Consider the following 121,896-nt stretch of genomic DNA (forward strand, 5'->3'; position numbering starts at 1 on the left):
GCTAACAGTAGTTTGTGGTTAGGAGAGATTATGAACAGGAGGTGGTGCCATAGCACAGGCATGAGAAAATCAACGATGGCTAGGGAACCCTTCCAGGAAGTCATCTGATTTCTTAAAATGCAATCACAATAGTTTAGCAAAATGACACAGTATTATAGTACCGATAAGTGCACCTCTAAGAGCCTGTTAGTAGCATTAGTAGGGACCATTCTGTTAGATTTACTGGATAAAAGAAAAAGATTAAAGAAATCTGTTAACTCAGTAGAGCAACAAACACCATATATAAACTAAATATAGCATAATGACATAGAAACATCTTTTTGTTACTTCTTGTATTGAAATGAGGTGCTCTTGAAAACCTTTGCTTATATTTCCACACACCAGGGATCTACACCAGTGCTGACTGTGAGCCTCAAGCATGCCCTGGAGGGACAACTTGTGTCTCGCTGTTCTCTTCACTCACTGCATCTAAACTATTACACTCGTAATATCTGATTATTAATAACCAAATAAAAATATCTGTATGTTCGCTCTTGACAATCAGGATTGCTGCCACAGGCAGATTCTTGTTCAACGAGAGCACACAGTCCCATTGGAATGGCTTCCATTTACGCCGTATATTTGCATTAGCTAATGTAAGAACTGCTGGTTTGAAACCCCTGTTGTTAGTGTGCTCTTGTAGTTTTAGCTTCCCAGTTGCTGCTTTCAGTGCAAAGAGTTGATAAAATGTTTAAACAGAAATGACAATCAAGCTTTATGTGTGCATTTTAAGTGTTTTGCCGTCTTGAAAGCAGTTATGGATACAGATCTTTGAGCTTTACCAGCGTGTGTAGAAGATGGAATGGTTGCAGCATTTAATACAACTGCAGCTAAACTAATGTTTTGTGGCATTTGACATCTTCAGTAATGTAATTAACTTTTTTTTTTCTTTTACTAATTAGCACAAAATCACTGATAGATGCACCTTAGGATTTAAGTTGCAAGTATCTAGTGTATCATAGGGTGATAATAATATATGGAAAATAGGGAGTAAACAAGGGAGGTTTTTTTGGAGTTGGCCAAGTTTCAACCGGGGCAACAAAAGAAAAGTGTTACAATGTAGCAGTGGCAGGAGCAGCTGTTACACTCATTATTATTATTATTATTATTATTATTACATATTATATGCTGGTAGCGTTGTCTTGGTTTTATATTGGTGCTCAAGTGGTTTCTTCACCTCTTTTGTTAATTAATTTGCTGTTGGAGGGCCTTCAAGCATGCTTTTAAATTATACTAATGGTATTTATCTCGCTCATTCTAATACATGAGAACAAGGTCATCTCAATGAGCATTTTTACTACCTTCTGACAATTTCTGTCCATGTGGGGTGTGAGGTAAGCAGCTTGTCTTTTACATGCACACTTGCCCTGGCACCACTTCCTCAATCGCATGTCATTTTATTTTATGATACCTACAGCACCAATTATGCATTTACAGCCCTGGTGTTACTTTCATACAGGGCCTAGGTACTCCAAGCTATTTATTCAAAATTGTCATCTTTTTTTTTTTGTAAACTATCTATTGCAATTCTAACATGAAAAAGAAACAATTGCTTACAAGCCTCTAAACCAAATGTCCGAGTTGTTTATTGCTATTTTGGTCATTTTATTGGACGTGTTTTTTTTTCTTTCTGGGAAAAAAAAATATATGTGTTATGCTGATTTTTTTTTTTGAATAAATAAGTAGCTTTGAGAATCGAACTCCTGTATTTTCATTTGTTACATTGTAGACTCTAGAAACTGTAAAGGAGGACTTTTGGGAAAATGACGAGGAAATGTCTGACACTGCTACCTTACCGAACCCTGGAACTAAGGACCTGATTCAAACCAAGGTGAAATTATAACAATAATAAACCATCACAGTTGAGCTGCATGCATATTGCAGCACCATATATAAATATAAACAACAGTATATGCCATTATATGTAAATATAAAAGTGAACTCGGCCATATTGCAGTAAGTAAGTTTAGTATTGAAGACTACTTGCTTTGGTTCTTACAGTTTTGTCACAGAAAATCTTGTCATGTTTTAAACAATGTTGAGTCTGACTGGAGATACTCAGACAAATGCAGAGAAATGTATGTGATTTATGATAAATTTGAAAGAGCATAATTATATATGTTGTAGCCAGACCATGCTGATACAATACCAATGTTTTTATTTATTCTGTTTTTCACAGCTGTTTGTGCCTCTGTGTTCACGAAATGCTCGAAGTTTTATCTACCACATATCTCATCAATGGTTACAGATAAACAGTCAACTGAGCATTCAAAGCAAGAAGAAAAGCTTTTTGTTTTAACTCTTACTGCTATTTTTATTTGCACTATTGTAGAACTATAGATAGGTTATGAATAATTGTGTCCTGTTTTAATTTAATGTGTGTTTGTGTTGCAACTGATTGTAAACCTCTCTGTAATCATTCTTTACAGAATTTCTCAATATCAGCACATTTTAGTGAGACGCTCAGAGGTTTAAACCTATGTATGTAAGGTGGCACATTTTATACTCTTATAAGATAAAGAAAGAAGATAATTGAGCACCATCTTACACCTGGATGAGGAATATTTGACTTTTTTTTTTTTTTTTTTTTTTTATGAAGACCTGTTGATTGTTGAAGATGTTTAGAAATAACTCCAGCTTCCCACAGGGACAATGATTATTCCTGCCATGCCCAGCAACACACCATGTTTACCTTCTTCGCTTTTTTTTCGTCCACCAAGACAGTTTTGTCAAAGCGTACATTTACAAGTCCAAGAAGTTTCTTTAGTTTTAGATATGTTTAAGTATATGACTCGGTGTTTGTCCTAAGAACTGCTGCTTCCACCCTGTCTTGTGTTTTATCTGGAATCCCAGGATTTGCATCAGCATATCTAACTAAGTGACATGCAAATTGAAACCAATTTAAGAATTGGCTTATCATTGTTACAAAAAGCTTTTGAAGAAAACCTCCAGCACAACTAGGGCAATAATTTTGGTGTTTAAATATTCAAATATTTTATTAATTACATATTTAGCACATTATATGACATTACTCTAAACCTGACATAAATTTCACTGTAAATGTTTGTCCTGAAGGAGGCCCACGCACCCAGGACTGACAAATCTTTTCTTGATTTTTTTGGAATACTAATGAGCGTAAATTCCTGCTCTTCAAATGTACTTTATTATAGTAAGGGTAGAATTGTTAGCAAAAGATCAAAACAAAGAAAATATGTCTTTTACTGGTAAATACTGTTAAGCCTTAAGAAAAGCACTGGCTTTGTGAATACGGGCTACACGCTGTCAGTTAATGACCATTTTAAACAGTGCTTCCAAGAGAATACAAAACGATAGCTGGTGTTTCTAACGTGGATGTGAAGATAAACTGCATCATACCTGTAACAAATTGGTAAATGTTCTATCTTGTTGCGCTGTAAGATCTGTGAAAACAAAAAATAACTTAACAGCAATACAACAACATAGTTTTATGCAGTTAAATTAAGCTATTACCATAAATAGTAAGACCTTTTAGCTTTCTTAAATTTATATCAGATGTTTCTTAGCTGATCAATATATACCGTTCTTCTTCCATGCTCTTCAGTTATCCAAGAAGCACCCTTCCATCAGTTTTTTTTACTGCTGCCCATGAATATTCTTGCAGCAGGCTGCGGGTGATGTAATATGCTGTCACTTTTTGAAAAGATCTGGATTTTTTCCACCCGTTTCTTCTGAGGGGGCCGACAGACATCTGCCGCTTCTTCCTCTATGAATGTACTTCCGATGCACATTTTGAACTGCTCTGCTTAAACAGCGTTTGTGTTTGTATGATGAAAGGCTCACTCAGGACAAGTAGCTGTTCCATAATCGGCACCATTTCGTTATTTACAGGGTGTCTTGCTGCATTTACTGCATTATCATAATGTCTGAATAATAGACGCAGTAATCGAAAAACCGTCAACATTATCTAATGTTTAATTATCAGTTCTCACTGTGGTGCTCTCGGAGGTATGATGTAGTATAATGTAATGTAGTGGGTTGGGGGCCTGCTCCCACAGAGGAAAACAACTGATGATGTCAAGAACGAGTCAGCCAATAACAAACAAGGTGCTTACTGAGGTGTTAGGATTTTAATTGGCTTTGAATCATAGCTGGTCCAGTGCAATTTTCAACTTCCTAATTCAAACCACAGCTGTGGTTCAATTGCAGGTAGAGCAGTTTAAATATACTGTGACAAGCAATATGCAAGGTATAATTGTGCGTAGGTTGTTCTTGTGATACAAGTGGATTGCTGGATGGTACACGCTGCACTTTCTGTTTGAGTGTTTTCTAAATATCCAGTTTATCTTGACTGTTTGAACTTGCTGTGCCTGGTTCAGGTCAACCCTTTTAAGAAATGCTCCAAATGGTTAAATGTAGATCACATAACACACCGGTTTTGTAGCTCAGATAAGACATCTTTAGAACTGAAGGTGCTTAGTGTTAAAATTTTGTGTATTTTATTGAAAAGAAAGCACATTGTTAGGTGTCAGTTTGAACAGTAATACTACTTCTGTGAAATGAAGGTGAAATAATGATTGATGTACATCTGTATTCCTTATATGGAATTTTAATAAATTATGTATTAAAATTATCCAATCCTGGTCACTTTATTTAAACTCATCTTGAAGCATTATGAGGAACAGCTGCCCTATGTAGCAAGAAATATGAGGTGGATTAGTTAGTCCAGTAGTCGGTTGCACTCGAAGACGCATTAGGTAAGTGTGAGTCTTGCTTCAGTGTTCACTCAGCAACGCACTAAAGTGTCATTGTGAAAATGGTACTAGTTAACATCTCAGCAGGTACTGCTTTAGTGCATCTATGGAGGCAGAATGCTATTGAATTCAATATCACTCATGAAAGAAAGTAAAAGATTATAATCTTTAGGAATGCATCCTTTTAAGAATTATTGCAACTTTGAGATTTACAGTTGATTTTCTATGTAACAATTATTTGGAGACTAGTTTTTGGAGCACACACAAGTATAAATTGTATTTCAAATAGTGAAGAAAAAAATAAAGATGATTTGTTTTATTATAATTTTAATGACCTGCTACAATAGTATTGCATAGGATACACAAAGAAAACAAACTTGTAAAAATATGTACAACATATACATGGTAAAAGGTATATTTAAAATGCTAACCACCAACAGAAGAATAAACTTTATAAAAAGGGAATAAATGTATGTTAGTCATGCAAGACAGGTTTTCTTTTAAAAACAAACTATATAAATGGAATATGTCAACTGTATCTGACTTGGTGGTAGGTTAGGTTGGTAGGTGAGCCAGCTTATTGTTTTTAACATTCATATTGCACTTAAGAGATAAGTGAGACATCCTCAGTATTCATTCTGTACAGTACTGAGTCTAGAGGCGGTTGGTATTTTTTTTACAAAACAACCTCAAATTTAGCAATTGCAATACAAGATTTAAGGTGTAATTAAATGTTTGCTATTTTGTATTGAGCATGCATGTTTGGCAGATTAGTTAGATTTGGTTGACCTTTTGTGGTCATTTAAAATAATGTGAACACTGAGTAAACAGGTGGATGAACATGCTCATTTGGACAGTACAGTTTGGCAGAGGAAATAGGTCCTTTGTAAGTGTGAAAAAAGGGGTTATGTATCTGGATAACAGATGCAGTGGAATTGTGGAATCATAAGAGAGTAACAGGAATGGACTTTGGTTTAAGAGGAAAGACCAATTTGCAAGTTCAAGTCACAACACACATGACTTCATACCTTTTAAGAGAAAAGGATGATTACAGCATGAAAACATACAGTAGGTAAACTGGAAAGTGATCATGCAATAGTCCAGTCAGTGAACAGCAAAATAAAATTAAAGGGAAAAACAAAAACTTCAATAGTTAAATGAGCTACAGTAGATTTAAATAACTCCAATTAAAGCTTGGATGGCAAATAAAAATAAACACAGCAAATTCCTAATTATATAGGATACATTACTGTATATCTAAATAAATCAACAACTGCACTAGAAAATGACAAGGTTAGTGAAAAACCCCTTCAGAATTAATGGCACCAGCATTTTTCATTATCTGCCAAGGCAAACTAGACTGGACCTCCTATTTTACCACCCTTAAATACATTTTATGTATTCTCTCATTCCTCTGTAACGAACAACCTAAAAAAAATACATAACCACAGAGGGGGGAAAATAATTAATATATATATTATATATATATATATATATATATATTATATATATATTCACACACACACACACACACACACACACACACACACACACACACAATATATACAAATACAATTCTAAATGATTTGCCCAAAAGAAAATTGACAGGTTAGACAAATGAACAGTCTGCAGTGAAACTCAGATGAGATTGCTCCCTGGTGTTCAAACTGATACTGTGTAGGAGGCAACACACCCATTATCTGAAAGACAAATGAAAACTCCCAACAGAAACAAGTCCAATTCCAGAACAGGAGTATACTGTTGCCAATCCTAACATAGCAGCATTATTCATGACCCATTTCACCTTCCAGCCAATGCACAGAGACCAGGCGAAGAACGCTTTCAAAGTTCACCTTTTGCCTAGTGAAGTGTTAGCAGGATTTACACTCAGATTTTCAGCCTGTACCTTTCAAGAACCAAAAGTAAAACACACATTTCCTCATAGTTATTTGGACTTCTGACACCAATTCCAATGAACTATTTTTGCAATGCGAATGCTGTACAATTCTTAAATTAAATCAACCGTTTGTTTGTTTTTATATACAAAAGTGTGACCTTAAATTGACTTGGACACAAAGCTAGAAATGGTTGTATTGCTGATGTTTCATCAAATTTCTGTATGGACTATGCCCCTTTATTGGCAAGCTGTGTCTTTTCCAGCACACTTTCACTGTATCCTAGATTAGGCAGGGGAGACCGGCTACAACTTTATTATCGAGAAAGGTTTTGTAACTTATTTAAATGTAGTTATAGAAAATAAAATACATTTTACATCTGTGCTAGTTAGTGTGGGTTAAAAAGGGCATTGGCATAGTTACCTAAATGCAAACACTTCATTTTTTTCTTGTTTGTTTTATGAAAAAATCCACAAAAAAGTAACACAATTTTTTTTGAAAATTATTATAAGATTCAAACAGGTACTGCCAACAAAGAATTTTAGACTACCCATTCCTGAAATAAACCGTTCCTTTTTTAGATTCTAGCTAAACAAAGGATAGAGCTAAGATAAGATGCCTCATCATGCATTTGGAGGACATCCTTTTATTAACCTGTCACAGTCTGAATCTCAACTACAAATAGTTAGAGTTTGTATCACTGGGCAGCGTTGGTTTAAGTATTTAGATACAGATAGGTGCTAGGATAGATCTTGTACTCTAGCGCTGCTTGCTGGACTGTCCTGGTAAAATCTCCAAAGGGATATAAAGCAAAGGGTGTTTCTCCATCAAAAGGATTGACCATGCCTGTAGATAAAAAACAACATTCTACAGTTGCATATACCAAAATGCCATCAGAAGCCATGTTTGAAGTAACTTTCTCAGCTAACTTCAATGTGAACAGCATGAAGAAGTGTCCCGAGAGGGGTGGTTTGAAATATTCCGAGAACAGATGAAATGTGCCGACATTCTAGTTGCTGTCAGCAACTCTAGCACGACTTTGGACAGCACTGAAGCAAAAAGCTAAATGAATACAGCTGGATTAGCCAATTAATACCTTCATGTACAGGCCAGAACAGATAGTGAAATTCAGGTATCCAGTGTTAGGTAACATTCTTTTTTCCCTCCCAGGCACTGTTTGAGATACTAGATTTGAGCTGCAAAAAGATTCAGGTTTTCCTATGAAGTCCACAAGTAATACAAAATTACACTGAATATAAAGAATCTGTGTGCAATTAATACTTTTTCATTGTCATTTGAGAGCTACTCATTTGTCTTTGTTTCTTGTAGAAGACCAATTAACACATTAACATGACAAATGTGCTTGTATAAAAGGAGTTAAAGTTGATTTCCCTGCCCTTTTCCTGAACTAACACCACTCACTTCAAGAGATAATTCTGTAGAGTTAGTGCAAGCCATATCATTTGAGCCAGTCCAGCTTCATAAACAATCATTTAAAGTGAATAAAAAGACCCACTAGAAATGTAGGAAAACATTACAAAAATAAATAGTTCATATTCAATCGAGAAAGCTAAAATATCATTCTTCGTGGTTTGTTTACATTTCTACATATATATATATATATATATATATATATATATATATATATATATATATATATATATATATATATATATATATATATATACACACACACACACACACACACACACACACACACACACACACATATACATATACACACACACACACACAAATCAGTGATTTCTGACATTGACCGAAAAAAATAACCATTTCACGATTTGAACATGACCAAAATGTTTTTTAGGTGTTTGAGTATCAAATTCATGGCCTGGATGTGCCACCACAGGTTGTTTTAAAATGTTGTGCATTTCTCTTCAAAATAAAATAGATTGCAGAGTGGCACAAACGGGGATTCAAACTATATGCCACGGTTTTGGTTTTGTTTTGTTCTTTTAGTCGTCAACAATGGTTTTTTACCCCAGTTTTCTCCCGATTTTAGAATGCTATTATTTTTATCCCCGGTTCACCACTACAACCTCACAGCGACTCTGGCAAAGGAGGCTGGAACACGCATCCTCCGAAACGTGCTCCTGCCAATCTGGCATTTTACACGCTGCCGATCCACAGTGAAGCCACCAGACCTGTTGTGCCAGAGGACAACACAGATCTGAATGGCTCCACTCCAGACACGCAGGCTGCCTACCAGCCACATTGATCGCTGGTGCGCGGTGAACCATGGATTGCCCCGTCGACCTAAGCCCTCCCTACCCTAGGAACTCCCGGTCACGGTCGGCAATGACATAGCCTGGATTCGAACCTGCGATCTCCAGAATTTGGTCATGTTTAAATCGTGAAATGGTAACACTTTTTCGGTCAATGTCAGAACACACCAATTGTGTAATATAAATATATATATATATATATATATATATATATATATATATATATATATATATATATATATATATATATATATATATATAATATATATAATATATACGGTATGTATTTAAAATTACAGTAATTCAAAAAACTAAAAGAAAGTTTAAGAAGTCCATAATAAATATAAACACATGTTTTAAAATGTTTTTTTTGTAAATCTCATCGAGGAAAGATTATGATTAGTTAGAAACCGCACCAGTTACACTTTTCTTCTGAATAGTCTTTAAAATGTGTCCAGTATTCCAGAAGTTTTAGATTTCAGACATTTTGTTGCATTATATATAAATAACTTGATCTGTATAAAAATATAAAATATAAATTATATCATAAATCCTCAATCATTCCCCTATCCCACCAAAACATATATCAGGATTTTACAAGGATCTCCATGATGTGGTCCAGATCATTCAAATCTGTAATACCGATCTGAGTGCCATTAGTGGAGAGGGAACTGCAAGTGGAGAATGGCTTGAGGCTGTCTTCAGAGGGGGAGACTGATGAGCGAGGGGCAGTGAAAGATAGAACAGATGTGAAGTCTGAGGAATCATACATGGATGTGTCAATGTCCTCAAAGATATCATCGAAAGCCAGGTCTGTCAAGTAGCTGGTGGAATTTGGGATTTCAAAGGAACCAAAGAGGGAATCTAGAGATCTGGAGCCTGCCGGACGATCGTTACCTTCGTCCTCAGAAGAGGAGGAGGAAGAAAAGAAGTCCAGCTCCTCATTCTCAGCCCAGCTGGGGAAGGCGGGCGGTGGGCTCATGTCCTTCACAAAGCCAGCCACTCTTAAATGGCTGGAGATGGTTGAAGGCATCCCGTTATCAGATAGAACAGTCATCAGGTTAGCTTCTTCCGCCTGACTACAGATTGGCAATGGGGGCAGGTCAGGGATGTGTGCGGGAGTTGCAGGTGGGTTGCCCCCAACGTAGGGATTGATGTCAACATTGCAGGAGTTCCCGTCAGACTGCACTGCGAGTGGGGATGTGTTGCAGTCCTCACTGAGCATCTCACCTTGGATTTGGCGTAGGGTATTGGACAACAGGACGGAGCGGTGAAGGCTGGGCTCCACCTTTAAGCAGCAGCTCTGCAGCTTGCTCAGGCACATGTTGAGCACCAGCTGCCTCTGCTGGGGGTAGGGAAGAGCCGGGCTGGAGTCAAAGGGACCTGGAGGACCAGCAGCCATGCTCTCGTCGTAATCACTTAGCTTGCGTTTCACTCCTCTGCCCAACATGTATCTTAAGAGAAAAAAAAAGGAGCAAATCAACAGTGTATCATTAAGTTGTTCACACTACACTCACATTAACCAAGATTCTTTATTGGTTCACCTTTGCTGAGATTAAAATAAGTAAATACAGAAATAAAACAAAACAGGTAATGTATAAGGGTTGCTTTGCAGATCCCTAGAATGATAAGGTGAAAATTGCTTGGAAAATCAAGTGGCAGCTGTACATGCAAGCATGCATATTTGGAATGCTGCAAATATTATTAAATTATATTTTATTACATTGAATATAGCTTTAAAAAAAGCATTTCTGAAAAAAGGATGATGTGCTGTAGATTGCACCTGCATGCTTTCCTTGGTTGTAATGAATTTATTCTGTGGCTCAACTGTACAAATGAGCATTAGATTGGTGTTTGATAGTCCTTCCTCATTGCTATAAATGGTATGCTCAAGAGTTAGTTTTAAGTATGCAGTGTGAACTCCAGGTGCAGTTCTGTGTAAGTGACTTCCATGCAGCTGTTCCACATTCCACCTCCTATAAGCCACATACAGTACATTTGGGACCTTGAAGTATCAACATTTCTTGCATTGTATATGAGTTAACCACAATAATTCCTGGTTGAGTGAAATTTGTTAGTTGTTTGTTCTTGAGAGCTATTGGTGTGGTTAATTGTGCTAAAAACATTACTCTACCAAGGGGCTTTCACAAAACAGAAATTACTTGATTCTATTACTAACGGGTAGTTTTCTCTACTGCTATTATTACCTAATAAGGGCGTAGGGGCTTTGGAGTAATAAAATCACAGCGTCACCTAGTGGCGCTCTATAAATCCTGTAATCCAAGTTAAAATAGTGACCTGAAATTTTTAAAACCTTCAGACCCTTACAATGTATATATTGGAAACCGTGGACCAACTTGCAAATAGTTTGGAGTCTGCAGAAGATACTAAAAAGTCAGGCCCTAGGATAACCGTCTTTCTGTGTATCTGCATAATCCTGCACTCGTCAGCAGTACTAGGAGCTCTGCAGAGTTTCATAAGCAGAGTCTCAAGGGGCTTCTCCTCTCCTGCAGGAGCAGTGGGGTCTGAGTGGAATACTCCCATCACTGTGGCAACTCATATCAATATATGTCCTTGTGCATAGGGGCTACTTCTACAGACGGGCTCGGTCACAAAGCTCACTCTTATACAATAAAACAACAAAGCTGTTCTAAAGTATTGCCCAACCTTCTGTACTGCCTGTAAACAAGCCTGTTGGGATTTATTACACAAGAGTGAAACCAGGCAAGCATGTTGTACCATACACCCACATACCTGAAACCCTTCAAATATATCCACTCCTACAGTACACACAGCAAAACAGAACACAACAAAAGCTGTGCTACAGAAATAAAAGAAGGAGACAGAGTGCAGGGCAGCGCCCAGAGGATTTTGCATGTTCGTACAAAAACATAAACTGTACCACCAGTGGAGCTGCACTGTGGCTCATCAGCTTCTGTCTGTATGAACAGAAGACAGAGAAAGAGAAACTATATGCTTGTGTTGTGCAGTGCAATATGGCCAGTTGACTTTTATAGGAATCCTGTTCAAAACATAACGTGACTTTGAAATTAGCCCATGCCTCATTTGCCATAAAAAATGGAAGAGGGTTCCATTATAAAAATATCTGCACCATGACCCACCCAGTTCAGTAAAAGACTGCAAAAAGCACCTAGTAACTATAAGAACTTGAAGTGAGAGTCAGTGGTTAGCTAAATTATTGCTAGTTTTCTTGATCATTTTACATAACATTCTACACATTTTTTTTAAAAAAAACAGCCTATTTCAAGTAGTTTAATTCTATGCTGCTTTTTTTTTTTTTTTTTTTTTTGTTTAACTAAAATAATTCTCGTGTTGAGTGTTCATTGCTCCAAAGCTTAGTAAAACCAGTCCATATTACTCACCAGACCCATCAGCTGATCTTTGAGTCATGCACTTAAAGGCTAAATCGCAATGGGTCAAACCAAAAAAAAAAAAAAAAAAAAAAAAAAATGGGAGGGCAACTAAAAAATGAATACCATGGTTTCATAAATAAAAATAAATACATCTTATTTATTTTTTCTAGTGTTACAATAGGTGTGCAAATGTCTAATGCCATGTTTACAATGGAAGATTTACCACTTTGTCTGGATTACATTTAGTTAAAGCAACAGAATTGTTACTAATGTTGTCCAAAACAAATCCATTGCAGTTTATAGATCCCTGTATTCTGTCCGAACTTTCTTTTCCCTGGATCATATGAAAATGCATGTCAAGCTAGTCTCAGGAGTATAATTCTACTGTCCCATATTCACTTTGTACAAGTTTTAAAAAGTGTGTTTTGTAATTGCATCAAGTATTACAACCAATCTATTGCTATTAAAGTGTAATCAAGAAATTATGTAGAGGACTGCAAGAAGGCTGCTTTACTGGGAAGGATTGATGTAATATCATATTACAAGTACTTAATATTTCATTAATAAATTAAGAAACCATTGTTCCCCCATGTGTCGTGCACAACCTACATGCATGGCTTTAAAAAGTGTGATTAATTCGGTGGTCAGCACATCAGTATTTTAGGGTTGTATTTTGTAATTTACACAAGTACTGTTTGTATAATAACTATTAGGACAGGGTTAGTGTAGTAATACTAACCATTCTATCCACTGACACTTCTAAATAAAGTATCTTTTGATTTAATACCTTTTTTCAGTTCAGAGTTGGTGATGAATTACTTATTAATCATAGTGATCAAATTTATAACCAAAATATTGTTAGTCCACTGCTGTTACTTAAAAATCATACACAATTTAATGCAGACATGTATACAGTACATACGACTACCAAAAAACATGTTCTTTAGGAAAGACTTCCTGCAACTTTGATTAATGGGATATATAACTACATAACGTTATTGAGTATTGGAAGATTGGTTTGAAGATTTTTGTTTGTAAAGGTATTTAAATGCAGTTTCTTGATGATTTACAACAACTTTCCTTATAGTGGAGAACGTTGTGACCGGTTCCTGGGTAGCTGTTTGTAGAGGTTTATTCCTTTTTTGCTCAAATTTGTAGCACAGAAACACTATTGGAACGAGACCACTATTAATGAACGTGTTACTCTATCAAAAATCAATGAAACAATCGTGGTTGTAGGTCTTAATCCAAATGCCACACCAGTAGCTAGTGCAATTTAATACTTTGTCAAAGGGGAAGAAACTGCTCAACGAGTTACTGGAGATCGCTGTTTAATAGTCGGTAACCAAATGGTATCTTTAGACAGTACTAGCATTAATACAATGAAAAGCATACCTGTAGAGAAAACTGCCTTAATTTTGCAGCGAGTGTTTTCAACTCTGCCTTACATTTGTTTTAAAATAAACAACAGCATACTAAATTAAAAAAAGAAAGAAGACTTAAAATGCCGCTTACCTTTTCGTGGTAAAACCACCTCCCTGAAACACGCTACCATAAAGTTGCCGCAGAGCATGATTAAACTGCACGTACACAATGCTATTAGTGCTACAGTCAGTGCTGTATTGTTCGTTTGTGTACAAAATTAACTGCTAAACTGGATGGGCAAAAATACTTGTAAACTGCAGCAGCTATCTTCCCCCTCTCGCAGAGACAGCTGACAAACAAGAAACTGCACAGAATAGGGATTGGCTGACGTAGAATCAAGCTTTAGTGCTCACTGGAGTTAGGAAAAAAATGTGTGTGGGGGGTGGGTTGGGGCGGCGATACTGTATGAGAAAAAAAAAAGTGAAAGGTGGAGCTGAACGAGCCTGGTGCACTGAAGAGACGCCCCTCACTCCTCAGTCAAATCGCCCTCACGGGGCCCCGAATGTGCACATCAGGACTGCTGACTTCAGCTTTCCAATGCAAGCGTTTGTGTATTCAAAACCATTATCTCTTGTCCCTTTCTCCCTCTTGCAAAACATTATATTTTTTCTCCTATTTGTGCTGCTACCTCTCACTATTTTCCTCCCAGAAATAGATCTGAAGAGACCCAAAAACAAATTGACAAATTTTACACTCCCTTTTCATTTGCTGCATTTAATGAACTGTACACAAAGACACACACACATTCAAAAGTACCCTTTCTCACATTCTTAACCTATCAGTATTTGGTAGGAACCAATTCCAGGTTAAGATACACTTATTATATGAACAAATGCCTTATTTTACATCATTTTTAATAAATCAGGTGTAATTTATAATATGAGGTAAAACAAAATTTAAATGCATGCAGAGACTGAAAACGTGTGAAACACATATAGTAACCTTAAATTTGTTATATCTGCTCTCCCAGTGTGTTCTCCCTGCATCAGACAGGTCTTACTCTTTAAAACAATGGGTGAAGCCCATAAGGAGAATTTTGTGCTTATGAAAGGGGCTACATGAAGTCTGAATTAATCACAGATCAGGTACAGAAAAGTCAACAACCTGTGCAGGTCTGTGTAATTTCCCAAAATTATATCCAGTCTTGCAGCTGGACACTTGAAGAACACTGTGACCTGGGAATTTGACAGTTACGCTCTGCGCTGATTATGTCCGTCAGGTCTCAAATTCTACATCTGGAGTGCCATTACCCCAGGTTCCACAAGTAAAATGAAATAATTAACTTTTCTGCACCTGGCTGGATATTTAACTGGTTACATAAAGTGAACGAACATGGTAGGAGATTTCTATACTCCTAGCCTCCATAGGCATTTTGGACTGCATTTGTGTGAAGGGGTTTGGACCATAACATAAGAGGCTGTTTAGCTCATCAATGCTTGCCATTCTTACCACAACACTTACCTCTACTAGGAGGATCTAATTTAATAGGGCAGAATCAAGTCATTTTTCAAATGTTCCCAGTGCTTATGACCTTACTATCTCTTCTAGTAGGCTATTCCATGCATTGAGAAATCGGTTAAAGAAGCTGTTTCCTCCTTCCATTCTAAATTTCCTTTTATCTGCTTCCATTTCTGTTCTCTCGCCCTACTCGCTACATATTTAACCCTTGTTTCATTAAGCACTTGGGATACATTTCCTCTGGGCCAAGTGATTTATTTTTTTTAGTTCTTGAAGCTGCTTCACCGAGGCTGAAATCTCTAAAAACTGTGTGATGGTATACAGTTTTTGTATCCTCCCTGATGAAAACACAAAAAATAATACATTTGCTTATGAGAACTGAGATTTATTATTAGATTCATCCCTTAATACATGAACTTTCTCTTTAACAGGTATTTTGCTTTAACAATATATTATACATTATTTTAAGATTTTGTAAGCATAACTTTTTTATTCTTATTTTATATTTTATTGATCCGTTTACCTACCTTGGCAAATGCTTGTTAAACTCAATCCTCTTTGTTGAAGGTATATACATATCCTGTATGTTTACAACATTAAATCTGTTTCACTGAACTTCAACCTTCCATTCCCCCAGTCTATTTCTTAGTTCCTGCCTCATTCTTTCACAGTTAGCCTTCCTGAAATTATACACTTGTTAGCGTAGCCTTTTGCTTAGAATTTCTAATTTCAAACTGAATCATGTTGTGATCACTTGAACCTAGTGGTTCCAATACTTCTAAATTATTTAGCATGTCCTGGTTTTATGTGAACACCAGGTCTTAACTTGCTCTGTCCCTTGTTCAGTTTCTAATACACTTGGTTTATAATTTATTGAAGGTGTTATTAAAAGGTGTTACTTAACACATATGTATAGTTGCTGCCTGCAGAGTTGTATGGATTTGATTTTTTTTAATATAGTATCAGTGAGAGGAATGGAGAACCCATGACATGTTTCCAATTTAAGTTTGGATGAAACAGTAAATTCAACACTGATTTCTGACAAATGATACGGGAAAAGAAATATCACTATTATAACACATTTATTTAAAAAAAAAATAAGGTATATAAATGATGGACATTGACTAAATGTTTTTGGGTTCTTTTTAATCACTCAATCATTCATCCTTGACCATGACACGCTTGAGAGACTATTATTGAAGCATATGCACTTAATCACCTAATTAGTGAGATAGTTGATTGGGCACTGGATACAGAGTGATTTCAGCTGTTGAATTGCAAGCTTGAATAATAGCAATAAAGAAAATCACAGGAAAAAAAACAAAAAACATAATATGCCTTTGTGAGAGAGCAGCGCCTTCTGCCAATCAGCATGTTGGAGGCTGGACTAGGGCAGCATACTGTGGCTCACAGTCTCGGGTGCTCAGCCAGCAATTTCAAATCTGGCGAGACGGTATAACCAGACACACTCTGTCAATGACAGTCCACAAACTGGGAGACCAAGAGTCACAACACCTGCCCAAGACCAACAGATCATTTTGCAGTATCTTCATACTGTCAATTGTTAATCAGCACAATAAAAAGTCACTGCACCTGTTTGTCATTTTTCAATCACATCTAGTGAATTTTATCCAAATATAAGTGATATGTTTCTTTTGATGTTCAAATATAAGTGATACGTTTTTTTTTGATGCTCAGTATATCACGGTTACTTAGAAAACAGGTAGAGGACAAAAAAAATTGAAACACCTGGGTAAAAGAGAGAAAGCAAGTATATCGAAAGCAAGGGCTTCCACATAGGTGTGGCTCATGCATTAAGCAAATAACATCCCAGCATGCTTATGGTGATGTAGAAAAATGCTAGACAGGCCTGGTTGCCTATAATTATGGCTAGCATGGCTGCAAGAGGAGACCTCAGTGACTTTGAAAGAGGGGTGATTGTTGGGTTAGCGTTTGGCAGGAGCTTTAGTGACTAAGACAGCTCAACTTGCTGATGTTTCACGAGCAACGTGGTGATGTCGGCATGGAACTGTGAGGGAAAGACATCATCCGCAAAGGTCAACAGTGGGCAGAAGCGTATATTCCAGGATCGTGGTATGTGTGCATTAATTCAAAGTGCAAGGCAGAACAGGTGAGCAACTGCAGATCAACTGACTGCAAATTTCAACATGGGACGCGAGCAGCCAGTTTCATCAAAAACAGTCCGCCAAGAACTCCACAGAGTGGGATACCATAGTCGGGTTGCAGTGCACAAACCGCTCATCACACCTGGCAATGCACGTTTGCGAGTCCAGTGGTGCAAAGAGCACAGGCAATGGACTACCGAGCAGTGGAGAAATGTGATATGGTCTGTGACAGAAATATGAGTTCTGGTTGTAAATCTCCCTCCCGACCTGTCATGGCGGTAATTAGTGAAAGTGGAAGTCTTTTGGACGGGCTGGCCTGACAGTTCATTTCCAAGGTTGGGAAGTCGGTCAGCCTGGAAGGCGGCAAGACTCCGGTGTAGGAACATATTGACCCGGAAGGTAAACAATGTAACAGCTGCAGGCAATAGAGACAGCTGCAATCATTTACCAAGGGGTCATGCGTCACAGCATAAAGAGGACGGAGAATCGTAAATCTTTTCCTTCACTTGATTTTTGTGTGAGAAACTGGAAAGTCAGTGAGAGACGCAGAGAAAGCATTGTAAAAATATTTGTGAGTGTTTGGTTTGTTTGTTTGTGTCTGTTTAGTAACTGTCTGTGTATGACTAGACGGCTAAGCACGTATCCGGAGCTGTCGCCTAGGGCCAGCACAAAACCAGATCAACACTGCACTTCAATTACTGTTTAAAATTGTTATTACCCACCACAAGCACCACAACACCACAGCACCACCCGGACTGGTGGCCTTGTATTGTATTATTGCGGGGCGGATAATGTTATTATTTGGCTTGCAAAACCATTTATATCACTTCCCTCCGTGCTTTACACATTGCTGTGTATTCCAGGAGGTTTATTGTTTGGTCGCCAGACCGGGAATTACAAAATAAACTAAACTGGATTATAATTGTCTGCCTGTGATTATTCCTGCACAGCATCACCCCTGCATCTGTTCGCTATCAGCAGCCACATTGCCACAGCTCAGATGAATCATCCTTCACCATGTTCTCGACAAATGGACGAGTGCATGTGTGGCGCCAACCTAAAGAACTCTACAACCCTGAGTGCTTGGTTCCAACAGTGAAGGGTTCCGGTGGTTCCGTAATGCTGTGGGGCGCATTTTCCTGGCATGGTTTGGGTGCACTCATTCCCTTAGAAGGCAAGGTCAATGCTAATTGCTACTTTATGGTACTGAGTGATCATCTTCAACCCATGTTGCAGCATTTTTTTCCTGCCGGGACGGGTGTCTTCCAGGATGACAATGCCCCCATCCACAGAGCACGTGTGGTCACCCAGTGGTTTGATGTTATCCATATGCCATGGCCTTCTCAGTCACCAGATCTGAACCCAATCAAGCATTTATGGGATATTCTGGAACGACGCCTGAGACAGCGTTTTCCACCTCCATCAACCAAGCGTGAGTTTCTCGTCTGCAGAATTCCAGAGGCTGGTAGACTATGTCACGGTGCATATTGGCCACACGTGGTGGCCCATTACCCTATTAAATGACTTTACATTGATGTTTCAATTTTTTGTCCACTACCTCTATGTCTAGTGGGTATGTCCAACACAGCAGGCTGCAACACTAAGTTATGTTTTGCTGTAAACTTTACAGCCTGTTCTGTATGCTAAGTAAAACAGGTACTCACTTTGATGTGTTTAGTACATCCGAGTATGGATAACTTTTTAGGCACACCAGTAGTAGGTAGGAAGAAGTGGACAAAAATGTCAATTCAAGTTACTCACACAGTATCTACCTGGAACACTATTAGCTGGTTTGACCTCAATGCAATGAATGGAGATTAATTCTAAAGGTCCTTTCTTAAAAAGCAAGAAAAGCTGTCCTTTCCATGGCATACATTTGTAAGAACAATGGGGAAGCTTTATGCAAACAGCAAGTCTTTAAATAGAACACAAGAGTGCTGGAAATGAATAACATGCTAGAAAATGAGTGTCCTGCTAATAGTTTAATCCAATATGAAAACAGCAAAATATAGGCTCAAGCTGGGACCTACTGATGATGTCACAGAGATAGTTCCCCTTCTAGTGGCAAGTCTTGGACTGAAGCAATCAACATTAGAATGTAGACACCTGGTAAAGCCAGTAAAACCTCAAATATTTACAGATAAGAAAACAAACCAAACAAAAACTACAAAATTAGAGTCATCAGCATCATGACAAGTAGATAGATGGATGGATAGACAGGTTTCTTTTCCATCGAGCTTGATTTCCACACTTTTTTTTTATTGGTGTTTAAAGCAAGTTATAAAAAATCTCCCTCTTTGATTTCAGAGGGCACTAAAAGGAATCCCTGTCCCCATTCCTGCCATTTCCTGTCGTTAATTTTTTTTTGCTAAATGAACAGACTTAAATACTCCTACTTTAAATTCAGCCATGCACAGAACTTTTTACAAAATCAGTTTGAATTATTTTGGGACATTTATTTGTACTTTGAGTATGAACCTGCCTCAATGTTTAGGAAGTTCCAATGCACTAACACTACAAATTACATAAAATGCTTTTCATTTTACATGGCCTATAACAGTTTTTTTTTTTCAAATAATTAATCTAACATTTATTCACCTTCTCTGTATATGTAGAAGATGCACAAAAAACCACATGTAATCCAGTCTCTTCCTAGTTTACTTTTTTTTTTTTATGTTCCTGCTATACGCTTTCATGTCTTCCCCACTTCAGAAATCTGAGGCATGACTATGGCAGAGCAACTCAGCTCGTAGCAAGCAGGAAATAGCCCCTGAGGAGGGAGTGACTGTTGACAATAATGATCGAATCTGCATTAAGAAGTGGGCTGCATTCTGACTAATCCAACAGAAAGGCAACGGATGTCTTTAGCAGGGCTGTTTTACCATTAAACTTAGGCAGTTGCGGGTTTCAGAAAAGCTTAGCTGATTCTGCCCCAATATAATGACTCACTTCCATGTGGCAATAAGTTAGTCATGCTTTCAGTTTACAACCAATACGGGGATGGTCAGTGATGCGGTGCCTGAAGTAAATTACTAGTTTATGAATCCCTTGTTGAGCCCACATCCACACAACTAACAGGATTCTGAAAAATATTGCATTACACAACTTTTTACATTTAGAACTGTAAACTGTTTCAAAGCGCTTTTCAAAATGGCTGCACTAGTGCAGTGATAGTATAGGTATTATTGCCCACATTGTCAAACAGGTAACAGAAATAACAAACCATAAAGTGGTAAAGAACAGAAAAGCCAGAGCACTAATCATTTTGAAAAGACCTTTGAAACAGAGTTTACAGTTCTAAATGTATAAAATTGCCAGGATGTTAACAATGAAGAGTAAAATGAAAGGTACATTATTTAAAAAGTTGTAGCAACATATGGGGACCTATAACGCTGTATTTTTCAGAAGCCATGCTCAGAAAGGGACAGGACAAAAGGCTGAGGTCTTATCTCCATCTCAAATCTTAGAGTTAAAAACTAGTTCAAAACTGCCAGAAAAATGGTCAGGACTAAATTTGACTATCAATGAATCCGCATATGGTCTGTGACCATGTAAGCAATGTCAAATATTTTTTGTAAGAAAACCTGATTGTGTGTTCTATAACCACTTCACAGATCTTCAACTGAGCAGAGCAAAAGCTTGGATTTCTCATCCTGATTTTAAATACAGCAGGGCTACCATTAAGACTACAGGTACAGCCTTCGGATATTTCTGAGATCAAATGGCTAATCTGAATATGACTGACAATAATTTTGCTATTTTAGTTAAGAGCAATGTGACGAAGGTCCACACTCATAAGAAAAACAAATTCAAAAAAGTCATTTTCATTATTTATTCTTCATTTTCACTATTTTAGGTTAGAAAAGGAAATTTAAGTGCTACAGAACCCTTAACTACAGAAGTTACATGGCAATTATTTGTGAATATTGTGGTTGTTTCTTACAAACAAATCTGTATACTTTATTTTTTTATTTGCAGTGGTTCTCCAGGTCTAGCTCTCCACCCACTGATACAGCTTAAAAAAGAGTCTGCCGCCAGGATTTAAAAAATTCACTAACTCTCTGGTTCCGTAGCTAAGCAACCCCAGTGTGGGTACCTACTGTAGCTGCAAGTCACTGAGTTAAAATGATAATAAATTCAAAATGAACAACGGTGTTATTAATGCAACATCCAACCAGTCCCACAGCTAACCACTAAACAGGCTTTAGTATAACATGATATTTGAGCAAGATAACACTAATATTCCCCAAACTATACTATTAATTGACGGACAAGAGTCAATGTTCCTTTCCATTAAAACTAACAATTTCAGGCTGATAAAGTTATTTATATACATTTGAACAGTTAAGTCACAAATGTACAAGCAGTCTGCACTATGTAAATTGGATACTTGAGCATCAGCAGTACTACAGGAGGGTGGCCACGCTTACAGAAATGTACTTTTTCGACATGTAACAATGCAAAGATCGTAGGAAATAATCTACAAGCAGGAACTGTAGTGGCAGAATATCCCCCCCCCCTTCATTCTCACAGTGCTATCTTGTTTTGAATAAATTCCCTCTGCCAATTACTAGTTATTCCATAATCATGAGAGATTACAGTGGATAAGATTTAATAAAATAAATAACTGCATAAATAACTTTACATCTAAAATCTTTTTCACACTGGCATGCTCCACTCGGGTCGGGACCTAGTGTCATGCGGGTCGACTATACAATTTCACACTGCTTTGAAGAAGCAGGGTTGACCTGGGTGACAGAAGCAAAAAAAAAAACACAACACGCATATCAATGCACCGGAAACAGCTTGTTACGGACGCTTCTAAGCTTCACTGGATTGAACCATCAGCCCAAATGTTAGAGCAAATGTTTCTTCATCTCTGCAGCAACCTGATAGGGAAAAACTTGTACAAGCACTTCCACAATGCAGTGGGCTTAAGTATGTGATCTGACTGGAACACCAGGAAAGTACCAAAGGGTTTGATGCGTTTTCTATTTTTTTTTTTTCTACATTTACACATTTTATGTAACAGTACTTGGTGTTTCTGGTTAGGCTAAACTAGAGTGTATTTTGTTGGTCACGTGGCAGCAAATGCACCCACGCCATATCCATTTCAAAATCCACACAAGCACATTCTGATTAGAATTACCTTATTCTTGTGCTTATGCAAAAGATGCAAACCCCAACTGTCAGAACCAAATTAATGGAAACAGATTGTAATTAGTAGACACCATGGTTCTGTTGGGGCATACACAGGTAATGTGATGTTTGTGAACAAGATTATCCACCGAATCTGACAGTCACAGTCAGTAAAGTTTATCCACCAAATCTGATTGTCAATCAGTCCAAATCACTGTACTTAAATATAATACAATAACGTCTTCACTTTTAATGCGTGACTCAGCAAAGCATATTCTACCCGGTTCACTACAAAGCAGTAACTTTTTATTTGATACTTTTTCGTTTAATTGCCAATAACGGTTGTAGTACATAACGAAACAAAGGGCGAATCAAATATTTAAGCATAAAACCCAAACGACGCACCATATCAGCCTACAACTTAGCTGCCTACTTTATCATGGAGTTACAAAACAGAACTAGGAAGTTCGCCAACCTTATACGACGTACTTCAAACGCTGTCACGCAAATGTAAATTACAGTTATACAACTTCGGTAGGGGTAGGAGACTCATTTTTTACTCAATTTTTGCCTTCATCGATGTCTGATCCTCCACCTTTAACTGTACTCAACGATACTAAGAAAACAAAACGAAATTATATCGAACAGAACTGATAAACATTATTAAACACCAAGATATCCGGTACAAAAACAGGTATGCATTTATTTCTATGTTATACCACAACGCACCACAAACAGACTTACTACTGACTGTACGTACTTTTCAAAGCCAGTAAGAAAAGGGTCAGTTTAATCAATTTAGCTATAACTTGCAGTGACTAACAATTTGTACTTACCGTGATACAGCACGAACTTTAGGTTTAGAAACTTACTTATCAACACCAGCAGTCAGTCGCAAAAACCTAACAGCGGAGACGGTGTTTCTTCGGCTGGCAAAATTCCCTTTACCCGTAACATTATCAATAAATAATTTATAAACCAACTCCTAATCGGTTATATTCCCTTATGTCTTCTTGTGTCCTTTCCGTGTGTGTGGTAAGGATTATTTTCCAGACAGAACTTGATTACTACCGTCATGTGTGCTAACGACATATCTTTCTCACCGCTCGCTCTGTAACTAGGTTTCACAGAAGCCGGTTAGAAACAGTCAGCAGGATAGAAACTGCGGGAAAGACACTCAGCTGATTGACGGTCGCCAGTTGCCCTGGTTACAATTGGTCTGTATACTCGATGAACCGCCTAGCAACCATTTCCCATTGGTTGATATTTTGTTAACGCGAATCGCCCACGGGACTGAAATGTGACCATTTAAAATCGAGTAAAAAAGGGTCCTTTTATGTCAAGTCGCCTCGAGGTGTTCTCTGATTGGTTTAAAATAAAAAGAATTAGAGCCCTCACCGAAACGCTTAACGAAATGCAGATTTGCGTCACCAGCACCCGCCAGCCAGAGACTTTACACGCAGTATACAGTTTTTTCTATTGGACGCTGACTACACATCGCGACCAACGATGGAAAAGATTTAAAAGGATTTACATTATTTTGTACCATAGCACAGCCCCGACTACCCATGCACTATGTACAGCTGAGCGTGCGATTGGGGTCTTAAAATAGCGCTGTTATTAAAATTGTGAGCTTTCACTTATATTACCCCGGATTTAGCGATAGACTAGTTATGTTGTATTAGTAACACATTCACAAATCGTCGGCTTTAGTTAAGGCCGTGATTCACGATCATATTTCAGGGCAGTGTTAGTGGAGCTTTGCATTGATATCCCAAATGAAAGTTTAACCTGTCACTCAAATAATGGCAGTTTTAAGTTTGGTTGACCGATGTTTGCAAATTATCACATGTTTTTTTTAAACAGAAGTACATTTAACCTTTGAATTTTGAGCAGGCAGTTTGTTTCATGCATTCTGCTGGCTGGTTTAACCCCTGCAAATGCAATTCCAAAAAGTATGTTGAAATCTGGAGACTGTAGGTTTTAACAAAACGCGGTGTATTTTGATAAATTCTGGTATTATTTTCCTTAGATGTAACTACTATGGGTTTTGTAGGCTATGCAACTATCACATATTGCAGTGTTAGCTCTAATACACATACACACACACACACACACACACACATATATATATATATATATATATATGTGTATATATATATATATATATATGGTTTCTTTTTAATCATTCATCCATGACACGCTTGAGTGACTATGACTGAAGCATATGCACTTAAATTACCTAATTAGTGAGACAGTTGATTGGACACTGGATATGGAGTGATTACAGCTGTTGAATTGCAAGCTTAAAAGCAATAAAGAAAATTACAGAAAAAAAAAGCAAACAATATGCCACATTTGTCAAAAGAGCAGCGCCTTTGTGCAATCAGAATGTTGGAAGCTGGATAGGGCAACGTACTGAGGATGGGTGCTCACAGCTAGCAATTTCAAACGTGGCAAGACGGTATAACCAGACACACTCTGTCAATGACAGGCCACGAACTGGGAGATCAAGAGTCACAACACCTGCCACGGAACATTTTGATGTCAGTTGTAAATCAGCACAATAAAAATTCACTGCACCTGCTCTAAAACAGAGTTGGTCACATCTAATGAATTTTATCCAAATATAAGTGATAAGTTTCTTTTGATGCACAGTGGGGGTGTGTGTGTGTGTGTGTGTGTATGTATGTATATATATATATAGTAGCGTGCATGGCTGAAGGCAGCAGCAGGGCTGGTAGATGACGTAATCACACACGAAGACATAAGCCCGATATACTCTACTTGCAATGGAGTCGGCTCTTTTATACCGACGTATCGGCACTTTGCTTTATTTAGTGCAAGAGGTCACTGGTTCGAGCCCACCCTCCGCCTGTGTGTTGATTTCCTCGCCCTGTGTGATGCGCCTGCCTGCGTTAATCGAAATCGCTACAATATTATTTGATCAGGTCAGATTTACAACAGCTTCGATAAATACATGCACAGGTAGGCCTACGGTATGCAGGCGCTTGGCTCCCCAGTTCTAAATACATTTTACACTCCAACTGCTATATTATTATTATTATTATTATGACTTACAGTTGTTACAAAGTATCACATTACAGATAATAGCAGTTAGAGAATACAATAAAATCATTAGTGAGTAAGAGCAGTTATACTTCGTCTTTATGTAACTGGGAGACTTGGGAGTATTTTATTTCGGAAACCTACTGCAGTCTAGGCTATGTAGGATAGTGATTGTTGGAGTTCACATAAAATGAGGTTTGTTTATTTAAGGTAAAATGCAATACAAATCGTTACTTTTTGTAATGAGTCATATAGTGACTAAGGGTGGTGATCTATTCGGGACCTACTTTATAAGTTCAGTAATCTACATTGTGCTTGTTATCAAGACTTTATTACCCGTGTCTACAGGATTGATACATTAAATGCATAAACCGGATCGAACATGCTTTGTCTACACACGTTAATTATCATAGGACATGTAACGTGGTCTGTAATGTACCTACAATCGTCAGATACAGCAAAGCACATCTACATTGAGTTATCTCGTTTCTACTACCAAAGAATACTTCAAAATAATTGGTAGTAAATCTTCAGAAGGAAATCAAGACAACACATATTTTCCAAGTCTGCGACTTATTTTCTACTGTTTTTATTTTAGACATAATATTAAATGTAGGCGTGGTTTTGTTATTCGTAGATATATTTGCCCCCGCACTGTGTCTCTCCCGTCCGCTCTGCCCACAGACTCTTATGCCAGCATTTCAATGCATCACGAAATCAGCATATTGCGTTTTTTCTCCCTTCGGTGAGCTTAAAATAGGAGCAGTAGGCGAGTGCAATGCCACCGTCTTTTTTGGGGGTTACAAAAGCAACAAGCAACAAAACCGTAATGACCGCTGAATTTTCTTGACAACAGCGAAGTGCTTCTACAGACCATGGGTCTATTGATTTTGTCACCTGAGTTAATTACATCGCGATTTTATGTTTCCTTTGTCTGATTGCACGTGAGAATTGAATGTACACCGACACAGAACACTTCGAATATTGTGTTTTGAAACATCTTGCCTATAACTTGACATCATGCATTACTTTAGTAATTTCGTTTTCACAAGTTGCGTACATTTTTTTTTTAATTGAAATCTATTACGATTGGATATACAGCATTAGATCAGCCACTACAGTGATACTATACCATACTAAACAAAGCAGTATCTGGCATGTATTTAAATTCAGGGCTATGAGTGCCATAAAGCTAAACTATTTAAAATGAAAAGCATGACATTCTAATTTACAAAAACAGGATTGCACAACTAAAATAATAGTGCCAATGATGCTTCTTTTTCACACCAATGAACCAATCACTTAGCCATCCAGAGCCCCTTCATTGTTTATAGATGTCTTAAAAATGTAAATTTGAAAAGATTCTGGTGGAAAATCTTTAGCATTTTAATTTAAAGGGAACATTTTTTACAATTGATCACACTTGCACTATAAAGTGCAGTTTGTAAGGTCTACTGGAGTATTATTATTATATTATTATTATTATTTGTTGGTGTCTTCTGGAGAACAATTACAAAGACTGGTGCAGTGTGATAAAATATGTATAGATTCTATTTAAGATTAAACATTTGATTTACATTTTGGTTCACATTAACATCACGTTCTAAGAATTAAGCATTTGGAAAACAGCAGCTACCAAATACACCCCTTATAAAGAGGCAATATAAAATGTGTTCCAACTGTTGCATGTATTCTACATGTATAGTAAATATAGTACTAGTGTCTTTGCAGAGGGTATTTACTGTCATTGAGCCCTCAGTTTACTCATTGCCCATTTTATTAGATCCTCCAAATCAAGGACTAGTGACTATAAAATGGGAATTTGTCCAACTCTTAACTCTTGTATTTGTTGTCCAGTTAACCCCAAGCCCTGAAAACTACACAACTGTTGTTGCAAGGGACAGCACCAAAGAAATGGCCATGCTCAGTGTTTTATCCTTGAAGATCACTCATCTCAGAAATGACCATTTACTCATTCCTAAATCACATGAATGCACCCATAGTATCTTTGGGAATTTTTTATTTATTTTTATTTTTGGCTTTTACAGAACCTTTTTGCACATCACAAAAAGAACACAGAACTCACAGTACTGGATTTCATAAATATAAAGTAATTTATATAAATTTTTCTGCATTTGAAACATCATTGTATTGTTTTCAAATGCAGGTTTAAAAAATAAATAAATAAAAAATCCCCTAGCAATGACACATTGCAGGTGTCAAGAGAATAATGAAAAGGTAGGATATCATGGCTGAAATCTTCAGAAGCAACATAGCACCTCATCTCATGGTTCTGAAAGTATCGTTAGGTATTGTTAAAAGGTGTATGTGCGGCACACGTAATGCCAACACTACTTGCCTGTTGAAGACATTCATAGCTTTCAGAGAATACTTACAGATGTGATTTGAATGATATTACCAAAGGAATACAAATTCGTGAAGATAAAAAAATTTGAACGGAAACAAATCAAACACCACAAGGGAAAAGATTAGTTTGTACCTTTTTATTAAAAAAGTATTTACAAAAAAACTGCTACAATGTATTTTTTTACAAATATAAAAAACTGCATATAGTCTATTATAGTTTAACGGTATTAACGTCCATGTGTACTCAACTTACATCCTGGTTGTACGGTAAACTACACTGAATTAACTGACATCGATCATAAGGGAGATTTTTGACAATGGCTTTCATAATACTGGCTGTTTCCACACCGTGTAACAATTTATTTTTATTTTTTTGTTCCTGGGTAGTACGTGTTATTTCCTAATTGCTTATGCCTCAAAAGTATAGAAAATGGCTATTATTCCCCACAAACTTTGCTTTTGTGACCAGGACAGTGATATTTTTGATTAAATTTACAGTATAATCGTAAATCTTGAAAAACTACTCACTTCTAAATCTTTTGTAGTCATTTTTGTATTACTTTAGAATAAATACATGTTAATATGTATGATAATATGATTCATATGTTGTTTTTTTCTGACTTTGTGAACGAAAAGACACACATTTGCCCGTTTTCCCATTGGAAATAGTGATATTTTGAAATATCACTGTCCTGGTCACAAAAGCAAAGTTTGTGGGGAATAATAGCCATTTTCTATACTTTTGAGGCATAAGCAATTAGGATAACACTTGCTACCCAGGAACAAAAATTGTGTTACATAGTGTTATTTACCTTGCCCGAGTAATCAATCAGCCATGATAATGAATATTATGTTTACAAATCTTAGAAAAGACGACCCTTGTGTGTTAGAAGAAACACAACTAACCAAACTACAGTCTAGCTGTTCTTTTAGAATGAATCAACAACGAATACATTAGTCTGAACCTCTGTTTGCCATTATTCCTGTACTTAAATACTGTTTATACAGTGGTAACCACTGATTTCTACATTGCAAGAAAACTGCCACAGCCCGATATCCCAAGACATGGTACAGGGCTTGTAATTCCAAAAGAACACTTTGACAATGAAGTATTTCATAAAGTTGATACAACTTTGAGTTACTGTAAACTCAAAACTTCAAACTGATGTGCATTTAATAAATTAAAAAAAATAAATTAACTAATAACTTAAAACTTGGTTCGACCCATAATTCTTCATTTGTAGTAAGAACATATGGCTTCTAACAGCAAAAGCAGGAGCAAGTTGGAAATACATTAGCAATTATGCAATCTTGCCAAAATAATCTGACTGAGATGTAGGCTACACATATTGTCCAAGCACTAATATAAAAGGTGCCTTCCACCATTTCTATGCATCAATCTCCACACTAGGCATATACTGCACTTAAGGATAAAGTCAAAAGGAAGACTTAATATAGACCATTTCAAATAGATTTTTTGTTTTCAATTTTATCATAATTATTTCACATAAAATATTCTAAAAGTACTGTAACATTTCCAAAGCTGTATGTGTTGTAAAAATATAGATATATACTTTATTATTTCTTTTTTTAGGAAAAATATGTGTAGCTTTTAAACTTTTAGTACACAATTCATTTGTTCAATTCAAAATTATGTAGTGTAAAGACATAATTTCAGAGTAAATGTCACAATAAATAAAATTTAAAAAAGTGAAAAAAACATAACCCACAAAGACATACAAAATGAATGTAAATAAACTTCCAATGGTTGGCATGTAAAAATATTAGCCCTTAAAAAACATAACTTACACTTCATCATAGTCAGTGTATGACAGTCAAGAGCTAGCAGTTTTGCATACCATCCACATCTGTACAGTTGATTTTTTAGGTCAGTTTTAGGACCCAACAATGATCTCCATAATGTGATCAAGTTCATTGAGATCAGGCCTGCAGCCAGAGTTTGAACTGATGGATGGACTGTGAGATGACAAACTGTCCAACAAATCATAGGGCCCCATTTTAGGACTGCTCTGCATTCCTGTCAACATGGTGTCAAGATCGTAATAAGAAGTGTCAACATCTGAAAAGAGCTCGTCAAGGGCAGGGTCTGGAGTAGCAGTGGGGTTCTTAATTCCAAAAGTTCCAAAACCTTGTTCCTCTGGCTTCGGGTCCTCTTCAGACTCCTCTTCTGAGTTCTCCTTCTGGTCCTCTTTCCCCCAGGTACCGATGCTGCTTGGCAGATACGTTGGGGCTTCAGAAGATGGCTCACACAAAGAATCATCAACTACTTCTTCTGAATGACAGCTGACAGAGTCACAGCCTTCATAGCTGATGACAGAAAAAGGCTTTTCCTTGTCTTGGTCCTTTGGTGATGGTCTGCAAAGAATTTCTGTTGCAACCAGGCGATCAGAGGGGCTCTGATTTGAATTCAGAGCTTCAGCCATGATCGTCCAGCTTCCATCCTGTGTCATCTCTTCTTGGATCTGCCGTACTGTGTTTGCAATGAGCACAGATCTACACAGGTTAGGTTCCACCAGCATGTGACACAACTGGAGCTTTATCAGGGACATGTCTAGCAGAGACTGCCGTTGAAGGTTATATGAAGACATAACTTTAATATCAGCTGGATTCTCGTCAGGAACTTCTTCGCCCTCAGAAAATTTACGTTTTGTGCCTTTTGGAAACATTTTGTTCTGTAAATGAAATGAGAACTTGTGATTAGTTACCAATATCCAACAAGGCTTATAAATTAATAAATAAAATTGTTTAAAACGTTTATTCCAAATTAATTCACAACTGAGTAAAAAAAAAAAAAAAAAAAAAGTTTTTTTGAACTGTATAGCTTTGACAGCTTTCCAAGCCAACAGAAAAAGTAATTTAAGCTGTAGACTACTTTGGCTGTGTCTTAATTCATACTTTTCTGGACGTTCACCATCTTAAAAGGTTGTCTCAAAATCACACAAAGGCACCTGATACATGCCTTCCAACATCTTCTTCCCGTGCAACGGTAGCAGTTATTTTGTAATCCAGCCAATCAAATGTTTTCTTAATGCAAGGCATTCTCGTGTTTCATTGGTCTACAATACACTGGCACAGACCAAATATGGAAAACTGTTTTATGTGCCCTATACTGAAGGCGCTCATAAAATTACAGAAAATTTGGTACACACAATTGTATTGGCTTGTCATTTTCCAATATATCACTATGGTTTTCCTCCTTAACTTTGTTATGCAGATGCAGAAATAGCATTTTCAATAATAGATCTGCACGCTAAAAAGTGTTATAAGTGCTCTTTAAAGTGACTATTTAGTGCACTATCCAAATCTCTAAACGCATAATTTATGGGGTGGGGTTGAATTAAAACACAGCCTATATTCCCAACCATTAGTTATCCAAATAAATATAATGATCTTATTTTAAATACTACTGGCTACATTGTTAAATCCCAGTAATAAAAACAACAAGCAGCTGTCTGAAATTGATTTTCTTTTCTGAAAGTTTAAAGGCTATACCTTTCCTATTTAGAGGCAAAGGCATTAACATACCAGCTTCTTCCTGAATGAACTGCTTCAGCACTTTTGTACTAGCGACAAACAGCTTTTGTTCTGCTCTCTTTCTGCCCATTTTAGGCCAGTCAGAAGTAAGGTTCCTGCGTGGGTGGAATAATGAAGCTTTAAACAGCCCCCAATCCACTGCAAAGTACAGCATGTTACTAGTGATTTGTAACTAACTCTAACACCTTACTACATTTTAACAACTACTTTGATAGTACAAAGGCCTGAACCCAACAATACCCATGTGACTGCAAATATATTTTTATTTTCCCAATACAAGTAAATCTAGGACATTTTTACAATAAAGATATTTAAGCTATGAGCTTCAGTTTTACAAAAACAATTACAAATGCAATTTGTACATAGATTCCATGAAGTTCCTTTCAATAGAATTGTTAAAAATACTACAGAACTTGTTTATTTTCACAAATATCTGTAGAGGTACACAGTAAAACAAATAACAACTTCAATGTATCTTCATACTACAAGTCATAAAGAATAATATGACTGCTACAGGGTTTACTTTTAGGATTGTAGCTATAGAGCATGTAAACCAGATACTCAATTATTATTATCAATTTGAAAAGACTAAAGATTGCAAAATACTAATCCATGCATTCTGAGCAATTAGGGGACGTTATATAAAAATTTAAAAAAAGGCACCAAGACTGAAATATCATAGTGAATGCACTGAAGAAAATCTATGTCTAGTCTTCAACCAGGATAACATGGCACCTCCGTGCAGTTTCAATTGTTATTATTTATTTAACAAAACCAAAAAAAAACTAAGTTCCAGACTTGAGATTACTTTCCCCAAAACAAATCCCCCTCTCCCTCAAACACTCACACACACATATATTTTAATAAAGATTACATTGTGGTTTCTATTTTTGATATTAAATGCTACCCTTTATTGTCAGACATATTTTGAATAAACTGTAGCATCACTAAAAACATAGTACATACATCTAGCGTTGAAATGAAAATTGGGCACTTGCTTCCACTGTCACAGGACTAGCCAGCCTGGGCTGCTGAGCCTAAAAATAACAAACATGCATCTAAAAGCAAAGAGAACAAATCACAATAACCAACACTTCATCATACATAATATCTACATTTACTTTGTGATCTGTTATTCAGACATTTTGTTGTTACACATTTGTATCTTTGAGGGTCATAAACTGCATAATATTTTCAAAGCAAGAGCATGTATACCTTATAAGTTAACATTAATAAATCATTTTTAGTTTATCTGACATTTCCTTGTTCAGTGTATTCCTAAAACAAACCAGGAAGGATGCATAACCTGGTGAGGAACATACACAATAGAAGCGAATACACTTTTTGTTTTATTTTTAAGGATGCTGTAGCACAAATGTTATCAAGATTATAATATTCATGGTTCATTTTCCATTGTCGCAATAAAAAATATGGGAACTTTTTATTACACTTGTTAATGTGTAGATGGAACGGTTTTCAAAATGCACCAGTTCCACTGGGTACGCTACAAACAGTACACAAATCAGGGTGCAGTCAAGTAAAATTCATGGTAAATCAATCCTACCTGACCCGTGCTCAAGCGAAATCCACACTGGTGTTGCTGCAGATAAAAATACACCTGAACTGCTGCAGCAGGTCAATACCTTAACTGCAAATAATCTCAGGCACTACCTAGCTGCAAACTTGCAGAATTTTAGACACCAAAACTGTTAAATGACACGAGTGGAATCTAAAAGCTGAAACAATAAAATAACTGCTATTTATTTATTGTGGGTTTACACTTCATCATAAATATGCTGCAATTATACCATACTGCATTTCTGACCAAAAATGCATACAGCATTTGATACTGTGTACCAAAACAGAGGCATAGTTTACTTGCTTGGCAGAATAAGTTGCATTACATAATGTATGTATGTAAAGGGTTTGATTAGTTTCCAAGAATGGGTTGTCATGCTTGATCCATGCACTATTCAGGAAAACCAAGGTTTTTTGAGTAACAAACACATTGAACAGAAAACAAGTAAGAATTACTTAAGCTTTTAGCCTTGGAAGAAAAGTGTGTCCCTTCATTATGTTCATACATGAAATAAAGCCATCTTCCATGAAGTGCATCACAAAGCAGAAAAAACAAACTTTTGCCACAAAGCCCCATCTGGCTAAAAAAACAGAATTATAAGGATTAAACTATTTCACATATCGTCTGCATGATAATTTAAAAAATATCTGAAAATTACTCTACATGTCATACCTTGTTATTCACAATTCCACATATTTGTTTACTGATAATTGTGTTGGACGACTATATTGCATTATACTACTAAATATGTAAAATTAATACAAATTGTTTAAAAAGAATCAGATGTTATCTCTCATTCATTATTAATCAGCAAGAGTAACTTCTAGGTTGTGCTTGAGGAGCCAGTGCTGTGGCTGTACCCATGGCATCCCTCCATAAATATTCTCAAGCTGGAGCTCGGCCAACCCTGACATCAGCTCCGACTGCACTGTACTCTTTTCACTGCCTCTTCTGGAATGAATTACACTTGCATCACAAATAATAATAATAATAATAATAATAATAATAATAATAATAATAATAGCTTTCAACTACTAATATGACATTTACGTCAATCACTGGCCAGTGTTTATCTGCACTTTTGAATTTCCCACTCCACGTTTACAGTGCCAACCCCTTAGCAAATTAAAGTGGCACACTTGAATATGATACTAATATAAAACTCAATGAATCAATCCCATTGCCCAACTGAGTCAAGCTCCACCCCGGCCTCGCTCCCCTCCCCTCCCCCACAGCACCCTGACGTTACTGTGGTATTCTCCTACTGGTTAGACAGTTCCTTAATTAATTAACACAGTCACGGAACGAAACAATAACCTCTGAATATAATAATATAAAACAGAACCGTTGAGTCGTGAGTCCTCTCCCCGCACGATCACGTCGAGTTTCCCAGAGCTTGTCGTGACTGCGCGCTTTGTCTCTCGGTTAAGACGTGATAAAAGCCTGGGGAGACGACAACAAGGAGAGTGCAGCCATTTTGGATTTGCTAACTCCTTCCCGTCCAGTTACTTTTCAAGCTTAGGAAATAAACCCCCTAGCCGTTAAAGTCAGCGCCAACCTTATTCTGGATTTACTTTTAAACTATCTTAAATATATTTTACTTTCACATCGCGTCGATTAAATACTGTTCCCTAGTGGCAAAAAGGTAAAACAACACAGACACTTCCGCATAGATCTGCTGGCATGTAGCTCTACCTAAATGCAAGGGTTTTTCTTTTTCAAGTACCCGTATATTTCAGTCATTTTGTAAGAAAAACAAAGTAACTGGCACTTTGTTGTTGCTTACCTTAGATGTGTTAATTATTATTTTTTAAAATCTTACTCTTTATCGGCGGTGGTCATATGCTGTTGGTAAGCTGAGAGCCTGTTTTGAGAATTAAAGGCACAGCGCTGGTTCTCTCGCCTTCCCCGATGCTGTGAAAAGCTGAACAGGGTTGCAGAGAGATCCAGCTGCCGCAGAGGAAGGGTGAAGTGGGCGGTTACTATACAAATTGATGGACAGCCGGTAGTTTAAAATGGAATCACTCTGACAAAAGGCAAACACTAAAGAAACAAGAAACACGCGTCAAGGAAGAAGACCCGCAGATTACTAATACTATATCCGTTTGTTATTAAAGCAGTTCGTTTCTGTCATTGTACACATGATGTACACCACGTTTCTATGAAATGAAAATACAAAAGTAAAACCAGAAAGCTGGTAAGAAGCAACTCCACAGCCCTTTTCAATTACACAACCTTCTGAGTTGCATCCCACTAGTTTTGCAACAGCTATATTCTACCTAAAACTGCTGCAAATATTGTACATCTTGGGGGCTTGAATGCTGTTTGTTGTTATAGCTAAAATTACAACAAATGTGATATTGCCGATAGATGGTTTAATGGAACTTTTTAGGTTTTTTAAAAAATGAATCATGCATAAATGGCAGACTACAATTAAACCAATTGAATCTAAGATGGAAGAAAAATATTTTTTTAACTTTTGCATTCAACTACTTTCAGTACTCCCTGTGCATTGTCCCAGTCAATACAGCTTGCTCGCTGTCTACATGTTTGGGTCATAGTTCATATTGATAGATGCTCTTCAGATCTCACAATCCTCTGTATTCGCCATCCTCCCCAATCAGTCACCAGTAGCTTCTGGTAACACGCGGTCTTCTGCAATGCCGATTCTCTGCCCTGCTGGACTCCAATAACAGGCTTTTCAATCGCTGCTAAATCTGCTAAATAATTAACAGCTAACTGCCATAGGCCTTATATACCGAACAATAAATCAGATGAAATGTTACATAGTTCAGATCCTTCATGTACCATTGCCTTATGGTGAAGTGGCTGCACCCTGTATTTTCTTACTGAGCGAGGTGGCTTTATGTAGCTTTCACTCTGGTGATCTAGGACCTACAGCAAAAGCCTCATGTCGTTTGGAGACAGGTATCCCTTATAACTTATAACTGACCTGAAAATATGATGTAACTAGCATGGTACTAATTCAACATGACAAGTGCTTTAACTCTTTCAGGAAGTCTGAAGTCACTGTGAAAACTGTCCCATCAATTACGTTTTGAAGTGTTAGGATACAGAAGCCTCTGCCAAACCAAACTCCTACTATTGTCCTTGTGTCAAAGTCTGTCAGCTCTGCTGTCTGGCCTACCTATATCTACTAAATATATGCAGGGGAGGCCCTTGGTTAACAAAGTATTCATTCATGTTAAAGACAGCTCATTTACACAAGTGTGCTACGTCATGCAGGGGATTCCATTGAATGCCTAACCCATGCAGATAACCAAACTGTACAAGGTGATAAATCAGTTAAATTGAATGAAGTGTATAAAAAGTATAGGAAGTGCAGTCCCTCAGGCCTAGGAAACTTGATGACTGCGAGCTGATGATTGCAACTTTCCTCATATGTTCAGTGTTCTGCTGCAGTAATATTGAGATTTCACATTTTGTTTAATATTCAAATAACTTTGCTTTTGGATGTGGAGCTAAGTGTCTTTTGTATCTTTTGTTATGTCATGTGTGTCGTTGCCCTTTTAACTATTTGTTTGCGCTATACGATATCAATCCAAAAAGGTTGAAAATTAGAATTTACAAAAGCATTTTTTAAAATAAGGAAATATTTGTAATTGTGCTTGCAGGAATTCTTCATTGTGCTGAAAACCGTTGCTGCTAAGTTGATTGACAGTATATAACTGATACACACACATAGTACAGTCTTCAGCTTGTATTCTGTTTGTATTGGATCATTATTTAACTGGGCTTCACTCATTCTCAGCCATGTGGCCTTCCAGGACAAGTTAAGCACAGCTGCCACCTCCCTGATCATCACTTTTCAATTGTTTATGTCACAACCTTCACTGATCCGAATGAAACATGTTTATAACACTTAGATCATGTTAAACTAGGTGCCAAAGGTCCATATTAGCGTGTTTTTTTTTTTTTTTTTTTTTACCAAGCTTGTACAGTATTCGACAGAACAAACCATTGCATATGTTATAAACCCATTTCGTCAACTAGCATTGTATAGCATATTGCAATTCACAATGAGGCAGTCCTTATATGGACATATCCTGCTTCAAGGTGTTGCCCCTTCAGGAGGAGCAAAACTGTTTTTTTAATTTTAATTTAAATATATCTATAGATGATAAAACCCCACTGAGGGGACAAGTTTACAGGGTTGTCCTGTGCAATGTCTGATGTCAGCTATAGAACAAGTTTGTCAGTTGTAGCTCCGGAATGATGTATATTCACTTCAAAGTGGTTCTGAAGTACCACTAAAAAGACAGAACCAGTCCCGTAGTTCAGTGGTTCCCAAGCTTGGGGCCGGGACAGAAAGGTGGTTTGTGCCATCCTACTAGGTCGGCAGTGGAAGCAACATTAACCCTCCAAAAAATATTTAAAAATAAAATGTAAATGAAATGATGGCTGGAAATATAATTATGCACCAATAAAAGCTACAGACAAAATATAAGTGACCGTGTGTATTGCTAATCTATGTGTGGGCCAGTGTGCCTAATGATAAAGTGAGTACACAAAATGCCGCTACCAGATATTTCATTATAATGCATCCCTATTGTCATGTTTTAATACATGCTGCAGTGTCCCTGGTGCACTCAGGTGTCTGCTACCGCCAAATACTGTAAATAAGAAAGCATAGCCAGTAACAATAACATGTTTGGTAACACACCCTTTGTCATCACTAACCCCGCCCCCTGAACGTGACTCCTCCTCTGGGCAGTGACTCTTTCTCTTCAGCTTCTCCAGCAGCACCTTCTGTCCTTCTTCTTCTTCATTGTTCTCTCTCCTGCATCCCTGTGGTTCCATTCGGGTAACACAGTGCTATTTCCTGTATTAGTATGTACTGCATTGCTCTTGCACTGTATGTGCAAAAGATTTATTCCAAATACACAATTTAGAACAGGGTTGAAACAAAGGCCAGACCTCTTCAGGTCCAGACTGAGTGTGGAACCAACCCCTATAACACAAAGTTGCTAGGTATTTAATTTATTTCTTTCTTTTTTGTTATATTGCTCAGATTCCTGACTGATATGATATATCAGGTCAGTGATCTTGTTCCAGTTCCTAAAGGTAACTTAATATAAAATCTAGTTGGCACTGTAGTGTCCAAATAACAGATATAACCTTATAATGTATATACAATGGCCTTTAAGTTTACAAAAAACAATCTTTTGATGCTTTGAACTTGTCAGCTTTAGTAAAACACAGCAGTGCTTGTTCTATCAGTTTATCAGTATGATAGTAATAGTCTTCTGTTGCACTGCATTCAACAGCCTCTCTTCACAGATAGAAATTATACTGTATTATTAAAGCAACATCTGCCCTTTGACTCAGTTTCATTTTTATCTCAAGAGATGGCAGTATATTCTCAACTCACTTCAAAATACATTTTTGCTGAGCAAAATACTGTACATTAGCATCAGCTTAGCAACAACGGTTTTCAATACTGGAGAAGAGAAAAAAAAATGGGGACATTTGTATACACTGGTGCCACAGTGAAAGGAGAATGGCATCTCTGACAGAGTGGTTTCTAAGCATATGAAAAACCAATTAATGGAAAGATGAGTCATGGTTGTATAGTGGAAGAAATATACATAACATTGTTTGGCCACAAAACTGGGATTGAGAAGTCAAAATTGAAAGATACTGCCTCCCTGCCTCTATCCCTGTCAAACACTCCTATCCCTGTCAAACACTCTCCCTGCTTCTATCCCTGTCAAACTGCCTCTCTGTCTATATCCCTGTCAAACTGTCTCCCTTCCTCTGTCCCTGTCAAAATGTCTTCCTTCCTCTATCTAAACATCACCTGAGAGATTCAATCAATGAAGGCTTTTGGGCAGCTCCAAGTGCCTCAAAAGGTGAGCCTGATGCCAAACAAGCAAGTGCATGAAGTATGATGAAAATATCAAATGTCTAATTATCTGCTCATAAAATGTTTTGAAATGAAGCTGTCCTGACAGAAATACACTTATTAAAAAAGGAAATCTGTACTTGTTTTTATTAAAAGCATCCTGCTCATTATTTAAGAAAGTATCATTCAGTTATAATGCCTGTACACCATTAATGAAAGCAATAATTTTAGGCGAAATCACATTGAACCCTCATTATTAAAAATAAAGTAATAAGGATGATAGTTGCTGGCTGCAATATAACATCATTGATTTCTAATATATGCGTCTATTCACTGTCTATTGAAGGGCTCTTTATTACTAAAACACCACACGAGGGACAAGACAGTACAGTGTTGATGTTTTAGAAATCATTTATGAACAAAAGTGCCCCCTTGTGGAGATTTGGTATGTTTGCATTTTAACAGTAAATTTAATTAATACACATAATTACTAATACTACTGTGCACACAAATATAACATATCTTCATGTATATTTTTAATCTGTTATCATTTACATTTAAGAGGCAATATATATTTTAAATACCATGTTTAAGGTGACCTCAACAGCCCTATTACAGAAGTTTTATACAAAACTTGACAGAAGGCATGGTGTAATTCATTTTAAAGACTGTAGAGGGAAACCTATCCATTGGATAGAAATACAGTGCATTGTGCAGTTCAGTAACATAACATGTTATAACGGCAGCAAACCTGCAGTCCACAAAGGTCACATCAGACAATGTAGTGCTGTCTTGATCTTAAAGATTGCACACCATCCTGACCCCTACACACCCACACACCAACAGGTAACCACAGCAAGACCTCATCAAGAAACTGCAAGGATAAGATAAACTAGAATAGACATCTGGTATACCAAAAAGGCACTATCAGGGCTGTGATATATCTCAAAATTTGCATCTGCTGTTTTTATGCACACAGTGTTTATAAAAAAATAAATAAATAAATAAAAAATATAATTATTATTATTAATAATAATAATAATAATAATAATAATAATAATAATAATAATAATAGCAGCTGACCTTAATGTCGCAATATTCCCCCCAATATCACAATCCTGTTTTCCAGAAGTTTCTCCTGGTTGCCCTGACATTGCATAAGGGGTTAAACTGTTATATTCCCCGTAATGCTGCAATAATGTGTGAACTCAGGGCTCAGCATTACAGTCTGCAATCCCATAGAATCAGTGAGATGACTTGACTAAATAACCAGGCCACCAACTGGTTAGCAGCCTTTTTTTTTAAATTGTCAATTGTAAGATTACATATTTCAATTTAAATTGCTGAGCTTAGTCAATTTAACACTTGATATTTCAATTAACTTTTCAGTTGATGTTTGATGCACTAGTGTGAAGAGTATCCTGTTTTGTTTGGTTCGCTCTATTGGTTGGTTACCCAGATCCCGATTAGCACTTAAGTGAGTAGAAAAACATTTATCTGAATTATTTTGTAAAAAAAAATAAACAATTCAACTAAAAAGTTTTGGTACTTTTTTCTCCCAAGAATTTTTTTTTTAAATTATTAACAATTTCTTATATTCTAAAGGACTTCACTGCCTGTCTTTACTGCCTGTTTAATATGTCTTTCTGTTGGTTTTTTGTCTATATCTCTTCTTCAAACCTGACTGGAAAAAAAGGCAATGAGGCTCAGGTTGTAGGGGTTTGAGGAGGAATGTGTGACTTTCTGCAGTATTTTCTTGTCTGTTCTTGTAGAATGGGCAGTGACACTTGTTATTTTGAAGACCGCAACCAGACAGCAAAGCAGCACAACCCTAGATACAGCAGGATCTTATTGACCATGAAAGGTCTGAGGTGAAGAGGTGAAGAAAAATACAACCTGACTGTTTCTTGAGAAATACTCTCCTTCCACAAAGCAATTGCTGTATAAATAAATGTGTCTATTTAAAAAAATAATAATAAACAACATATCCGGCCTATGCGTGCATGAGAGAATGCAACTGTGCTTCTGGATGGATGCTTTACAGAAATGTAGACTTGCTTCGGCTTTACCTAGGGGCTGACCAGCCAGCAAACCAACAATACCATGTGGTTATTTTTATTGAAAGCCGAAAGCTTGCACTACAACCAACAGCAAACTTACCTGATGTGCAATATGCAAGTATTACTTTTTCTGCTGTGTTTTATGAACCGATGCAACTGCTTTACAATGGGCAATGTGACAGACCTCCACAATATACACATCCTTCAAGCACTTTGTATCTTGTTGGGGTGTTGCATAGTTTCAGGATAGAGTAGGACAAACTGCTCTATTTAAAAACATAAATAATCAATACCCACAATTGATTTATTAAAAAAAAAAACACTATAAAAAGTCACAGTGACACTGAATACAATTAACTGCATATCACATACCTACTTATTTGTTCCTGTAGCATGTGTTCCTGGCAACGCCTTTGATCACAAAGCCGCAAAAAAAAAATAAACCAATATTCATTTTCTTTGCTTTTGACATTATTGACAGTGATATGAGGTATAATGCTTTTGTTTGAAAATAGCTGTTCTATGTATATCCTGGGCACAAAGTGCACTTCCATAAATATTACCTGCATGCACTTTCATTCGCTACATACATTTTAAATTATATAGCAAGCATATATTTGTTATAGCAAACAAGTATTTTCATTTAAAAAATTATATCTAGGACTAAAGAAAGTTCAAAGTTTGCTTGCCTTACTTATAGGTCATCTGTTACTGTGTCACGTCCAAAGCCGTTTGACCTCAGCAGTCTCTTCAGGGCGCAATGCATGCCAGTTATTAGGGAATGCAGGTGATAGGTTAAGGAGAGGGAATAAGCAGTTGAAAAGGGTAGGGACAATTTCACTTTCCGGGTGGAATGACAAGGAATTGCAAGACTACCTGAACGAAATGCTTGCATGGAGATTTTTTAACCAAGTATAGATTTAGCATTTTGAAAAAAGTAAAATTCATGTTTGCTCTAACATTTTTTTTCAAAACTGCTCATATTTAGAAAGCAGAATAGTGCGGCTGCTATTTTTGTTGAGCAAATCTTTGCCAATAAAGTTCTGGGACTAAAAAAGTAAAACAGGCGTTTACTTAAACAACATAACTGAGAAAAAACAACATCATTCATTTACGTTGCAATTCAAAAGAAGTGAGCATTGTCTCTCTCTATGCATCAACAAGTTGTCACAGACTTCAAATAAAGGTCTTACTTTCTACAAAAATATATCTCATTATCCCAAATAAAAACAAGCTTGAACCCCACCACACAACCCTAGTGGAGTGATTTGCTTATAATAGAGAGACCTGCAGTTTATTTTCTTAATGGGATCAGCTGTCCACTGTTTAGAAGCCTGTGTTGATTTAATTCTATAATTGTTACATTTATAGACACGTCAAGCGTTCCCTGTGGTTTGGTGAAGAATGCTGCCTATATAAGTGACCCCCCTCTTGCTGTTCATCTGCCTTGTAAGTTTCGGGCCAATTTCTACTTTGTTCACAATGTGTGCTCTCTCTCAGCAATCAGTTCCAATCCAAATATTCACTTACCTCATTTGACAGCACATAAAATGTTTTTTTTTCTTTTTTTTTTCTTTTTTTTGGGCGTCTTAGACTGAACTTAAGGGGGAAATCTGTGATCGACAACACTCACAAAAACAGATTCCTAAAACTGAACCAACTTTGCAAAGTGCAGATAAGTAGTACACAAGAACAACCACAGACTGATTAATAAATGCAGAAAAAAAGTGTTAATGGCTTGAGTTACAGACATATGCTGACTTTTCAATTACAGTACTTTTACGAGAACATGCTCTGAGTTGTTATAATCATTTTTCAAAGTGAATCTGAAGGATTTTACAGTTGTACAATGCGAAGTGGCCTTTATGAAGGCGACCAATTCCAATTCACACATCAGTTATGACTTTTATATAAAATATAAGAAATACTTTGTTATATTTTTTGTGTTTCAGTAGCTACGATGTTGAAATACAACCTTTCTGACAATAAGAACAGCCCCACCTACTGAATATTTGCATAGAGGAAGTTGATGTGTCAGGCAGTGTTGAAAGATATTTTTTTATTTTTTATTTATGAAATAAAATTAAAATTAAAACCATCAAAAATGTTCATTCTTTATATGTTGTTAACTTGTGAGCTCAGGTAGAAAAGGGAAACCTCAAAACACATTTCCTGGTAGTGAATATAGTATAAGCTGCTTCATCTTGTTTTTCTTATCATGTTCATCTTGGCACCTTAACTTTGATCAGCAAACAACCCCAAATCTCTCAAGTCAGACTCAGTTTAGATAACAGAATCAAATGTTAGCTTAAAGGTAATCAGTGTTTTAAAATCCGTTATAAGTGACGTCCCCATTAGAACCTACTAGGGCCAACTACACTTATAATTTTGCTGAGAATGTAGATCTTGCACTCAGAATGTCAATGACAAAGCCTTCTAAACTTTTAAACCACAACAGGTCTATATAAACAGATCATTAATATCAGTTTTTTGTCTGTTTTTTTATTTTGATTTAATTACTTATTTTATAAGTGTCTATGGCTAACTCTAATCAAGTCTAGAGTGTACTTCTGTATTGTACTCTTTGTACGACAGCCTGACAAATCAAAGAGTTGGAAATACATGGTCAGCTTGATTAGAGGTAGCCCCCAAACTCTTATAAGCATACATTATATAACTTATTAGCTTTATTAACATGCTTGCTGCTCCCCTTCATTCTATGCTGAGAATATTTTGGTTTGTTTTACATTAGTTCAGGACATGCTAATATTTCAAATGCAATGCTATAGATAGATTGCTGTATTCTGGTGCCTTTGCTGTGAGTATATGGTCTAACCTCAGCTAGAGCACTGAACCACAGCACATGTGTCAAATGGATACCAGGAAGCATAAGCAACCTTTTATCAATAGGGTTGTATTTATCTGCACATCATACAGTAAAGTATGAAAAAAAAAATCAAGTAAGATCCTAAACATCCTCTGCACAAAAAAGGGGGTGGCCGGTTAAGAAAATTGATTTTAAAACCTTATATATAGAATCTAGCACCATAGTGCTTAATTTGCCCCTCTGCTAGTGCAATGTCACATGTCCATACTGTAGTATAAATTTGTAAGCCCAGGGTAATGTCTTTTGCAGGTAAAAATAAAAATCAATAGGCATGCAGAGACAAGCACCAGCTTTAAAACGAAAACAATGCAAAAAATGTCCTAGTGTGTGGAATATGTTTGTTAGGTAACTCTTTGCATTATAACAGCTTTAAACTAGTGAGCTAACTAGTGTACCACTAACAGAATACACAAAAATAAAAAGCAAAGGAGAAATCAGAAATGTGATAAAATGAAGATTGAGGTATTCACGTCTCTGTGCTCTTAATCTCTATTTTTTATCAATGTTAAAATAGCACATTGAACAGATGTGTGCAGCTTAATATAAAATGCTTTATAGCTGATGTCATAAGTCTTCTTCTGGTTCTTGTATCACTATTTTTAGATCTTTATTTATTTGTTATCATTTAAGAGATTGCGCAGACAAAACAAATCTGTCGAAAAATTGAACTTAAGCTATTCTTCCCAACAGCTTTTTTTTAATAAGTCAAACGTGTTTGCTAAATATGCATTCTTAATACATTTCTTATTTATGTGCACTTTTTTCAGTTACGTTTATACACTGCAATTTAAGCGACTTTGGCTTACCACAAATGAACTGCTGCATGTTCAGATTAGTCACTGATATGATTAAATTACAATTTGCCTAGATCGTACACCAAGCTACACAGCTACACCAAGCTAATATAAATGATTCCTGCAACACTTCTTTCAATTTAAATCAGATAGTAATAGTTCAAAAACAGGTCTCGACATATTTATTGTTAATTGAAAATGTGGTCACATAGAGTGGTTCGTGGAAATGAAAGCTTTGTTGAATGTATTTTTATTTGGAGAAACAACCTGTGTGGATGCTTTCTTACAAAATAGCTTTCTCATTAAAACATTGTGAATATATTTGAATAGGGGACAATTATGAAGGATAGAGAGAGCGGGGAACCCTTGGGCAGACCCCAGGGCATTGTAAAGGAGCAGGCTAGTTAGCCGACAGAGTAGGATGGTGATCCGGGTCGTGCGGGTAGCGGCACCGGGATAGCGCTGCCGAGAGCAGCACCTTTTATTTGTAGTTTTATTACTGTTTTATTTTCCCTTGTTCTTTTCACCTTCTGTTTTCATTATCATTTCTTTGAGCACCTGCAAGGGCGCCGGTATTGTGTACCATCGCTTGGTATGCCCGTGGTTCTGTTTACCATCATTGGTAAATCAGACCACGGACCCACAGCGCCATCTGCGGGACTAAAGAAAACAGAACCCTGAAATAAAACTGGGCACCTGTGCAGTGTTGCCAAATTCACCTGTCTGTCTCCTGTGTTCAGTGAATTACCCACCACCCTTCCACACGTGGTGTCAGCAGTGGGATTCACTGGCACTCCCCCAAGCAGTGCATATTCAGAGGGAGCAGACTAACATGGATGCTACCCAGTTTGCCGCAATGATGGACCTCCTGCACCAGACGCTCACCGCGGCAGTGCAGAGGGAGGCTAGACCCGCAGCTCCAGACCACTCCATCCAGAGACCCACCAAAATGACTGCCGAGGATCGACCGGACGCCTACTTGGAGGTGTTCGAGGCTATGGCGATCTCGGCCGGGTGGCCCCAAGCCCAGTGGGCTAGTTATGTGTTGCCCCAACTCACCGGGGAGGCTCAAGCAGCTGCGAGGTCGCTGTCCCTGGAGCACATGCTGGATTACCCCCGGCTGAAGGCAGCCATCCTAAATCATGTGGGGGCCACACCGGAGGGCTACCAGAAGAAATTCAGGGAGGAGCAGTTTGCGGCAGGGGAGCACCCACGAGCCATCGCCCACTGTCTGAAGGATTACGCCATGGGTTGGTTGAATCCAGATCTGAACACCAAAGCCAGGGTGGTGGAGATAATCGTGGTGGAGCGCTTCCTGGAGTGTCTAGCCTCGGGACCTCGGCTGTGGGTCCAGCGGCAGGCGCCAGACACGCTGAACCGGGAGGTCGAACTTGCCGAGCAGTACCAGGCAGTGGAGCCAACGCCTGTGAAACTGCCCGGGAGGAGTGTGGCTACTGGATCGTCCCCTCAACTGGCCCCAGAAAGGGCAAAGGGACTGGGGGGAAGGGGTAGTCCAGGATTTGGTCGGGGGGTGTCGGCGGGCGCTCCCGGCCCGGGAACTGGGGCAGGGTGGGGATACTCCAGTGTTTCCCCCTTTTGCCAAAACTTCGGGGAGAGAAACCAGCCCACCGAGGTGTTGGACGTGCAGGGAGGTGGGCCACCTCGCCCTGGATTGCCCCGTGATGGAGTGCGACCTCAACTGACTAGGTAGGCACGTTCAATTACCTCAGTCACTTCAGCACAAGGGTTTTGTTATTCCTGTGACAGTGGATTGTACAAAAACCCAGGCTCTCCTGGGTGTGGTCAGTCTCTAGTACAGGAAACCCCGTAAAACTAAACGGGAGTGCTGGATAGCTAAGAACGAGGGAGTCAGAGAAGTTTCAGGTGGGGGCGGTTGGTGAAGAGTCCGGGGGGGAGGTCGCGGAGCCAGCGCAGGGGTCTGGCTCGGCTGCCTCTGCTCGGGATCGACCTGACCCCGAGTTGGAAGCCATGGGAGCTGATTTCTTAGCTCGCTCCCGTGACTTCCGACTCGAGCAAGGGCATGACGACATGCTGGGCAGGCTCTTTGACCAAGCAGCGGTGGTTAATGGTCGGGTGGTCGAGCCCAGACATGCCGTCACGTACCCCCACTTTGAAATTGATCGAGACCTGCTGTACCGTGTTGATAAATTACCCCAGACCGGTGAAGTGCGTCATCAGTTGTTCATTCCTCAGCCCTTTAAGGAGGATTTGTTGCAGCTGGCTCACGCTATTCCCCTGTCTGGTCATTTGGGAAGGGATAAAACTAAAGCCAGGCTTGTGTCACGGTTCTTCTGGTTGGGGCTGGATGGCGATGTCAAACCATTTTGTGAGCGCTGTGGGGAATGTCAAAAGGCCAGCCCTAGAGCCGTTCCACGAGCCCCACTGGTGCTTTTGCCCCTAGTGGAAGCTCCGTTTGAGCGTAGTTGGGCCATTAGAGAGGAGCGCGGCAGGATACACCCACCTACTTGTCATTCTGGATTACGCTACGCGTTATCCAGAGGCAATTCCCCTCCGACGCTAAGTCTGTTGCCAACGAGCTAGTAAAGGTTTTCTCCCGGTTGGGGATTCCCAAGGAGATACTAACCGATCAAGGCACCAATTTTATGTCCCGGCTAATTCGCGGAACACGTAAGCTTTTGGGAATTAAGACCATTAGGACCTATGTGTTTCATCCTCAGACCGACGGTTTGGTGGAACGCTTTAATAAGACCCTTAAGAACATGTTGCGCAGGTTTATTTGTAGTGATGTGCGTTACTGGGACCAGCTGATTCCCCCCCTTCTCTTTGTGATCAGAGAGGTTCCCCAGGCTTCCACGAGGTTTTCACCATTCCAGCTGTTGTATGGGCGGAGACCCCGGGGCGTGCTCGATCTGGTCAGAGAGATGTGTGAGGAGCAGCAGGATAATTCGACCAATACCGTCCGGTATGTGTTGGACCTGCGCAAACGTCTTGAGTCTGTGGGGAAATGGGCGCATGACAATTTGCAGCAGGCACAGCACAGACAGGAGACACAGTATAACCTAGGAGCCCGGTTGCGCACATTTCAGCCGGGGGATAAGGTACTTTTATTATTACCCAGTTCTGAGTCGAAACTCTTGGCTAAGTGGCAAGGACCCTTTGAGGTTACACGCCAGGTTGGGAAGGTGGACTAGGAGATCTGCCAGCCGGAGCGACGGACAGAGAAACACATTTGCCATATCAATCTCTTAAAGCCTTGGTTACAACCAGAGGCTTCGTTAGTGGCGCATGCAAATGACGTCATGGATCTGGGACCTGATCTTTCTGTGTTGGCAAGAAAAGGATCGGTACAGATTGCTGAGAATCTGACACCAACGCAGAAATGTCAGGCTCGAGGTCTGGTGGCGGAGTTTCCTGACGTGTTCTCTTCCGTCCCGGGGCAGACTCGAGTAGCCCATCATCACATTGATATTGAGCCGGGGGTGCTAGTTCGCGAGAGGCCGTACCATATACCAGAGCATAAAAGACAGGTAATAAAAGCGGAAATTGACGAAATGCTGAGACTGGGAGTAATAGAAGAGTCCCAAAGTGACTGGAACAGTCTGATTGTTTTAGTCGATAAGCCAGATGGGTCAACTCGATTTTGCATTGATTTCAGACGAATCAATGAGAAATCGAAATTTGACACTTATCCGATGCCCAGGGTAGATGAGCTGCTGGAGCGTCTAGGCACAGCTCATTTTATGACGACACTGGATTTAACGAAGGGGTACTGGCAGATACCCCTGACTCCGGAATCTAGAGAGAGGATGGCGTTTTCAACTCCCTTCGGGTTGTACCAATTTAGGACCATGCCCTTTGGGTTGCACGGAGCACCCGCCACTTTCCAGCGGATGATGGATCGTATCTTGCGGCCCCATCAGCAGTACGCTGCTGCTTACATAGATGACGTGGTTATCCACAGTGAGGATTGGCCGAGTCATCTGTGTAAGGTGGCGGCGGTGCTGCAATCCTTGCGGGAGGCGGGGCTCACTGCTAACCCAAAGAAGTGTGCCATTGGGAAGAGTGAGTCGGAGTATTTGGGGTATGGGGTATCGGGTATTTGGCTGACTGGCCGGTTCCTACAACCAAAACCCAGGTGCGCTCTTTCTTGGGACTAGCGGGCTATTATAGAAAATTCATCCCGAGCTTCTCTACGCTCGCTGCTCCCTTGACAGACCTCACTGGAAGGCTGCCACAAATACGGTTCAGTGGACGGAGTCGTGCCAGAGGGCCTTTCTCGCATTGAAGTGGAGGCTGTGTAGTAAGCCAGTGCTATGCAGCCCAGATTTTGGTAAGAGGTTCACCCTGCAGATGGATGCGTCAGAGACAGGTCTCGGGGCAGTGTTGTCGCAGGAGGTTCGGGGAAGCGAGCACCCAGTCCTGTATATCAGCAGGAAGCTCCTTCCCTGCGAGAAAAATTATAGCACCATCGAGAAGGAGTGTCTCGCAGTAAAATGGGAAGTCGAGGCACTCCGGTACTACCTCCTGGGGCGACACTTCACCCTGGTTACAGATCATGCCCCTTTAGCATGGCTTCACCGGATGAAAGATAGCAACGCCAGAATCACACGGTGGTACTTGGCCTTACAGCCCTATGCCTTCAGGGTAGTCCACCGAGCAGGAAAACTGCATCAAAATGCAAACTTTTTCTCTCGGGAAGGCATGGGGGTGTAGGAGTTTTGAAAGAACCGGTGGTGTCATTCTGAGGGGAAGGATATGTAGCAGGGAGAGATCTGTGCTGACTCTGCTGGCGTGTTCGCAGTACTGCAGGAAGAGGGCGGCAGTGTTCCAACAACCGCCTGTGAGTCATGGCAGTGACACGGGGAGGTGGGAAGGTAGGTGTGTGGACTTTCCCCCTCTCTGAATGGCTGAGAGGCGAGTCTTGGCAGATTGCTAGCCCTATAAAAAAATGCTCTGCTGTTTCCTCAGGTCTGCCCACGTAGACGCACCGAGAGTGCGGAAGCTCTGATTCAGGACCAGGAATCAGCTGGGAGAAAAGAAAGAGGTTCACAGCGAGAGAGAGAGAGCGGGGAACCCTTGGGCAGACCCCGGTGCATTGTAAAAGAGCAGGCTAGTTAGTCGACAGAGTAGGATGGTGATCCGGGTCGTGCGGGTAGCGGCGACCGAGATAACGCTGCCGAGAGCAGCACCTTTTATTTGTAGTTTTATTACTGTTTTATTTTCCCTTGTTCTTTTCGCCTTCTGTTTTCATTATTATTTCTTTAAGCACCTGCAAGGTGCCGGTATTGTGTACCATCGCTTGGTATGCCCGTGGTTCTGTTTACCATCATTGGCAAATCAGACCACGGACCCACAGCGCCATCTGCGGGACTAAAGAAAAACAGCACCCTGAAATAAAACTGGGCACCTGTGCGGTGTTGCCAAATTCACCTGTCTGTGTCCTGTGTCAGTGAATTACCCACCACCCTTCCATACTGTTTTACTAAGAAAGCAAGATGCATTTCCCAGTACTGAATTTGTTTTTATAATATACTACAGTGAGCTTGCAGCAACAACTAATATACATGAAGCAACAAAAAAAAATGAAAAAACACACCAATAAATCAACTAACACAAATATACTTTTGAAACCACATGTGCTTCAAAACAACTGAGAACAGAAAAAAACTATTTTTGATTAAGATTTGGTTCAGTTCATATACATATATATGAACTGAACCAAATCTTAATCAAAAATTGTTTATATAAATTGGAATACATAAATTTGTAAAGCAAAAGATTAACCACACTAAATTTTACACTTAAAGCTCTTTCTCAAAATCATTACTAGCACAAATGTATCAGGAAGGATAAACGTACACAATAACATTTGCAAACTAGAAATACCAAATTCCATTTTATTTAGGGGATTGTATGCAGTGTTACAATATGTTTTTGTTTGTTTGTTTGTTTGTTTTTGAAATTTGTGTGTTTCTTAAAAAGGAAAAAAGGTCAAGTGTATTATTCAATGTCATATAATAAAATTATATTTAACCACTGTGATTTTTCTTATAAGAAGTTGGCAGCACTAAAATATTTTTTGTTACATTTAAATAAGTGAGTGGATCAGATAGGGTACAAGGATTTTTTGCCATTGAAAACCACAGCTGCACAGCAAGAAAACAGAAGGCAAAGAGTTCATAAACATTTTTTACGTATCTTAAAAAAGAAGATGAAAACAAATTGATAAAGTAAAATAACACCTAGTGTTCAATACAGGAATTGAAAAATGTTATGTTGGTCAATTTACTTGCACCAGTGGTAGTTTGCAGGAAGTAAGGACTGTTTTGAGCTCTTTCATTTAGCCCATATGCTATAAAGACACTTTCCCAGGTCAGTCTTAGTGAAATACAAACTCCTCAGTTCCTTAAGTAAAAGTAAGCCATGACAGTGTTCAGATAAGGATCTTGTTTCCATGAGTGACCAAATGGTTAATTGAGGTGATCATTAAGGAAAAAAATCTCTTATACAAAAGATTTCTCTTACCAATGTCTTTGGTTTCAAGAAGGCCTCTGGAGAAAGACAATTCTGCTCAAATCCACTTTCTTCTCCTGCCCCTGGCAAATCTCTTTTGAATAGACATTTCATGCATTAGACCCTCAATCATTGAGTCATTGCACTCCATTAGCCCAGCTCCCTTGCCAGCTTCCACTTTAGCCTTCAGCTCCTCATTCGCTGTGCTTGACTGCTCCTCGCCCAGTCTAACACCTTGCTGGGGTTCGCAATGCTAACCACAGTGCAGGGGGCCCACTTGCCTCAGTGTTCTTCATTCTAACATGGCATGCTGGCATAACAAAAGAAGAAAAATATTAGAGTGAATAGACATCATTCAAAACTCACTTGAAAAGATTAGTCTGTCCTAAGACCCCTTAGAAACCCTTCGAAAAGTGACTTACAGAAAAGTGAAAGCATGGTAAAACATAGACAATCATTGTAAAGCACAGAGAGGTATGGTAAAGCATATTATAAAACATGGCAAACCATGGTAAACCGTATGAAAATGAAAATATGAAAATTAAATTTGAAGCTACTTACTTTCCACAATGTGTTTAATATGCAGTAAAGTTGAATTAATAATACAATCCTTATGGGTCACACTACTCCATAAACCTCATATGAATTCACCTCATACATGGACAGCAATGGTTATCCCAAGAAAACACAGAGGCCTGAATTAATTGCAGTTTATGGCCATTGCAAAATACCACCCTGCTGTACTGATTTCCTTTCCAAACATCTGAGAGTCACCAACAAAATGTAATCAGCTGCATTGTGATGAAAGTGTCTCTTGTTTCAGTTTCAGAAATCTCAACTCTTCAGAAACAGGCCTATTGCTGTAGACACGCTGCTACGCACACACAGCTCCTTTAGAAATCTACGAGGTGGGAACAAGGATTTATACTTTATTAGAGTTTCTTAGGTGTCCCAATTGATTAATTGAAAAGATTCACTTACCAAATCTTCAATGACAACTCAGTGGTTTTGTACTAAGGGGCAGTGGTATGACAGTTGGAGCTACATGGTTTGAGCAATTTGTAAGATGGTACTTATATAAAATTATATACAAATGTTTATTTATAATAATAATAATAATAATAATAATAATAATAATAATAATAATAATTACTTTACCACTGTAACTCATTTACCAAATCTTTCTTTCATGAATACTTACAGACGTATTCTATAATAACATTTCTTTCTTTAACATAGTAACATCCTTCTACATCTGTGGTTACTGACTGGGTCCTGTCAAGTCAGTTTGTACCCAATAGCTCCAGACAATGAACTATTACTGATGTTGCAACTGTGTGTCCTAGTCTGGCAATACAGCATACTCCTCAAACGACAAAATGGGTTTGTTTGTACAGAAAAAACACAAGTATAGTTTATTAACATGTTATAGATGCTTAACAGGTGAGTATTAGGGGAATATGTAGTTTTCTTTTTTATATTAATTATTTTGGCATTTAATTATTTTAACTACAAACAGATATGTACAAACTGATCAGATCAGATCACAAACTGTAAAGACAAGATAGCTAACAGTGTAATCAGCAGTGACATACACGTTCCTGTCACAGAGGCCTGAATAAGATGATAAAAATGCAGTAGATGCAGGTAGGAAATAAAGTTGCTCAGAAGTAAAACTCCTCTTGTTTCTGTGAAGAACACACCCACACAGGTGCATAATGGGACTTTTTTAAGAATCACAATCTGGCACTTATTTCTCAGGAAACAGAAGAGCATCATAACGATAGCTAATGAGCAAAAAGCACCAGTGAGAAACATATAAAAGAAACAGCTAGTAATTAAATGTCTCTCAGTCTGTGTCAGTATTAAACATCACTGCTAAATTTAGCCCCGACACTGTGAGAAAATCTACAGTTGAAAGAAACAGGGCTCATTCTGCAGTTTTATGATAAGTAAACCTTTTCAGTTACCAATATATTGAGCAACAGGGTTTCAGACCTGAAGCACGTCCTGATGGTCTCGGCCCATTCCATGCAAAACTGTGTTTTAAACAGCAGTTCTCCCAAATTATTTTACACACTAATTTAACTTTGCTTTTTTTTTTGTGCTCAGGCTGATTGTGACCATACTAACCCATGATTGGTTCAGCGGTTTCATTACAAAAGATTGCTGTTAGATTGGTCAACAACAATATAGAACCTGGCTTTTGTTTTTGTTTTTTTTTTCAACCAAAGTCTGTAGTGTGTGCTTTTAAAAGATTGACCTCGGTCTCACTGAAGAATTCAGCTTTTAGTACCGTTGAAAAACATTTTGGTGGAATAATAAAAAAATGAATTAATAATATATATATATATACATCAAGTAAGTGTGGCAAAGCTCTCGGCTCGTCCTCGTTGTGCACTGACCAAGACACAGAAACAGCAGTTTTATTGCGGTTGTACACATTTTTTTTTTTTTTACAAACAAACAAATTAAACAAAAACCTAGCTCCCCACAGAGTACTAACTACTTTAGCCTTCACTGGTTTGCACACAGCACACAGCACACAGCACACACTCTTACCAGCTCCCTGGTGGTCTCTCTAATGGAGCATGCAAGTCTTATTTTATATGATGTGGCTGCTCCCACCTACCACCAATTATTCCAGTTAGGAGCAGTCACATTCTCACATGGTTTTGGCAGGGACAGGAATTAACCATGTCCCTGCCAGCAACCACCAGCACCCAGACTATTCACAGTAAGGTTTTATCTTCCAGCATGTTGTATTTGGACAACAATTCCATCTGCTGAGTTAGATAGAGTACATAAATGTTGCCCCTACATCAGTGTTATGAGTTTAAATCTTGTGAACAATGTATAAACACACCACCACTAAAGCTGTTAAATCCAGCTGAAACGTTTGTCACAAGAGCGCTAGATACTGTTGTTGTCCCTCTCATTGCTGAATAACAACCAGCATGCTAAGTGTACATGGAAGAGGTGAGCTCCTCCTTGTTCTCTTATTTCTGTACAGGACATTACAGAACACAATAAGAGAAACATCCTGCCTAAGATCATAATGCTGGTTTTTGCTTTAATAGAGAATGGCCTACCTTGCTTTCACCTCAGCTAAACACATATGGGTTTGTCATTGATGTAGTAAAAAAGGATGAAGGGCTTGGAGATTTTACTTATGTGACTTGTTCTTAGGCCAGGACCACAGCTGATCTGCTGATAGGCAAAACAGTTTATTTGGACAAAAGAAAATGATTCTATTTGGTAATGCTAAGGTACTGCTACTGTGCTACTAAAGCCAGTCATCACAGCAGTGTTCAAGTTGCTTGAATCCTCATACTGTGGGTTAAATATAGTATACAATTATAAATAAATAAAATCAAGTACTCATATTTAAAATCTATATATAGCTTTACTTAAGCATATATTTTTAGGTAAAAAAAGTATACTGTTTATGCAATACTGTGTTGTGAGGAAGGCATAAGCTGAAACCTTTGTTTTTTTGACTGAAAACAGAGGACTTTGGTCTGCAGTTTTCAAAACCTTCACCTTCCATGTGTGACTTCACTTTAGATTCCTTATAAGGAGTTTTAGCAACTTGATCTCTGTCACCACAGCGGAACACAGTCATCAAAGTTACCATGGAGCACATTGAGACACCTTGCAGTTGAGAGAAAGCAATAACACACTTCACAACAAAGTTACATAAGGAGCAAAAATACAGATAGATGTGTCTGTCACTTTGAATCACACAATTTTATTCCCCATTTCAAACATTAGATAACGAACTCTGAGGTAAAATTGCAAGTGAAATACAGTAGACTTTCAACGCTGACAAAGAAGGCATTGAAAGTCAAAACCTTACTGTTGCATCATGAATCACTACAGTAATTAAAAAATTCCTTATGGTTAATTCTAGCAGAAAACTGCGAGGAAACGGAAATATTGCAATCTGCATTAACAGATTTGTGTCTATCAGAATAGATACAGAAGCTGTACTTGAACCACAGCAACAGTGGCTCTTTTGCTCACCATTTACCAAAATAGACTACTGTACATATTGTACTTATACTGTACAAGAGGCTTTAATGTGCAAAAATAGCTATTCATATCTTTACTGGATGATCCCTTACCAATGCCCCTTTCTATAAAGTGAACTTGTAGTTAACTTGTAGTGAACTGAAGAATAGCCGGTATAAAAGTGTGCCACAGTAAAAGCACAGCATAGTGTAATGGTAAAGCATATTAAAAGAAATGGCAAACTGTGGCAAACTAAATGCATAGTTTGACCATGGAAAATGTATGGGAAAACTGCACAATTTCCTTGTAAATGTACTGTTTTAAACCAAGAGCTGTATTCATAAAAGTTTTCATTTTGGTAATATGCTTAATTTTTTACTTTCACCAGCTGGTGACCCATAAAAAAAGTTTTTTTTTTTTTTTTTTTTTTTTTTTAATCAACAATCTGCCGTATCTGTACATGGAACATGTTTAAAATGTAACTGCATAAATCAGTTTCTGATTAATCATCAGCTTCTAAGAATTACATTGTTTTGACCTTGCAGTTTTGCTGTCACAGCAAATTCATAACTGCAATTTATATATATATTCACTGTGCTTAATTTCTTTTTTTTTTAAACTACTGTACATCCATTTTTATACGTGAATTACAACTACCTGTTGCTAAAGTCCGTTTGAGGGTTTCCTGTCTGCTGTGTGGCGGAAGATGAGTGAATGGTTTCCTGAATTCTTTGCAATGGAAGCCGTCATTTAAAGATACAGATTACAGCACTATTGCTTAATTTAAACCATCGGCTTCAAATATTGAGTAAGACCCACTTGTTTAAACTAAGAGAAACTTGTTTGAAGTGACTGTGATTAGGTTGAATAGGCTTTTGCTTCCTAAATACTGCTGGAATGGTTGGATTCCTTGGCACATAGCATTGCAGATCTATGCCTATAGTTCAATATAGTCTCAATTGTTTAGATTTAAAAAAAAAATCATAAATAAGCTTATGCTCTGATTGAAATGAAATGCTTGGGTGGGAACTGAAAGCCAGCATTGTTGTTACAGGAAGGAGAATGATTTAGATATGCTATTAACTTCCTGTTTCATGTTGAACCACCCTGTGTGATTGTATCCCAAGGGGAATTATGACTCCAGATGTGTAAGCAAAAATATCAAAACAATCAGGATTATATTTAAGAATGTAATGAATGTAATGAATGAATTTAAGAAAAAGGTTGAAAAACAAATCAGAAAACGATCATGTGAAATATAGCCACAGAAAAAATCCAGTAAACAGGGCAAACAATGTATGAGGGTGCATTTGAAACCCTGGTCTGTTTTTCCGATATAGTATTGCTGTACTTGTCCAGCAAAGCATTTTCAGACCTCTCAACAACTGTACCTTGATACAAGAGGACACTTCTTTACTGTAGAGCATCTAAAGCCTTGTTCTGTTTCCATCAGCTGCTGGGAGTTGAAAGTTATTTGAAACCAGTCCTAATTTTTTCCATCAGCAATATCAACACAATTTGAACTCGGACACTAACAGTATGAGTTTGGAATACAAACTGAGAGAATTCACTCTCGCCCAATTGCTCCGATGGAAGAAGTGATATAACTGTGAAATGCAAATAATGCACACTGAGTGAGATACACAACAGAAGAAATAGCCTAAAGTGTATGTGGTTTTGTTTTTAAGCTAAACAGAGAAACTGTTTTATGTCTATGACAGCTGTTTTTCATTGTCTAATAATTTAATTTTTCACTGTTTATTTTTTAGTTATTTTTGAGTTTTATATACCGTTTCTTTGAATGGTAAATTAGTCCAATCAACAGCAATAACCCTCACCTTATTGTCGCAAAATCGGTTCATGCAGCACTAATTAATTTTTTAGCCGACTGCAGCAATGAATTTATGAATGGGCCGCGTGGTAAGAGAATAATCTGTGTATGGATTTGTTCTAACAGACTGAAGCCACTGTTCTGACACTGTAGCCCTGCAAATTGCTAAAGCCCTTCTCACACTGGCATGCTCTACCCGGGTCGGAACCTCCCGGGTCAGGATCCGGTGTCATGCAAGTCAGCTTCACGATTTCACACTGCTTTTGATAAAGCAGGGTTGACCTGAGTGACAGACACAAGCACATATCAATGCCCCGGAAGCATGATTAAACCAAATGTTTCTTCATCCCAGCTGCAATCTGGCTCATTGTGTCTCAAGCAACAAAAATATGGCTAAACAGAATAAACAGAAACGTTCCTTCACGCAGGCATGGCTGTTTATTATTTCATCAGCTTACGAACGGCTGTCATGCATTTTGTCTCGCTGAACCTGGGACAGGTATATATTCAGGGATATATTCATGTGGTACAATGTATTACCTAACCAGTGAATTAAACACAACATTTTAGGTATTATAGACTGCTCAGGATCTTTCAGCTAATCAGAGCTCATGTTTTGCCTTCTATATTCCAGGACACATCAAAGAGAAACCCTATTCATTACATTAAATGTGCCACTTTCAGTTGTTATCACAGTATGAGCCACCTGCATGCCAAAATTATACATGAGGCAGCTTTCAACAACAGCCAACAGTCAATTTAAAACAGTGACATCACAATCTGACGTATACCTCAGCCACTTAATGGTATTCTCTTCATCTACCTTTTCAATGAAAATCACCATTGACTAAAAAAAGGTTGGTTAGGAATAGTAAACAAGCACAGCTGGATTTTTATCTTGTACATTAATAATAGAGCAGTATATAATAGTGTTACAGGACACACACGTACCGATATTCTGCCATACACAGACTTTCACCATGCAATATAACTCTGTTATATATTCATATTTTAATAATCTATCTGCCTAAGGTTTGGGAAATGTTTAAGAAGTTTATGATAAAATCACTTTCAAAGCGAAATAGAAACTATTAACATTAATCGCAACACTGTGCAACCCACCAGTACTGGACCTGACTATAACGCAAACACAAGATGATGCATGCTTTTATAATAAAGTTACCTTGCAAAATACCTCTGCATGCCATGTTAAATGTTTGTCATTTGCTAGGGTCTTTTTGACTCTGAAAAGGTTATGGGCTATCCACAACAATATTTTATTTTTCTTAAAATAAAAAAAAAAAAAAAAAAAAAAAAAAAAAAAAATTAGACTTTTTTTAATCTTTGGAAACATTGATCAAAATAAACAGCAAGGCAGTGCTAATAAGACAAACATTTATAGCACATTATACTACAACACAAGTTCAAGAGCACTGACCGAAATACAGGTACAGTGCTCCCTTTTTAAGGTGGCCCTTTATACTGCAGAACAGGATACAGTTAAGGCTTCCATTTGCCCCATAATGCCATTACACTAAAACTAGTAGTCTTGTTATAAGGCAGAACACAAATAACACAGTCTCTACACTATGGCTCCCAACTACAGCGTTATAAAGGGGGAGCACTGTATAATGCTGTGTGTTTTGAGTTTTTTGTGCGCAACATTAGCGTTATTTTTCCCCATTGAAACAAAGGAGATTATTCTTTCTTTCTGTTAGCTCACAGTATGCAGTAAAGGAGGCTCTTTATTTGTGTTTTCATGTGTAAGTTGCTATACGCTTTCTTGTTTATGTGTTTGGATGGATGTTTGGATATTTCTATGGTAGCTGCAGTTACATATCTTGATAACAAAGGTTATACCTACAACACCCCACAAATCCACCGCATACAAGGGCCAGAGAGAGTGCAGATTTGGGTTATTTTGCCATGCTAGACACACACCATTCTCTGGAATTTAATTTATTTTAAAATATATATATATAAAATCAGTGAAACTTGGTAAAAATAATTTATTTGTTTTCTAGTTAATTATTGAGGAAACAGCTAGGGAAATACATTTCACCTGAATGCTAATAACTGAGCTGGTGAAGGTAGTGCGCATCAGTTCTGAGATTTTAAGCAGACAATGAATACTAAACCCTTTACTTATAGATTAGTCTCCATCACTGAAAAGTGCATACATTACAGCAAAACATACATTATAACTTTAATGAGAATAATTGTTCTTGCTTCTTTTTCCAATAGGAAGTTTTTAATAGTCAAAGATATACAGTATGTAATTTCATTAATGTTCTGCAACCCCACGTATCAGTGAAAACATTTGGTCCTTACAAGGTTAAACATTTTGAAACAAAAGACTTTCTGATCTGGGCTTACCAACATCAGAAACTCGTAAACTTTCCAAAACTCATTAAGAGTGAACAGAAAGCAAATAAAAAATATTGAAATAAAGTTGTAGGTGGTCTGTTCATTTAAAAAACAAATAGAACTATATAATGCTGAAATAGGCTGTTTTCTTCAAATAGGTATCTAGGAAGTCTTATAACACACATCCTAGTGCATAGCATTATTATTTAAAAAAAACACATTTTAAACTCTTTATTTCTCCTGTGTGATTTATTTTTAAATATAAATGTTTAATCATTCTATGTACAATCACAGTAGCTCCCCTGAGAAAGGAATAAAAGCCAATAGAAGCAGTCACCACATGTTTTTCTGTGAGTTTGTCAATAGCTGCTCTTTTTTATTTTTTCCAGTCCTGGAACAGAAACTGTACTTTCAGAAAAGAATCCAAATAAAACACAAATTTTCAAAAAAGGATCAAACAGCTCAACTCCTGGGAGGAAATACTAATCAAGTGTTTGTTCAGCATCCACAGAGTTTTTCAAGGGCGGAAACTTGGGCAAACTGCTGTCAGTGCCTCTCTGCTGCAAGGAAGTGCCGCTTCGAAAGCTAAGCAGTCCTCTCCTGATCTCCTTCTGAATGTTATCACTGGCCAGGACATAAAGAATAGGGTTCATGGCGCTGTTGAATGTGGACAAACCCAAACAAATTGTATAAGGTATATAGATTTGTTTCCCAAACTCACAGTTTTGTCCCTGTTGTGGAATGTGATACATCACGGCTCGGAGTAACAGAATGATGTGGTACGGCCCAAAGCAGACCAGAAAGAGAACTATCACCATGATCGCCAGGCACTTGATCTTCTTCTTTGATCTACTACGCAGGCCGGTGCTGGCTTGAATGTTTGTTAGGATGAAGTAGTTGGTGACAACCAGGATACACAGGGGAAGGAAAAATCCAATGAAGAACCTGGCATAGTTAAACCCTGTAACTATTGCAGAGGCTTTACCTGGCTCAAAGCATCTTCTGAAGTCCTGGCCTGTGTCGTCTTCTTTCATTGTGAAAACAGGGACATGGACAATTAGCACAACTACACAGATGATGCATGTTATGATGGCTGCCAACTTCTGCTGCCTCATGCCCCTGGACTCCACAGCATAAACCACAGCCACATATCGGTCTATAGAGATGCAGCACAGGAGGAAAATGCTGATGTACATGTTGTTGAAAAAAACATAGCCTGTGATCTTACAACTCACAGGACTCCAATGCCACTTGTGGCCATTGTTGACATAAGACATCCAAAGGGGTAGTGTGGACAAATACATCAGGTCACATAATGACAAGCTGAAAAGGTAAATCCCCAGCACGTTTTTCCTCCGGACTTGCTTGTAAGTTAAAAATACAGTCACCAAGTTAGCAGGCACTCCAATGATGAAAACAATGCTGTACAACACAACTAATGGAATCCTGTCCTCATCATAAGGAAGTCTGCAAATAATACTCTCATTAGAATTATTAGCCATTGTTTCCATCAATTTATTTCCAGCTTCTTGATGCTCCTAGAAGAATAAAAAAAGAGATCACAGTTACTTTGCATGACAGAAGATCTACAGTACTGAAAAGAAGAAGCAATAGTAGCAGTAGTGTTCAAATCCCAGGTTTCTGAGATGAAATTACTAGCCCTATTTTCATTACTTTCTGTTGTTGTCTCTGAGTGCAACTTTTTGTAACAAACGTCCTCCATATACCATCTGATGCTCTCAGTAACATGTACAATGTGTACAAAACAATCTCCTAATCAAGTTTCAAGACAACTGGATGTGATAAGAGAGCATATGTCACTGGAGATAAGCTTATGATTTAGAAATGTTTTGCACATTGCTAACAAAGGAAAGTAGTCTGGATCACGGCTAAGTAGATCAGCATACACTTATTAGAAAATTAATTGTCATAGGAATTTTTATTTCATGCCCTATTTATGATTTAAATTGATAAAAAAGCAAAGAAAAGCCAAACAACATTGATCATTAAATCCACTCCTTTGAATGCAACCAACCCCAGTCAGCTTTACATGAGAGCTATTGAAATATTAAGTCACAAAAGGACAAGTACATTTGCATAAATAGTGCCTGAGCACATTACACAAGGTCAGTGATAGATTATAATTTGCGTCTCATTTTTAGATAACCTTATTTTAGTTTCTTCTTTCTACTTTCAAGTTGATTTTGCTATTAGTAACCTGTGCAAATATGTATTTTATGCTTTTACTTAAATGTGGCTGCCAAATGTGGGATATGGCCACTATTTGAGAAACTATTAGGAAATGAAGTAGATATGTCAGTATTAATCCTCTAAACGATCATCTAAAAAGTGGAGCTATGCATTGGATTTACAAGACTTATTTGAGCAGATCACTCTTCCACCTCCAAACTAGCCGCACAGGATAATTATACTTATACTATTAATTAGAACTATTAATTCTACCCCAAAATGTGAATGGTGAAGGCTAAGGTTATCAGTACAATAGTTTGTTCTAAATCCACTGTTTTAGCATTTCTATTGATGCTGTAGTCTGCTCATAGTTATGAATGGGTTTATTAAGGGTACAGTCTAAGCTTTCTGTTGTTGCTGTTTAACCAAATAAAAATGATTTTACTCAACACCAAGGGATTTTCCTGTGTTGGGAAAACGTGGACAGGCTCCTAGAACGAACAGGAGACGACCCAGGACTTACAAACAACATTGGAAGAGACAGACCAAAATCCCTGCAAAACCCTAGGAAGGAAATTAAAAAAGAGAAAACCCCCCCCCCCCTTGCAAAGGACCATATGGACAGCTGGAAATAATAAATCAAAACCAATGGTTGAAGACGTGGTGCACACGGGAAGGCTTCACCTATCTTGATCATTGGACCACTTTCTACAAGAGGACTATCTGTTCCGGGCCATTTGCACATAAATAAAAACCGCATATTTCTTGTGACAGTAACTTGGGTGATTGTGGGGAATCCCTGTCTCCATGGGAACTCCAGAACATTTGTTCATGCCAAATAAGAAAAAAAAAAAAAAAAACAGCATTATTGTGATCCTTTGTTAACACAAGGGCTTTCCACCTGGAAACTGAACACCCTTCTGTTAAACAGGTAAGTGTGTATCTCTTATTTTAAATTTTAAAGACAACCTTTGTTATCTAGTAAAACCTCCTCTCAACCCATAACATTGAACAGCATGCTAAAATATATGCTATTAATAATTTAATAATTTTGTTACAGGCCCATGGACTGCCAATTCACTACCAGGCTGTACCGTATAACATTAAAAAAAAAAAAAAAAAAGTTTGAAAAGGGAGCTTGAAGAAGCCATGTATAGCCTTTTCTGTGGCTAAAACATGCACACAGTGGCAAGCTGGTTTCAAGTGGGAAGGAAGCTTGTGTCCTACAAGATTAAACTATTTCTGCTTCTGTACACAATGCAATAATAAAAGCAGAAAACACAGAGACATGTTCCTCCTTACTGTATATCTCCAAATATTCTCAATAACTTGTGCTAAAGAATGTCCTGACCAAGTTTAATCAGACTTGGAAATTGTAAAGCTCTAAACATACACAGGGACAAGTGAAAGGACTCCTCTCCCAGTTTACACATCCCTATCACGGGTGCAGATTCCAGCATATCAACAGCACAATCTGTTTTAGCAGGCAGCAAAATTAATCAAAACTGTGGACATGGAATTTACTCAATAGGCACCGCCTAATGCGAATGTTTGAAGCAGACCTACACACGTCAAATGTGCATGTAATATTGCAAACAGGCTAAAAGATACTGAATCGGTTCAGAAATGAACAAATATAACATAACATAATAATAATAATAATAATAATAATAATAATAATTTACTAGTTTACTAGTTGATATGTAGGAAATCTGTGCAAGTCTAAACGCCGTGCTAAGGGTTAAGATGTTCTGTAATTGTACGATTCACTTTTTAGGTTTGTTGTAATTAAATACGCACATAAAATACAAGCGGTTATTTGCCTTGTTGCAATACACGTGTGCTCTGTTTGTGTGTGTGCCTGTGTTAGTATGTTTGGGGGGTTTCCGTACTTTATTAGTCATCTTTTTCTATTCTTCTTTTCAGTTGCGATTTTCCCCTGACGTCAAAATCAAATACTATTGTATTGGGAACGTAAAAAAAATGGTTTATTGTTACAGCGTTGCTAGACTGCAGTACTATAGTAAAACGTGTGCCGGTAACAGTTAAGTAAATTGGGAGACAAGCACATTTTTATCAAAACCAGAGACATGTTCTATGAAAATAACAGCAGTACTAACACATCCGCATATGAATGGTGACAACAGTGTGTGTGTGTTGTGTCTATATATATATATATATATATATATATATATATATAATATATATATAGAATTATAAAATATATAACATAACCAAATAATAATAATAATAATAATAATAGGGATTTATCCTACTAGGTGATATTACAAATCGTCTAAACGAGGCAACGATGTATATAGTTAAGAGTTCTCTCATTGCTATTCACTTTATTAGGTTGCTCTTTACAATACAAGCAAGTATTTTTGTTGCAGGACCACTGGACGCCAATCCCAAACTGCCGTCATAAATCAAATACTTATTAGTCATCTTGTATTTTCTTGGTTGCGACTTTTCTGTAAAAAAAAAAACAATGGTTGGGGAGTTGTTACAGCGTTTGCTTCTATTCCACTGCGTAACAATTGTAAAAAACGTGTGCCTGGTAACAGTTAAGTATTGGGGGCCCAGGACGATTGGTTAACCCGGAAACCCTAAAATAAGCAGTGATAACAGGACAGACATGCAGCAAATTGTTATGTGTTCTGTAGCAAACTATATATATATATATATATATATATATATATATATATATATATATACAAATATATATATATATATATATATATATCTATATATATATATATTGTATATGTGTATCTCTTATTTTAAATTTTAAAGACAACCTTTGTTATCTAGTAAAACCTGTGCCTCTCACACCCATAACATTGAACAGCATGCTAAAATATATGCTATTAATAATTTAATAATTTTGTTACAGGCCCATGTGACTGCCAATATATATCTATATATATATATATACATTATAAAAAAAAAAATAAAAAATATAAAAAGGAGCTTGACAGAACAACCATATATATATATTATATATGCTAAATATATATACATGCAAATACGTAAAACTGTACATTTTAAGAAACACAAAATAAAGGTTTTGCAGTGTGGTGAAGCCATGTATAGCCTTTTCTGTGGCTAAAACCGCATTAACACCTGATAAACAGATATACGGCTGTCAATTGGCTTAATTTCAGAACACTATTATTCAATAAAACAATACATAACAATCGTTAAAAATAAAATAAGCACCCCTGCTATTTTGCCAGACATGTTAATAATTAAACACTGTCTGGGTTTTTTTTTTTTTTTTCATAAGCACCGTACCCAGTTAAATGGGACTGAACAACAATGCATGTTTCTAGGTCAGGCAATGGCAGAGAAACTCTTGCATATAATATATATATATATATTATATTAACCAGCCGTACTATCTCTATTATATTATATATATATATATAGAGTATATATAGGCAAAATATCCGATTTTTAGGCTAAAAAAATTAATTTGTACAGGTATATGTACAGGTCCATATATAACATCAATTTTTTAAAATAAACATCAATACTCCAGGACAACGTTTCAAACTTACCGTTTTGCAACACTGCTTTCTTAATACAAACGCACCACATAACATTTCCTTCCCCACTGTGTCAGATCTGCTTTTCAAATTGCCAGCAATATACGTACTACACTACAGTTCAGTACCCTGATTATTGACTCATCTTCGTCTTAACCAATGAGAGTCAGTCAGTCTGATTGCGTATACTATTGCAAGTAGGTCTATTTTAAAATTGTCTGAAATATACTTTATTTAAAAAACACATATTATAAGCCCCCCCCCCCCCCCCAACACACACACACACACGTTATTGTACATTGTATTGTGCTTTTGTTTTATTATATATTTCAGTATGTTTGAATAATTTTCTAGACGCCAAGCCCTACAATACAATTTGACTAGATATATTTCGGCTTGAAAGACATTACGTCAGGAAAAGCATAAACCTCTTTATGAAAAGCATATCGGTGAACAAAGTAACAACTACAAATCATGATTGTAATTAGTTTACACTAACAATTGATCAGCAAATACACCAAAAAAAAAACAAAAACAAAACAACAATCACGCATACATACTACAGATACATCTGATAAAGTCTGACTTTATTAAAATCAAAATATTAGCTTTTGCATGCAGTCGAGAGATGAAACCGTTTCAACCACTATCCCTGTCAACTCTGCAGCCACCCCTAGCAAGGTTTGAAAAGCACGTGCGCAGCAGGCAGGAAAATACAGAGAAGGATTAGTAATGGTCACAGGGTAGCTACATATACATATATTATCAATCTTAAAAATATATCTTTACACTGATACATGCATTAGCATAAATAACTGCCTAATTAAAACGTGTGTGCATTATTTACAGCAATGCCATGTAAATAATGAGAACATGGACCATTCACCCACATCAGTTTATGATACGATTTTTTTTTTTTTTTTTTTAATGACGCCCTCTACATATTACTTAGTCCTAACCTTAGGTAATCATTATTAATCGTTATTCTACAATATAAGGCATTTGGATAGCACCATATAATTTCTTCGTATATATATATATATATATATATATATATATATATATATATATATATATATATATATATATATATATATATTATAATTATATATATATCATTATAATTTAGTCATATTAGTTGACGAAATTAAAATATGCTGTTTAAAAGCTGCAGTGATCCACAGTGAAGTAAAGACTTCTATTATGGCATGCATGTTGAGCACTCAAGCTGAGACACACACTAGGCGATTGCTGGTGTGCACGATTTTGCAGAGCACCTCTGTGAAGAACTACGTAAATAGCAACTCTATAAGCAATTTGTGGCAGTGCAGTGAATGGTATAATTCAGCAACTTACCTGTCAAATGGCAGCACAGATTCCATATGATGAGCCTGCAAGGCGTTTAATTCATCTTGAGGGATATTTGACCACTGAAATGATTATCACCTCTGAATTCCTTCAGGGAAGTTGCGGTTGGAAATGTGCAGAAAAGTTATTTGTGCAATTTGAGACACGCAAGCGCCTGCCAACTGAAGACCTACTACAGCAGTTTTTATATAACTTTCCATTTCTCTTCCAAGAACTGCGTATTTGTGGCGTGAGAACAGAGGTCACTACAACAGGTAATCTAAACTGCAGCTGGAAACCCCCAAGGCGTCTTCAATCATTTGAAGTAAAATCCCATAATACTCACAACCTATTATAACAGGAAAACGTGTTGCTTCCTGCCCCCGACTTTCACATGAGTACTGACGATCCACTTCATGTGTTGCTGCTATCTCACTCATCCATCTTGTTCAGTTTTCCCCCGTTATTGTCACGCACTCTTTCTCTATGGTTACCTTGGTTTGTCTACTCTCTGTAAAAGATGTCTGATTCATTTCCATATGCTAATCTTCACCTTTTCACTCATGCCATTTTCTTGTAGAAAATGTCTTTTTGGAAAGCCCGTTTATCTCCAGGCGAAAATTATTACTTAAGTAACTGCAATCTGTCTTAATGTAAGGGAACGGCAAAGGTTTGTAAACATGAAGAAAAATGGATATGTGAAAAAGAGTGTGACCTGTTTCATTGACAATGTGGCAGTGAAGGGGTGTTTCACAAGGCTGGCAACAGAGCATGACTGAAATGAATGCACTGTGTCAGTGCTACAGAAAGGTCACAGGACTCAATATAGACACCTTCATTAAAAGGTCAATGTCCAGGTCAGCAAAACGTGTAGCATCCAGTGTACATGGCCCTTACTTCATCAAAGCCTGATTGCAGCATGAGGCATTGACAGCATAATTACTGTCACGGAACGATTGTCTTGTATGCAGGACATAACTTTAAGTGATGGGTACAGTTACATTTTCCCCAGCTTTTTTTCTTTTTTTAATTATTTCTGCTAATTGATAAAATTAGTGAATACTTTTTAACTTTATTAATAAAATCGTCGCATCGTCACGGAATGTACAGTATATTCATTGGTGTTAGCAAGTATCAGTGTCCCTGCAATCAATTCAGTCCAGTCTTCCCACTGCACGGTGTCAGTTTTTCCATCGGATTTGCTGAAAAATAAAATAAAAAAGTTAATTCCTAGAAACTCACTCTGGAAACTTAACAGAATAATGAATACGAACAGAATTATTATTATTTTTTTTTTTTTTTTTTTTAATAAAATCCCTTTACCATAGACGTACCATAATAGCTCATCATTAATGTCTAGCATTTCCCTGCAGTATTTAATAAGGTGCTGGAAAAGGTTTTATTGTCTTGGCAGCTGCAACTATTTTTTGTTAGTTCTCTTGCCAAACAGAAAAAACTCGACAATTTATATTTAGAAAATGAGTGTAAACCATTTGCATATAGGAAGGTTAAATTCCTTTATTTTTTGATGGGATTTTTCTTGTGACAAATAAAACTAATGACATTAGAATGACATTGCAAAGTCTTCTGTTTAACAAAGGAGGCAGCAGGACATCACGTGTTAACATGACAATATGAAAGCTTACTGTGTTGCTAAGGATGTCATCAATCTTCCTCTCTTCCGGGGAGCTTCTGTCTACTTTGCACCTGTACAACATCAACTGATGACGGTCCTTCATGTCTTTGTATGTCTGAGACAAAGAAATGGAACATGGTTTAGAAACGAGAGGATCCCAAGATATGCTTCAGCTACCGGCTACAAAGGAACTTCACAACCAGAGCAGAGGAACCTGATTATTAAGCTATTGGTTTTATATATGTACTGCATAAGTGCGTATGAGTGATTACAGATCTGAATGCGTGTTAGTTTAAGAGCTTGCCTGAAACACAGAGGGACAGATTTACTAAGCTTTTCATCCAGAGAAAGATTTATTTTTGTCAATGATACTACCATGAATAAAATTAATATCTCTGTTACGAATTACTAGTTTGGAAACATCTAACAGTTTGGTTTCTCCTACATACACTGCAAAGACAACAACATTATACATATGAACTATGTATCTTTCAGATATAATTAACAAGTCTACTCTTGTTTTATTTTAATTTTACTCGAGTCAGGTTACCTCATAATTATCCCAGAAAGATACAACGCCAGGCTTAGATATCAGCCACTCCCTTTGATGTCTTAATAATGCAAGTAATTTGCCTAACCAGTGCTGTGATATTTGAACCACAAAAGACAAACATGGTGCATGGTTGGAGGGGTCTGGTGGTTTGTCAGTATTTTTTAAATAAATTCCTCAGCTTGTATACATGTAACATGCATTTATCTATGCACAGTCATGTATTTTTTCTGTCTAAACACGACCTGTTTTTAAATTATATATATATATATATATATATATATATATATATATATATATATATATATATATATATATATATATATACGGAAAACTATTTTACGTAGTAAAAGATATTGTGTTAATTTTCACATTAAGGATATAAAGGATATTTCCTATAAAGGTATTTCCAAGTAAACGAGACGTGAAGGCACTTCCACTGTATGCCAGAGGTCTCACGTCAAAAGTTTCATCGTAGCAAGCACCTGTTACAGCAAACATATTCTCACTTGAAAACATTTCCTATGACATGTATTTCTTTCAAAACTGCACATTTGAGATATCTAAAAGAAATGGAAGTGCACAACAGGTAAGATTCATTTTGTAAACTACAGTCAATTCAAACTAGCTTTATTCAGTGCATAGAAATCTGTGAACAGAGCTGCGAAAGCATAAAAACAGTATGGGACCCAGAAACTAAAACTTTCTAAACTACAATAAGAGACAGTATGGGGCACATAAACAGGAACAACTCTCTCTAGTTTTTTTTTTTCTTTTTTTAAACAACTCTTATATGGCACTCCAACCTAATTACAGTAAGTGCTGTACCCTCCGATATTCTCAGTTTTCAAATAAACCACACGTTTGCTTTCCTTATAATTTTTTGCATACCATTAGTTTAAGATTATTCAATTTCTGTTACGAGTTATCAATGCATTATTTTTTTTTCTTGTGATAGATCGCAATGTTTGACAAAGTTTTTTTTTTTAAAGTATGCAGTATTTCACCAAACTGAAAGAGTTTAAAAAAAAAAAAAAAAAAACAGCCATCTAACTTGTTTCCATATATTCACTGACCTTGAACAAACTGGCGAGTTTTATTTATCGTAGTCTGCTTGGTTCAACAGCAGTGAATAACTGTTTTCCATGACTCAATATAGTGTATTTTTAAGTCAGCAACCACTCAGGGCCAAGAGCTGTCATAACCACAATATGAAAGAGCGGGCTTGACTACAAAACCCTAACACAGTTAAAAGACAAACCATAAGTATCTTATTAACTTATTGAGAAACTTGGCACGATTATGAAATATCAATTCTTTTAAAATGCGTTCAATTCACTTTGTATATCATTTTCTATTTCAGTCATCACATACTGGTGACTTTTTAAAACTCACCTGTGTACACAAAAAAGGCTCTCAACATCTTCTTATATCTTCTTTTTTTTTCTAAGTTCCACATTAACATATATATATATAATCATTTTTTATATAATCATTTTTTTGTGGTAACATGAAACGGCACTCACCCAGAGACAGTACTGCAAGTTTAGCACTTTTATTTTTTACTATAAAGAAAAGGTTTAAACAAAACACTGTAACAAAAACAAAAGCCTAACTCCACCTAGGAGTGCTTTGCAATTTTTGAAACTCAAAATTCGGATGGCTAAGCCGTTTGCCGGTAACAAAACCCACTTGTTACACACAGTACCTTCTCTTTATGTTTGACCACACAGGTCTTTGGCCTCCACACAGACAGACTATCATTACCTGGTTTTATACCTGCCTGCTTAATCACAGGCAGGTGTCCGTATTATATTAGAGCTTCTGGCTCAACTCCAACCTTGTGGCATTCTGGGGGGATGTAATCTTGTAGTAACCCCTGGACTACATTTTCCTCCTCCCCCTACTCTGCCACTTATATATATATATATAAAATCTTTTCTTTAGTTTGGGTTGTATGAACAACCCTTAAAAATGTTGTACGTGTAAAACTTAATTTTGAACACAGGAAGGAGATCTGTACTTACATCAATGATAACGTCGTGGCACTTGTACTTCAATGCTAGATTTAACTTCAGGTCCATGTCATCCACTAAACACACATACTCCTGAAGCACCTACAAAAGGTTGCCATGTGAAACTTAGGTAGAAATTGAAAGGCAGTAGGGTGCTTATCATAACGACAGACTGACATATTTATTGCATGTGTGTGGGGAACACTAAGACACTAAGCACTGTAGATGGGTCTAAAGAACAGCATGTAATATTTCATACTCGGTACAGGTACAGTAAACAGTCCAAATTCTAAAAATTCTGAATGTTTACGTCCTCGTACACTGCACTTAAAAACAAATTAACGCTTAAAAATAAATAACGAAGGAACACCTTTAAGAAGATGCACTCCACATGCAAGGACGATGAGTCTACTATAAACTTAATGTTCCATTGACGAGTTTAAACCCAGGATCTACTTTGTTTCTTATCAGCTTGTTTTAACAAGTTTTCACTGATCCTGTGATCTGGTCAATCTAATGTTTGCAATTAGATGCAAGTCTGCTGTTTTCACTATTGGACTGTAAACTATGAGCTGTGTTTTTCACCAGCCACCTAAATACATAATTCTCTACACAAGTATCATTATTATTTTATTAACACTGACCCCTTTTCTTTCTTTTGTTACTTTATGGGACAGATTTTCCATGTAAGGGGCCATTAGCCTGCGATTTCACCTATATCAGGTACTTAAGTTGTCTAAAGAAATCTCAGTTTGCAAGCCTTGCATTCAGGTTGTAATGCTCTCCCTTTGTAATTTGTGAAATTGCTCTCAGGCCACATCTTCTTTTCTGCCATTAGTCACAACCACAAGGTGAAATAGCCTAGGAAGTGAAAAGGTGACAGCCTTCCAGAAAATAAAGTAAGCAAACTGAGAAGTTTTCCTGACCTGGTGTTGTAAAAATATGTCATGTTGGCTATGACATGTGTTCCTCTCTAAACAGCACATTTGAGATCTATTTAGCGAATGCACAAGAGGAAAGACGTTATCTTGTTAACTGTGAGCACATTAAGTAAGGCTAATAAATACAAATTTGGATCTTAATTTTTTAAACAAATCAGCATTTCTGAAAAAAAAAAAAAAAAAAAAAAACCACAGCTTCAGCTCTTGCAAGTAAGTTATTTTAAAATAAATAAATAAATGTACACACCAGGGCAGACTGTGAAGAAGGATCATTTTATAATCTTGTTCTCTTGTCTTCCTTCGGCAGTAAACAATATGTTTTATTAAGCACACTTGTACAACACTGTAAAACAATCTGTAATACAGCAACTATCTGAATACTGCCAAGAGGCAAGCACATCACATCTCACTGTCATCTTTAAATCAATGGACATATTACATTTATATATATTTGAACAGGGTAACTTCTGATAGCCACTCTACTCTCTTAAGCCCACTGAGTACATCAAACAACTTAACTAACACACCAGAAATAAAGAGGTTGTTAACAGCCTACCTGCACTGGTGCATTGTTTTTATGCAGAATGTCAGCAACTCTGTGAAATCCTATTGGGGTTTTTTTCTTTGTGTAACCCAGCCAGTTCTGCAATGAAAAACAGAAGGGTCAGTATAAAACTAGTTATTTTTATTCTATATAGTATTTAAATATTTAAAACAGACTAAAAATAAGTTTAGGAACAGCTAATATCTGGGGTCAGTACTGCATTTAAAATGAAGGAATTTGATATTCTTCTATTACCTTTGTAGTAAACAGGGTGTCCACATCTTTCCATGCTTTCAGTTTAGCTCTGGCTCCCAGTGCTGCTAATAAATACTGTTTGTCTGAAATCTGGAAAACAAACCAAGTTTAAATGAATTCTTCTTTTCACAAGGGAGAAGGCTGTAAACAGAGTACTAACAGCCAGGAGATTCTGGGCTGAAAGTTCAGCTCCTCCACTGACAACAAGACTGTTAGTTTAGGTAAGTCTCCAAGCTCTCTCAAACTACATTCCACCTAAATGGATAGACGCAGGTCCCTGCGGGAACAGAGATTGCGTTTCTCAGATATCCTGGAGAAATATTAGACTGATACCACAAACCTCAAAACATAGAGATTTTTTACCCCCTGTAATTTCCCTAGACAGGGATGAGACGCAGATTTTCTAATTTATTTATTTATTTATTTTTCTATCTTATCATCAGAAATCAAGAGGAAGGATTTTTAAAGATTTGTGGCTGTGACCTTTTTTCCCCCTGAAATATATATAACAAACTATAAAAGAGAACAATAAATAAGAATGTATTTAATTTTCTTTTATTTAGTAGTACAACAGACCAGTGCATCTTTTTTTCAGTTATCTAGCACAGCAAGCAAAAAATCACAAAGGAAACCACAAGTTTTACCGTTCAAGACTTACCTTGAAAGTTTTTTTGATGTTTGTAGGGCTGCTGTACATTCCCTTGAAGGTGAAAAAAATAGAAAAAAGAAAACAGTTACAAAATGTTCTCACTATTTTATATTTCTCAATCCATATTGTCCCTCAGTGGTACCCAGCATTTCCATTTCTGAGAAGGGTTATTATACGACAGTGTGATGAAGTTACGTGGCTAGGAATCGCAAGCTAAAAGCTAAGAGACGCCACACAACAAGAACACTTAAAGGTTTTAAAAATTGCGTGGCAATAGTTTTGTTAAACTAAATCAAATTTTATATAAATCACAGAAGTACTAGACTAGGCAGTGCCTTTACAAGGGGTAGGCTGAATGGATCCATCATTTGACATTATTCTTTTATATGTATAGGATATGTAGGCTGTCATTGCATTCTGCTGCTTCTAGCAGTGCACAGGCAGAATGAATCTACTTACTTCAGATTCCCCGTAATGGTAAAAGCAGGAGTAATAGAGTGTGGTTATGATGGGCATGTTTAATATGGAAGCTTTTCTGGGGTATTTCTTGAATATCTCTGTCTGTCCGGCTCTCTCCAAGTGTTTGTCATTCACCTGTCCAAACGATACGAAACACAAATAAAGTTCAGGCTTTTTCTTGTCCAAAGCAACCCTTTCATTTTTGTAGCTTTGTACCCTTTCATTTTTTATTGTTTCATAATTATGGATGAGCACATTACATAAAAACTTAAGTGATATAAAGTTGGGGACTAGATGGCAATGGTTGAGAAAATGTATTTGAACACAGAAACAGAGAGAGACCAGAAAATCGGTCAGAGTGGCCAGATGATGTGTTCCACATTACCACAACTTCCGCTGTGTCTCATACACTGTTCAATGCACTCACTGAGTGTTGGAAGCAGAAGATCAAAGCACCATCAAATTAACTACAAGGGCTTTCTGTGAAAATCTTGATTCCTGGTTATAAGCTCTTAAAGATGCAGAAGGCTCATTGCTATTTAATCCCCAGCTCACTCTATATCAGCCAATTCAATATGATGACCAACAGAGTCAGTCTTCCTTACTTCTACAATGATCTGTCTCTCCAGTAACGTGTAGTGATCCTGAACGTGACTGGCATCATCCACTGAAAAAGGGAGACTAACAAGAAAGCCGGGGCTTTACACAACAACAAAATAATACTCAACTATTTACAGCAACTTGTGTTGGTCAAAGCCCACCTTGTCAGACTCACAAACAGCTACAATGAAGAAAGCTTTGGCCAACATAATGTTCCACACAAAATAAATATATAGATAAGTGCAGACCAACAGAACAATGCACTGATGCACTTAGCTGCATATTATAATACAATATTTAAAAAAAAACAACTCTTGAATACATTTATAAATGGCTCTGAAATAAAAGAAAATCCTGTTTTATTTCACTTGTTTTAAGCAGAAGCCAGTAGTGGCGGATTACATTTCACTGCTCTTGCACACAATTTCTAGATGTTAAATGAAGTTGGTTTGGGGGAAGCAAATATTATGCACTGCTCTTTTGTTACAGGGCCATGTACTGCACTATGTAAAGGACTGTGAAAATGTCAAACAAGAAGTACTGCATTCACCACCATACCAACAAAATACTGTGAATACTGAGAGACATTTCAACAAGAATACAAATACATTTTAATTTAAAGAGAATTAATCATCAAATCAATGTTTCTGTGTTGCTGCCCCTTTTCTTTTTCGCTATCATTCCGAGCAGTTTCTACTTTAAGAAGAAAAAAATATTGTATTTTTGTTTTTGATAAGTTGTTTTGACTATGTCACAGATGTATTATTCATCACAAAAAAAAATTAAAAAAATTCAGGACAACCTCACCTAATGCAGCCTTTCAGGAAGTCTTTTCTTTGGACTTCATCTTGGATATTCAAATGCTCCCTGTACTGTAACAGCTGTAAGCAATGCATGGGGGGTGGGTTTGTATATTATCTTCTCCAGGGGTGCATCACCAACAATAAATCATATTACACCACTATTCACCATCACTCCCTTTATGAAACATCATAGTTCAATGGTACTGCTTAAATCTTGGCAATTATTGACATTTTCTGACGCCCCTAACAAAATATTTTTCAAATCCAAACATTGGTGACCTCTAGTGTTCACTTCGTAGTTTTGCAGTCTGAGTATCTACTGCCCCGAGCCTTCTACCTGGCTCATAAGGAGACATTCCTCACAGACATATTACCCATAAATAACAATATAAAATACCAGCAAATAAGGATACCTGCTTTCTATTGCAGATTGTGACTATAGAACTGGTACCGGTCTGCACTATGAGATTAAAACAAAGACCCCCAAAGAATAATAATAGTGCACTCCACTTCAACATTGTTTTATATAGTAAACTTTGTTTTCTTTATCACCAGTTACCACTGTTAAATAAATGTTTTATAAGATATTTCACTTGAACTTATTACACAGAAACACAAGGTAACTGCACTTTAGCCCTCGAATTGGCTACTGGATCAATGTAGTATGAAAGTTCAGAGATACAGAATTCTGTGTAAAGCAATAATATTGCAATAATACTCTAAGTATACTTACAGCCATATCTTCTGTCCTTCCTAGGGTCCTGCATGCAAATGGAATACATTTGTGAGATATTGTGCCTCAAACTAATTAGTGACCATAACCATTTGAGGGTTTTGTGTCTTACAGTCAGAAACATGTTATGTGGCGGCTCTGTATTTATTAGCACTAGGGTACACGACTGTCACGTATTACTTACTATTCAACATCACAACATGACAACCCTGAACAATAATTGGAATCGAACCCTTTCATTCTCTGGATTTACAGGCTGATCACGGCAGTGAACTTCAATCTGATTTCCTGTGGAAGCCTGCCTCTATCTCGACCGTTACACCTGTGTAAAGGTGAGATACTATGCATTACAACTGTGTAAAGGTGAGATACTATGCACTACATCTGTGTAAAGGTGAGATATTAGGCGTTACAATTGTGTAAAGGCCGAGATACTAGGTGTTACACCTGTGTAAAGGTGAGATACTAGTCGTTACACCTGTGTAAAGGTGAGATACTAGGCACTGTTTGAAACAGGCTCTGTCTGACAAAAGGCTTGCAGCTTCCAAGCTGTACAAAGTAGTCAGATAAAAATAGTTATCTTGCTTACTTAAGCAGTTCCAGAAGTAGTATTTGTTCTCCTGCTTCCTTCAGAAAGTGGATAAAATGCTGCAGTGCGATTTGTCTTGACACCAACTCCCGAAACAGGATTTCTGAAAAAAAATATGTAAGAAAAACAGATGACAAAAACACAAGCAGCAATAAAGTGTTTCTAAAACTCATTTCATGTCCAATTAAGTTTGTAGGAATGTTCTATAAAGGAGGCTCCCGAGTGGCACATCCAGTAAAGGCACTCCGCATGGAATGCAGGATGCGCCCTGTAGCCTGGAGATGTCATTTGCCGACCGTGACTGGGAGTTCCCAGGGGGCGGTGCACAATTGGCCGAGCACCACATGGGTAGGGAGGGCTCAGGTCAGCAGGGTAATCTTCAGCTCAGCACAATGTTGCTGACAAGGCACCTGTGGGTCTGCTGTGGAGCCATTCATATATGTGTTGTCCTCTAGCACTCTGATGGCTTCACTGTAGTGGACCTGCAGTGCGAAAAAAGATGGCCTGGCAGGGCATGTTTCAGAGGACTGGTGTGTCTGCCACCGTTTCTCGAAGTCGGCGTGGACCAAGATCAATACATACAATTGGTATGGGGTAAAAAACGCATTGCCAATGACTACATCAAAGAAAAAAGAAAAGGAATGCTCTACAAAGTGTTAATACAATTTAAAAATACTATGTATTTGATGACTAAAAGTAAGTATATGGAAGTAAATCCTCCACTGAGAATATCATTATACCCTATACTTGGTTTAAGGACAACACTTTTGAAAAGTTTTTTTTTTTATAGCAACAGGAAAATCCAAATCAAAAGCTTCATAAGAGGAATTGTTCAGCTTGTTCCATATTATGCCTGACATGTTTCTGAAATCATAGGATAACATCCAATAATCAAATAGACAAAATAGGAAACAGCAATTGCTTAATTTATTATCCAGGATAATGTAAAGGATACAGCATGCTTACCTTTACTTAACGATCTCTTCAAAAAAATTAAAACCTGTAAAACAGAGAAAGTTTACAAATGAGAGGAGGCCATTCGGCCCATCTTGCTCGTTTGGTTGTTAGTAGCTTATTGATCCCAGAATCTCATCAAGCAGCTTCTTGAAGGATCCCAGGGTGTCAGCTTCAACAACATTACTGGGGAGTTGATTCCAGACCCTCACAATTCTCTGTGTAAAAAAGTGCCTCCTATTTTCTGTTCTGAATGCCCCTTTGTCTAATCTCCATTTGTGACCCCTGGTTCTTGTTTCTTTTTTCAGGCTGAAAAAGTCCCTTGGGTCGACATTGTCAATACCTTTTAGAATGTTGAATGCTTGAATTAGGTCGCCACGCAGTCTTCTTTGTTCAAGACTGAACAGATTCAATTCTTTTAGCCTGTCTGCATATGACATGCCTTTTAAGCCTGGAATAATTCTGGTCGCTCTTCTTTGCACTCTTTCTAGAGCAGCAATATCTTTTTTATAACGAGGTGACCAGAACTGCACACAATATTCAAGATGAGGTCTTACTAGTGCATTGCACAGTTTTAACATTACTTCCCTTGATTTAAATTCAACACTTTTCACAATGTATCCGAGCATCTTGTTAGCCTTTTTTATAGCTTCCCCACATTGTCTAGATGAAGACATTTCTGAGTCAACAAAAACTCCTAGGTCTTTTTCATAGATTCCGTCTCCAATTTCAGTATCTCCCATATGATATTTATAATGCACATTTTTATTTCCTGCGTGCAGTACCTTACACTTTTCTCTATTAAATGTCATTTGCCATGTGTCTGCCCAGTTCTGAATCTTGTCTAGATCATTTTGAATGACCTTTGCTGCTGTAACAGTGTTTGCCACTCCTCCTACTTTTGTGTCGTCTGCAAATTTAACAAGTTTGTTTACTATAACAGAATCTAAATCATTAATGTAGATTAGGAATAGCAGAGGACCTAATACTGATCCCTGTGGTACACCACTGGTTACCACACTCCATTCTGAGGTTTTTCCTCTAATCAGTACTTTCTGTTTTCTACATGTTAACCACTCCCTAATCCATGTACATGTGTTTCCTTGAATCCCAACTGCGTTCAGTTTGAGAATTAATCTTTTGTGCGGGACTTTGTCAAAAGCTTTCTGGAAATCTAAATAAACCATGTCATATGCTTTGCAATTATCCATTATCGATGTTGCATCCTCAAAAAAATCAAGCAAGTTAGTTAGACACGATCTCCCTTTTCTAAAACCATGTTGACTGTCTCCCAGGACCCTGTTACCATATAGGTAATTTTCCATTTTGGATTTTATTATAGTTTCCATAAGTTTGCATATAATAGAAGTCAGGCTTACTGGTCTGTAGTTACCTGGTTCAGTTTTGTTTCCCTTTTTGTGGATCGGTATTACGTTTGCAATTTTCCAGTCTGTCGGTACCACCCCTGTGTCAAGAGACTGCTGCATGATCTTGGTTAGCGGTTTGTAAATTACTTCTTTCATTTCTTTGAAAGAAGTAAGTAAGACAGGAGGGATCATAATGTTACTTGGATGAAGCAGTCAATCATAATCACAGATTCGTTCTGGTATAAAAGGTTACTTTGAGGTGTGAATTCCATACCTGTCAATAGATCATATTCAGAAAGTTTTAACTAAAGCTAAAGGGGGCATTCTGATTCAATGGAATTAAGATTCAATGTTTTTTTTTTTTTTTTTTTTTTTTTTTTTTTTTTTTTTTAAATTTACATTTTTTTTTTTTTTTTTTATGGCTTTTCAGAATTCTCTATGTAAAGCATCATGACACGGCTTAATCAGTGAAACAATATACAGAGTCGGCCCAAGATTGTTGGTGATGTCATAATCCCTTTTATCTCAAAAGTATAAAATGAACCTGAAATGGAATAAACACCATACTTTAACTGTGGAATGTTTGATACACAGCCTCCTATAGCAGTCACATCACAGAAGGAAGAGGGATATTAAGGCAGGGACACTCACAGCTGTGATGATGTTGCCGTCGTGTACTTGGACGGCTTCATCCAGGAGCAGCAGCTTATCCTTCAGGGAGCGGAAACTCTCAAGAGAGTACGGCTGCAGCAGAACATTGAACACAGGGATGAGAAACAGGACCAAAGGTCGGAGGAAGGTTGGAGCAGAAATCTAATTATTTATGCTGCTATTTAATTTAACTCAACAGCTGCAGATACAAAAACTGCCACTGTTTCAATAATTAAAATAGGAATCTTTGTCTTCCAAGGTTATGTAAACAGCCACCTCTAACAGCACAAAACAGTCTATCTGAAGTATATAAAACCAGAAGGACCCTATTTTCATGGTTTAATCCCACAGTTACTGGGATTAAACCTCTTTATTATATCGGCCAAAAGAAGAAACAAACAAAAATTGATTAAGTTGCCAAACCCTAACAAAAGAAGGGAAGTTAGTGAAACAGAATGAAAGCTGCATAGAAGTTTCAATTACAATTCCAAACAGCACTGAAAGGTTGATTAAGAGAGCTGTGGCTGCTCAAAAACACCATGTGACCGTGGTAACCCATTTTAAGAAATGCTGATTTAACAGTGCCTGTATTTACATTGAGCACTCAGAAAACAACTTGCATTGCCTGCTGTTGGAGTGCTTTGATGTCTGCCGCACAGACCTTTTTACTGATGATGTGCGTTGGCAAAGATATAATGGATGGCTATTGTCTAGTAGCATTCTCCGATTTAGGCATGTTGAGTAACATGATTGAGAGTTCTTACCTTGCCCTTTTGCATCCTTCTGACTGTATCTTCCGGACTCCAGTCACTAATGTAGTCCTAAAACAGCAAAGCGCAGTTGTCAACACAGAAAAAAACACTACATGCTCAAACTGTAAAATAAAATAAAAGATGCTACGAATGACGTATGTACTTTACGTGAAAATATTAACATCCTTACCTTGTATTCAGACTTTGGTTTTCGCAGCTCTGGGGCAAAACTTCTAACAGAGGGGTTGTTGGTAGCTTTAAAATAGAAGAAGGAAGGTGTGTTTTTTTTGCACTGATCAGGATAAAGCAATAAAGAACACTGATTTAGTTACTGTTTATTAATGCTGTAAACAGCTAATAAATTCAGAAAACATACAAACACGGTGGGTTTGCAAATCTGCTTTCACTCCATGCTTAAAAATTGGTTATGCAATTTAAATGGCAACAAAGTCGAGATAGTTTTGTAAAATACCTTAATATCCTTTAAAAAAAATCTAAATATACCTCCAGGCCGGTAACCCACGGGTACCCAGTGAATACCTGAAGTCAGAAAATGATCTTTACTATGAAGAACCTCTTAAGAGTCAGTATAGATATGGTAGCATCAAGTTTCTACACCAAGGGCTTTTTCATAAGGATAGGGTTCAGTGCTACTTACAATCCGAAAGTACCTGGAAATTCCCAAGTTTGCTCCGTCCTAAAAACAAAAATGAGCCTCTGATTAGCACAATTTAAATTCCTATTATTTAAGAGTAGGTTTCACAGTAATACCAATTGCACTGCTTACATATACTGATTACAGTATACTCAGGGCATCTGAATAGCAGCATTTCAACTGGTATTTCAAAAATCTCAAAGATCCTAATTATAAAATTCATATTAAGATGGGTATTGTTTTTGTGTTATTTAGCTCAAAAAGGTTTAGGCTCCAATGAAGAAATCATATTAATTTAGAGACATATTTTACCCTTGCTTGATTACGGTGATATGAACAAAGCAGCAAGATTTATATTAAAATGTTACCCTCAAAACCATCACTGCCAATTACTGGATTCTTTAAATTGGATGTCACTGAATTGTAGAAGGCAATTGCTCTACTTTGTACTTTTTGCGTGTAAAACTACAACAGGTCTGTTGCTATGTTTCCTAGGCTCAATGTTACAGGTACCTTAGTACAGTTTACAACCTAGTCTACTTTTACTTATCAAGTGCCTTGGAGAAGGTCCTGTGTTGACCGATCAGCATTTAGTTGTAGTGCCCCTATGGCTTGAAATTGGACTAGAGTATTTGGGTATGACAGTGCATCAGATAAATAACCCAAATGCATCAGCTTAATGTAGAATAATAACTAAGATTATATGCATTTTAATCAGTAGGTCCCAAGAACTACCAATGTGTAAATGTTTCTAATCCCAGACTGAATGTATGACATTGTTTTTAGAGTAGTGTTTTTAATGATATGAAACTGCTGCTTCTGTCTAATTACACCTAATTTTCTGCCCAATTTAGAATGTCCAATTATGTTCGTTAAATGCATCAATTCCCCACACAGCTACGGAGAACTGAAGGCTCAGTGGGCTTCCTCTAATCCTACGACCAAGCAAATTTCCTCTTTCACACCCAGGAACAAGACCGGGTGTCAGCAATCTCTGGAGGACAAGCGCCAGCCCTGCAGGCGTCCATTTGTGGTTTCCAGGCACCTGGCCAGTAGGGTCCGCTGTGCAGTTTTGCTGGATTTAACCCATGGGAGCGCCAGAGCCAATGCGACACTACCTCCTGAATCCCCAGCGAAGACCGGGACGCAAACCTGCGCTCTCTTGACTGTATGACAGCCCAGCACTCCACACAGCTGTGCTTTTACCAGGAGATCCACTCTAGGACCCCAATCAGGGATAACCCTCCAGATATCATGTTCCAACTGCACCTCTAGTTATTTTAATTCACAACTTGCATGGCCATCTTAAGATACAAATAAGGTAAAACCTTTAAATAAGCTGCTTAAGGAATAACTGGATCCTTGTTTGGGCAAGGAGGGAATCTGGGCTGTGGTCTCAGTCTTTGGGAATCCATAATCTCGCTCTTCTCCTGTCATCCTGTTAGTGGAAGCAGTCTCTCTGATGGACCAGGTGATACCTGTGAATAAACAACAGGATAAAGCACACTATAAACAGGCTGTCAAGAAAAAAAAACAAAAAAAAACACTTTATATAATGAGCTCAGTTATGTTTTTTTACACATTTAACCATTGTCAAATGTTAAACGCCGATGTCATTGTAAACTAGTATTTATATAATAATACAAGTTAAATTTTTAAGACTCATTTTAGTGTAATTTTAGACACACATCTGAGCTTTATTAGATACAATCCAAATGCTGCACACTGGCAGCCTTATACACATACATTTATTTTTTAAAAGGACTTGTTATTATACCTTGAACACCACAAAACACCTAAACTTAAGTTTGTTTTAATATTACTGAAATGTTTATTTTAGAACAAAACTACAAGAATGTAACAGTAATATAATGTGTCTATTACACACTGCAGCTAACAAAATAATGATGTGAATAATACCTGCTTTGCACTTCCATTAGCTACATACATCTCTAATGTGCAGTTTTGAAAGAAATACGTGTTACAGCAAACACATTTTCATTAAAAGCAAACTTTAACCCAGTGTAGTAATACCCGTGCCCAAGATTTGTGGAATCATTTTGTTACAACCACCTTAGGTTGCAGATCCCCCTCAGTATTTCTCATTAGGATCTCTTACATACTTCCCACTGGCTCTCCACTCCAGCTGACCTTCTCCACGTCATCATCATCTTCATCATCATCATCGGCCACAAAGATGCTGTTCACAGCCCTCTTCGACTCCTTCAGCTGAACACACAAGTACAAACTATGAGTTCACGCTCATATTTCATACTGAGGGAAACCTCAGGACAGATGTGTACTTCCTTACTAATTAAAGCAGTATCAAAACTATATATATGAGAATCTGTAGGGTTGGTATATTTAAGTGATAAATACAGGTCACACTCTAGTGTAGAGAGATATAACAGGCTTCTTCATGAATAAAATCCATGACATCATTGATGTCTCCAAGTACACTTACTGCTTCTCTAGCTATTGCTATAATGGATAATTTCACACCAAATAAACAAACTTTTTGGATGCCACCAACTTCACCATCTCAGATGATAACAGATATGGAAGTATTTTAGGAAGAATATCAAAATATTATCTTGTTTGTAAAGTTATGGGATTATACAGGGAGAAAAGGCAGAGGTGTCAATGACGGACGAAAACAAGCCCTGAAATGGGGTCATGTTTGAGAGGTCAGATCTTTTAAAGTATTCAAAGACATCTTCTTGATACTCGCTGCACACACATAACAGCTCTTCCAGATTACAGTGTCCACATAGGACCTATTTGTGACCATGGATGTTAATGCAATGGAACAAAATGAAGACGAAAGTGCAATAACGCCAAGTTTCTCCAGGTTATCCAACAACAGCCAAGACTATTTATGCAATGCCAGTGGCAGTGGCAGGATGTGCTGTGAATGGGAAATTGGATTGCTGCATAAGATGAGTTTTGAATCTCAATGAAAGTGCATGGCAGAGAGATCCACACACCTTAGTTTATTGCTTACAGAACGTTAGAGTGAGTACCTGGGAGAATTCATCATCCTCATCCTCAAACGTGAAGGCCTTAAACTTTGAATTGTTCCAATAGTCATCTTCGTCAGGTTTATTTTGGATCATCTGAAAGATCAAGAAGAGAGCACTGTTGGTAATCGAGATTTGACGTGCTGTTTTAAGATTGTTTTAGTTTCGTTAACTAAATTAATAGTCCCTGTATATTCGTTGTCACCAAATTAGGTTAAATAGTACATTTAGACACACATTTTAGACATGTATCATGGTTTGTGATGTGTTTGTTATTATTTTATTTATTAACAGGTACTCTGGTATTCTGGTACTGTTCGAGGTTCAACTAGGATTTGCGGTACATCGACACAAGAAAACGCGCCTGCCGAGTAAATTTTGTTTTCGACAGCTTCAGTTTAAAAACAGATGTTCCTGACTGGGTACATCTTTTTGTGTGTAGCTATATAAATCAATACAGACGAGAAACAGTACAACAATCTGACTGCATCCATCCAGCAAATGAGTTGTTGCGTATAAGACCAATATAGAACCCCTAAATGTGCAAACCGAACTGGCATTTGTAAAAATAAATAAATAAATAAAAAATACAAGGCACCTTTACTTGTTTAAAAACACTTTCACTATAACGTATTCATATTTTTATGAACACAACATACAAATACTGTACCTTCCTTTACATAATACCCGATGCTTAACCTGCCTGACAAATACATCAGATCTACTGTGGGAGTTGTAGTTCTTTTTTAATAGAATGTCATTGAATAAATCAGTTTTGGAAATAATATAAACTACAACTCCCATGAGTCCCTGTGAGCACAACTTCCTTGTACGTCAGCCTTGCATTTTGAGAAAGCTGTCTAAAATCAAACTCCACCCACACTGTCTTATTTTAGCATTGACAGTTAAGGGAAACGGAGGTATAGTTGTATTGTCTGTTGTTTTAATTTGTAGTTACATATTTAGGTATAAGCATCCACATTCTGAATAAAAAACATAACACGGCATAACGATACAACGAACAAAAAGTGTACCTACAACAGCAACAACTATATTATTAGTATTAATAATAATAATAATAATAATAATAATAATAATAATAATAACTAAAGCTTGAATTTCGAACCTACTGATACCTTAATACAGACTACCACAAAGGACACATCTTACGTATGTAAATCTTTATATATATATATATATATATATATATATATATATATTTGGTTATATTATATATCTATATCTATATAGTGAGTACTCATGGGAAAAGAAAATGTGACATTTTATACTGTAAAATATAGTAAAAGCAGGTGATGTTGACGTGATCAGTCTTCCCTAATTCAAGTAAATCACACCGCAAAGTTTCAAATGCTACTAAGCGACGCATGCGTAAGCCTGCAATGCAGTACTAAAGTACCACAATACTGCATCATTAATGAACGCCATTTATGTTCTCCCTGAATTCAAGGTTTCTGCAATAAAGAAGCTGCATCCCCCTCCCCCTCCCCCTCCCCTCTCATGTTGGCTCTGTGTTTTTTTTCCCACATTTCTGACTCTGGATGGCATTAGTTTCACAATCTCTTACTCTATTAGGAAGGTTCCAGAACAGACTCGAAAACGTGTTCTAGACAGAACGGAACTGATCATTGCACGATTCGCGGAAGTGGATTGTGGGAGTAGAACGCCGGTGACTCTCAATGCCGGTCTGTTTCCAGTCATTTCTACGGCGAGACGGCGAGAGACTCAGAAGCAAGAAAGCCAGCGTTCTGGAAAAGGGCATTAGGAGACACTGCAGATAATTACTATACCTGAAACAAAAAACAAAAGGAGACATAGGTCAGACATTCCTGTAGATATTTATATTATTAATTTTGTTCGTTTAGATTGTTCTTTTGTTGGCTTTCCGTTGCGATAGAAACCTTTTTTCCGTTATGGCCAAGTGGGGAAAAGGAGATCCTCGCTGGATCGTGGAGGAGAGAGCCGATGCAACAAACGTCAATAACTGGCACTGGTAAGACCACACAGCAAACCGCATATTTATAAGATTCTATACGGTAGTATGTATGGCGATATTTTTTTTTAACATAATAATATGTAGCTCGAACATGGCGTGTTATGCACATGGCTTGACTGCGATAGTGTTAGTGAGAGAAGATCGTGGCTTGAGTAGGAGATGAAAACATACATAAAAATAGCTCCCTGTTGTCCCATGCCTGGATTAGCAGGGGGACTGAATATCAGTTGATTGTCCCAGATAAATAGTTATCTATGATCTAGCCAAAATGTTTGACATCAGATATTTAAAAAAGTTAATTTCTGGTCGTTTCTGGAATTGCAGCAGTTACTGTAAGTATACAAAACTGTCCTGCATGTACTGAAGCCTGCGTTATATACCCAATGCTATTTACGTGCGTTTTTTTATTACAGGAAGAATAACTCTCTTTGATACTAACATAGCACAAAATAACAATAACCATTGCAGAGCTGTGTTATCCCCGTACCTCCAAACACAACACTGTAAACAGTATCAGTAAATTGAATCAGATCCGTGTTCTCTGGGGATGAATGGCGCCTGTAACCCATTGTCCCTTGTTTGAATAATCTGTGTAATAATAAATATTGTTTTAGACGTTTTCTGCCCAGTTTAGAAATATAATTAAACGCCTAAGCAATGGTAAACAGATTGTGTAATTAACACCTTACTTACTGTGCAGCAGGCTGGCCCCTATACTGCCACTTCTTAATCTGTTCAGTGTTTGGGATCATGCTCCACAGTATAGGATCCATTTAAACACCCTTTTGCAACCGCATTTCTGCTGGTTTTCAGTTTACCATGTAGACAGACACTTTAGACACAAAAGAAGTTACTGTAGTCATCTGAATACCTTTCCAAGGTTAACTGCAAACCCCTACAAAAAATTTTCTGAAAGTGTCAAGAAGTATAAATTAAATGCTCAGTATTGCTTAAATGATAGGGCTTCTAGGGATTTCAGTTAACAGGCAAGCGAGAGGCAGCAGAGAATTCTACAGTTAGTGTAGAACAAGTCATGGGAATGAATCAGAACTGACCATGAGTAGCCAGCATTAGTTTTATCTCAAGGCAATTTAACAAGGATCCTGCATTAGCGATTTCAGAGATTATTAAATGAAAATAAAATGTTTGTTTGTGAAGCAATTCATTCATGTTGATGCACTCATTATTTGAAACGGCACATTTAAAGTGTAATTGAAAATGGTACAGTAAACTATTACACAAAAAATAAAACTATTGTATAATAACAATTTGAAAAGCCTTTACAGTGGCAGCCAGACTACATTGATCAAAAGGACTGCTATTAAATAACACATTTGTTTGACAAACTGTTTTTTTTTTTTTTTTTTTTTTTTTTTTTTTTTAAAAATACACTTAAATACAATCGCATTGCAGTATAGCTGGAAAAATGCATACAACCAACTGAGCTGTAATTGAAGCAGGTAATCTTTATTTGAAACGCCTTAAGGCAACAGTTGTTTCTTTGAGTACATGTCCTTTTGAGGTCTGACGTCCATTTGGTTGACTACATTTATTCTTACAAATACTAAATTGGCATTAACTAATTCATCAAAGACAACATATTCACATCCTCTGTTGCAATTTGCTAGATTTAGGTATAATGTATGTTTCCTAACCTATGAAGCTAAATTAAAACTAAAATGAAATTTACTGGCATGAAATAATTGGCCAAATTTAAAGGTTAGTTACTGACGAGTAACCAACTGCCTTTGAAAGTGCTCCCGGCTATAATGCTCTGCCACCCAGCTATACAGAATTTCTGGGGAGAACCCTGGAGGCAGGTGCGTTTTATTTTGGTACCTTAAATGGAATGGATCTACAGTATTCAGAGGCATAATTATTTTTATTATCTATTTTATTTATATTTTTAATATTATAATATTAAAATGACAACACAGGAACATTAGCATACTGTAGGTTTATAAATGATTTAAACCAGCTTGAAGGTGTTCACCTACTTAGAAAAGCAATGTGAAGGTGGCAGCAGAAGTGTATTGGTGTAGTTTTCCTGTACTGTCCCATGTTACAGTAACAGGGTTATTTGAGGAGAAACTCCACAGCAGTATATTTTGCTGGCATAGCTATTTAGTGTTAACAAAACAAATGATAAAAGGGAAAAGGCCATTAATCTTCTGCTTGTGTTTGAAACCGAGGTCAAGCTACAGTAGCAGAGATGGGCAATGCAGCATTGTGCTGTTCTTTTCAAGGCAGCCACTCAGATATGGTTCTAACTTTAAAAATTGTTTTAAAATTTTCAGAGAAAGACCCTGTGCTTAGTTTTGTGCAGTGTAGTTGCAATAATTCCAACAAAGTCAGGAGAGTCAAATATCCAATGTATTCCACTGGGAGATTTTTATCAAGTTTCAAACGTCAATAACTTTGTTCTCCAGGACTGGTGTTGCTGTACTTTACTTTTAATCCCATTTTGTGCGCAGGACAGAGAGAGACGCAACAAACTGGTCATCGGAAAAGCTGAAGGAGCTGTTGCTGGGAGTACGAGTGGAGAATGAAGATGGGAGCTGTGAGGTGACAGAAGTCAGCCAGGTGGAGGGAGAGGCCTCTATCAATAACCGGAAAGGAAAACTAATTTTCTTTTATGAGTGGAACCTTAAAATGACTTGGACTGGTAAGTGTATCTGACAGAAACATTGATGTTTTTGAAAGGGCATGATCTATTTCCAAAGCAACTTGATCAGCTGCACAACAAAAAATAAAAACAATCCGAAATAAAATTAAAATAAGCAGAGATGGAAAGTATGTCATGTAAACTTAAGCGTAAGCTAGTCTTTTGTACAAGCAGAAAGTCAAAATAACACATTCTTTCTTACTTTAACAGGTACAGCAAAGTCTGGAATAAAATACAAAGGGACTGTGGAGATTTCCAACTTGTCAGATGAAAATGACATGGATGACTTGGATGTAAGTGTTTATAAAATGGTTAATTGAGTCCCTAGAGATCAACACACTCGTATTGTTTGTCTGGTAGTATATTCAAAAAATGTTCACTGTCTGATCTGCAATAATCAAATGGTATAAGTTAAGTAAATTCAAAAGTGCTTTTTGTTCGTTCTGGTCCAAACTAGTGCTGTAATAAATATAGTTAGTTTGCTGTAAATATTATCATTATTCACGCTCATTTATTACAATAAAAAAAGCATGGATCAACTACAGTAGTTGTTGTGAGAATTTCTGTAGATCTACTGTGCAGGAGTACCTTCAGTATCTGCCTAACTTGAGAAACCTGATTACAGCAAAATAACAGTTTAGTTTAAGACTGAATTAAGAGTCCCTGATTTGATTCTTGCTTTTGTTTTTGTTTTTTTTTGTTTTGTTTTGTTTTTTAATAGATAGCTGTCTCTCTTGGCAAAGACGAACCTGAAACAGATCTCACAGCACTGATGAAGAAAGAAGGTGCAAAAAAAATTAGAGAAACGATGGGAATGTACATGGATGCGCTAAGAACAGGTGGGTCAGCAACAAACCCTACTGCAGACTCAATACGAGCACAGTAGCAAGGTAACATTCGCAAAGATTTTGATTCGTTGAAGCTTTTTTCTTTGGCCCACAGCAACAGGATTTGGTTGTTTTTTGCTTTCATTTTTTTTTTTTTTTTTTTTGCTTTTCTGTTAAGTCACAATTTGTAAAATGTATTTTTTTTTTTTTTTTTTTACAATTTCAATAAAAAGCTATTTAACAATAATCCCATGGATTTTTCATATTTTAAAACAAAATGTTTGCATCTGTAAATTGGATTTTCCAATCATGTTTTTATGTTGCAATGTAGAAAAATGACCTGTTTTGTTCATTTTCAATTCCAGAGTTCACTCAAGGTATGATCTTGCCTACAATTAATGACCTGAGCAAAGATGCAGGAGCACAGCCCACACCCAAAGTGGATAAAGCTCAGGTAACCACTGAACTGATTGTATGTTGCATTCACTAAGAATGTGCACATTTAACTGTTTTACTTGACACAAATTCTAATGTTAATGTTGGTGGGCATTTTAGGTGTTTTATTTTTTTTTATTTATTTTTTTTGTACTTGGTTCACTTGTAAAGAGGTGATTTATAAACAAACAGGAAGAACACCTGTAATTCAGGAATGCCCTGGAAAACTTTGATTATCTACCATTTCTTTTTTTTTCTTTTTTTAACTAACCTATGCTTGATTTATTTTACCAACTAAATACAATCTTTTGTAAACTGAATTATCAAGTTTTTCACCAGTACTTTTTTCACTTAAGTTTTTTTTTTTTTTTTTAAATCAAGCACAATTAGGTGAATCTGAAATTGTGTGTAAAAATTATTGATGGCACTAGTCTGTCAAGTATGTGTTTTGTCTGTGTTAGTTCACTGACTTTCTCACTTAATTTCTGTTTGGACAGCCTGCTTCAGGTAATGCAGCTTCCAAGACCAGCGCTGGAGTAAAGATTCCCACCTGCAGGTTCATTTTAAAGGACCATTTCCCAGCCCCCCCTGAGGAGATCTATAGAGTCTTTGTGACACAGGAGGTGAACACCTCATTCACATTTCTATTTAATATTATTTTACTCTTGGATCTTGAAGCATGTGTGTAGGGGAGGAGTGGGGGGGATATATTTGGAGATAATGTGCATGTTCAGTGAGGCAAGTGGTTGGAGTTCCACTGTGATTGCATTAGGCCACTTGCTTTAGCAGTTGTTTGAGAACTGAGAGCTTGGCATGACTAGTGCTGCAGTCTGGTTCTAAGACAGCCTTGAACTAAATACAATTAAAGGCCTTCACACACCAGATGTCTCCATACACCAGACGCGATGCAGTTTCTTTTTTTTTTTTTTTAAATTGGCGACTAGACTTTTACAGCGACATGACCATACACACCAGAAGCGACACAGAAGTAATGCGACAGATTTGAAAACTGCCAGATCTATACAACTGTTCAAAACTGCTATAGACAAAACTGTGATCAAGACTGGTGCCTACTCGTCAACCTGGTGTGGAAATTATGATAGTCTTCTCTGGCGGTATTTCAACATATATGGCAATAAATGTATATATGGCTTATCCAGTTCCTTCAAAATAGACTCCCATATTATCTTTCAAATATGTGTCTTTATAATTGTGATGCCCTTGTCAAAGCACTGGGTATTGAAGCTGTTCTCTGATTGCTCAATGCCCTAGCTGACACGTGTCAAATCACAAAAAATAGGATTCAATCTTATTTATTTTGTGTTGATCCAATGTTGCTCCTGCATCACCTGTGGTGTGAAAGGAACATATCAAAGGTATAGGTTCCATTCATTTTGATGCAGCAGTGCACAGTTCCTCCTTTTTGTTTTTTTTAAACCATCCTCTTCATTTCTAATGCTGCATGTAAAGGAACCAATGTGGCACAGAGACACATCGAGCATTAGTTTAATGTATTCCAGGACACCATTGCTATTTCTGACTACAAGAATCAAGATAACTGTTTACGACGCAACAAGTTTTGTTGTAAACTTAGAAACAACTCAATCATTTTTCTCTTGTACCCCCCCCCCCCCCCCCCCCCCCCCCCCCAGCTGGTGCAGGGTTTCACACACTCTGCTGCGGTTGTGGATGCAGAAAAAGGAGGCAAATTCAAGCTGTTGGAGGGGAACGTCACTGGTGAATTCTTAGAACTGGTGAATGTCTTTTTTTTTTTTTTTTTTTTTTTAAATATAACTTTTTTGACAGTTTCTTTTTGAATATGAAAGTTCACATTAATTATTTTTTTTCAGGTTCCAGAACAGAAGATTGGTATGAAATGGAGGTTTAAGACTTGGCCTACGGGTAAATACTGGTTTTTCTCATGTGCTGTGTTGTTGTTTTAAAAAAAAAAAGTTAACTTATTTTGAATACATACATTACTGTACATATTTAACTGGTGTTTCCTTACTTTTTCAGAACATTATGCAAATATAACAATCCATTTTGTTGACCAAAGTGGAGAGACTGAGCTGAAGGTAGACTGTAAAGGAGTTCCAGTGAACGAAGAAGACAGAACAAAAGACGGCTGGAAACGCTACTACTTTGAGGGCATTAAACAGACTTTTGGTTATGGGGCACGGCTGTACTGAGGACATTGCTCTGTATAATGGGGTTTAATATTGATTTTATGTTAAAGCTTCAGTCTGCTGTCCATTTCTGTGTTTGTACATTCATTTAGTACAGTCATTAGTGGGGGTTGAGGCCTTTGTGAATGCACTGCCTTTTGGAAAGGATTCCAAAACAGCTTGTGGATACAAAGAAATATATAATACAGAAAGTGTGAAAAACAGAACCACTTGCATCATACCTGTTATTTAAAACAACTGCACTTGTTCTCTGTACTGTAGTTTGTCACATGTTCACATTTAAGATCAAAGTACATAAATAAATCTGATTTTTACCTAGCCATCGTGTGTCATTTTAAAGAATAGGTCTAGTCAAGCTAAACTGGGGACGATTTTAAACAAAACAAACAAAAAAAGATACATTTTTTTTTTTTTTTTTTAAATGCTTTTCAGAGAATACAGTAAAAATTGAATTGGGAAAAAAAAAAATTCATAAGCTTGGTACACAAAATACCAATTGACTCAGGCTGTAAAGGTTTAAACAGTAAACTAAAGTAAAAATCCTAAACATCATAGTATTTTATTAAACATTTAGCTAAAAATGCCCTATATTAATGAGCATCTTGTATAGATTTTGAATTTCTTTCAACTGTTTCATCGTTTATAGTAATTTAATGCACTGTAAAGCACTAATTGAATGTGTGTGAAATCAAAGGTCAAATATAAAGATTACTAAGTCATGTCGACTTTTTCGTTAATAATGTGTGATTGTTTAAACTATTTCAGCCTTAATAGGATAGATATCGTTACATTACAGTACATAATATTCTTAACTGCATCATAACAAAATCACAATGGGTCAAATTTATATAGCCATATAGCTGCTTCGCTCAACTGAATTGACCCTTAGATTAAAAAATATCATTATTTAATAGAAAGTAAATTTCAATAAAGATTTTCATAAAAGCTTGTCCAGCTTTTCTTACACTGTGATGAATGTATGTGTATATAGATCTTAAGAAATTGGTAAGTCATGGGCATCTTTAACTAGCAAAGCATAAGTTCACAAACACTGAGCTATAACTGTATAATCACAACCACATTGTGTTAAATCGAAAGACAAGTTTGGATTGTTATCTTAAAGATGTTTTACAGTAATTTGGGTTTGCAGGCAGGAAAGGGATGACTGGTACAATTGTGCTCTTAAATTATCCAGAAAATCAGCTGACCAAAGTCCAAAATGGCATCAATTTAGTTTCGATAACCTAGATGTGGAAATGAAAAGGTACTGTCCCATTTCAAGTATAAAAATTTTGTTGGCAATAACATTTTCCTTAACATATTGAGTCACCAGTGAGGTTTTTAAATACTCCAGTTCAAACTCCTTGGAAGGTAACACATTTACCATAATAAAGACAAATGTATTAAAGCAATTTGATCCAATAAGTGCATCGCCAAACATTGCAATTAATTTACTAAACTGTAAACCTATAAATGATGCAAAGTATTACATTTACAGTATTATTGTTTTTACTTCAATATTCCCAGTGATATAGAACATTCAGGAGGGATGGGTTTGTGCTAGTGTTTAGAAACCAATCAGGTGAGGGTCTTTGAACACAGGAATGCAGTGAAAGCATTGTATTTTCTAGAAAACGACACTTATTTAATATTTATTCTGCAACCTCAGGTAACATTAAGCAGTACAGCTTGAAAAAAAATAATGCATGTCATCTTCACAGGGATTTACATCATTATCTTTTACAGTTTAACAGATCTATATACATTTATACAGATTTACATTTTTAATGGGAGTAGTATTTTTTTCTGCTAGCTGAGATGAAGTACAGTACATTGCACTTTGATTTCAACCTGCTCTAAAATGTTAAAACTTTCAAGATAAAAAAAAAAACAAAAACTACCATATCCATGACAGCTCCACTTTATCTGCACAGTATTGATGTTGTATTGGTTTATTTCATTGGTAACAACTGAAAAAGGAGTTTACTGATTTTTTTTTCCCCAAACACAATTGTGTTTTTTTTTGTTTGTTTTGAAATTAACTTAAGCGCTTGTGCTGTTAACCTTCAAACCAGCACTATTAATTTAAAGATAAAGTATACCAATAGAGAGACAGAGGCTTACATCAGAATCTGTCTGAGTTTCCATGAAATCTTACATTTGGCTACCAACAATTTGTGATTCCCCGGCCTTTTTTGATGGCCCTACTTTCCATGTTGGACCACGCTTGGCTTTCTGTCCCACATCCTGCCACCTTTTCCTGCATGAGAATCAAAATAAGCTGACATTAGAAGGGAACAAGGCAGTGCAATGACTCCATAAATCCATCTCTTAGTTTGCCAGCCTAATTTTAAGGTTATTGTTATTTGTTATTTTATTTTTTACTGTTATTTTTGTACGTTTTACACCTCACTTAATGCTTGGATATTTACATGTGGGGGTGTTGTGACAATAGTCAATGCAAAGAGAGAATATGCTGGAGATGACACTGGGCTGTTCAAAGACATTTTGTACAGTGCTTCAGAAAGAAACTGTGTAAATATTCACCAAACACAGATAATACGTGGAAGTTTGGCAAAGTATTGAATTTACTTAAAAAAAATAAAAAAAAAATAAAGAAACAACTTAAGCTAAGTAGTTTCAGTTTTCAACAGTCTTGACATTTATACAAAGGTGTAAATTAAAATCTTGAATTAAATAAGAGGGGTATCTGTTAACTGTAGTTAGTCATCCACACACCTGTGACTTGTCCAGACTCCCTTGGATTAGCCCTGTTCCTGGGAGTGCCGGAGAGCTGGCAACTCAGCCGCCAGACCCTTCAGGAAATCATAGTGCTTCTCTTTGTTTATGCACTGCCTCCTAGAATCACAAAACATAATTCAACTGTTAATTCATGTCACTAACTCGAGCTTGACAAGTGTTTGTTTTCACACCAAAAAAGTGCAAAAAACAAAACAAAACAAAAACACAACAACCTGAAAATATATCCCATCTCCCCTTTAAGATACTGATATTTGCCTTTGATTTCTATAAATAACATACTCATTTGGGACATGCACAACTTCCTTAGTCAAAAACATAAATTACTCAAATTTGATTTGCTCCGAAAATACAGTGCTGGTAGATACCATGGCAACAAGCATTTTGATTTCCTTTTCTCTTTGTTTATTTAACCAGGTAGATGGTTACATGAATTCAATTAAAACATGTATGCTGTGCAGCCAATACTAACGGTTGATTAAAAGCCGTTAAACAGATTTCAATGATGTTTTATTTCTATTCTACTCTGGGTCACGTGAGAAGCAGTTACCTGTCCTGTTTCACAGCCTGCAAATAGATCCAGGTGGACATGTGTGATCAGAATAAAATTACTTAAAAGTGCGCCTGGGTCATAGTGATGGTGTGTTTGGACTGGGTGATTTGACTGGTCTGTGTCAGAAAAAACTTCAGAAACATCTCCAGAGCTCTGGCTGAACCCAGGGTCAAGGACAAGCAACTGTGAGAGCAGTGGAACCCTCTCCCCTTAAAACCTACTGAGTGAAGCCAGCTGGCCAATGAGTTGAACCAATGGCCTACTGGAGAAAGGGTTCACTGGGTGTCTTGATGCTGTGAAAGGAAGTCATACCAAGGCCCAGATCACCAATAATCTTGGACTACATTTAAAGTATTATTTAAAATCAGTACTAGTTGGTGTCAGTTAAACCAGTTTTATGTCATTGCATAAGATCAAAATTTTGTAACATGACTATATTGTCATTTTTAAGTCAATTAAGTATTTAATGAACAAGATACAGTGAATTATTGATCGGAAGCCTTCAACCAAAACATGAATACAACATTCTGGTTACTTACTATGTAAATGTAAGATCTTTCTTTTCAAAGCAAAGGATACATATAATAACAAGCACAGCAGCTGCGACTTTCCCCACTTCTTTATCTTTTTGCATTATTTTCTTGATACCAGACTGTTAAAAAAAAAAAAAAAGCTATAGAAATTTACAAAGCAAAAGTCTGTCAGAAGAAAACATATTTTTCTTCCTAAATTCGTCTATGGTAACAGCAATTCACACAATGCTGAAGTTCTCCACACCACAAAACATCCACTTAGTGGTACTGCTAAAATGTCAAAACAGGTGACCACGAGAAAGAGGGAGGTTCGCCGGTTCTGATCGGTTCACGCCTACATAAAGATTTGCAAAGCAATTCATGTACAGCAACCTGGATGTATTGGGCTGTATGTGTGTCCATTGCATTGAAACGGAGCTACCTGTCCAATCCCTGCAAGGTATGCCTTGCTTTGTTTTATTTTTCACAAGAATTCATTATTCACTATATGCGCTACAGCAAACCCAACGTCATACTTACGGGAGGAAACCTTGTGTTGTATTTCCCTTTTCTTCCAGACATTTTGTTGTTTTTAAAGCCTTAGAGAGTCATGTTTGGCTATTCTCCAGGTCGCTTGTTTCCAGCTCCATTTGTTTATTTTTCACAGGAAGTTAAGGGGTAAGGTTTAAAAACACTAACAGGATTTCTAAAATACCGCACACTTGTTTTCTCTCTAAAAAGACGTTGTTAAGGTTTACACGTTGTACTTGTAGCGTACATAATTTGTGTTTTTATTTATGTATTTATTTACAATACACTGGGGGAATAAAAAACATTAATCTGATATACATCGTCGTTTAAAACTTTATTTTAAGTTTAACAAGTTTGACCGCTTTTTGGTTGCTTTGAAACCGAATCCCTCAAGTATTAGTTAATTAACCAATTAACCGAAGCAAAACCAAAGCATTCGTTTCGTTTCTTTAATAATATATTCGTATATATATATATATATATATATTATATATATATATATATATATATATATATATATATATATATATATATATATATATATATATATATCATATTACCAAATGTCTAGCTGGGCGGGAGAATAATAATGAAATATAATGGACTAGCTGAAGTACCCGGGGTTCCCCGGGGAAATTCAATATTTCATGCATGACAAATTGGGGAATGGCAGCCTTATGGTTTTATTTAAGTTACCGGTATTGGGTGTCAGACAATGTGCTCGGACCCCTTTCCCTTTTTTAAAACTATTTATTTTTTGGTTTTTGTGGGTTTCTTTAATTTGAGGTACATGGTTACTGTACTGATCCAGCAATGGGGTTACTAAATAAAATACCCCGGTGGTCAAAATTTTGGATCCAAACACAGCCCTCGACCTTCCCCTGGATGAAGAGGAAGCCATGCAAAGTTTGGTTGCACTGGCTCCTGCGGGGTCCGAATGCATAAAGGAACAGACAGACAGACAAACGTTCTTCTTTATATATTAAGACATATCATGGATTGTAATGGTATAAATTAACAGAATTAAATAGGATAACGAAATAGTGTAATTAAATAACTAAATACACCATATAAAGCTGTCTTGAGTTCCTGCCATTATGAAAAAAAACAGACACTGATATAGGGTTACAGCAGTTTATTGTGTGACAGCTACTTCTATATTGGAGATTAAACATATTACTGATTTTAACAAGGAACACTTATGCCAGTATGGGCCATTGTGGACTCTGGAGAAATTACATTTGCAAATAAACAATCCCCGACCTCCAAAAAAGAATTTGAACAGTATTTATCAATGGTCAGTCACATTCCCTCTAAAACAATTATAATATATAGACTCGCGAGTTAAACCAGTGTAGTCCTGGCAGTATTGTGCACGTGCAACATGTTACTGACATCAGACAGAAAATAAGAAACATCTGCTGGAACATCTATTATTATTATTATACTGAATCTCACATAAAGTCAGACCTGGCAGTGAGAATATTATAAAACCTCGCTCGTTAGCGCTCTGTTAGCGAATGTATACAATGTAACTTTGGTTACAAAACTCCATTGGCCTGGTAATATTTCGAGAACCAGTGGGAGCGAGCCATGAATGCCGTTTTTGTAACCAATTGTTTTTCAGTACAGGTAAGAAGAAGAAGAAAAAAAAAAAAAAAAAAAAAAAAAAAAAAAAAAAAAAAAAAAAAAAATATATATATATATATTGTGTGCAAATTCTATTGGTCAGAGTTGAACTCTAGGTGCAAGTATTGGCTAGAGCCTCTTTTCTCACGCTATGATTGGTGTGACGACAACGGACAGGAAGTGTTTTCCGAGGGTTATGGGGTCTTTTCTGAAGAAATGAGGAATTTAAAGCCTCAAGCAAGATGAGTGTGTTATTGTCAGGGATATTAATGTTATTTGCATAACAACAAAGGCAAACGTGCCCTAAAGTGAGAACGGGTTGATTTCAAACAAAGATCGAACAGCAATCGTTAAGTGTAGACTGATTTGCAAGCGCAGTGTCACTGTGTTCAACTGCTGTAAATCAGTTTCTAGCAGTTTTTTTTTTTTTTTTTTTTTTTGGTGGAGCTGGAAGTTAACTCATTTTAACTTTAATAAGGAGTCCATTGCTTTCTGTGTACTTATTTTTGATTGAGTTGCGTTAACATGGTGATGACCAGAAGGAAGTGGCTGCTGTTTACATTGTTGGTGGTGGGAGTTTCACAGGGAGTGACAGCTGGTAAGTGAGCGTATAATTTATTGCATAAACACGTTAGTGTTTAAGAGACTGACACGCAATGAAACAAATGAATAGCATGTTCTAGAAGAGTGTTGTATTGAACACTTTGCCTGGTTACTTGTGGAGTGCTGTTTGTTGTACTTGTGCATTTATATAGTGTAGCCAGAGGGGGTACACGCTAAGAATCCTTGAACACCAAAAATATGTTTTAATATTATAAATGCATAAAACATGAATAAAAAGGTTTGGTGCATACCAAACAATACATTGTTGGCACTAGTTTAAGCTTAATAAACAATGTGATAACAGCGGGCTTATCTTATTAAAATTAAAATGAATAAATAAATAAAGGTAACTTTGCAATGCGAGTTTTATTTTCTAGCATATAAAATAAATAGAAATCCTACCCTATAAATAATTAAAAAAAAACAGTAATTATTCAAATATACACTGCAGTCGATATTTAGACACGTTTGCAAACTATAATCAACGTCATATATCTTGAACGCTTATCCCTTCATGCTCTGGGGCCTAGATGGTAATGCCATCATGTGTTTACTCGGCTTATAGAATGGGGCTATCTATAGTTTTGTTCTGAACAATTTAAATGACAATTTTCCTGTTGTGATTAAGGCGCTTTTTTGCATCTTATGGTTGAAATGTTTAATCTGATTGATTTAGTTTGATTGGTGGTCTAATAATTTAATCTTTGAAGTTTACTATTGAGTGGATGTTTATTTATGTATCTGTTTTCTTGTGCAGATTTGGAAGAGATAAATGACTCTCCTGAAGGCGAGGTAAGTCAAAACTATATATATATATATATATATATATATATATATATATATATATATATATATATATATATATATTATATAATTATAGACACTTTCTGCAGTAAATTAGAAATATAGGTTGCCTCCTTAAATCCCACTATCCCAATAGGAATCACACGGACTTGGACAGAGAACTACAGTTAAAGATCCTCTTTGTGGAGAGGAAAGTATTTTACATAATTTCTGCAAAATTTATGTTCATATCTCCCCCCCCCAAGGTAAAAGTTAATCAAACTGGGCCCTTAATTAGTTACTCGAACTGGACACTTTCTCTTTGTAAATGTGTGAACAGTTGTCATGCTAAAATGTCTTTTTTTCTTTTTTTTATATGAATTGATTGATCTTAGACATCGTTCCACAGTCCAGACACTGAAGATGAAGAGGTGCCCACTGGAGCACGGATGGTTGTGGGGCAGGCACATTTTCCCAGAGAAGAAGCGTCTCAGGATTCGGAGGGGGGTCCTGAGGGCAGCTCTGAGGAACCAAGTTTATTAGAAGCGACTGTTACTGAAGACCTGCCCACAGAGCCTGTTGATGCTGAAGAAAAACCGAAAGCATGTAAATACCTAAGACTTCTTTAACTTTAGTTTCCCCAAACAGAGTGTCTGGTGGGTGTGGAGTACCTTTATTTGCCAAAAAGGTCATTCTTTTAACAGAATTCCCAAACCTGAAGTATAGGCAGTATATTTAGTTCAGTTTTTGGACAGAGTATACTTTAGATAAATTTCAACATTAAAGCCTAAGGTCTTAAAAATGTGATTTAAAGTTAGCTAGCTGAGCCATCTGTAAACAAGCCAAACTCAACTATTATAATCTTTTAAAAATAAATCTACTCTGATTGGAAACTGCTTTAAAACATGCACTTTTATATGTCTGTCATTGTAAGGGCAGCTGTCAGCAAGTGGTGTATGTTGGTATTGCAGCACAAAAACTCCGGTTTCCACTTTCAGATAGGTTCAGGGATTGCAGAATGCAAATTTCTGATATTTTCTGCACATCTGTTGCCTGCTGAGTGACTGTGTAGTGTGTCAAGGTTTCAGTTAATAAATAAATAAATAAATAAATAAATAAAAAACCCTTTCCTAGAAACAAAATGACAAGTTTTTTTGTTGTGATGAGAGTGCCAATGTAAGACTGCATTTCTCTGTTGTGATGCATAGGCTTTGTCTGTAATATACTGTATTAAAAGGAATAATGAACATAGTGCAATTTAGGAGGATTATATGATGGCCTTTTTATATTTTAAATCAAGTTACTCACCCTTGCCTTTGTGTGATATTTGCAATCATACGAGTGCTGTTTTATTTAAATAACAACACTCAGCTATCACAAAAAGGGAAATATATATATTTTAATTTTATCAGAAGCTATGTGCTCTTTAATATTTAACAGAAATAATTTACATTGATAATGCAAGCAAACAAGAACTGGGCTTCTACTGTTTGGAAAAACTATACCTGATAATTTTTCTGACCGAGTGGTTGGGAAACATTTTTGTCTGTTGCCTTATGCATGATTTTGCCAGCTTTCCAGGCAGTGTGCTGCCAACTTCTGCTTTTGGAGTGATTGCTGGTCCTTGAAGATGTGCTGAAATAAATTTGCAAACGTTATTGAGGATCTTGGTTTGAACTCGCAACCTTCTGGCTGCTAAGCTAGTATACAACCAGAGGAGCTAAAAAAGCATTTCACTTAGCCAAGCTGGTCAGGCGTCTGTGTATTAGCTTGGCATTCCATTCCTCTCCCCTTGTTACTGCACTTCATCCCCTAAGCAGGGACACTGTCTTTACCTCTTACCTCTGTCCTTGCAGTGCTGAGAGTGGTTGGGGGCACAGCTGATGGCGAGCCCTGCTTCTTTCCCTATTTGTTCCTGGGTAAAGAGTTCACAGTGTGTACCACAGAGGGACGAGGAGATGGCAGGCTCTGGTGTTCAACTACCTACGACTACGACAGAGACAAGAAATGGGGATTCTGTGAAAGTAAAATGTTTTTTAGTGGTGGCGACAAGCTGTGCCAAGTTTATAGTAAACAGCTTGACAAATCTCTGTGCCTGAGCCTTGAAGACAGTGAACAGAACACTGCTAAATATACTGCAAAGAAAAAGTGTTTTTATACATGCATCAATAAATAAAAATCGGATTTCCTCTATATAATTACATCTGTATAAAATGAACTGTTTTATTGCCACATTGATTTATTCACGGGTATTCCTTTAACAAGTTTATGAGTTGTTCAAAAAGGACAACAGGTCAGACAGTGGGGGGACATAAGCTGTAGGACGGTGCAGGCAGTCTGGATACAGTACATTTTATAACAGAAAAAAAAGACTAAGTATGTCACACCTGTCTATTGCACTCAGCTGAGTGCAGTTTGAGGTGCCATGGTCTATAATTGAATATCAGGAATAATACTTTAAATACAGTGCTTCCACCTTGTTCTGTTTTCATATCCTGGAGGAAAGTGTTCCCTATTCATGGGCTTTCTTTTCCTATCAGCTGAAGAACAAGCTAAGCAGAGACGCCAGGCTCAAGAGGCCGAGGACCTTTACCAGATGGCGATAAAGATAATTAATGGGACAAACAAGACCAGCCAAAAGAAAGAGTAAGCATCTTCTCACTGTTTAATCATACACTTTCCTTTTGAAATACATTCACACACACACAAATATATTAAATTTGACACCAAATAGAAGTACGTTTGCAACATTTACCAATAGTTTAGCTTGCTTTTCCAGAAAGCAGTCAGTTGTTGACAGTCCACTTACAAAAGAGCCATATCTGTATCTTCAAGTCTATATCAATTTTAAATATTTTAAAAAAAAAATTTGTATTAAAAACAAATGCAGACCTACTCAGTGTTCTGTCCCAAAAGGCAACACTATATTTGCCAAGTAGAACTGAATATTGTTTTTTTTTTTTTGTTTTGTTTTGTTTTTTGGGTAGTTGATTCTACAAGTTGAAAACTTTTTCTAGCAGGAAATGGATTGAAGTTGTAAAGTAATTGAAAATCTTTGTACCATACTTCTGTACGAGTATGTCTTTTGTGTGTTTTTTTTTTTTTTTTTTTTTTTGTTCTGCAGGGGGTACAGTATTCTGATGAAGGCTGCAGAGATGGGTCACACCAAGGCGATGGAGAAAGTGGCATACGCAATGCTGTTTGGAGATTATGTGACACAGAATACCCATCAAGCCAGGGAACTCTTTGAGAAGCTGCTGATTGAGGGGTCTCCCAAAGCTCAAACGGTATGTACAACTAACTTTAACCTAAACCGAATGTGTTAGTAGAGGTAAGCCTTGCTGGATTACTCCATGATATTCAACTCGTTTTTGACGTTTTTAGTCAGATCGGTCATTCTTAATGTAAATAATGTGTTCGTAAAAGGAAGTGTTTATTTTGTTCATCACATTGGCCCAGAGATGAAAAAACAATTCCCTTTACAGGATAAAAAAAGGAAATTAAGCCTTACATTATTTAAGTAATACAAGCAGAAAACACAATGGGGCGAGGCTATATACCTTTGTGTGAAAGGGCACATTTTATGAAAGTAAACATGCAAGAGAAAAAATGGAAAGCAGGTTAATTATTGTACTAAGCAGTTTCTTGATGGATTATACTGTTCTTTTTCATTGACATAAGATTAAAGTGGACTTTGTGTAGATGTTTAAAAATGATAACACACTTACTGTAGAGTACTTGAAATGTCTGTGCTGATTTTATTTTGTAACATCTGATGAGATGATGGAGATATTTTAAAAGACTGAGATTTCTTATGATGGCCAAATTACCAAGAGAGACTTTTTAATTCTCTTGTTTCATTAGGGGCTTGGATTCCTCTATGCTGTCGGTCTAGGAGTTAACTCAAGTCAAGCTAAGGTATATGTGCATTGAATACTTATTTATAAATGTAAGTATAAACCATTTTACAGCACATGCTTGATCTGTCTTTGTTTTATCGCAGGCATTGGTCTACTACACTTTTGGGGCACTTGGAGGGAACTTGATAGCCCACATGATCCTGGTAAGTTAAAACACCAGGCTTTAGATGTCCCTGATTTTAGTATCAACATAACATTTGGAACTGTTGGCTTGCCTACATTGCAATTCATTTCAGTATTGAAGATTATTAATTCTGCCACTTCTTCAGGGATACAGGTACTGGGGTGGAATAGGAGTCCCTCAGAGCTGTGAATCTGCTTTGACACACTACCGGCTTGTAGCGAACCATGGTAAGCAGCGTATTACTTAAGTAACAGAGTCTCTTTAGCCTTGTTATTGAGAGTTCTTATCACATCCACAAAACTGATTTTTCACTTTCCCAGGAGCTAACTGGTTCTGCTGAAGTGAATCCTTCTAAAACGGTTTTGCTTTGTGTGTGCTTCCCGCAGTGGCGAGTGACATCTCCCTGACAGGAGGCAGTGTGGTTCAACGGATCCGCCTGCTGGATGAAGTGGAGAACCCCGGTGTGGCCAACGGAATGCTGGAAGAGGATCTGATCCAATACTACCAGTTTCTGGCTGAAAAGGGGGATGTGCAGGCTCAGGTAAGCTGGCAGCTAGCACAACGGAAAATGTCCTGTTTGTATACTTTTATATTTTAAAGGCACAGTAAGTAACAAGATGGTAAGTTTTAAGTTTAAAAAAAGGAGTATTGTATTTGGCCACAGCGTAATTTGCTTTTATTTCATTAATTCTAACTACAGTTTCAACTGCTACCATTGCATATACTATTGAAGATCCCTGTGGCAGGGCAAAAGCCCTGCTTGTATAAAATGTGTGTGGGAATGTAAGGTTGGCAGGGATGTGGTTAGTTTTGTCTCTGCCAACAGTCACAGGTGTGGCCAGTCCTCTATTAGGTAATTGAGTGCTAATTGGGGAGTGGCCTTCTGTATAATTGAAGAGCAATACCCTTTGTTTCTGTGGAGGGAGTTAAGTGAAAAAAACGGCACTTGATGCAGGACTGTAGTCTTTGATTTACTAGGTTATCATGTTCAATCGTGGTGATCATAACATTTTGCACTTCTGTGGCAGTAATTTTACATTACTGCTGCCGCCACACTGCCAAGGTACTGGCTTTGTGTTTTGAAGGGTTATTCATGTATATGCTTTTTAAAACTGCGCCTTGAGATTTCATGTGAGTTGTGTTATCCATTTTGTGCAGGTTGGTCTTGGACAGTTGCATCTGCATGGAGGTCGTGGTGTGGAACAAAACCATGAGGTATAATGTCTGACATTTTCTGTGAGATACATAGCAACAGTATGATGTATAGCAACAGCAACAGTATGATGTATAGCAACAGCAACAGTATGATGGCAACAGTATGATGTAGTAGCAACAGTATGATGTATACATTCTTCTACAGTGTGCGAAAACTTAAAATAATGGTGTACATTAAAAAGGAAATTATTTTTCTGTTTCATAATGAAAGGAAAAAATACAAAATGCATTTGACCTCCTTTTTCTTCTATGTAATTTCTTTTGTTGAATTTTTTTTTCTTTTTAGAGGGCCTTTGAGTACTTCAATCAAGCAGCTAATGCAGGAAATACACATGCTATGGCATTTTTGGGAAAGGTACCATATTCTCTTTCAGTTCTGTTTTTTCAAGCTAATTTTATCTTTTTTTTCTTTTTATACTTTGCATAAATAGAAAGCTGGAATAATTTTTTGTTGTGCAAAAAGTCAGATTTAATGAACACTGCAGTGATTGACCTAAATTCCCGATATAATTTTTTCCCTTTCCTGTTCAGTATGTGTGCATTTGACTTTTTTTTTCAGATGTACTCTGAGGGTAGCGATTCTTTACCTCAAAACAATGAAACTGCAATTAAGTACTTCAAGAAGGCAGCAGACTTGGTGAGTAATGGAGAAAAAAAAAAAACATGTGCTCTTTATTATGTTCATTCAGCTCACAAAGATGAGGACTCTCCCATCTCAGTTAAACGATATGTAATATTGACACCCAGTTCCTTTGTAACCTGCATTATATCATTTTTCTGTAATGTTGAAAAGGAACTTCGTGTTTTAAAACTTGCAAAAAGACATCTTCAAAAAATAACCTATGATTTTAATTATGTATTCCAGATAATAACATATGACTTGAAGCTACCATTATTAGGCTGGCAAGAGACACTTCCTGATTTTATTAAATCACTAAACCTATAATTTACACATTATCCAAACTCCTTGCATATAATAACCTTTCTTGTGTTTGTTCTCAGGGTAACCCGGTTGGACAGAGTGGACTGGGAATGGCTTATTTATATGGCAGGGGAGTTCCAGTGGTGAGTGTTGCATACATTAAAATTCATTAACGTAGTAATACATTTGATTCTTAAAATCTGTCCTAGACGGGGAGGTGTTTCCCATTCCCTCATAAACCATGTGTGATGGAGAAAATCACACCAGGGTGTATGACTTGCTGAAGAAAAAGATCCCCTTTGACCTCTTAATGTGAAATGCAATGTTCAAGTTTGTGTTTTCCTCACACACACTGCTGTATGTTCTATTACAGAATTATGACATGGCATTGAAGTATTTTCAGAAAGCAGCCGAGCAGGGCTGGGTGGATGGGCAGCTCCAACTGGGAACCATGTACTACAGTAAGAAACGTTCTGTGGGGCTTTGGGGAGGTTAACAAGAATAGATTTAACAGTACCCTGTAAGATTTGTGATTACCTTTCAGATTGTATTTGTCGGTTTTAAAATGTCTTTAATTCTTTTGTTTCTTCAGATGGTATAGGTGTAAAGCGGGACTACAAGCAGGCATTGAAGTACTTTAACCTGGCTTCTCAGGCTGGGCATATCCTAGCCTTCTACAACCTGGCTCAGATGCATGCCACTGGCACGGGTGTGATGAGGTCCTGCCATACTGCCGTAGAGGTGAACAGCAGACCTAGTGATAAGATGGTTAAATAGTTGCACCCTCCCATTTAATAATAATAATAATTATAATAATAATAATACTAAATGAACATGTCTGATTTCAGTTTTTGAAAAAAATATTTAAAATAGCTTGATTTTTCTCATGACAAATAAGAAATCTTAAGTTGCTATAATTTAGTTAAACACTAGAGGGAGCCATTGTCTTCACTGTGGAATGAAAAAGACCATTTTTGAACCACCTTTGTCTTTTTGTAGATATAAATTTAACAAGCGTTGTTTTACTTTAAAACATTTTCAAGTTGTATTTTTTTTTAAAATTTTTTTAAGCTGTTTAAGAACGTGTGTGAGCGGGGCCACTGGTCTGAAAGGATGATGGCAGCCTACAGCCATTACAAAGAAGGGGAAGCTGACTTGGCTCTGGTGCAGTACCTTCTGTTGGCTGAACAAGGATATGAAGTGGCACAGAGCAATGTGGCCTTCATACTGGATCAAGGTAAGCCTAAACCCAAAACCTAAAGAAAACACATCTGGGGAGCCTTCAGACTCCTTATTTAGAATCTTTAGTCATGCATTTTAGATATTCACTTTCCTGCTAACGGTTTGCCATATATTAAGGTTATATATATATAAAAAGTCACACTGCATTAAAGGATCTTTAATTTCACAGGCATTAAACTTTCTTTCCCTTGTCGGTTGTTTTAAGTAGGACAAGCAAAACTCTTCAGTGAAAATGAGACGTTCCCCAGAGCTCTCCTGCACTGGAACCGAGCAGCTGCCCAGGGTGAGGACTTGGGATTTCTATTTTAATGGTGAAAGATGTGGAGGTGTGGTCATGGATTGTGTATGTGCATTTCAGTGATCCAAACAATCCGTCAAAACATTAAGCTGTGAACCTGTTCTATATCTGGCAGCCTTTAAAAGTGCACTAGACAAGCTTTCAACATTGAACTGTTGCGGTGAGTCTGAAGAACGCGGTAGAGATCAGAACCCCAAACCATTTTATTTTTCTGTATACTCTAAACAGGATACACGGTGGCAAGAATCAAGTTGGGAGATTACCATTTCTATGGCTATGGTACAGATGTGGACTATGAGACAGCAGTTATCCATTACAGACTGGCTTCAGAGCAGCAACATAACGCCCAAGCCATGTTCAACCTGGGCTACATGCATGAGAAAGGGCTGGGAATAAAGCAGGTGAGGAAGGGAGGGCTGCAGCACCCTCTTAGGCAGGAATTTGGAATGCTGTGTTAAATCTTCTTTATTTGACATTTAGTCTTGATTTGAAACCATGGTTCCTTCTATTTCAGGATATCCACCTTGCGAAGCGCTTCTATGACATGGCAGCTGAGGCTAGTCCAGATGCACAGGTCCCTGTGTTTTTAGCTCTATGCAAGCTTGGACTGGTCTACTCCCTCCAGTGTCTACAAGAAATGAACGTAAGTGTCAGGAATGTAAGTGCCCACTGCTTTTCTTTCACTTCCGCCATTTTCAGAATTTGTATTCTTGGAAGCTTATTAAAGAACAAGAAGCAGCAATGCTATTAGTGTTATATTTCAAGAATGTTTTAATTGCTCTTGTTGTTACTTGTGTATACCAGTGAAAACCTTTATATGTTGGAATCAATAAAATGCACAATAGCAATACCAGAAGTCCTTTGGTTAATTGGTTACTGTGCCTTTTTTTTTTTTTTTTTTTTCTCCCCATTTCTTCTTGCTTCATTTTAATTGAATTTTACTTTGGGTTTATTTCAGGCTCAGGAGCTTATATCACAGATTGACCTGGACCAGCTACTGGGGCCAGAGTGGGACCTGTACCTCATGACAATAATTGCGTTACTCCTGGGGACCATCATTGCTTACAGGCAGAGACAGCACCAGGGAGTTCCCAGACCGGCAGCCCCACAGCGGCCCCCAGAAGAGCAGCGAGAGCCAGAGCAGTAAGCGGACTGCCCTCTCTCCTCACTGAAGCTCCGTTACAACGACTTTCTGACTAACAGACTTTTCCTAAAGCCTGTATTGCACAGAAATCCAGAGGCTGTCCTAGCCCTTTTTGGAGCAGCATAAAAAGAATCCCAACATGACTTGATCCCTCATTTTGCAGAAATTGTGCACATAGGGTTTTGAACATGCCTGCCCCCTCCACTTATGACAGATATTCTGCTTCTGATTGTATAATGCTGTTACACAGCTGTTAAGTGTATCTATAAATGTGGAGCAGGTCGGATTGCTTCTTCATTTGCAGTGTTTTTTTTTTAATTTTATTTGGGGGGTGGGAGGGGTGTCAATCTCTCCAGTATCTTAACGGGTTTGACCTTGAATGCAGGAGCAAAGTTCACATCCAGTTAGTGCGTCTTGTGTACAGGACTTTTCATTTGTCACCCCAGTTGATCCTTCTTGCTGACCTGTGGAAACTTTTGCATTGAAGCCTTAAGTTCGGGCTTGTTTAATAGGTCTTTTAAATGTGAGATAGACATTGGATGTGCTCATTGTTCAACCAGGCACATCTATCAGTGGCATGTCACTGAAGTAGCCAATTGGAACTCGTAATTTATTAGTGTATTGTTTTTTTTTTTTTTGTAATCTTTTCCTTCTCGAGTGCAGCCTGGGTTACCTGGCTTGTGAACATTCCCCTTAGAGGTGTTTTTCTGGAAATGTTACCACTATAATCAACATGATTGCAAGAGTATACTCGCATTAGGTGAAGTTATAATTTGTTTATATAATGCTTCCACCACTAAATTGTTTCAAGTTAAATTATTAACCTTGCAAATGAGTTTAATACATCATGGTTTGCTTAACATTAAATCAATTTCTTCTCGGGAAAATGGTGTTCCAAATTCTTTCATCTACGGTAATCCACGTTTGCTGAAAAGATAAATCGCAAATAATAGTTTATAAGAAAAGGAAACCTAAGCTTCAAGAAGTCACGACTGTGCCAAGTAACACTAAATGAAAGGTGTTTTCTCTCCAACCTGTTCCTCGTAAAACTTAAATAAAATTTAAAACCAAACTGTCTGAAAATGTGTTCAGCCTTTCAGCTGTGTGGCTTTATAATCCAATCCATGTGTAGGGTTTGTCCTCTGCCACATTAGCAGGTTTCTGAAACTAGCTGGCTGGTATGTGTTGCAGACATATGTTGAATGCTGTGTGTGTGTTATTGTGATTTATCTATCATTTTGAGTGGATTTGGAATTTAATCCCAGGAAGCATCTTTTCAAAACTGGTGCAAATCATAGTGTTGCAGATCCTAGTACCCAGCAAAATCTTTTGATGTTTTATTTCTAGACTAAAATATATCCTGGTTTGATTTTTGTTTAATTAAGTAGCAGTTTACAGTTTAACAAACTATTAGATGTCTTAACTAAAGAAAAGCTTGCTATAATTAAGGAAAACAATTATTTTAAACTAACTGGATTTAGATGGTTAAAATGCAGTAACAAAACAAAAAAAAAAACTGGTTATCTAAAAAAGTCCAATTTACTGATACAAAACAACCAGGAAGGAAGGTTTAATATAGGGTAAAGTTGTTGCTTGCTTGTTTTGCAACATCACTAATGTTTTTCTTTGTGAATTGAGCCCATTGTTTCTTACAATAATCATCTGTTTGTTCTGTGTGTGTGTGTGTAGAGAGACATTTTCTGAAGAAATGTCATCACTGCCCCTTTCCCAACCTCTCAGTGAGTTTAACTAGTAATGGACATAGCATCACAGATATGGAGATGTTTGTATATTATTATTATAGCAATTAAATGTAAAACTTGTGCTTAAGACTTGAGCGTATTTAAAAAAAATATATATATAATAATAATAATAATATACAAATGTTCCATGCCTGGTTTTCTCCTGTTATAACATGCACTGAACAGTATTGGCCTTGGAAGAATTGCATCTCCAATTATGTAATTGGGAGTACTTAAACCGTTAGCAGATTTTTATTTTATTTTTTTATTTTTACCCACAACAACATTTTTATCGCAAACCTATTACAGCCTACAAAGTCCCAAAATAGACTAAAATCTTGAGTTGATTTTTTAAGGGGTTTAGTTACACAGAAAGGAAATCTGTTTTTGTAAATATAAAATCTATGTATAAAATCAATAGAACAGCTGCTGTAGTGTAACACTGTGTACACCTTTTGTTAATAAGATGTAAAGTACAGACTGGAGTTAAATATATCAGAATGGCAATTTGAGGAAAAGCTGTATTGCCACAGAATTAAATGGAATTTAAATTGTGGTTTGTTTTGTTTTTTTGTTCCTTACATTTGCATTATTATTTGTTTGTCAGACGCCTTTTTCCAAAGTGACTTACAGGTGTTACAGGGCCAAAACAATATTTAAACTGTGTATTTTGCAGTAAGTGCAAATGCTACTAGAATACAATATGGGACGTTTTGGATTAAAACAAATTGTATATACAATAAGTATAATGTATACACATATACAATAATGGTAGTGAAGTGAAGGATAGTGCTTTAGCTGAATGTCCAGTAACATGGTGCTTAGGTCAGGCAAGTCCAGTGAATAGTAGGAGTTGATCAGGAGATCTACAAGTTCAGTCTAAACGGTGGGTCTTGAAGGCAGCAGAAGGCAGTAAGAGACGGAGCTGTCCTGAAATTCTCCAGCTGGTATAAAACTATGAATACAAATTACATTTTGCAAGCATTTTGTATTTAGTGTAACTTTTGATTTTTTTTTGGTTTGTTTTTTAAATAGTAAATGTCTGTAAATTGACAAATTGTGCAATGTTTTTCTTTACTGTATTAGTATAGGTATATGGGATGTTATTATTGAAGAGTTGATACTTAATATTAGATTAACTGTTACATACAGCACAACCACTCCCTTTCAAAGTGGTCTTCTGCAGTTAAGCGATCATTTAAAAGAAATTTGTATGTTTTGTATTTGTATGTTAGTTGCACCTTTCATCAGTGCACAATACTATCTGTTACACTGCAGAGCAAGGGGTTGGTGTGTTTTGAAAGTCTGGGGATATAGTGAGAGGTATCTACACATCTCCATGTATCCCCAAATTCTGACAGTCAAAAATGTTTGGAAAAATAATATATGTCCTATCCTGTGTATGTAGGTCATGAGTATTTATTTATTTATTTTTTCCTTCTTTGAATTGTGCATGAACCCTATTAATCTAATCATGGGTGAACTTTGTCACCCTGTCAGGGGTGAAAGATAACAGTAGCCAATAGAAGGCGATCTGCATTCATCCATCCTACAGATATAAGATAACATTTCCCACCCCTCCAGAAAGTGCAGGACCACCGTGGATAAGGTTGCGCCTCTCATAAAATTGATCATGGGGAGATTCCTGATTCTTCTGCCTGTCTTTGCCCTGAATAGTTACCATGTTCAAGGTAAAAAAATCCTTTACTTATACATGTAATAGTATGTAAATGTATTTTTTCTTTCGTTACAATGGAAGTTGCTACAGCATATACATGGCGTCACAACCTATAAACTGCAATTCAATATTCAATAATATTTAGCGATAAAAGCTTCAGTGGACTGCAAAATAGAATTACTGTATACTGTTTCTGCCTTCATTGGTACAAGCCCTGACATTCCATTGCAAATCCCTGGCTGGTAAAGCTGTGGATTGCTGAAGTAAAAGTTATTAACAAGGCTTTTGACGTCAACTAGCTACTAGGAAACGGACCAGTGGTGGACCAATGACTTCCTCTTGTTTGTGTATTTTCTTATGTTCAAGTAAAACCATTAGATAAAATGTGTATACCTGATAATCTATATTTAATATACTTCTACATATATCTTATTTTCAAATGTTATTAAGCTGATCTGTCCTTGCTATAGGAAATGACTGGTTGCAGAACTATGAAAATGGAATGAAAGAGTATTTTGAACTATATGCACCTCAGGTAGGCATCTAACACAAGGGTGGGTTTATTGCTTGAGTCAGCTTACAATTTCACAATTTTGTAAAATTGTATTTTTTACTGCTTATTCTGCCATTGAGTGTTTTACAGTTTTGGAAGAACTACATAAAGCTTGCACATTTAAACACCAAAGATGACCATGAAATGAGCACTGCATGGATTTGTGTCTTTAGATAAATTACTTTGAAGAACATATGAAGGATAGGACCACATGAAGAACATCTTACTTTGAAATTTAAATTTAAAAAAATAAATAAAAAGGGGACAGAAACTAATTTATATTAAGCCATATAAAATGTTACTTAGGATATTTGCAATAAAAACGCAGTGTGTAACAAACCAGCCAATTCCTATTAATGAATAGTCAAAAATCCACTATACAGCTGTAATCTTGTGCATGAACATATGACACAATTATACAATCCAATGAAATGTTAAATTAAAAAAAAAAAAAAAAAAAAAAAAAAAAAATTGTGACATCACGCATAAGAGGTCTCTTATTATACATAATGTTGCCTGAAAGTAACATTTGGCAACATGGAATTCAAATCCCTTAATTATTTCAAAATAATAGTAAATAATTTATATTAATAGTAGATGTACAGCAATCTTGATCAGCACTAAATGTCTGGGTATTTGTAAATGTATTGTACACTGTTTTATGGTCCAGGATTTTCCAGAGAAAGAAGACCCCCAGCAGTTTAGGCATCCTCCATTTGTGTGTCCTGACATGAAGCCATCGCCCACAGTCCCTACCTCAGGTATGCTTCACTACTGATTTATACAGAACACAGGGGCTGCTTATTCCAACCATAATACTGCTTGGACTTGTTGCCTAGATTCTGCTTGCATGTTGATATCTCCAGGGCTTTTCTTAAGATATTTTTTATACAAAAACTTACATCTTAGTGATAAATTACTGCGAAGATCAAGCTTTCATAGTACTTATGAAAAAGAAAAAAATAACCAATAATTATCAAATCTTTTTATTTAGACACGGTAACCCTAGGACTGGCTGTCATTATACTGGTATTAAAAGAAGACCCAAATAACAGTTTTCTGCAATTGTTTAATGCTGATGCTGTATTCAATGTCCTAGCTCTATCACAGTTGATGTTGGTTTTGTTATGTGGTTGTCTTTAAAAGCTTTTATTAGGAAACATAATCTTAAAGTAAAACTAATCATATTATTGGCAAGCTGGTTGGCTGATGAACTTGCTGATTTGAATAATTAAGGCATAAATCGTAGGTTTCTATTTTCAGCCAAAAAGTTCGAACTGCGGGCAATGAGTGAACTAGCTGCAGATATGTATTGACCTGTGGGACAATGATCAGCTTACTAACAAAAAGCGTTAACACTCTTCATTTATTGTAAAAGTTAAACATGTTTTAAAAATGTATCATACTTCTCCCCCTGCCTTTTTGTTGTAGTTAAGCCCTGCATGCACTTTGCAATTTTGATCTAGCTGACACAGATCTGTACTTTCAAAGGGGATGTTTATGTAATACAACTTGTTAAAAAAATAAATTGTCTTTCTTTTTAAAAAATAATCCAGTTTAGTATGTGTAATATTGTTATTAGATTACTGTTCAAGTAGCATAACTGCGATAAAGCACTCCAAGGTTCAATTTGCAATCTGTTCCATTATCGGCTGATAAATTAAACATTTACGATTAAATCTACAGATAATTGCAGTTTTATAGTTAGAAAGTAATTGTTTTTAGTATGGCTAATTCTACCTTGGAACTCAGTTGATAAGATGTCATATGTGAAAACAGTTCTGCTCTTTTCTACAGTGTAAAGCCTGTTGGTTTTTTTTGTTTGTTTTGTTGTAGTCCATTATGTGAAACCTGCTGATATCAAAGTAGTGGCTGCCCTTGGAGATTCCCTGACAGTAAGTTTCAACTATTCCCTTAGTTAGACCAGGAACAAAGATGTCACATTAATGCAGTGTACCAGTACTAAATGTGTATACACTCCTTAAACAGTTAAACCAAACTCAGATACATCCACTCCAGTATCCACTAACTTTCAATGACATCCCATCAAGCAGTTTGGAAAGATGGTATATCCAGTAATGTACGTACTATACAAATGTGGAGAGATGGGTTAGTAAGATCATACTAACAAGACTGTACCTTTGTGTACAGAGAGGGTGTTCTAAGAGTGTGCGGCACTTAGCAATTAAAGGACACACGTTCCATTGTAGTTTGTAGGTAACAAGTGTTTTGTATGGAAATATGAGGTATTTAGGCTTAGTTTTGCATGAGTTATTTTGTTACCATGGAAATAAGAGGCAACAACTGTTATTTCCAGTCACAGGGCACATAACCTTGTAATTACCAGTGATAATTTTAAATAAATACTTAGAAATATCTGCAATCCATAAGCACTAAATAATTAATACAATGTGAAAGGTCATAGTTAAAAAGTACAAAAGTTACCAAGGCATGCATGGATAATAACCAATATTTACAGTACAGGTGCTTTTATATTTCACTGTATTTTCCTAACAACTACTCAGTGCAACCCTCCTGTTTGTGAAAGCATGATGAGAATGCTCACAAGACTATTTTCTACATGTGTTTATTATAACTACATGTAAGAGTGAAATCCACTGCTAAATACTTTTATTGTGTGTTTCATTGCAGACTGCGATTGCTGCGAATGCTTCAAATGTGTTTGGAGTTCCTTTTGAGTACCGACAAGTTTCATGGAGGTAATGCAACGTGTGCCACAATACCTCAATGGGAATGCGATCTGTCTGTTCACAAGTCACACTAATTAACACACTCTGGTGCATGTAGCTACAATCCAGCCTTAAAAGCCAACATTTTCACATGGAATGTATTATGGGTTACTGGACAGATTTATAGTTTGTAGAAATACAAGGTTAACCAGGATATACAGTTGAAATGCAATGATCTTGTTTACAGGAAAATCCCGGGATCAGGAAAATCGCAGTGGAATAAATACCAGTGGTTTCCACCAGTCTGTAAATGACTTCTTGCTTTATAAAGTATAATTCATTTCAAGGTGGTAGTGCTTACGAGACCTAGAATTTATATTAAAGCGCAACCTTGTAACACTAAGAAATTCTCCTAAATTATGTAAAAGGGTGTGTGTTACTCTGGAAATTTTAATAATTCATGGAATGTTTTGGGGTAAACAATTATTGCATGGGGCTTAAAGGATAACAGAGTATTGCTCACAGTAATGAATCTCCCCGTTGCGGTGTATGAGTTACTAATACTGACATCAGTATATGAGACACGTACTTCCCTCTCGACTACAGAGCTTGCTGTTTAGTTGTATGGTAAGAAGCCCTTGAGCAACATAAAAAGAGAGAAACGAGACAGCTAAACTTGCGTAGTGTGACAGTTATAGTAAATACCTGTGTAATCACAAACAAAATGACTTTTCCCTTCCATACCGGACCTTTGTGCTGGACTTTGGCAAACTTCTTGCAAAAGTTTATAGCCCTCATTAAGATGAATTAGTTTAGGTTAATAAAGTAATAATATATCTGACTTGACAATTACATTATCCCTTGAAATCTTGTTTAAATTTAAAAGCTATAAGCACGCTTTCTGTTTCCGTTTTCGTTAACCATTGTTATCTAATGTTAATATGCACAGAAACTCATGATAGAATTACAGCCTTATTATGCACAGTTGGGTGTCTTATTCCTTATATTGATGAATAACTACAGTTTTTTTTTTCCTTTTAGCATTGGAGGCTATGGGACATATGAAGATGTTATTACCCTTGCAAGTAAGTCACTGGTACGACAACTAATACTTAGAGCCCCTAAATTGTGGAATGCCCTCTCTTCTTTCATCAGGGAATCTGGGACTGTTACAGTTTTTTTACCAGACTGAAAACATACTTTTATAAAAAAAACTGCTTTCTTATCTTAGTGAGTTTTAATGTAACTTAAATTTCTGCTTTTTAACATTATATATACTGGGGACCTTTATACAAATGTATTGTTGTGTAAATGTAAATGCTTTTTTGAAATGTACTGTACAGTGCTTTGTGATACTTTTCTATATAAATGTAATAAATAAATAACAACTACTAATAATAATACTACTATATATATATATATATATATATATATATATATATATATATATATATATATATATATATATATATATATATATACATTTTTTTGTTTCCTTTTCATTGTGTAGATATTATAAAGGTCTTCAACCCTGATGTTATTGGCCCCGCTCCTATGATGACATTAAATTCAAAACCAGCTTTGCTGAACGAAACTGGCTTTAACCTTGCAGTCACTGGAGCCAATACATAGTAAGTGTCTGATTTATTAAGTGGTGACTCAAATAAGCATTTCCATGTACAGATACTAAGCGACTGTCAATATCAAACACACAAGTTCATTTTTTTCATTTCATTTTCATATTTTTACAGTGAGTTTCCAGCACAGACCAGACACCTGATTGACACTTTCAAAAACTTCTCAGTAAGTACCCCACTCTTGTGATTATTAGTTGAGCAGGTACTCTTTACGTGGGTGTAGTGCTGTGCTGCTAAACCCCTGCTTTCCTTATACCGGCACACAGTAGATAGAGTTGCTTCTGCAATTCTGTACTGGGGAGGCTAGAGACAGTAAATCATAATTATTTTTTGTTTAATTTTAGGGGATGAACTATCGTGAAGATTGGAAACTGTTGACCATTCTTATTGGAAACAATGACTTGTGTGACTACTGTAAAAACAAGGTACTATAGGTTTTCTGTTCAGAAAACACATTTCTTGTATGCTTTCTGAATGAGCATTCATTTGCTTTTGATAGCCAAACTGGTTTTGTTTCATATTCAAAATTCTTAATTTGTTTGAATAAAGAATGTGTTTTATCTGCAACTTTATTCTCGGACTCACAAAAAAAAAAAAAATATAACAAAATATTACATTTTATTTACAAGAATGGATCTTTCTTTTTCCACAGACTCTTTTTTCAGTGGAGAGTTTCATTCATAATTTAACTGTTGCCCTGGACATGCTTTATGATGAAGTACGGTGATATTATTATTATTATTATTATTATTGTTGTTGTTGTTGTTATTGTTATTGTACCTACTTTTGTGTTTGAATGTATGACAACCAGAAAATCAATCTTGTGTCTTAACCTAGATGAAAAAGCTTGGCTTCATAGCCTGCTTATAAAGCTTTGCTAACATTTGATGCAACGAGTCATTGGTGACCATGTAGATACTGAAACTACTTTGGTGTGCCACCTTCTTTTGGATTCCTGACAATGAATATGAACTTAGCTCATAGTAAACTTATGGACGTCCTGACAGTTATCTGTGCTTATTTTGGCAAATAGGCAAGATAATTGTATTACATTTTAATAGGGATTCAGGTGTTGCTTAAGCCTCTGATTTGTTTGGTACTTAGAAGCTAAATGGGCAATATTAGCTTATTTTAGCATTGTTTGGAAGTGTGTTCAGTACAGTACAGTGTGATAATCTGCTGCTCTTTACAATTAAATTGTCCACTTTCTTAATCACAAGTTAACAATTTAATCAAATCTTTGACTGTGTTTGGTTTGAGACAGGTGGATAACCCAAGATGTTAAACGCATTAGCACTTAGACATGCCATACAAATGAACAAACTTTGTACTGCTAAACCTTTTGCTTTGACAACTGACTTCAGCGTCTGTACATTCCAATAGCAGTGCCAAGTCTTACCGTAGTGAGAGATGGCTCTTTGTGCTTTTCCAATGAAAGAGAGTAAACTTCTCAAAAATGCATTCATGATCTGCAGTAGTTTGTTTTTACATGTCAATAAAATTAATGTTTTATAGTTAGTGTTCCCAGACAAACTTGTCATAAAACAATCATAAAACATGCCATCATGCCAGTCATAAAACAGCCATCAAAGCATTATTTTTTTCTCTCTTTATATAACTTTTATCTATCAAACACAATAAACAAAAACACAGGTACAAAGGGTACTAATGAATACTGAAAATTGGTCAGACTAGGCCAGATTTAAAGGGGGTCGATCTGCTCTGACACCAGCATGTGACCATGTTGCAACCAAACCAGACCCAAACTATTTTGACGCCTTTAAGTCTCCGTACTGTTCACCAAACCTGTCCTATTTTTTCCATCTCATGGATGGGAAGGAGCTAATCAACTTAGGCGGACTAATATTTATACTGAATTTGCTTAAAGTAGTTTTTTTCCTTTTTGTCTTTGAAAACTCATTATAAAGAAGTGTGTTTTCTGAATGAGGCATGTGGAGTTCATGATTCACAGCAGCTCAACTCTTTTCTCAGATGCCGAGGATGTTGGTGAATCTTGTCGAGATCCTGCCTCTTGAGGGTCTTCGGGACCTCAAAAAACAAACCTTAGGCTGTTTGCTTCAAAGGTAGGTTCCTGTTAAAGCTGGCCAGGGATTTTAGAATGGGCCTAGTCAGACAATAAAAGTACTCTAAGTAGATTGAATTTTCATTCTTAGCTTTTTTTTTTTTTTTTCTTTACTGTACCTTTACAAATATTCTGAGTGGTTCTGATTGAGTTTACGGAAATATACAGTATATGTGTGTAAAACATAGCTTTTATTTTTTATATATATTTTTCTATTACTTATTGTATATATTTATTCCCAAATAAACCCTGAACGTGAAGCCCTAGTTCACTTATGCTTGGTCCCACAGTTTTTATTTATTACCGTGGGGATATTCTATCAGTTATATTACCTGGAGCAAAACTACTCTGTGTGAAACTTCCAAGGTTCTAGTGTAATGAAGTGTGAACGTGTTTGCTGCCCTGTATTCTGTGCCCAGCCATCCCTAATCTTTGTTCTGTCAAACCTATTGTTTCCTCAGGTCATTCTGCTCGTGTTTGATTTTGCCACTGGACAATTCCACAGAACTGAAGGAGCTTATTGAGATGAATTCAGTCTTCCAGGTTAGTACATTTGGAATGCTTGCTGACTGGATGGTACAGACTGCAGTGCTGTGTGATTTTATCAGTCCCGACCCCGACGACCCCGACCCGACCCCCTCCGGAGGGGGAGAGACTACTCTGAAGGACTTCAACAGTCATACTCACTACCCACATACACACACACACACACACACACACACACAACAAAAAAAAAAACTGTTGTACATGATTACAAATCATTTCCAATCTTGTTAGCAAGTAGATTAAACTGTCTCATTTTACTGTCGGGTGTTGTTTGTTTTTTTTTTTTTTTTTTTTAATTAAACTGGTGTATCTGACTAAAAGATTTTACAAAAACAGTCTGGTCTACAGGGATTTGTCTTATAAAGATGTGCTATAAAAAAAGGACCAAGGTAGTCTCCAGACCCTTGCCTCACGTTTTGACTGTCTATTCCACCTCGTCTGTCACAGAAACTGAAATGTGCTGACAGAGTAAGAAATTTTTTTTTAATTCCAACAGTTGGAATTGCTGTGGCAGTCCTACATTATTTTAGGGACATTTATTTTAGTTTAGTAACTAGCATGTTGTTCATTTTTGTTAATGGTTAGTTACTACAGGTATACAATGAATATGGACATTTCTAAACTAATGCAAAGCTAAAATGTATAGCTCTTTTATAATATATGGCATTTTACAGTTTAGAGAAAAAAAACATGTGCATGTTATGTTTTTTCCACAGAAGAAAATGGAGGAACTGATAGCATCTGGCAGATATGACAAACGGGATGATTTTGCTGTCATTCTTCAGCCTTACGTAAAGAATACAGTGCCTCCACGGCTTCCGGTAAAGTCTAATCTCTACCTTCATAGCAGTGCTAGCTTGTAGGGATCTCTAATGTGTAACACAATGTCTCACTTGTATTGCTATTGGATTTGCAGTTGGACAAGTAGATGCTGCAATGCATAAATACAAATGAATGAGATTTCAGAATGAATTATTTCTGAATTAACTTTTCAGTGCCCATGACAACTACTCAGATTTTATCCACACAGCTATTCTCTCCTTTAACACTATCTGTTGTTTACAGAACCGTACCTATGTCATTGTAGTGCCAGAAATTGCCGATAATTTGGGAAGGGTTATTAAAATGTAATTGCAGATAATTTGGTAAATGTAATTTGTAATCTCAACTTTAGGACGGAAAAGTTGACTTTTCATATTTCACTCCGGACTGCTTCCACTTCACCATAAAGGGGCATGAAGAGATGGCAAAGGGGCTGTGGAACAATATGGTAAGACACGGACTGGTGAACTCCTGATAAGCGTGTGAGATGTGGGAAACCTGCCGGTAATGTGGTGCACATTTTATACAAGTAAAAGATACAGCTAACATCATTTTTTTTTTTTTTTTTTTCATTTCAGTTTCAGCCAGAAGGGAAAAAGGACCTATTCGATACCTTTACAAATATAAAGCTTAATTGTCCACCAGTGGTAAGAACCTTGTTTGTAATTTTAAAAAATCTTTAAAAGCAGAATTGTTGAATTCTTAGAAGCACAGGGAAAGATGTATTTCATTTTCACATAACAAAATGGTACAAATGTACAGATCTGTAATATCGGCACAGTTATTGACATATGTCCTTTTTTGTTTTTATTTTTAGGACCATCCTTACATATACACCCGTCTAAAAGGCTCTGCTACACAACTCCAACCCCGTGTACTTTTCCCCTTTCTGCTTCTGCTGAGCTATTTCTTTGGATTTGTTCTCACTGACAGGAGATGAAGAAATATCTGAAAGATCTATTCAAATTTGTTTGTGGGTAAATGATTACATCCGAATGCCGCAGTGTTGCTTAAGTAACATGATGAATAAGGCTTTGCAGAGCTTTCCTGAGAATATCTGACAAACAGAAGAAATCTACAGTAAACCAATCAAACTTGTGCACGCCCTAAAAATATTTATTGACCTTTAACATTTAAAGTGTTCCTGCACAGTGACAGTTTCACAAATTAAAGATTTAATCATGTGTACAAGTAAGTGACTGTAGCTAATTCCAGGTATAAATATTTTGTGATCCTATTTTTTTTTTTTTTTTCATTTTATTGTTCATGGTTTTTAAAAAAACATCAATGTTCAGCAGTCTTATATAATGCTATATATTTCATACAATATATCAGATTCTGTTATTGTCGGTCTGGTCTAATAATTACAATGATTCAAATACCAGCAATTGATATGAATACTAATACATTTTTATCTGTAATATCTAATTGTAATTTTAAATTTGAAAAATGGTTGAATCCCACTTTTATCAAACTCTGTAACAGGCGTGATATTTCACAATGTCACACTGAATCATCCTGTGTGCTGTTTCTTCTTCCAGATTCGGATGTACTTCTCAAATTCCACTAGAGGGCAGAGAGTGCCTTTTTAAGTATTGGTGCAAAGCCCTATAACAATTATTAGGAGAAATACTGTACAGATCCCATGGTTACTAATTGTATTATAATTGCGAATAATTGTGGCTGCAAAATCCGGCAGGCAAGGTGGCCAGGCAACTATTTTGCACTGTGGCCTATGTAAGCTTAAGAGCAATGCAAATTACTTGATACGCACAAGTAATGAGCTGCACTCACAATAACGAGGGTCACAATAAGCACGGCCTGTGCATCAGGCTATTTAGCAGCTGAACTTACAGCCCAGGGGTGAGTTAGGAGTACAGAGAGCAATAGGCATTATATGAGATTTGTGGAGCACAAAAATCAAACCAAACTAAGAAATATGTCAGAGAAAGGGGTAGCAAAGTCCTCTTGGCACACAGGAAAAGAAAAGTTTTCTGAGGAGGAGCTGAGAGTCCTTCTGGCTGAGGTCACTCAGCATGAAATTGAGTTAGTTGAAAAGCCTCAGCCAACATCAGTTATGCTACCAAAGAGGCCGTATGGCTCTATAGTGGAGAAAGTCAGTGCAGGAGGACAGACAACCAAGTGATGAAAAGGTGGCAGGACCTGCGGCGGCGAGCAAAAGCAAAACTCCCAATGCAGTAAAGG

At 36.9% G+C, this 121,896-nt stretch overlaps 8 protein-coding genes across 23 annotated transcripts in view; 4 read left to right on the forward strand and 4 right to left on the reverse strand.

Annotated features, from left to right (window-relative positions):
• LOC121324959 (uncharacterized protein CLBA1-like) overlaps positions 1–4,596 on the forward strand; it is a 10,577-nt gene extending 5,981 nt beyond the window's left edge. Inside the window, exons 5-6 of the mRNA XM_041267200.1 lie at positions 1,769–1,870; positions 2,219–4,596. Of these exons, the coding sequence (XP_041123134.1) occupies positions 1,769–1,870; positions 2,219–2,338 (222 nt within the window). The 3' untranslated portion in view covers positions 2,339–4,596. The remainder of the gene's footprint in view (positions 1–1,768; positions 1,871–2,218) is intronic.
• Positions 4,597–9,237: 4,641 nt separating this feature from the next.
• Positions 9,238–23,399, reverse strand: si:dkey-177p2.6 (uncharacterized protein LOC568712 homolog). Its single transcript, XM_041265007.1, has 2 exons — positions 23,305–23,399; positions 9,238–10,364 (listed from the first exon to the last, which is right to left on the reverse strand). The coding sequence occupies exon 2, from the start codon at positions 10,358–10,360 to the stop codon at positions 9,497–9,499; it is 864 nt and encodes a 287-aa protein (XP_041120941.1). The 5' UTR covers positions 10,361–10,364; positions 23,305–23,399; the 3' UTR covers positions 9,238–9,496.
• Positions 23,400–28,606: 5,207 nt separating this feature from the next.
• On the reverse strand, positions 28,607–35,093 carry LOC121324440 (cell division cycle-associated protein 4-like). Of its 8 annotated transcripts, none has more exons than XM_041266322.1 (5): positions 34,825–35,089; positions 34,348–34,445; positions 32,390–32,481; positions 31,415–31,518; positions 28,607–30,561 (listed from the first exon to the last, which is right to left on the reverse strand). In XM_041266322.1, exon 5 carries the CDS (start codon positions 30,553–30,555, stop codon positions 29,764–29,766), a length of 792 nt encoding a protein of 263 aa, XP_041122256.1. In that variant the 5' UTR covers positions 30,556–30,561; positions 31,415–31,518; positions 32,390–32,481; positions 34,348–34,445; positions 34,825–35,089; the 3' UTR covers positions 28,607–29,763. The 8 variants fall into 8 exon arrangements, with proteins under 8 accessions (XP_041122256.1, XP_041122255.1, XP_041122253.1 ...); XM_041266321.1 differs by having other exon boundaries at positions 33,458–34,445; XM_041266319.1 differs by having other exon boundaries at positions 32,988–34,445.
• A 24,095-nt stretch (positions 35,094–59,188) lies between these two features.
• LOC121324496 (probable G-protein coupled receptor 132) lies at positions 59,189–67,360 on the reverse strand. Of its 2 annotated transcripts, none has more exons than XM_041266467.1 (2): positions 66,414–67,360; positions 59,189–60,854 (listed from the first exon to the last, which is right to left on the reverse strand). In XM_041266467.1, exon 2 carries the CDS (start codon positions 60,825–60,827, stop codon positions 59,799–59,801), a length of 1,029 nt encoding a protein of 342 aa, XP_041122401.1. In that variant the 5' UTR covers positions 60,828–60,854; positions 66,414–67,360; the 3' UTR covers positions 59,189–59,798. The 2 variants fall into 2 exon arrangements, with proteins under 2 accessions (XP_041122401.1, XP_041122400.1); XM_041266466.1 differs by lacking the exon at positions 66,414–67,360 and adding an exon at positions 65,070–65,237.
• Positions 67,361–67,456: 96 nt separating this feature from the next.
• On the reverse strand, positions 67,457–84,302 carry LOC121324495 (spermatogenesis-defective protein 39 homolog). 6 transcript variants are annotated; one of them, XM_041266461.1, is made up of 21 exons: positions 84,248–84,302; positions 83,581–83,673; positions 82,681–82,786; positions 81,886–82,035; positions 80,561–80,599; positions 80,407–80,442; positions 80,093–80,157; positions 79,915–79,971; positions 79,151–79,243; positions 77,145–77,178; positions 76,179–76,281; positions 75,590–75,617; positions 74,861–74,934; positions 74,059–74,134; positions 73,454–73,588; positions 73,004–73,045; positions 72,346–72,435; positions 72,103–72,189; positions 70,618–70,707; positions 68,051–68,155; positions 67,457–67,606 (listed from the first exon to the last, which is right to left on the reverse strand). In XM_041266461.1, the coding sequence occupies exons 2-21, from the start codon at positions 83,671–83,673 to the stop codon at positions 67,586–67,588; spliced, it is 1,524 nt and encodes a 507-aa protein (XP_041122395.1). In that variant the 5' UTR covers positions 84,248–84,302; the 3' UTR covers positions 67,457–67,585. The 6 variants fall into 6 exon arrangements, 5 of the variants coding, with proteins under 5 accessions (XP_041122395.1, XP_041122396.1, XP_041122397.1 ...); XM_041266462.1 differs by lacking the exon at positions 84,248–84,302 and adding an exon at positions 84,176–84,195; XR_005951243.1 differs by lacking the exon at positions 67,457–67,606 and adding an exon at positions 71,794–71,840 and having other exon boundaries at positions 68,067–68,155.
• A 961-nt stretch (positions 84,303–85,263) lies between these two features.
• On the forward strand, positions 85,264–92,022 carry LOC121325024 (activator of 90 kDa heat shock protein ATPase homolog 1-like). The gene is made up of 9 exons (XM_041267316.1): positions 85,264–85,588; positions 88,066–88,256; positions 88,467–88,549; positions 88,978–89,095; positions 89,449–89,537; positions 90,016–90,141; positions 91,171–91,272; positions 91,369–91,420; positions 91,535–92,022. Exons 1-9 carry the CDS (start codon positions 85,509–85,511, stop codon positions 91,705–91,707), a joined length of 1,014 nt encoding a protein of 337 aa, XP_041123250.1. The 5' UTR covers positions 85,264–85,508; the 3' UTR covers positions 91,708–92,022.
• Positions 92,023–97,853: 5,831 nt separating this feature from the next.
• On the forward strand, positions 97,854–110,593 carry LOC121324560 (protein sel-1 homolog 1-like). Of its 3 annotated transcripts, none has more exons than XM_041266606.1 (21): positions 97,854–98,287; positions 99,050–99,084; positions 99,471–99,681; positions 100,932–101,099; positions 101,616–101,721; positions 102,200–102,362; positions 102,940–102,993; positions 103,079–103,138; positions 103,265–103,346; positions 103,506–103,660; positions 104,278–104,334; positions 104,621–104,689; positions 104,894–104,971; positions 105,337–105,399; positions 105,630–105,717; positions 105,849–105,997; positions 106,328–106,493; positions 106,704–106,781; positions 107,025–107,197; positions 107,311–107,454; positions 107,755–110,593. In XM_041266606.1, the coding sequence occupies exons 1-21, from the start codon at positions 98,215–98,217 to the stop codon at positions 107,941–107,943; spliced, it is 2,361 nt and encodes a 786-aa protein (XP_041122540.1). In that variant the 5' UTR covers positions 97,854–98,214; the 3' UTR covers positions 107,944–110,593. The 3 variants fall into 3 exon arrangements, with proteins under 3 accessions (XP_041122540.1, XP_041122542.1, XP_041122541.1); XM_041266608.1 differs by having other exon boundaries at positions 97,855–98,287; positions 107,311–107,439; XM_041266607.1 differs by having other exon boundaries at positions 97,855–98,287; positions 106,707–106,781.
• A 178-nt stretch (positions 110,594–110,771) lies between these two features.
• Positions 110,772–120,900, forward strand: si:dkey-177p2.18 (phospholipase B1, membrane-associated). The gene is made up of 16 exons (XM_041266048.1): positions 110,772–111,373; positions 111,831–111,895; positions 112,584–112,674; positions 113,750–113,808; positions 114,566–114,633; positions 115,645–115,688; positions 116,114–116,234; positions 116,355–116,406; positions 116,585–116,665; positions 116,893–116,958; positions 118,233–118,324; positions 118,785–118,866; positions 119,586–119,690; positions 120,044–120,139; positions 120,270–120,338; positions 120,509–120,900. The coding sequence occupies exons 1-16, from the start codon at positions 111,316–111,318 to the stop codon at positions 120,629–120,631; spliced, it is 1,272 nt and encodes a 423-aa protein (XP_041121982.1). The 5' UTR covers positions 110,772–111,315; the 3' UTR covers positions 120,632–120,900.
• The last annotated feature ends 996 nt before the right edge of the window (positions 120,901–121,896 follow it).

Source organism: Polyodon spathula, chromosome 12 (assembly GCF_017654505.1).
Source record: "Polyodon spathula isolate WHYD16114869_AA chromosome 12, ASM1765450v1, whole genome shotgun sequence".
Classification (NCBI taxonomy): Eukaryota; Metazoa; Chordata; class Actinopteri; order Acipenseriformes; family Polyodontidae; genus Polyodon; species Polyodon spathula.

What these genes read in the sequence shown, in the direction of transcription:
- si:dkey-177p2.6 (XM_041265007.1), bottom strand. Translation starts at nt 10,360, where the DNA reads ATGTTGGGCAGAGGAGTGAAACGCAAGCTAAGTGATTACGACGAGAGC.
- LOC121324560 (XM_041266606.1), top strand. Translation starts at nt 98,215, where the DNA reads ATGGTGATGACCAGAAGGAAGTGGCTGCTGTTTACATTGTTGGTGGTG. An exon ending in TGATAGCCCACATGATCCTG is followed by an intron (nt 103,139 to 103,264) that starts GTAAGTTAAAAC and finishes CCACTTCTTCAG; the next exon opens with GGATACAGGTACTGGGGTGG. An exon ending in GGCCTTCATACTGGATCAAG is followed by an intron (nt 106,494 to 106,703) that starts GTAAGCCTAAAC and finishes GGTTGTTTTAAG; the next exon opens with TAGGACAAGCAAAACTCTTC.
- LOC121324496 (XM_041266466.1), bottom strand. Translation starts at nt 65,114, where the DNA reads ATGTTATGTGGTGCGTTTGTATTAAGAAAGCAGTGTTGCAAAACG. An exon ending in GAAAGCAGTGTTGCAAAACG is followed by an intron (nt 60,855 to 65,069) that starts GTAAGTTTGAAA and finishes TTATTCTTCTAG; the next exon opens with GAGCATCAAGAAGCTGGAAA.
- si:dkey-177p2.18 (XM_041266048.1), top strand. Translation starts at nt 111,316, where the DNA reads ATGGGGAGATTCCTGATTCTTCTGCCTGTCTTTGCCCTGAATAGTTAC. An exon ending in GTCACTGGAGCCAATACATA is followed by an intron (nt 116,235 to 116,354) that starts GTAAGTGTCTGA and finishes ATATTTTTACAG; the next exon opens with TGAGTTTCCAGCACAGACCA. An exon ending in ACACTTTCAAAAACTTCTCA is followed by an intron (nt 116,407 to 116,584) that starts GTAAGTACCCCA and finishes GTTTAATTTTAG; the next exon opens with GGGATGAACTATCGTGAAGA.
- LOC121324440 (XM_041266325.1), bottom strand. Translation starts at nt 30,555, where the DNA reads ATGTTTCCAAAAGGCACAAAACGTAAATTTTCTGAGGGCGAAGAAGTT.
- LOC121324495 (XM_041266461.1), bottom strand. Translation starts at nt 83,673, where the DNA reads ATGATCCAAAATAAACCTGACGAAGATGACTATTGGAACAATTCAAAG. An exon ending in TTTCCAGGTACTTTCGGATT is followed by an intron (nt 80,443 to 80,560) that starts GTAAGTAGCACT and finishes TTCTGACTTCAG; the next exon opens with GTATTCACTGGGTACCCGTG. An exon ending in ACGGCAACATCATCACAGCT is followed by an intron (nt 77,179 to 79,150) that starts GTGAGTGTCCCT and finishes TCTGTTTTACAG; the next exon opens with GTTTTAATTTTTTTGAAGAG.
- LOC121325024 (XM_041267316.1), top strand. Translation starts at nt 85,509, where the DNA reads ATGGCCAAGTGGGGAAAAGGAGATCCTCGCTGGATCGTGGAGGAGAGA. An exon ending in CCTTAAAATGACTTGGACTG is followed by an intron (nt 88,257 to 88,466) that starts GTAAGTGTATCT and finishes TTACTTTAACAG; the next exon opens with GTACAGCAAAGTCTGGAATA. An exon ending in ATGACATGGATGACTTGGAT is followed by an intron (nt 88,550 to 88,977) that starts GTAAGTGTTTAT and finishes GTTTTTTAATAG; the next exon opens with ATAGCTGTCTCTCTTGGCAA.